This window comes from Barbatula barbatula, assembly GCF_947034865.1.
Source record: "Barbatula barbatula genome assembly, chromosome: 25".
Lineage (NCBI taxonomy): Eukaryota > Metazoa > Chordata > Actinopteri > Cypriniformes > Nemacheilidae > Barbatula > Barbatula barbatula.
In genome coordinates this window covers 6,126,080-6,245,200 of record NC_136788.1, presented here as the reverse complement: position 1 = coordinate 6,245,200, position 119,121 = coordinate 6,126,080, and the positions used below count along the sequence as shown (strand labels likewise).

The following is a 119,121-nucleotide window of genomic DNA, read 5'->3' as shown; positions in this document are numbered from 1 at the left end:
ATGTAATGTCAAAACATTTCCAAACTGCTTTTCACCCCATTACCACAGTTTTGCTCTGATGCTTTGAAGAAATCATGACTGTGAGTTTGCTTCCTCATGTGCGTCTCGTTGTATGTTTGTGCCCGCGAGGCAGGTTTGGCCTCTGCTCTTGCTCTGTGCCGCCTCAGATGGGTGATTCATACTGGTTCCTCTCTGGTAACAGGAGGGACATCCAGCTCTTTATTACCCTCATCCGTCACCATCAGTTCATCAATCCGAAAACCGTGGGCTCTGTCCACTGGCTGTTCCTCCCACGTCCCTTGTTGCCTCTTTCTGCGATGAATGGGAAATTTACGGTATCTCGGATGCGCACAAACATGGAGGCAGAAGTCTGTCAGCCTCCAGACAATGTCAGCAATAAGGTCCCACAAGATTTGAATGCCTTTTTCTCGCTCTTGCTTTGTTTTCATATCAGGTTAGTTCATTTCAGATTCAGATCAATTTTAGATATTAGTTTAAGTAAATGTTAAAACTCTTATAATTTACTCACCCTCGTGCCTTCCTGATATATATGCCTTTTTGCAGTCATGTTATCCTCTTGGTTGATTCTCGTAATGGTGAAAATACAAACAGCAGATGGGTAGTTGACAAATATACTGTACATGTGTTCTATGCTGTGACATAGCAAACATTAAGAAAACAACCCGTTTATAATGTATTATTTAACTTGATTAATATTTATAATATTAAATAGCATATTTATCTTAATTGTTAACTTTTTTTCATAATTCTAGCCATCACACCACTGGACACATTTACGATTTTGTCAATTACCCACATACATTCATCATTAATCCAGATGACTCCCGTGGCTCTTTGGAGGACAGACGATACATTTGTAGAAGATTAATATTTTGAGCTTGATAGAGAAATTCATACTTGGAAACACTTTGATAACTTTGAATCTCCTTGGTTCTTGCATGTCTTGTGACATGTTGTCATAGTTCATCCAAAAATTAAAATTCTATCTTCATTTGATGAACTAACCCTTTAACATTTGTATAAGCTGCTCCCTTCATATCGCAAAATCAGTGCTACATCCTGTTGCTTTTAGAATCTCAAATTTATAGTCATTATGTAGTGCTTAACAATATCTTAAATTTAAGATTTATTCTGAAGAATAAATGAGGTGTGCACCATAGTCACTTTGCCAGATTACTGAATAGGATAATGGAGTGGATAATTGGTACATATGGCTCTGGTCCCTTGTTTAATGCAGGTTCAGGGGATTTTTCCACCCGTTTAATCATCCACCTGAGATCGGAGGTATCATCCGTGCGTGCATCAGTTTTTTCCCAAATCTAATACTCAGTATGAATAATTGTAAAAGTGGTACTTGCTTGGTAGATTAATTATATTATTTCTGAAATCCTTAAAAACTAATCACCTCCTGTTTTGAAGCCTCAATCTCCCTTTGGGCCTCAATAGCATAAGCTTCTAAAACCACACAGGAATGCCTGTCAGTGTTTGTGTAATATCAATGTCTGCTTTAAAATTTGAGATATAGTTTCATCTAGCAGTTTCTGAAACCACTGATGCAACTAATTATGCATTTGGTAAGACACGAGCTAATAAGATGAATCAGGTGCAGTCACTGAGATAAATACCTGAAGGACACCAAATCCTTGAGGATAAATTAGTTCTTTACAAACATTTCCATCATCTTGTGACATTCTCGTGACCTGAGCTTGTGACGGTGACTGGAATAACAATGCAAATATTGTTTTTATAAAATCTGTCCTGTGTTCGAAAACAAGATTATCCTGCATATTGTTCTGGCAGCGTATTAAGGTCATATTTAAAAAATGTGTTGGGGTACAGGTATATGTGCATCATTATAAATTGCAGATCCATTATGTTTTGCAATGCAAACTTTCTTCTCAGGGCAGGATATGGTAATGAATTCCCACTATGGTTTTAGACTCAAGAGTAAGTGTTATTATATAAACATTCATCTTAATGTGTGAGTTTTGGATAGCACTGCTGAGTAATGGAGAAATCACAGAATATTGTCATCTGCAGTGTTGCCCGATGTTAGAAAACAAGTCTGAGCATTGAGTCAACACATTTGACACATGCAAAACCAGATAAACCAAGCACATTGCAAACAATGAAATAATCATTAAATAGCTTAAAATCAAGAAAGTAATATATAAGCAAAGTTTCAAAACTTTTCTTATTTGTTGTCTGTTAAATAACAGTCTACTCTGAAGATCACCTATTTATTCCTATGGCTCATTAATCCCAACTGATTAACTTGAGTGAACACCAATTAAAGAGGCAATATAAGGATATAAAACATGCAACCTAACATTTTAATCAACAGCTCCTTCATTTGCAATTCATAAGCTTGTGTAAATGGATAGTTCTCACTTTTTCTCGCCACTAATGGTTCGTGAGGGCATCGATCTATGGAGACCACAGTGTAGCAGTGCAGTAGACTGAATGTATAAATTAGGAGCTGCATCATGTTTACTCAACTGAAAGGCCAGTGGGGGCAGAGCCAGTGTGTATCCGCCAGAATCCTCTCATGGGGAAAGATGATACTTTCAATGCGAGTGACAGCCAGTGCAGGGTGAATTTGTCGATGCTGGTGGATACCTTAGCGACAATGCAGACTGCATACACGCATGTATAGATTATTGCTCAACAGTGTCTAAAGCCGGGTTCAGATTGTACGGATTTGGGCTGCCCCAGATGAAAGATGAAAACCGTGGCGATTTCTGTTATCGTGGCTCCTAAACGCTGGTCCAACGTCGTACAGTGGAAAGACCGAAATACGGACGTTGTCAGGGAGTCTGCGATCAATTTCTGGCAGTGTCAGAAATGTAGCTTGATCGTACGACCTGCATCTACTGAGTAGACAATAAAAATGCAACATGAAATGCCGTATTGATCATGGCAATAAAAGTTAAACGCCATGGAGGTGAATAACAATGATAATATTGAAAAGTATGATTCATGTTGCTGTGTTTGTTTACAATTTGCTCCACCATTATTTACCTATATTAAGCTTACTTTACGCTAGTCAAATTCTTTCAAATTTTCTGGTATAATTTTTATTGAATAAACAAATTTAAGAGGTTCTTCCAGAGCAACCCAGAAATATTTTTTGAATAGTCACATGTCTAACAGGTCTCAAGACCGAAAGCTGTGAGCAGCGTGCAGCAGCAGAAGTTTAACCTGAGGAAATAACTTTAGATTTCTTGGCTATAAAATACCGGTCTAAATTTGATATGGCTGACAATTTATCGTGCATTCCTACTTTAAACTATAAATCTGGTATGGTTTGAAAGGAAATGAGGGGATGTTCTCAACCGTCATTTTTTAAGATATTCCAGAAATTGCAGTCTTTGTTCACGTCAGGGCTGGCTCATGATGGTTGTCAAACTTGATTAGTGAGGTTTTCCCTTCAGGAGTTCAAGAATCATAATCTTTTTCCCTAATTTTGTTATCACTTACAGTATTTTTTGTATTTGAAAGAAAAGTTACATATTTATTTTTTGCTGAATGACATTTGGCTTTTTTAATAGTAACCCAGAAAATCCTATAAAATGGCTTGTTGATTGGGTATTATATAAAAATTTTAGTTTCATTTATATTTACCCTGTGCACAGTTCTTAAGTTTTTAGCTAGCACAGTAAAATAGCGAAGAGTAAGAGATTTGTGTTTTTTAGGTTGACATTAGGGTGGGGCGATACAATGATAATCAGTTGAATTGCGATAACATCTGTCGCAATATCGATGTGTAGTATAATTTATCATAATAGAGTTCTGTAGTAAAGTATTAGAAATTATGGTTGCAGTCATTTCTCCGCTCATTGGATGACCATACTGTATGTCCACAATAGCATGCTTTTATGAACTGTACTGTTTTCTCCAGGCTTCAATTCTTGTTTCTACAATCTTTTTAGTTGGTAGCATTATAAATGTATATACCGTGGTAAAAATCGTAATCGATATTTTGGCCAGCTCTAGTTGGCAAAGTAGTTCAGCCTTTAAAAATGTGTTGTGAGACTCCTGTGTTCTGTATATTCCATTGCAATTTGTCTAACTATTTTTCAATGTACACATCTGTAAATGCCTCTTAAGAAACCCATTGGGTCAGATGAACCTAAATCTAGTCTGATTTTAGAGTCGACTATGCACATCTAGTTTTTAGCCTTCAGTAATCGCAGCAAACAACTGCAGATGCAAGCAATTGTATGCAATGAAATCAAATTTTCAATGCAAAATATGGTAAGATTTTATTTAGCTTAAAAACGTACTACAAGTGTAAGAGTACCCGGCTTTTGTGTGTTCATACCCATGTACATAAACGCAGTCTCTTCCCTTATTCAAGTCATGTCACAGGCTAGACACTCCATTGTCAGACGATGCTTTCATCTATTGGCTTCAAATATGGCTGTCATCCAGTCCAATTATACACAGAGAAATGGGTACTGTTACACCTAAAGCATTGATTGAAGACAAAATAGAAAATGGAAGAAAAGGAATGCCGACTTTGATTCAAGGACACACACAGCTAAAGAAATCTGTGAAAGTCCTTGTAATTTGTTTTGAGGTTTAGGGCATTCACACAGTGTCTTTAATTTAGATGGTAGTTGATATAATGATCAACTGAAGGACATCATTACAGCGCATATCATTTACAGAACAAAAACTTTACGATACAACACAGGCACTACTGTAAACGACGGGCAACATGCACTTATGCAACTCTTATGAAAGGTTCGTAAAACCATAATTTTAAAGCAAGTGCCTTTAGAATTGACTTTCCATTTCTAGCAAAGGCCTTTTTTGCTGCAGATAGTTGTTTAATGAAGTCTTATAATTATTATATTTTATTGTGTTTTTGTGTATTGTTTGTATTGTATAGTTAAAATGGCAATTTAAATTTCTAATAGCAAAGCTTTTTAACCTAAGCGATTTGTTTACAAATGAACCAAAAGCTGTTCTTTACAATTCTTGACTCTTAGAGAGATGTTTTGTTATACACGTTTTAGAACATTTAATTGGTCTCCGTTTGCAGATCAATATTTGGCAGCGTATACGTTTCTGAAATTAGTTGGCAGCATGCAACATATTCTATGCCGTATATCTTAAGATGTAGCTAGTATTTTATTCTTACCACGGCATTAAGAAAAGGAGACCCGTATATTTAACGATGCACTAAAGATGCGGTTACAGATCATCTCATGATACCACCTGATGCGCTGTGCTCATCACTTTTGGCCATTTATAATCATCACAGAAATGCCACTCGCTGGATTTAACGTGTAATGGGCATGAAGCAAACCCATTTGACTTGATTTACTGCCGTGACATGAATGAACAGATGTATTCATAAGTCTCCAGCGAAAAAGCCCTAGCTTTTTGCCTACGCTGATACCCATCTTATGATACATATCTCTGGTTTTGTCAGAACTCTTTGTTGGTGTTGATGTGGGCGAGTGCTTCCATCTATCACTAGTCTGAATAGCAGACATTTTGGGGTTTATAATAGGGGTTATAGTCTCCACTGATATTTTAGATCTCTGAGATCTGTTTTGGTGTTAGACCCATTGTTAGATCATGGTCGATATTTTGAATTTTCTAATTATCGGCATTGGCCAATATTCTTTTGGGCCCTAGATAGCGTGCTAGCATTTTGTCCTCAGAAAAGGCCACTTGGATGAAAAGCCAGCATTTGACATGTAGTAAAATGACCACTGAAGAATGGGCAATGTGAGGATGAAATACAATTATTTTATAGAAAAGTCTGTTTTAATACTAAGGTCAATGCTGATAACTAGCCATGTAAGAGAGGTTATGGATTGAACAGACCGGAACACTCACAATAGGAGAAACAAAGAAACCGGGACTAAAACACGCAATTATTTGATGAAATTAAAAGCAGTTCAGTGTTTCCCCTACCATTACCTTAGGGGGGCACCCCGCCCCTCCAATGGCACTTCCCGCCTCCCTTGAAGGTCAAGTTCATTAAAATTTGTATCTACCGTCATAACACAAGAGAATTTATTTAAGGTTTCCTTTCCTACTTAACATGTTCTCGTATTAAACCAACTAAATAGCATTATGTTATTTATCTTATTGACATGGTGGCATGTCATTTCTACGTTGTCGCTCCTTTACAATTCTCCTCTGCTCTCTGTATTGAGTTCCGACCCGTCTATACACACACACACACACACACACACACACACAGACAGGTGCGGGCACATACACAGGTAAGCACACATTAAATTACATTACATTATAAGACATAATGAACCATTAAAAAAATCTGACTATTTCTGTGGTTTAAATTGAGCAGCGCGTCTACATAACTGAGATGGACACATCACACGCACTCATGGACATTTGTGTTGATAATGTTTCCGCTATATCTTCGAATATCTTTATTTAGCGCCAACGCGATCCGTGAGCGCTGCTTCTCCCGCCAAAGACACATCGCATATAAATATCTGCAGATACCAAGAGCAGGTAAATAAATGGACACTTTTTCTGTAACGCTTAAGTAAACGAAAATGCAGCAGCAAGTATTTTTAGCTGTCAGTCAGTTTACTGTTTGCTTTATACTGTAGGTTTGTGACAGAATATAAACCATAACGTCTTGTATCTACATATAGCATTCATAATATTAATAGCATGAATAATCAGCATGTTAAGAGCATGTTTTCATGTTTTAATTGGAAAGAATATTTAGAATCAGTTATTATGGAAAGGCTGTTAGTAACTTTGTAAGAACTCTTGCTCATGGTATATTCATTTCAGTTGTTATATTTTGTTGTCAGTTTTTAAATATTATTAAAATAGACCACTAAAACTTTGTTCAGCACCTACAACACATCTTCTCAGTTACCGGACCTTCTAATTTTCATATAGACTGTGGCTATCATAATATAAAGTAAATGGCCTGATAAAACATTCGATTGATTGATTTAACATTATTTAATTTAAAAAGTATTGTCCGTACCTCCCCCGCAAAACATAAAGAGACCCCCTCCCCCAAAGCCGTAAACCTAGGGGAAACACTGCAGTACAGTACAAGATTGACATTGCTCTTTAAAGTTTTACGAAGTGTTGACGATGTGTTAAGTTTGTATGAAACACATCTGCTAAGAATGTTAAAAGAAATACATTTACGCAACATAAGATGTAGAAAGTAGGTAGGTAACTCTATTATGGTATGGTTCAACAAAAACAACTTACTTGAGATGAGTCTAATATGAAAATGCTAGCAAACATCCACTGTTCGGTATTCCATTTGTTTCAGCAATTTGCATTCACTTTTTCTATTCTTCGTCAGTCTTTAAAAAGAACTCTCTCCGATTTCATGCTAAATCTGATTGAACAATCAATTGCACAACAACTTTTTCCCATTTTAAATAGAGTACAGATAAATGTAAACATAGTCTTTCTGCCACTCAGTGGGCGTGACTAACTTGACTTAACGTGACAACGCATGCATACCCTCTATGCACAATAAACTAGCCTCTTTTCTGCCAATTCGACACAATGCTTTATAAATACCGGTATTGCCATTTGCCAAAAAGTGTCTTGATTGATGGCCAGTGCAATGCTGTTTGTATGGCTTGAAGTGTTCGCGTGTATAACAGTGTCTGCTAAGCAACTGAATGTAAAGGGAAAGCATTATTTAGTTTATTAGTGATGGCGATTGACAATTGAGTTGCTGGTATTGGAGATGAATGGGAATGCTAATGTTTCGCTTTCTATAGGTATTGTAGATTAATTAATGACACTTGGCCATTCTGATTTTACTTGAATCAGCTTTTAGCCACACCCCTTGTTCGATTAACAGCAATTTTTTTATGCCCTAAATTTGCCAACAGTCATGTGGCTGTCACATTTTCAGTTTTGGACATTTTATGTAAAACCTTCATTAAATAATTTATCATGTGATACACATGCGATAGAAAAACCTGTATCAGTGCAAATGTTTTAGCGCAATCTAATTATACTTTAAGATGGAAAATTTTAACTGCCAACAAAAGAGTTTTTGTGAATTCATGTCATATAACTATAATTATCGTAACTCTGTAAATGGTTTCATTTCAATTAGATTTCAGATGAGCCAGATTGCCGGGAACATGAGCCCAGGTTTTTTTTTACGTTGCTAGTTGTAGCATTCCCCTTTGAGGCAGATTGCGCTCAAATCTTTACTACACGTGACATTAATAATTTATTAAACTTAACCCCGGGCTTCACACTTTTTTTCCCGTCTGATCTTTTTGTACGAAAAATGTAGGCGCTCATCATTAGACCTGCTTGTTTGTCTTGAGGTGATGGAATACTTCCATCTACCACCCACAGGTATGGATAGCAGCAACCTGGGTGGGTTATAGGCATTGCAGTTTTATCTGTGAGAGGAAGTTGAATCTCTGTACAGTAGCGGATGCCCTCTGTATTATGCAGCATCAAAGCACCCCGGATACTCTTCATGATCTCATTTAAATTGATTGCTGGATGGAGTGAAAAGAAAAGTGTGTATTTAAGTATGGCTTTTATCACTAAGACAGTAATTATTCAGATTTTACAGAGTGATTTAATTAAACCCCAAGATGGGAAATAGTAGTAGCAGCCTGTTAATGAACAGCGTTTAATTGTACACACGGTAATTAACACCAGCAAGCGGGGCTGCTCCTCGCTACCAAATCCGTCTATCCACGGCAACGCGGGCACGAACAGTGCACATGCTTATACAAAGGAAGAAAAGTGTCACTATGGAAACAAGAGAATGAATTCTAAATGCAAGTCTCCTGAGAAACTGGAGATAAAAAAAACAGGCCGAGCTTAGTTGTGTCTTCCACACTGGCATTGTAATTTGCAATGTCGTCTCCATTTCTGGCTTTGTCTGTGACATAAACAACTGGATACAACACACCTAACAGACTTTCATCTTTTTCCATACTTAATGTCTGCGGAAACACTAAGCATGTGTATTTATACCCAAATTCATGTGTACGCAGCGGCGCCTCTACAGTACGTACGCAGGTAGCCGTGACAATGTATACGCGGCTCTCGACGCAGCCCACATTACAGCACTATAGCAAAGGCAATCTATTTTAATAACAGCTGCCACAGTCTTACCTTACAATGATAAATGAAAATCTAAATGACTTGGGACAGGAAAATTCCAGCGGGAGGGAGAGGTGATAGAGATATGCGCGCGTGTGTGTTTGCGCATTCGCACATGTGGCACCCTTCGCGAGGGTCTCCCATCACAGAATTCATTCACCAATCTTTAATAACCTCGTCCAGAAGCGTGGACCGCACACCCTCCCTAGTGCATATAACCTGCTCACACGTTGGGCTCGCAAACCTGTGGCTGCAGGGAACAAGCTAATGCTACTCGATCCTGCAGGACGCAGCATATTAGGAGACTTTGAATATAAAACAGGTTGCGACACAAACGACCGCAGCAGGTGAATTGGCTGCTTATTTTCTGTAACCAATCTATCTCTTTTACAACGGAACCGCTTTGTGATGACACAAGTGGGGGTTGGGGCAATGGAGAGATGCACAGAGAGGGAGAGGGAGGGAAAGAGAGGGAGAGAGAGAGAGAGAGTATGGGAGGGGTAAACCTGCTCTCCTGTACGGATGATGTCAGTTTCTGCAGCTGAGCCCCAACCGGTACCTCACTGAGCCAAAGACTTAGCAACTCATTCCCCCGTCTCAGATGGAGAGAGAGAAAGAGAGGGAGAGAGGATGAAAGACAGAGAAAAGACACAGTGGAAGGAGAGCAAGACAGGTGATGGTGTTGGATGGCACAGGTGTGTATCGATGGTACCTTTTTACTTCTCTGCGAGTTCGTTTTGTGTCGGTGTCTAAACTGAATTTGTAATTTTGTGTTATCTGTTGTGAATCCTTTTTAAGCGGGAACAAATTTTTATAATATACTAGAACGTTGATCTATTAATGATATGCTAATTTCACAGATAATGCATCAGCGTTCACAAATGTTGCTAAAAATACTTTCTACATGTTATTTGTTTAAGCATGTCGTCTTGTTGAGTATTTGTGTATGTCTGATACTCCCGCGACTTAAGTCATTTGATTTTAGAAAGTGGTTGGCTTTTTTGTCTTAGAAAGAGAATTGATGAAACAAAAGGCCTTTCCTGTGAGTTCAAAGTCTTTCTTCAGGAATGTCTGGGAATGTATTATAGAATTCAGTCCATCCATCTAACTTGAGATGTATTTCCTCAAGCAACAAGTCGTCAAATTTAGAAAAGATTTAATGCAAAGTCTAAAGTTCAGTCAGTGACTAGCCTTGGCATGCTAACAGGTACCCCTGGGTTTCACCATTAGAGCACAATGTTTAAAGTATGCAGTTTTTTAGCATGTAGGACTATTTGCTACAGAAGCAAAGCAATACTGTTTGCAGTGCTGATAAGATAGAAATGCTGCAGATTTGTATATGTTTATTCTAAAATCAGACTTATCTACTTCTTATATATCAAGTGCAGTGCAAATATTTGGTATAATTAAAATCAATCAAAATGAAGTCATATTTATCAAAATATTTATTACATTTTATATTTTTTTGATAAAATATTTGTTAGAAATGGTATTTATTGATAAAACAGGTGGATACTTTCTTTAGTTTTGGACACTAACATGGCAAATTTGCTATTATTAGTTCATCAATAGCTGTTTATTGACCAGTTTTCTTAATAGATGTAATTAAACGTACGTTTGTCTTAAGTAGCGTGACGTCTGCTCTTAATCACATCGCATGTCTGAGTGAGTCACAAGCAGCACTGGGACTCGCCATCAAATATGACAGCACCCGGCCCGTGTCATTTTTGAGACGCTTGACAGTCGGATTCCCTGACATTTTCACTTGTCTATCTATCAGCTGGCTCATCAGTTGCACACACACACACAGATTCATTGCAAGTGCAAACTACTCTACAGCTATTCACACTGGGAGAAAAATGCCTTAGGGGTATGACAGTTAAGGAGAGGATGTACCGCTGGTGAAATATGAATGGTTGCACTGTTCCGGGCCATGTCTATTAAGAATTAATGAAGTATTACACATTACCTCTGGGAAGAAAATATGCTGCACTGCTAACAAGCCCAAAACGTCTGAAGGTCCTAAACGGCCATTTCACCAATTCTGAATAAATCTTATGCAGTTAAAACTCACAACCCTTTCATATCAAGTTTTTAATTGTTCCCCAAATCATAGAGAACCTGAGCCGATATATTGTTTTTTACAATAGGTACTTAGCATTTCCCTTCAAGACAAATTCGTATCCAGTTCTTTATGACACGCCACATTAATAGTTAATTGACTTTACCCCCAGGCTTTAGTCTTGTTTTCAACTGAACTTTTGCAGGAACAATTTGAGAGCTCATCAACTCGTATCTTGACCTATCTAAATGCAGAACCGGTGCTAGATGATGGTGCCGTGGGGGGCAGCTCATTACGCCGTTGATACTCCGTGTCTGCGTTGTAATCACCTCAATCTTAGAGGTCAGGTGCCCTGACATCCACCTGGTTTATTTTGGGGGGCATTTTAAAATCTACCTAGAACATTCAACGGCGACCCCGAGCGGCATCTCTGCCACTACATGGCTTCTTCAGTAGCGTGTTTTGAGATGAATGACAAGCACTCAAGATCTCTTGCTCTTTCTAGAAGATCAAGGGCTGCTTTGGATTGCAGTGAGAGCTGACAGCAGGTGGCATCTAATGCAAACTGCGAGACTACTTGAGATCTCAAAAGAACAGTGTTGTTGTTTAGAAGTTTCAAAGCCCTGTGATGCCTACACAGCCTCTCAAAGCTTTAAGCGAGGAATGGTTGTGGGACCCTCACTTGTGTTTAAAGAGTTTTCCTCCTAATGCTGGCAGCGACTGTCAAATTTGCAAAGGAAAGATATCTTATGGGTAGGGCTGTGGAGCATGAGTAGACCAAATTTAATGAAGCCTGTATACAAAATGCATAGGGTCAAAGTATTCTTAATGCATTGAATAATCCCTCATAACACATTTATTGTAAACTATTGTATTTGTTAATAATACCTACCCATTGGTCGGCTTGATTGTTATTATTTTAATTATAATGTTAATTATATTTTATTATAAAAAGGTATTCTGTATACTATATAAATATGAATAGGTGAGTATAACAATTTTGTATTCAGTATAAAATGGGGGAAGATAAGTACATACCATAGCATGAAGAGAATTATTAGACAATATAAATTGAAAATTAATAGTTGTGTTAATGTCTAATGCAAATTTGCTGTTCTCAAATGTGTTCGGGTAAAATTGGGTAAAATATGTATTCATCTAGCTTGATTTTACCATTCTTGTGCATTTCTTATGGAATAAATAATAGTTGTATAATTTGATTTATATCGGCTATAAGCCACCTTCATTTGTTGGTTACTAAAACTTGTCATTTATTCTCTCTTGTGTCTTTTAAAACCAGTAAAGGACATCTGTGTAACGCAAAAGAAGATATTTTGAGTGATGTGTCTCGCTGGTTTTGTCTATACAGTGGAAGTCAATGTTGGTGAATGTTTTGTATGGTTACCAGCATTTTTCAAAACATACAACAAATGTGACCAGTAATTGCGGATGTCGTGGATAAATTGATAAAAAGTAATTTATAAATACAAATCAATTATGCAAAGGGAAAATGCTTCAAATGCTCGACTAGGGCTGATTTTTGAATTTCATAATCCGTTAGATGCATTTAATAATTCTATCCATTGATTCCTTGAAAAACAAAGCATGGTCTCCTGTTGGTTTGCATCCTTCATTTGAGACATTACTTGGTGGCATTTCCTGTTATTTTAGCACTGGGAGATGTTTTTTTCAGCTCATCTTTACTGGTTACTCTCATAAATAGATGGCATTCTGGTACTTTCCCCCAATTGAATCATAAATTAATAGCAAAATGACATTTCTCTATTAAATATTGTGTTGTGGTACAGGGAGCCGACAGCTCTCCCTGATCCAAATAGAGTCACATTTATCACTTTCTCTCCCCTGCCGTCTCTCTCCATCTCTCCCCTGCCGTCTCCTTCCATCTCTGACATCGGGGCAATGTGATGGAATGCCCAGTAATTTTCCATCAGTGACAAAAGCTGTGAGTGGCACTACGCTGCTGAATGGGGGATGCTGGGATTGAAAGGTGAGATTGGAGATGGCCTCTGTTCCCTTTAGACTTCATGTCATTACCGCTGACCATTCGCCCATTTCTATCTGGCCCTGATCTCCAGCCCTCCGTGAGTGGCAGTATGGCGAAACTGATGCTATTTTCAGGGCCAGCCGCAGTGATAATGTCACTCCACTTCAAACAGCAAAGCTGTCCTGTCTCGCAGGAGGTTTCGCTCGCAGATGAAATGATCAGAACAGCCGAGACAAGAAGCCGTGCAATTATTGCTTTGCACCAACAAACGACGTTGAGAGAAAATGCAATAAAGATTTCTTTTTCTCGAGTGATTGACAGTCCATAATGCAAATCAGCCACCCTGACCATTTGTGAAGCTTTTTTGCATTCAATTCATTCATTAGCATTCGGTTATTGTAGTTTAATGAGCACCTTGCATTGTGGTAAAATTAGCTCTGAATTATTCAACTAATCACTGTTTGCATAATTTAATTAGCATTTAATCACAAGATTCACGGCATATTTGGTTAAAACCAAAAGTTTAATCAGTGGCAATTACAAGATTTGTGCCTACAGAAGCCTTTCTGTGTATTGCGTAGTGACATTTGTATTGATTAATAAACGCATTAGACCTCACAGAAATGCATCTGTCTTGGAAATACCTTGCTCTCTATGTCTACTGTGACATTCATTATGAAACCACTGAGATCAACATATTAAAATTTCACAACGTAATATCTTTCTTTCTGTCTGCCAAAGCTTCACGGGTGAAGTTATAAGTCCTTTACCTCCCTCTGTCTTTCTTCTTCCAGGTACCGTCAACGTACGATGAAGTCAGGGATTTCAGCTTCCCATGAGAGCTGTTGTGTCTTATGGCTTTTTATTCCTATGTGAATGTGAAAAAGGCTCATGTAGGGATACAAGCCACTAAACACACAGTTAAAATATCAGCCTGACATGAACACTTTAGGGTAAAAGGTTGACCTCTTCCCAATGAAATCCACTAACTCATTTTTCCACTGAGCAAATCGGCAATTCAAATAGAAACTTCCTTTCTTTTTGTAATGCATAAACAAAAAGCCAAGTTTTGGATTATTGTTGTGTCATTGAGGGTTTACACTTTAAAAACATGTCAAGTTATATACGACAAAAGGGATTGCTAGATCATAGTTGGAGGTAAATAATTAAAATTCAATTTCTGTAGCCTAAAACTTGACTTATCCACGTTTTTCAATGGTTTAAATGATTGAATAGTGAAACCACAAAATCTGAGATTGATTATATAGAACTATTTGAGATTCCTGTTGTAACTATTTCATTACTGTGTGTTTTCAGAACTTTGCCACTGCATATACTTCTTTATTTTCCATTATTATTTCACAACTGTCCTATTCCTGATCAAAGTTGTAAATTTTTTACCTCTGAAAAAAGAAGATTCCTGGTTGTCAACCTCTGATACAGCTGTGATCTTTTCCTCTTCACTGTGATGTTAGCTTAGTGATCATTAAACATGAATTCAAAGGATATGGTGCAGTATTTGAGTGATTAAAACATCAAAGCTGTCTCCTCAATTTCCTTATTCTTGAAATTATGATTCTGCACATACTGTACAACCCATTTCGCAAAAGCACCCCTGAATAAATAATGTTGTAGGATTTATTCTAAGCAATTATGTACATGTTGCATGCCAGACTAGTCAATATAAGACGGATTCCAAAATAATTCAAAGAAGCATGGGTGAATGCAAAGAAGTTTAATAACAAAGTTTATATGATGCACTTTGTGATCCTCTCAGGAGCTTTAAGTAGGCTCTGCATTTCCCTTTCTTTTCTCTTCATCTTTTGCACATTATTAAAATAGAACTTTGACATTACGCATTGCACTGGAAACAATCTACCTACAATATTATACAATATACGATACATATAAACAAAGCACCTTTTTGTTCTTGTAAATAGGAATAATTAAAGAACAGGGGGACATGATCATGTGTAGGATTTGTGAAAACATCAGTGCATGGTAAAAAATTCCTAAGGGTTTCATGCGCAATAATTGTCCTTGATAGCACCTGAGTTCATATTACATATGAAATCTAACTTAAATGCAGTTTTTGAAAGAAACAGCTATTCCTCTGCCCTCCTCTGCAAAGCTCAAATTAGGACACAAATGAACCATTTCGTTTGATCTTTCTATACACAGTAATGTTTTTGTCCTTTTCTCCAAAACTGCTGAGTACCAGCATTGATTTGATTAATAATTGCTACACGTTCCCTTCAGTTATAAGACAATTGTGTTCACATTACAAAAATAATAAAATAATATAGCACCAATTAGTGTTGATACAAAAGCTAATACTAAGGAGTGTATCTGCAATACAGTAAAGTAAAAGATTATAAAAGAGTAATTCTCTGAAGCATATAAAATAGGCACATTGACATCAGGATGTCCTTTGGTCCTGTTGCTAGGAAAACATCTAAGAACATGTAATGTAGAAGAGTCATGCATTATTTGAAAAACAAAATATTCTCAGTTCATTTTCAAGTAAACTTTTTTCCAAACATTTTTTGCTGATATGAAATAGTCTCTTAGAGATAATGCTTAACTATAAAAACTATACTTATTTGTAACCAACAAATTAATCTTATGTTCATAAATTTTGTTGCTGGTCTTCACATATACGTAAATACACATGTACAAGAGGAATGCAATAAAGTGACTAAACAGAGTTAAATTATTTCACAGAGGAGGGCCATACAATCCTAGTCTCATGAATAAACTGCCATAATCACACACCTAGTGGATCACTTAATAATCTCCTCATTAATTGCACCCATTTAAACCTTAATTGATGGATTCAGAAGTTTCCTTTCTTAAAGGAATTTTAAAGCTAGTTAGTCTTTGGCCAAACAGCTGACTGAGGAGGTTGTTTTGTGACTCTGCAGTACGATATGACTGAGTCTCTATGGATCTGACCCCTGGTTTGGGCCGTGATTTATTTGCTGAATTGTTTAGGGTGGACATCCTTGAAGAAGAAGAATGAATGGGTTTTCCAGGAACACTCTTTTTCCCTTTGTAATCCCCATTGAAGTGACGTACAATGTCCACCTTTTTAGGCGAAAAGCTATCTACAGAACTTTTCTTTAATTGAAGACCAAGATTGGAAGACCCTATCTTGTTTTTGGTGACTATCTTATTACTGACTGTGTCGTCCTTAACCGAGGTAAGCACTGGATAGTCATTGTGAAGATCTGATTTTCTTTGTCCATCAATATTTTCACACCTGTTGGGTCTGAACTTCTTTTTGACCCTCGGGTCAATGCCAAGATTTTCTCTAGCTGTTGGGGACGGTATTCTATGAGAACTGTGAGGCGTCTTTAATTCTTTCCTTTTCTTCTGTTTGGTGTCCTTGTCTTCAGCTGTAGTTGAGCTGTGACCAATGTTGGTGTGACGTGAGTGACTGAGTGCAACATCAGTGCTATTGATGCACCTTGGATTGTTTTCAAAACTTTGTTTCAGGTGGTCCTCAGACCTGACTGCAGTTATGTGCTTAACCGAACCAGAAGTTGTCTTTTCATTGTAAGGTGTTGTGTGAGCATCCTGCTTATTCTCATTTCTTTTGATAGAGAATGACTCTTTGATTGTTTGATCCTGATTCAATTGGTTAGTCTCGCTTGAAAACAGACGACTTACAGATGAGAGGTCAAAGCCATTGCAAGAAGAGAGTCCTTGTATGTCTTGATTTGGAAAGATATTCAGTTGACTGCAGACTGGTATAGTGCATAGACTTGGATCCTGCATTTCTGTTTGTTCAGATGCATTTTCAAGGATTGCTGATGAGTGTTTCTCCACATTTTCCACATTTTCCTTGTGTTTGATATTGCTCTCAGTTATGTGCTTTTCTGAAACTAACAATGTAGTTGGAATTGCACAACAGTCATCTTCTATTTTAACATCACAAATCTCTGTCAGAGCTTCTTTATCAATTGTAATGACCTTACTAGTCTCACTTGCTTGAGACTGTGAGCAGTTATTGTCCTCCTCTTTTACCTCTGTTGTGGAAAGAGTCTGTTCAGTAGAATCTTTTTGCACCATGCACTGTGTAATGTTCCTAGCAACGTCAAGGAAGTCCTCAGCCAAATCTTCAATTTTCACACTGGTATTTGCGTCTGTAGAATGCTCATCAAAACTACTCTGTGCAGTGTCATCTATGTTTAACACTGATTTTATACCTTGCATGCTCTCGTTTGAATTGAGTGATGGTGGGTCATCAACGGCATTGTCTGAATCGATTTCAGTTGCCTTCATCTTCTTTCTTTGCGGCATGTCAGATTTATCATCTCTTGAACTAAAAGGCTTACGAGGTCTTACAACCCCTCTGAACTTGAAGATCTTGTTCCCTTCAGCAAGGTGTTTCTCCATGTGGCGATCAAACTGCTCCTTTTTTGAAAAAGTATAGTTGCAGGTACTGCATATAAAGGACTTCTTGATTACATGCATGACATCAGCGCAAAGTTCACAAGTATAGAGAGTAGTGTGCTTTGAGTCTGGCTCATCTGCATCCTCATGCTCATTTTTCAGGTGATCTTTAAGTTCCTTTGCTTCTTGGTATGATACTGGACATTTGTGACATAGGAAAATCTTTTGCAAGCTGTGAACAACCAGATGGCGCTGAAGCTTAAAAGGCTTTGGAAACTGCTTGCCACAGTGGTGGCAGTCCCTTGAAGGGTCTTTGCAATTAGGATGCACCTCAGCATTTTTTGAAGAAGTTTCTGCTTTAGGGAAAACCTCAAGCATTGTCAGTGCGCAGTGTTTACCTCCTCCGATATTCGTTTTATTCTTCAGAGCTGTGGAATCAAACTCTTCGGAAATGTTTGTTCCATGGCTATTACCATCTAAGGAAGACATTCTCTCCACTTTAGATTGTTTAACATGGTCTGCTTTTGTAGGTCTGCTGGGTCTATGTTGCATTATTGATGATATAAAATTCTTTACTGCATTTTCCTGCATGAAACACCCAGGCATGTCCAAGAGGGAACTCTGTGACTGGCCTCTTCGTGCGAATTGTGTGGCATGCTCACGCAGGTGTTCATTGTACATCCAGACATCTGAGATTTCTTTCAAGCACATGCCACAAGTCCAAACACCTGCTTTGTTCTTGGCGTGTTTCTCCCTGAGATGATCCCGAAGCTGTTCACGGGAGCTAAATTTGCGCTGGACACACATATAGCAAGTTGGGGGAGGTGATGGATTGTGAGAGAGCTTATGGAAATCAAGTTCGCCTAAAGTGAGAAACCATGTAAAACACACTTTGCATTTATACTGCTTATCCTTGGGTTTCAGTCCAGGTTCAATACGTTTCCTACACTTTCGCTCAATAGGGTTTTTGTCAGGTCTTACAGGGTCTATAAATTCAATGCTTGCAATGGGCTCAACTAATGGCATATCCCTACCAGGCTCAAAAAAGGGTACAGGAAGCTTTATGGTAGCAATGTTTGGGATCTCGATGCTTGGGGAGTTACAGTCATTTTCTTGGACACAGACCAGTTGGTAAGGGGAAACTGTGCTAGAAACCTCTGTTTTACAATCTTGCTGCGAAACTGATGACACTGTGTTTTCTTTGTCTGTATCTTGAAATTCATCCTGAGGCACCATAGGTTGTATAATTGTGCCCTCAGTCTCACAAAGGAATTCTCTTATGTGAGTTTTTGCATTTTCCTCATAACCAGTCTGATGATCCATTCGGTCATCTTTTGAGGGACATGCGCTCTCTTTAAAACTCTGAACTGAGCTTTTGTGACACATCTCAAGCATGTTAGCATCATCAACTGATATGGTTTCATATTCACAGTGGTCATTTGTATCATTAGTAAACATCTTTTTCTCTTTAGACTCCTCACATTTATCCATAAACACATTAGTGGGAGGATGGTCTAAAACTAAACAGGATAGTTGTTTTTGCTTTTTGTTGCTTTTACCATAGACTCTTGCACATCTCTTCCTTTTCCTGTCATCATTTCTTGGGAATAATTGAGAAAAAGTGCTTTCATCATCATAGAAATTGTTAAGATCAGGTTCTAGTCCTGCAGTACCAATAAGCGTGTGGCTGTCTTTGGGAGAACAGGTGTTTTCACACTTGATATCAATGGAAGAATCATCAGGTGGATAATGAACAGCTTCTGTGTGAACATATGTAGGATTAACATTGCAGTTTGTTGTCTCATCATCATCATCATCATGTACGACTCCTTTCGTAGATTTGTCCTGTTGCTCTTTGGTGCTGACAGTTTCCATGTCTTTCTGTTTTTCGCACACTTTGACTTCCTGATAGCTCTGGCTGCTATTTCTTTCCTGCTTTTCAAGTAGTCTAGGACAATTTTGTTGCACCGGAGAAGGGAAATGTGGAGAGATAGCCTGCAATATATCTGTTTTAAGTATATTAAGTATTTCATCTGAAATAGAATCTTGCTTTACCATTTTTGGAGCAAACAGTTCTTTGCTTTTGTCCATATTTTTAGTCCTTGCTGTTTTATTATTGTTTGCTTTTGCATTTACAACTGTGGTCTGATTCAGATCATACTTTACTGGGGTGTTTGACATGCCTGCATCACCAGTTCCTTCAAACATCAAAGGTGGCTGTACTTGTCCAACTGAAACTGCATCCATTTTTGGATTAAGAAAAGCAGACGGATCCATAACATCCATGCTCTCTTTTAGAGCTCTTTCCATTGGTTGTGAGGCATGATAAATGGGCATGAAAACTTGACTGCTTATATTTAGATTTTCAGCAGTTGAAACCCCTTCTGTTTTTACCACATGCTTCATGGCTTTGTGTCTTTTAAGTCCAGGTAGAGTGCGAAAGAACATTGTACATATTTCACACTGAAATTTCCCTTGAACTGCATTATGTGTGCTACCCTTTTTAGGTGAGGTTTTTGTCTCACTTTGCTTTAAAGACTGGTGGACAGATGGGCATGTAAGATCAATGGATATTGGTGTTATTTCCTTATCCAGCACAGTGGATCTTAACAATACATCATGCTCCGTGGGGATGATCTGATTTTCCAGCTCCTCAGAATCACTTTTCTTCAGAAGACTCCGGTGCATATTCATGAAATCATCTGTTTCAAGTGGAATATGACAACCATTTATCTCATTTTGGTTAAGTTCTGTGAACTGTACAGAGTCAACTGGACTGAATTCTTCAACAAAGCTACTGTGGGAAGTTGGAATACTTGAATATTTGACATTATGACTCATATTGTCATTAATAGACATATCAGGTATGTCAAGACTAGCCAAGTGGTCCTGAATAGTTGGCTCATTTTCACTTGGATTATGAGGTGGGCTGGATGTCAATGTTTTTTCAAGGGTGAGAGCACAGGCATTGAGAATGAAATTGTCTGTGGGGCGTGATTTGATATCATACTGGTCATCATCTTTGTTTAAACATTTAGAGGTAAAGTTGTAGTCATTGAAACAGGTTTCACTGTAATTTAGAGGGCTTAATTTCAAATCATACAGTGTACTCTTTTCTTGAGAGCCATCAAATTCCTCAGAATGCTCAGGAGTCTCACTTGAAGGCTGTTCCGAGATGCAGTCCTCTGCCAACAGTTTTCTTGGGCTAGACATTTTCCTTTCTGAGATTTCTACCAAATCCAGAAGGGGAATAAATGAATTATCGAACCCTGTTGCTGGTGAATCAAATGTATCTACTGATGTCCCAGTATTTATGTCTTCTGAACTTTTTTCTTCTAGTGCTGGTCTGTTTTCTCTTTGTGCAGGGGTAACTGTGCTAACATCATTCAAACCACCTGGAAGTATACTGTTATCTCTTAGCTCAGAAGGACTTTGGACCAAGTTGCTGGAAAACTGAGGGGACTGAGTCATAGTTGGAGGAATCTTTTGTTGATTATCTTCACATTCTGATTGAACAGGAAACAATGAGATATCAGCCGTTGCTTCTTGCACACTGCCTTTACAGTTATGGTTATTTTGAACCTCAGAATGCTCTTTCAGAGAAGGGACCTGTTGTGAATTCATTTCAGAAATTCCACTGTGTTGTGAATATGTTGACAACTGGTTTTCACTACAAGGAGACTTGATACTTGAAAGAGGTACCCGGTTGCCCATTTCAGAGGGGTTGTCTGTTGCTCCCTCTGTTATGTCAGATGTGTGTTCATTCCCTTCAGAAATAGGTTCTGGTGCAATATTTGATTCCTTAGCGTCATATTTGTGTCCTTCTACACCTGTGACGTTTTCCTCTTTTGATATGGCTTTGTATGTTGAAAATGTAGCGGTTTTGTTGAGCACTAGTCTGTGGGTAAAATTCATGGAGTCTTCTACATCAAAAATTTTCTCACTCAAAACTCTTTCAGTCTGGCCAACTAAAGAGTCACAATTATTATGTTCATAGATGGAGACTTCAGAGTCAATTTCGTTTGATGAGCCCTTAAAGCATTTATTTTGAAGACTCTCGAAGGAGCCCTCAACAAGCTGTTGTTCATTAACAACTAATTCTTCATTATGAAGAGTGACATTACTATCATCAAGGCTCCCTTGTGTTACATTGTCTGATTTTGTTCCAGCAGTGTCAATGGTTGTTAACTCATCTATTTGACCTGAAAATATGTTTGTGTCCACTGAGAGCTCTGTAACTTCTGGTTTTGAACTTGTAGATTCCATTTTTTCTGACTCATCAGTGCATTCTGAGTGTCCACTGTTTTGTTTCTCGTGTTCCTTAAGAACCCTGAACTCTTGATTAGGTGATAAATGAGGTGACGTAAACCCTGAGGACAAGGAATCTGAGATCACTTCCAGGCTCTTCATTAGATTTTCTGTGTAAATTTTTTGTTCAAGCATCTCCTCTGACTTGTTGGTTGAAAGGTCCAAGAACATATTCTTTTCATTTTTGTCCTCTAGAGGCAGAGATGGACAATTTTCTGTTTTTGAATCACTGAGCCGTGTACTGTGCTTCAAATCCAAATCATCATGATCTGAACCAATTGGTATGTTGATGGCAGAGGCATGCGTTGGAGTATGAAGGCCTTGCTGTACACAAATTATGCCAAACTGCAGGGGGCTGGTCCAAGGTAAATCTGGATCTGAGAACAGTGCAGAATGTGATTCTACAGGTGGGTCATTTGGTAATTTATCTGAGGGACAATTCATCTCCAAACTGCGGTCCTCATCTTCACTTTCAGGGTCAAGTCTAAGTGGAGAGAATTTGCTCATTGTTAGCTGTTTAGGTGGCTCACCGTCTATTGGTGGAGGACTGCTCAGCTTGGCTGTTTGGAGCTGACTCTCAAGCTCTGTAACAATCCTTTTTATTTCCAGATCATCAACTGACACACTGCTGTTGAGATTTTGATTGTAGTCCATTAATTTATCTGGCAAAGAAAAGGGTACATGATTAAAGTTGGTCTTATTCTCATTCGAGTCGGAGTCATCTTTGTACTGAGATATCTCATCTGGTAGCACAGGAGTAACATCAACCATCAGATTCCAATCCCTTTGCTCCAAGAATGGTGAGAATGAGGATTCAAACAGTTCCTTCTTATCTGCTGTGGTTTCCGAAGGGCTAAAGCTCTCTTTGGCAAGCTGAATATCTGGATAAAGATTGTTCTCAAAACTTCCCACGGAAAGATCACCAAACATTGATGTTGTGTCAAAAGAAAGTGGTGACTTTATAAGACTCTGATCATGATCTGAAGGATAAGGCATTAGACATGGCCCATCTTTCTGTGGCGTAACATCATGGATTTTTGAAGGTGATAAACAGACCATGTCCATGGGGGAACTGCAAACAGGGGAGGGTTCAGAAAATTGATGAGTTGAGCTTCTCTTGGCTTCTTCACTGGATGGATTGGCATCGCTACTTTTCTCCAAAATTGTTCCTGAGGATTCAGAACAGTTTGTTCTCTTTTCGAGGGCTTTTCCCTTTGATGAAACATCTTTTTTTAATTTAAAAACATGGTTGGATTCTCTGTTGTTGGTTGGTTCTGTTGTATAATCTTTTTTGAAAGGCTCTTCTGTGGTGGAAAGAATTCCCTCAAATCCATAGTGGTCCTCTTTTTCCTCTATTTCCACTCGAGTTGTTTTGAATCTTGCAAGGCTGACAGTGCTTTTGGTCATTGTACGTTCAGATGCAGTCTCTTCAGTCTTGCAGATAATGCTTGAACATTTTGAAGTAGTGAAACTGTCCTTGTGTTCAGTGAGTAATATTTTATCAGTGCTGTACCTTTTTGTATTTTTGGTGAAGGTCAAAGCCAGTGACGTACTAGACTCTTTCCTTATCCTTGGAGGAGAATCCTCATGCCCATTCTGCTGAAGTGATTCCTGATCTTTTCTGTGTATTTCCATTCTTTTCTCAGAGTCTGAATCTGTATGATCAATACTCTTGGGGCTACTCATGCTGTCGCTACAGATACTTATAGATGTGCTGAGTTCACTGCTCGTGGAAGACCTACTGCTTCGTCTTCGCAATCTCTGGTGACCAGGGCTTTCTTGCATTAATGAAGGAGAGGTGTCTAAAGCTTTTTTAGCTTCAAAGCACTCATTTTTGTTTTGTTTCCATGAACTTTCCCGGCTCTTGTCGGCACGAATCCTACCCTTGCACTCTTTAGTGTATGTGTACTTGCAGCGAATGCTCTGACTTAGACGTCCCTGACTGGCTATCTTCACAGGCTCACAGTCCTCATCTGAGTCTGAAACGTAGTCATACTCCCGGAAAGTGGGTGTCTGTACTGCAGGAGTCACTCTCTCCATCACAAGTGAGAATTGCATGTTTTTAGTGCCTTTTACATGGAGTTTGTGCAACTTGTTCTTTTGTTGAACAATTTTGTGAATGAGCTCTTTGCTCCAGCTTCCACCACCACTTCTTTTCCTTTTTCCCTCGGTTGCTATTGGTTTGTGAGTGGTGGAACTTTTGGTGACAGAGGTCGATCTGGGACATGTTGTTTTAACTAATGATGTGCTGTTTTGCAAGCTGTTAAGCCCACATCTTGCAGAAAACTTGCTTGATAAAAGGAACTTAGAACCATAGTCATTTTCCTGTTCTTTTTTCTCTGACTTTGTTTCCCACAGTTTGATGGATTCTTGTGACTCGCACTCTTTTGGAGAGGTTTCTTTATTTTGCACAGATTCATTTTGGTGTTTGTTTGTTTGTTTGTTGTCAGAGCTTAGGCTCTCTAAGTCTGAATTGAATGGATATTTGTCATGTACTTTGGTTGTTAATTCATTGTTAGTTCTCCCGTCAAACACTGTGGAGTCTTTGGTTGTCAGACCTTGTCTTGTTGATGTGCATTTGGTAGTGGTAAGGTCATCATCAACAAATGCATCAATAAAGCTGCTGTCAATCTCTGCATTGTCAGACTGATAACCTAGTCCATTTAAAGCCTCTGTGATAAGGCTATCCAGTTTAGGGTCTTCCATCTCTAAATCAGGCAGGGGTGCAGACGGCAACATCAGTTTCATTGGGTCATCTTTTATATCTCCTTTTGTTTCATTATCTGGCACTATCTCCCCATTTTTGTTCAGTCCAAGCAGAGACAGATGCAAATCTGAAGAACTGCGTAAAATTGCATAACTGGATCCAGATGACACAGCTTTTGTGTGGTCTGTCTGAAATTTCCTTATGTCCTCCACTTTTGGCAAATCTTTTAAGTCATTTTGTGCAAATGTATGCTGTCCACAGTATTGCTTATGGTCAAGAAAAGAAGCAAGATTGTTAAAATTCTGATCACATTGCTTACATGTCAAAAGCACATCCAGTTGGTCAAGGTTTGCTGTGGCTAATGATAGTTGGTGTGCAGAGTATGGAGGTGGGGGACGGTGTTCTGTTCTGTAGGTCTCTAAACAGCTCTTTGCATTGTCCATGTTGGCCTTTGAGTGTCTGTTATTTGGTATGAAACCTAAAATGTTCTCTTTGGTTCTTTCTTGTTTATAGTGCAAGCCTCTGGAAGCTTCTGAATGGTAGTGATGCTGGCTAGTGTTCAGGGTATTGGATGATATCAATGATTTATCCTGTTGAAAAAACTGAGGTGATAGAACTTTGGAAATCTGGCTGTCATCAGAGTTACTGTTGATAGAGTTTGTGGATGCTGGAGAGAGTGAAGAGCATGTACTGCTAGGTGTTGGATTTTGAGTAGGTGAATGTGTAGGAGAGTCATATGGAGACACCATCCTCAGCCCTACTGGTGCTACATGTAAAGGAGGGTAGCTACAGTTTCTTGATGATGTCACAGGCCCTGAGTGGTTAATACCAAAGTATAATGACTTGTTCTTGGCATCACCCACCTGGTTTTGATTTGTATCCACCTTGTTTGTAAAATGACTTTGTGGAATTGTGTTGCACCCTTGTTTGACATTTTCTTGCCTTTGGTGTGAGAAGCCCTCATTTGTCGTCTTGTTAATAATGTTGTTAGAACTTTTCTGGTTGCTATTTTTGTTTGGCTTACTGTCGTCTTGCCAGTCTGATGGGCCTATCAAAAAGGTGAGCTGCTGATTGCCTAATTGCCTGGTAAGATCAATCCTGTTCTGGTTTGGCATGGCAGTTGTATAGCATATTTGCTGCCATGGCATACGACCATTAATGCCAGTGTTTTGTTTTTGTTCTGGAGAAGGCTGGTACTGAAAAGGGTAAGGTGTTGGGGTGTGATCTATAAGTGGTGGTTGAAAAGATTTGTTTGGTCCCTCCCATGGGTGTGAAACCCTGCTGTGGTGTTTACTGACACTTTTGTCGAGAGCCATTGAGGCAATTTGAATACCATGATGTGGAGGGCTAATTACATGTGTCTGGGAACTAGGACCTTGTGCAATATTTCTGATATGCTGTAGAGCTTGAACAGGAACTCTCTGGCTTGTGGAGCCATTTTTATGATGGCAGCCTGCCTTGTCCCCTACTGCGAGGCCTGTGTCTCGGCTGTCTGTCGGATTAAAAGAATCCGATTTATCTTGAATACTCTTACTCAGCTCTGACTGGTGAATACTTGATACCGAGCTTTCATCATTGGTGGGGACAGAAGGTGCAACCCCATGTGTTGTCTGCATGTACTGGGGTTGTTTAGGATGTAATGTATATGACTGTTTGTCCTCTGGCTGATCATTACCAAACTGCGTGCTAGTTTGCATGACCTCATGACTCTCTGCAGCGGACTGAAAGGTAAAAGAATTATGGGAAACCTGGTTAGGGGAAAGAGAAATATCAATGTAGTCATGTGACTGGGTATTCTGATTGCAGGTAAAAGAATCTGAGGCTGACTCCTCTAACAGTGGGTACCCATACTGAAATGGTGAAGGCATAAAACTATTGACCTTGTTTAAGTCCACAAGGTTGTTTGGCTTTTGTGAAGTAACTCCAAAATTAGAGTTTCTAAAAGTCCTATCGGAAGACTGCCATGTGTCTGTTTCACTTAGGTGAAAGTCAGGAAATACATTTTCATTGCCAGGTGTGGTGGTGGTCTCGATTGAGCTGGGTTTCTGTTGTTGTGGGGTTGATGGTGGAGTCTGTTGAGCAGGTCCTACAGAGGTGGAGCCAATTGCCTGTGAGGTAAAGCTTTGCGAAGTAATGTTGGAGGAGCCCTCCTGGAAACATCTGAACTGTAGCTCCTCTAGCTGCAGTTCTGCCTCTCGCTCTGGAATACTTGGCACATGGAACCTGTAGCTGCCTGAGACAGGGCCCCTGCTGGACTCGATCTTCTTTGGAGGTGAGACCTTCTGCTGAGGATAGGCTATCCCGATTGTGGGATTTGAGCGTGGATTAGTAATACTCAGTCTGTACAGCTGCTGTGGGTTTCCACGCTCTCCTTTCCCCGACCTTCTAGTCTTATCTCTATTTCGACTTTTGCCACTTGGAGACTGAGGGCTGTCCTTGCCGCTAGGCCATGTCCTGTTACTGTTGAATGAATGATTCTGTAGTGACTTAAAATCGATCTTTCCAGCCTGCTGTGGCCGAATAACAGCCTCGCGTTGCTGTGTATTGTCCCTCTCTTTTTCTGCAAACTTAGCAAGATTGTTCACTGCCTGTGGCTCCAGACTCACATTTTGAAAGGGCTCAGGGGACTTTTTTAAGCTTTTGTGCTCCACAGCAGTCTTATCTTTCTGTTTAGACTCATTATCCAGCTCTTTGGCAGCATAGGACTGTTTGGTCTCTTCGGTCATGATGCCGGTGTGGCTAGTTCAGCATGTCGGTCCTTATCTGCACAGTCTGTGACATGGACACATGATGTTTCAGTCAGAATCAATGAGCCTCTGGTAACAGAATCTTGAAGCATAGGATTATCCCTCTCTTTCTTATCTCTTCATTTGTCCGACGACTGAGTGCTCATCCGTCATCTTGGAGTTCTAGAAATGGAAGAGAAAGGATAATAAATATCGGTTTATGTGTATATCAGCATGACATGCAAATATGCTGTAAAGAATGCTGTTATCCACAAAAGTCACAAAGTTTAAATATATGAAATGACACACATCAAAGCAAAAGTTTTCAAATGCATATTTACTGTATTATGTATTATATATGTTGTATTGGGGAGTAATTGAAAGACACAGAGCAATTCCTTTTGTAACCTTAAGAGGGCAGAATTGTATTTTGCATCAGCCACTTACAATTAGCATCTACCATTGAGATCAATCATTTTATATCAAGAGACTACAAAGTGTACTACACAGTTCTTAACCCCAGTTGAGAGATAGATCAAATATTTTGGCATTAGAGTTTTTTTCCACTTACAAAATCTATGTTATGTATTAACGCTGTAAGTATTAGATGCCCAAGGAGACTGTAATTAATTAATTTTAATTTTTTTATTTATTTAACCCATTTAAACCAAATTGAGTGATGGATGATCACAGGTCAATACTAAATGCTGTGTACAACTCAGTTGTTTGTAATGTAATATTCGAAGAGTTCACAAATCATGATTTTTATTGTTATCATGTTTTTATTGTGTTAGTTAGCTGTATTTCTGGAGTTATTATGGCTTAAATCAAAACAAACAAACTGCAGTTTGATATTAATTTGACTGCACAATAAAAAACATGATTTAAAAAAAACATTTTTGAACCAAACTCATTTGTAGTTTGCAATGTTATCCAATTTGCAACTGGCTTAAAACAAAAAAAACCATATTTTAATAAATGCCAACACATTACCGTTGGCCTCCCATAGATTTTTTTCAACAATCATTACATTTTCTTTCATATTCTCACAGTCAATGCTGTTTTACCTTGACATGGCCACTGGGTGAAGTTCTGGCCTCATCTTTAAGTAAGGTGCCCAGGTATGAGAGCTGTGCTGAGACGCATATAAATTATGCATTCAAACTTTTTGGGAGCAAATTAGGCATTTTTAGAGACCGGTAATTCATAACTTTAAAATATGTGAATATATTTAGCTGGGAAAGTATGATAGTTTGACTGTTACAGGTGTGGCACAACATACCTGGACCAAGTACAGATCCCTGAGGCTCTCTGTAAAAGCATATGTACAGACTCTAGCCACTCTAGCCAAAACAGTACTGGAATTGACAGACCATGTAAATCAATCTCTCTATACTGTTTTACTCATAAGAAAGCATTTGTTTACAGTTGGCTTCTCCTGCCCAAGCATAATATTATTTGCCATTGGACAAATAGCAATCATTTGAACACAGAATAGTAAAGACAGTAAAAAATGGAATCTTTCCAACTGCGAGCAAACTTAAAATTACTGGAATTAAACAACTGGAACTGTATTCTGCAATTTTGGCCGCATCAGGACCATCCTTAGACTACATCAAAATTAAGATACATTCTTTTTTTTCTGAAGAATTGATCTTGATATTTCAACTAGGGAAATAGTTGAACCCAGGGTTGCTGAGGGGAAAGAATGCACTAAACCAAATTCTGTGTTTAAGTCTTATCTGATCATATTTAAACTCTGAAACTGATCAAATTAGTTCGAAACCCGCTTCTCAGATTCTTTTGACTGTGTCAAAATAAACCGAAGCCCCCACCCCTTGCAAGCAAGGTATTCAATTGTTCTAAAACCAAAATGTCATAATAGTCGTAGCTACCAATAAGAGTATAGCACTCAGTTCTGTTCAATGCATTTCACTATGGTACAATCCAGTCCAGAATTACATCAGTGCAGAAAAAACATCTGCTTTCATCTAGGTCTAGAAATAGAAAATGAAATGTACAGTTCTGAAATAACACTCAAAACTGATCTATTATCCCATTTCATATAAAAGCAAAGTAAGACTTCAGCCATGTAATGACTTAATTGAGATGAAAAGTGGAACCACTAAAGGGGTCTTTAAACACGCAAATTGGATTGCAGTCAACATACTCCAAAGAGATCACTAAAGAAAATGTTTACACAGAAACTACTTTTGTCTTCTACTTATATTGTTGTTGACCCAAACCCATCAACTTGCTTTCTTTAAGGGAAAAGAAAAATCTTTTGAAAAATTTCCCAACTGCTCTTCAAAATTGTATAAGTGAAGGGGTTCGGAGCAATTAAATTACAAAATGATTATAAAAGTGTTTATATGAGAAGTGCACTATAATATCTAATATATCAGCTAATCAGGTGTCCGTTTTGACATCTATAATTGTTTGGTCACAAGACACAGAACTTCGAGGATCTTTCCCATAATTCTGACATTAGAAGCACTGTTAAACTCAACAGCGACATTTTCTACAAGTCTGTGTGCAGATGCACACTTCTCAAAGGCTTTATCTCTTCAATCCTGTCCTCCACCTGGGTCTGGTATTTAGCAGGTTGGTCTGGAGCCGAGTGCTGCCTGGGTTTGGATCTGACTGTGAAAAGTCACATCCCCCCTTCAGCTCCCGTCACAGTCAATGCTGGAGTGTCTGCCTTTTCTCTTGCGGCCTGGAAGAAGACTCGACTCCGCTGCTGGGAGCACCCTGCAGATCTGGCCTGGAGCCATACATCACGTCCCCCACTGTGTTTGCCCAGGCTGGCCAACCCCCCTGAAATGGCCACAGAGCTGCCTCTGACCACAAAGGCAACATTTCCAGGGATCACAAGGGCCTACTAGAAGTATCACCAAAGCCAGAGCTGTCACATACAAAGAACGCTGGGTCATTTATATCCTCACAACTGTCAGTTTGACTTCCCCACCCTATTTCCACTCTTCCTGTAGCTAACCTGCGCCACACGCAGACACTAAATGAATGCCTTTATAAGGGCTCCATACACTACATAAAGGAATGTCCAGAAAAGAAATTATCAGATCATATCATTCCAAACCTTTATTGTTTTCTTTTATCTGTGGAAGACAAGTTTGTTGCACCCTAAAAGGAACAGTTAGCCCAAAAATATGAATTCCGTTATTATTTACTCACCCTCACGTTGTTCCAAATTTGTATGAAATTTCTTTGTATTGATAAATGCAGAGAAAGATATTTGATAGAATGCTTGTAACCAAACAGGTATTGGCCACCATTGCCTACCATAGTTGGGAAAATTACAATGACAGTCAAAAGTGCCCTAGAGCTGTTTGCTTCATTTTGAAGAATGTAGTATCTTATTTTGTGTTCAACAGAACAAATAAATGTATAAAGCAATATTTCCTACTGAACAATGAGAGATTGGATGGAGTGGAAGTTTTTCAAAAATGGGTCTGTTAAACACACAAACCCTATTTGACCTCAAACGCCTTGGTATGAACTATAGCTGTTTTACACTAACAATTTTTATGATACGTTTATATAGCTTTTTCAGGAATTTTTGGTACTTTGCCTTCTCTGGTCACCATTCAAATTGTTTATTAAAAGTGTGATGATCCTTTCAAACGTCTAATTTTGTGTTCCATGAAAGAAGCAAGATCATATGGGTTTGGAACAACATCTGAACAATGATGGAATTTTGGGTACACATTTTGTGAAACTCTGGCTATTTAGTAAGCAGGCTTTTTTGTAAACACATGAAAAATTAAAGTTTATGAGAACTTGGCCTATAAATAAAGTATGGTTGTCACGAATTTCATTGCGTACTATGACTTGATATCAAATCCCGTGAGAGTTGTCCGAAAACGGCTCCATAAAACAGCATTTTAGGCAGTTTTATAAGTCAATTAAGGCAAGTCTGTGTGTTCCACAGCCCGGGTGTCAAATCAGCTTGCCCACACAAACTACCAAAAGCTCCATATAGCCGTACCACACGCACCCACACGAAGTTCGGGCCGAGGGAGGGATGGGGTTTATGTTTATGAGTGTGCATCGAATCATAAATATAAACGTCTCAGCACGTAAGCGCTATCTAAAATGTTAATGATGCTGTGTTTTTCCGACATATATCCTACTTGTTTTTCTACTTGAGGAAAGGTAAAACTGGTTAAATATCTTGATGTAAACCTTAATTTCCTGAGATATCTTTTCCTTTTTATCCCCTGTGTGGTCTACACTAGAGCAAAAATGCCATTTATACCTCAGAGAAATATCCTGTTAGAAATCATCTTTAATTAAACTTTTATTAGTCTCTAATTTTTCCCTTGGGGCTCCTTCTATTTAATTCAACATATGGCACCCAAGCATTAACCTGTCCATTACTCTGGTGTAAATGAATTATAAATTGTCTTTATGACCTTGAGGTGTGGGACCTGGAATGATTTGTATGTTACTAATGGTATTGATTCTACTACTGTATCTGTAAAAAAACAAATTCAGATTTTCATGTACAAATGCAATGCCTCTTTCTCATTGTAATTTTTATAATCTTATTTTAGAACCAAACTTCTGTGTGGGGTATGCCTGTGATGCCGTTAAATGCTGTTTACGTAGGCAGCTCACTAGGATTTGGAATAGAGCCAGACACTATTATGGGCATTTATTTGCCATCTACAGGATGCTCTACAGGGGTTCAACTGGCATTTGTAGAAATAGTACGCAGTCTTCCAGAGCAGGCTCTGAAAACAAAGAAGGGTACATCTGGGACAGCACTGCTCAAAACAGCACATCCTTTAGATCCCTGCACCTTTACACACAAAGGCTCCTTGTATCTCTCTGTAAGCCAATAAGAAGTGTTGGGTGGCCTCCCTGACACTGTCAGCTTTTTCCAGATGCTCACTGTGACAAAATATCTTCTTATAGTAGCCTGCCAGACAGGAGAATAAGACAGACAAGAGCAAGATTATAGACAAAGGTTTAGAAGGCAAAACTCTCTTGGTATGATGCGACTGCCTCTAATTTGCAAGTAGCAGCTAAATCACTTGGTCCACACTGATTATGCCAAATACAAATCAACTTGTGCCAATTTTTACGCCCACGTTCTCTGCTTTTTAACAGACAAGACTATTGGGCATACTGACCTTCAAAGGGAGACTACTATGCTTGTGTATTTATAAAAACAACTACTTACATAAAAATCTAGATGTCAATTATTGAAGCAATTAACTAGAGTCAAATGTCAACAGTGGTCGGGTGGCACTTTTCAGTATGCTGCATTTCAATGCAAGTAATGAGGAATACATTTTCATGACACTTAAAAATAGTTGTCATTTGGTTAAACTGATGTGTTTGATATGCAGATATTAAATAACTTTAATAGTTAACTTGGAAAGTAAACACAGCTGCAGTAGCTCGCAAACCCGCTTATTTTAAGCATTGGCTATGCACGCTAGCAAACCGGTACCAGAAGGAAGTGCATGAGGTTTTGTCTCTCTCAGTCAGAGAGTTTCTTTTTATCAAAGAATATATTTCAGGATAGTACAAGCACACCATCAGTAGAAGCTTGCCTCAAAGTTTCTTTTCATAAATGTGTTGAGTAATATGAAAAGATAATTTAGAGAAAGGTATGCGGTTGCATGCGTGCGTTTGTATATGTCATAGGGGTGAACCAAAGTGTTATTTCAGAAGCTTTCCTTGTACCCCTTTCCAAACTTTCCTTTTCCACCCCACGTTCGACCAGACAATTTTTACTACTATGTAATTTTTGCCTTAGTCTGTTTCCATATGCTAACCACAGCATTCCATAAACATGATGGAATCTTTGTTTCAAGCCATTTAAAAGGAGATTTCTCCCCATTTTTTGACACAGTTTCCCAGAAGGCCTGTAAGAATACAGAACAATACTAATGAGTCGTGCATAAGCAAGGGGGAAATGTCTTGGTTTAACAATAGATGGATAAACTAACGAGACATTAAGTTGAGAAGGTCAGTCTTTAAGTTGTCTTGTGAACCCCTTGACCTTAAACATTCTCAGCGCGCTAATAAAGGCCTTTATAATATTAACCGCCATTGCTCTTACCATATGCAAGGGGTTCAAGATCACCACTAATGACCAGAACATCCCCAAATGCTCTGAACTGTATACATACAATAACTTCAGTCACTTACTGTAGCAAAATAACTCCATCTGCGCTCTGCATGGGATGATATTTATTCATTAACATATTACAGCTGTTTCATTCATGTAATATGTACATTCTCCACCTCTTTAACTCTATATCATAAAAGACCTCTGTTTTCAGAGGAAATTCTCTTAATAGTTGGTAATTTATTATACCAAAAGCCTTTTCAAACAAAGCTAAGACTTATCCATTATGATGATTGGCTTGTAGCCTAAGATTTAGCTTTCTCTGCTTAAGAGAGCGAAAGACGGAGGTAAAATGTTTGCCAGTGGACATGAGTCTAGAAGCTTGGCTCATGCCAAAAATAAGTATGTTGTAGAAGTTTGGCAACAACTTGAGTTTACTTCCGCTTTTCTTGCATATCCTCTCAGCAGCTCTCAAAGACAGAGGACAGGCCCGCACCACATGAGCTAAACTCCCTTATTCTTCGGCTCAATGCCTGTATCAACCGAAAGGCTGTATGTTCAACTGACGTTGAAGTTCAGTTAGGGCCAAACGGAGGGAGACTGGCAGGGCAGATCTCTCAAAAACTTGAAGGGGACTTCATCACTACAAAAAGTATTTAAGAACAAAAGGTGTAATATATTTATAGTGTTTGACCCATTTAGAATGGTATTGATTGGAAATAGAGGGGGAGAAACGTAACTCAAACCTGCGTTAGACACACATATGCTCCAAAAGTTAACATGTTTGGACATGAACAACCACTGGACAGTAGTTTAAATAAAAGTAAGTGGTTGACCAGGAATGCACAGGCTCTGGCCATACAACTAGGATAGTAAAGTAAATGACAAAATTATGAGTGGTGCTTGCCATGCAATATAGTGTGCTGAGTTGTTTGAGTGGTTCTGGCATTTTGCTATGTTGCAAGTGTGATGTTCGGGTGGTTTCTAGTGGCAAGTGATTGTTTACTGCCCCTTGTCAATTGCTTCCACCCATAAGCCTCTATTGTGTCATTAATTGTTTAGATCCCTCGAGTTTGTTTTATTGTCTGATGGTGTAAATATGTTTGATCAAAAAGTAAAGAACTCCTTAATAAAACACATTTTGAGATATTCATGTATGTGAGGACAATAAACAAACTGCAGTCATAGCTATTTGTGTTCTCGGGTGTTGAACATGGTGGAGATATATAATGGACTCCAGTAAAGAATGCAATAATTTGTCTCCCTGCCCACAGGGTAATGATCTCTGACCCCCAGAACTTGGAATAAAAAGACAGGACTGACATTAATAGTATGCAAAGTTACATTGTTTCAATGCATGTGACTACAGTATGAATGACTCTGAAGTATAGATGGTTTCATCCATGTAGGTAAATTCAAAATTAAACACAGTTCAATATAACAACACTACACACATATATGTGCAAACAAGCACTTCAGTAAGATCATATGCCTTTTCTGTGGTACCTGAAAGGATTGATGAACAGGAAGTTAGACATTTCCTATAAAGTCGGCATCATCAACTCTGATTAATGACGTGGGATTAGGAACAGGTAGAGAAAAATAAATCAACACCCACTGTACATTTCTCAATTTGATTATTTCTCCTTTGGCACAGTCTTCCTCAATCATCCTATAGTTAATATTTCCATATTATGCATTCTGCTGAGAGCCACAATCTGTAATTTCAGCTGTTTCACAGCTAATCTTATCTCTGTATTTTGATCAGAGTACTATAGAGCATTATTTATAATTCCATGAACAAATTGTTTAAAATTGTAAAATTTTTTCCTATAGAAAGGAAAGTAACATGTCAGTTATGTTTGGATTGGCTACTGTTTTGTTTGTTTTTAGATTAAGAATTGACCCAAATTTCCCAGACTTTTAACATGTTACAAAAGAGATTTTTTACTCTAAGAGATGTGTTCAGTGCATCTCAGTGCAGTGATCTTATGCTGTGGCCTCAAGTGGATCATGGTCATTCTTCCCCACAGGAAAAGTAAAGTAGAAAATAAGGGTCAAAACAATATTTATTTCACATGCTGTTGAAGTTTAGACAGCATGGGAAGGTAGTGAAGAGTAGGGTGAGGCCCGGAAAATTGGACATTTTAAGGAGAGAGATTTAGAAAAAAGAAAAGGACAAATGAGAATACCGGAATAAGGATAAAAAAGACAGATGGAGGTCCACATATGGCTGTTGTATAAAATTGCTGGCCGGCCATTAAACAGTCTCTGACTCCCTAAAATAAAAGATGGGCGTCAGTGTGACGAGCGCTTCATTCAGCCACTTGTCATTATTCCATTTATTTGTCACATACTATTTAAACGTTCCCTGCAGGCCAGAAAACAGTAGTTGGCCAGCCAACAGTAGAAGGGAATTCCAGGCAATGAACGGGTGAGTCAGTTTGTACCCGCATTTTCCTAAAGCATGCCTCCTTTAAATAGTCCAAGCAAATGTCCAAATGACCTAATTACTACTAAGCCTTTTTTAAGTATACCAGTCGATGTGTGATGCTTTATTCAAAGGAGACGAAGAAAAAAAAAACAAAGACTGCCCTGCAGCCACCTAATACAATTTATTCCAGTTAATTTTGGAACGGCAGATCACTGGAAGAGTTTATGAGTGCTTTTCTGTCTGAGGAGTGTCCTGGACTGGGCGAAAGCTTATTTTTTTTTTTTTTTCACAGACTGTCTTTGAACTTTGAAGGCTTCTGAATAGTAAATATTCTGTGGGTGCATGCAAGTGTGTGTGTATATATGTGCATACAAACTTGCATGCTCGCAGGCAAAAGGAGATGTAACCACAAGATACGTTAGACCTTTAGCCACTGCAGGAAACAATTCAGCTCTACAAGACTCAGTCATATCACACCTAAGATCAGTTGCTTTATTTCTTTATTTTGAACCCCATTATTTATAGTATTCTTTAAATTAAAACGTTTATGCTTTGGTAGACAAAATAGAATAGAAGTTAAACAAGCATTTTTAAAGATGCTATATAAATACAAACAGGAAATGGATAAGATCACAGATAAGACCCTTTCAAATGTGAGTGAAAGACATTTAATTTGTGGCTAAATATATAGTTTCTCCCAAAAGATTGTAGTGAAGCTGTATATTTTGGTGAGTTTACCAGCTCTACCACTGAATGTCTATCTCACATGTCAAGTCTTTGAGGCTAGCGGTGGGGTGCTGGTGCATGCTGGGATTTCCCTGGTGTGAGCTGCTGTTTATGTGGACCAAGGACTGCCTGATGTGTCACTGCGATGGAGTGAGAGAACGCAGTTGAAAAGAGGCTCTGTGCAGTGCTGCGAGATCACCTTACACAGCCACTTCCTGCTTCCACCCCGTTTCCTCACAAGCAGCCTAGTGTACCCACTTGGCGAGTGAGGAAAAAATCAAAACATAGGGCTTCAGTACGCATGGCCGTGCAGCACAGGACCCCATTCATCTTCTCTGCTGCTTAGGATGACTTTATTTTTTAAATTTACAAATATTTCCCTGTGAAAGCCCTGGAGATCCAGGAAAGAACCCATGCTTAACTTTCCTCTGTGCCTCAAATCTTGAGCTGCTTGGCTCCTCAGTGTGGGAGTTATAAAAATCCTGTCATGTTGGTAATGTGCAGTGTCGGTCACCGTACCGACACTGGGGCTTGAAGGTGCTGGAGAGGTTACACCTTTATCAACAATGAAGAGGACTTTTTAATAAAGTTATACTAGTCCTGATCGTCTTTTGAGGTAAGTGGGTGGTCACCAGGAAGGAAGTTGGGTCTGAAGGACAGGTATGAGAGTTGAGTCTCTTGGAAGTGGTATTAAGGTGCTATTCTTGGAATTATAGACCACCATCTGGGTCCCACCCACCCCAGCTTGAGACAACTGTGATAGCCGGGCACCTTTCGGAGGCGTATTTGTGCAGAGGCCCTTTTCTCTGTGCAACTCCTAGCCAGGGGTGTTTAAGATTCCTGGGGAAATGGCAAAGTGGGCACATAACTGGGAACACAAACAAACCCCGGGGCATTAATGACGAGGCCATGGATGTTTTTCCTTCTCTACTTTGCTCATCTAATGGGAGTAAGGGGGAATGGGGAGGGGTTGAAAAACAGAGTCGTTTTTTTCACCTGTTTTTACTACTGTCCCTTTGCCAAGCTCCCTGTCAATGGACACAGCTTGGATTTCTTTAAGCTTAAGACACATTTACACAAAACAGCACCCGATACGGTTCCTCCTGACAGGGGGATAGGAAAATGTTCACCCGGCACTGCTGGCTTCCTCCCTGGGCAACCCATTGGATGTCAGCCCCCCATCACACAGAGAAGAATGACGCTCTGTACAGTGGCTGCATGAGGCTATTCATAGCCAGAAACCTGGACAGCTCAAACGACCAACTCCGATCTTCTGGAACAGAACTAGTACTGATCCACTCTCAGTAGCACAGAACTGTTATTGATGGTCCTTTCAACACAGACAGACCACGTAGTCAGTTAACAGGCTGGTTTAAGTTCAGAAATGTTTGAGACTGCTGGCAGAGACCTTATTCAGACAGACTGTCCTGGGTTCAGTCATAAGTGGGCCTGTTTATTGACAGTGTGACAGGATTGATCAAGTCTATAAAAAACATCTCACTTTTAGTTCCTAATTTGTCGTAAGCAAATATTTGTCCCCATTATGCTAATATTACACGCTAAAAAAGTACAGGATGGTAACGAACTGGGACAAACTCAGAGCTAGTCAATAGAAGGTTGCGTGAAAAGCTAACATCTTTAAAGGGATACAAAAAGGAAAGTTACATCATCATTTACTCACATTCAAGTTGTTCATCAGAACAAAGACCCGTATACTCGAAGGTGAGTAAATTATGACGGAATTTAAATTTTTGGGTGAAGTACCCATTTAACTCGTCCCTTTTACTATTTTACTTCAAGTTGCATAAAACCATTTGTCAAATGCATAAATGTAATGTTCAATGAAAATCATGCAGCATTGTAGGTCCGTATGTTGGTGCCCATGGGTGTGGGCAGCTCTGGCACTGTTTGAGTACAGTGAGTATGAACCTGGTACCCGACTGCAACAAGTTTCCTCTGTTTGTTGTACTTCTGTAGCCTGCATGTGGCTCAAGAAAAGCAGCCAAACCAAAGCAGGACCTGGAACTTGACGCAACTGTAGATGGAGCGTGACTGGCTAATTCATACTTTTCATATTACACATGCCACAAATAGTACATAATCCTGTGCATCACTCAGCTCTTTCATTCTGTGGTGTGGACTAGTGGTTAAAAGTGAGTTGGTATCCGAAAGGTTGTGTTCAATCTAGTGTCTTGCGATATTCTCTTCTATCGCCAGGCTGTGGATCGCCGATACACAATAGTATAGAGTATCGCCAGGCTGTGGATTGCCGATACACGATATTATCGAGTGGTGGGGCAATTTACACATTTATCTATGACAAGCTGGATTTGTGGTAAAACAGAAGCTTACGTGGCTAGAAAATGCTCATGTGTGCCTGCAATTAGCATTCTATCAGAGTGTAAGTTCAGTGCAGTTGGCCACATTGTTACTTCCTAACGCAACTTTTCAAAAGAGAGAAAGTAATATATTACTGTAAATCAATATTGTTAATCCAAATGCGTCATTGATGCTTGCATGCGCTGTCATTGCTTGATTGGCAAACGGGAACAACTGGTGCGCTGGTTTTAAACCCACACGCACATTGCAATTCCTGCATGCAAGGAAAAGCCAGAGCCATGCGCATCACAAGCTCTTGTGCGTGTAAAACTCAAAGTCTGCACATTATAAACTCTCACTGGCGTGAGGAAAAGCCTAAGCCGCATGCATGGCAAGCTCTCTTTCATGAAGAAATGCGCATTTCACGTTTGTAATATTAATTTGCAACATATATCGGCAAAAAGCCAACTATCGTCTAAGGAATCACCTATTGCTCTATTTCTGAGTATCGTCAATCGGAACAACCCTAGTTCAAAGCCCACAAGGAGCCATTGAAGAAACGTCACAACTGTTCTGCCAAAGAACTGAAAATTAAGTAAACTGCAAATTGTTTTGGATAAATATAACCTGCTAAAGGTCTACATGTACCATACCAGTTTAATTTGGGTTCCTTTGTAAATGTCCATACATTAACTTAGCCCTTACAAGACATTATTTATGAAAATTCAAGAAAACAATGAACAAAGTTTAATCAAAATAAACCCTGTGACCAATTGATTATTACAGCCACCATGATAAAACCTAGGTTTTGGAAGTAACATTCTGTTTCCATGAGGGAGCGAGAGATAGTCCAGTCTGTGGTTTACTGATAAGGACTCTGGGGCCTCAGGTGGGAGTCATCAGACCGCTTCTACCTCAAAGAGATCTGTGTAGCAGGCTGTAATCCAGTTCCACTGCACATTTTTCATACTTTCCTCTGTTTCAATGCAAGTTTATTGCTGAACAATACGCCATCTGCTCGAGTACTTGAATTATCTAGTGGAACTTCAGAAGTACTGCCTAGGATGACACAATCTGGGCCATTCCTACCTGCAGCTGGTTAAGTGCTTCCATATATGGCAGCACAAAATAAACAGTGGATGTTAGAAAAACAAAAAGAGTTCGCCAGAACTTAAAATACAACAAATACAACTAATTGAGATATTTTCAGGCATGGCTGAAACACTCATGGTCAGTTGGCCCATGTATTTAACAAGCTGTCAAGTCAGTAACCCAAACACTAACCATTTAGGCTAGTCAGCCTGACAGCCAATTTATGGGACACCTTTCTTCTATGTTTTTCAGTAGTTACAGATTTAGTAAAGGAGATAAGAACATGCAAGAGTTCAGTCCTGTTTCAAGTTAAGAGCTCTGTCCCAAAAATGGTCCCGATGACTTGACCATAGTCATTTTTATTCCTATTATGGAAAGTCAATGGGGATACTTTTTTGGTCCTTTAATCTATATTGAAGAGGCATACGTGGGCACAAGACACTGTGTCGCACTTTGCCGAGTTTACACTCCCTAAATATAACATGCTAATTTATTTAAAGACATTAGCATACCATTAGTCACATACCTATTAAAACTATTTTATCTAGACTGTAAACTGTTGATAATTAATCCATACTCAAGTTTAAGGATATGCATTATGGTATATACTGAGAACTAAACTATGTTTATTATTGGGCAAATATAGCTAAACATTCCTTCCTAAACTTTCCATCTAAAGCAAGGAATAAAATAAATATATGAAGAGAGCAAAAACAAGATTTGAAGATGTTTTCCAACAGGATGGGAGGTTAGGGTGTGGTCAAAGGTTAAAGGTCCACCTTAAACAATATAAACATACTATTCAGCAAAAACATTGAAACATCACAGAGATATATGGATCTCAGCAGGTTGGTTAACATTCTATATTATTGTATGTATTGCAATCAATCAGGGCAGTTTCTGCAGTCATTGTTGCTCAAATTCAAAGTCATTTGCGCAGTTTTCTTACAACGTAAACCCTGCGAAAATAAACAGATTGGACTGTCCATCCAAACAAAAAGGAGAAGTATGGAATTGTAGTATGAGCACCCTGGTGCTCTGCTAATGAATAAACCATTTGCTTTAGGGGGCCGGTGAGGAAAATATGTCACAGGCCATTACAAACCTCGGCACCAGGGAAATACTATGGTCTACGATTCCACTGCTCTCAAACTCTTTTGCTTCATCATATGGACCCTTACCTATCCATCCCAATCAGGAAACCATTCCTGTCCCTATAAGCATCTGATTATGCGACTTTGTTTCCTTTTCTCTATTCTCTAGGCTACTGTCTGTCCATTGGCAGCATTGGAATCCCACGGCAATAAAGTAGAATATCATCTAGAGTTAATAGGAGGAGGTTGGGGCCAGTGCAGTGCCAGCTAAGGGCCAACACAGTCAGGCCCACATCCAGAATAGATCCTTTCAAGTGTCTGCCCTTAAAATTTTTCTACATTTTCCTTGCCTCAGTTGGACAAATAGCTTTAAATTTCACACGCAAGTTTAGTTGCTGCAGTATGGGTACAGTGAAAGTACACTACTAATTGTAACCTCTGGTTTAGAGCAAATTTGACTTATGTATTTTTGGTTGTGAGAAATGAAAAACTGTTTGTTGTTCCTTTTGTACTTAAAAAAAGCAGTGATGTAAAAAAGACTTTCAAGAATCCCATTTCTAAGGGAGTCTCCTAACTGAAGTCTCAGTTCTTTATCAGGCACTCCGACTCCAAATGGGAAGGGGATTAAAATGATATATAAGCTCGTAAAAGTTCTTTGAAAGGTTTCTGAAATCTTAAAAGTGTCCAGCCACCCTGGAGAAATAAAGAATCCTCCCAAAGGCCCCTAGCAGGGAGAGAATAACAGCTTCACAAGACTAAAGGTTTGTTTTCTCACTTGGGTTTCATAAATGTTACTAAAGATCATCAATGGAAAGCTGGGCCTGGATCTGTTTTGTTTGTCTTTGTCAAAAAACTCATGAAACACGTCTAAGCGAGTCGTTCACTGCCAGTCAGGGTTCCGTAATTCCTGCCCATCTGTGATGCAGTTGCTCCGTTCATCTGGTATTCCGTTCTAAAAAAAAAGATTCTGCACAGAGTGGGAAGAATTACACTGCGCCGTTATGAAACTGGCATGTCTGACCTGAGTGTCTGGAAGACAAGGAATGTAAGCATAGTGCACGTACTTTGTGCTAATTCCATTAAACACATTTATCAGCTAAGCTATGCAATGTTAGACTGAGCTACGCTATGCACTGTAATTGCATCCTCTGTAATCGAGTCCTTGGCAGGCGATGCGCTGCTCTTTAAGTCTAAGCAGACGTCTGAGGCCAATGTAATTGCTGGCAATTGCAACACCACACAGAGGACGGTGAGGAGGGGTGGAAGAGAGAGAGAGTGAGTGAGGAAATGAGGAGTCCTCACCTCAGCAGCTCCTGTTGAGGCTGGAATGTTAGGCTTGGTGTGAGAGGGGCTGCCAGCATTGCTATGCAGGTCAGCGGGGAGAAGAGGGAGGGTAAGAATCCAGTGATCCTTCTCTCAAAGTTTCTTTCCACCAACTCCCTCGTTTTCTTTGAGTCTCTCTTAAAATCAGTGGTACAGTCAATAACGTTTTACTGGTATGCCTATTATAGGTATACCCTGTTAAAGTACTAAACTGGGTATAAAAATGAAACGCAGCATTTGAATTTAGTGCCTAGCTACTATCGAACATTTTCTCTCATTATTCTTTGTTGAGTTACATTTCTTAGGAGGAAAGAGTATCTCAGCTCTGTTTGGTGCTTCGTCACATGACCACAAATCCTTTTTTCCTTTGGTTTGCATGACTTTCTGTGTCCTAAACCGTGATCGCTCAGTCTTGGTCACGATTTGCCTTTGCCTGCTATTTTGGTAATGAGATACTTTGCCAATTCATCTTCTCATTTCAGGGTCTGGCAGGAATTTAAATGGCTTTGGTTTCACTTTTCCAGTGTTCCATGTGCTTTTGGTTATTTGAATAATCTGGTTGATATTTATGGGTGATTCATTGTTAGTTTTAATAGGAGACTGGTGTGCATACAGGGGTAGAGTGTTGGTAACTGAAGGAGCTTTAATTCATTTTATGGAACTTTTTGTTAACCCTTTTAAACTGGACATGTCATCGCAGACACATTCTACCAAGCACTATTCATTTTACCATAACAGCAACCATTTGTGCTATCAAAAAAAATCGAATTACTCCGAAAAGTAATCAAAAAATGTGAACATTTACGGTATATTTCAGTAATTTCTCGTGTTCTGTTAGCCAATCGCTGCTGTTTTCGTGGAGAGTGGCAGGGGCGAATATGAACATGTTGTTATGCAGCGCTCTAATAAAATTAGCGAATAAAACATGGTAAAGATGAAATACACAACAGAAGAGGTGGTTGGGATAATTTTTGACGATGAAATGGGCCTGTGCTTGCAATTAGACAGGAACTGCTTCAGTTTTAGTTTTTTTAAGATTTTTAAGATCACCAACTAATGCCTGCTGGTTTTAAACACATGATGTTGTGGGGGTCTTTGGTCTTGATGGCACTTCTTCATGAGTAATGAAAAAAATCGACTTTGTTCTGGTTGCTCCTAACAGCTTGTTCTGAACAGCTGTAGTTTTTGTTTGATGTGGCCATGGTTAGAACTATGGTTCGTCATGGGAATCTCTTTAAAATGCCTTTTTTTAGAAAACTTCATTTTAAACTGAAAAGTCTTGTGGTGGGCCCATTGGTTAGTGTAGGCTGTTGTTTGACCAGATGTGCTACATCTGCACATAACTTTCTGGCCAGGTAAGAGCACGAATATTTGATCAGCAATAATTATTCGAAAATTAAAAATGCTGTTTGAAAATTCCTATTTTTCATGAGAACAAACTGCGTCACCACAAGTTACCGCTACAGAAGACCTATTAGAGTTGTATCGTCTTATTTAACGCTTCATCTGTAATGATTTCATAATATATAGAAAGTATAAAAAACTAATTGTGTGTTCCTAAATCTTTGTTCACTCAGATCGCAAGCCAGTTTAAATATTTTAAGTTTACACACCGGTGTCCTGCCCGGATGCTCTGTTCACATCACTTACAAGTCGTTTTTTTTTTTACAGTGGCACATTACCGCAGAGCAATCAGGGGTAAGGTGTCTTGCTCAAGGGCACTTCAGTCATGACCTGCTGACACTGAGATTCGAACCGGCAACCTTCTGATCACAAGACCAGCGCTCTAACCACTAGGCCACAGTTTTATTTGTCAGCAGTACTACTGGCCTGCGAGAGCAGTAAATGTCCCATTCGGACAGCGTGCAAATATCACATTTGTGGAGAATATCGATACGGCATCGTATCGTGATGAACTGTCCCAATTTACACCCCTACTGCTGACAGAGTCGTTCTCACTCAACACAGTGGCTAAACGTCAGCTTTGAGCCCCTGGATAGAAGTGTAGGGGCAGTAAATTCATGGTTGGTAGGGAAGATTATATTACTTTTTATACTTTTACCATTTGTTTGTGTATAGTCTGAAAACTGAACATCTGGATATATCATTCATTTTTGGCCTGCTTGTTTCCGAACTTTACAGGAAACATTTCCTGGTCTTTGCTCAGACTCTGGTTTCAAAGGCAAGTCTTTGAGCCATGAAAGGTTTGTTGTTCTGTGAATCATGTACATTGGTACATTATCTGGCCTAATTTAGACCATTTACTGAGTGATGTTGTAGACGATGCTGTCATTGTTTATAACTTTTTATCTCTTGCTGGTTGCTGTTCAAAAAAATTTGACTTCAAGATAATCTGTTAGCTAATATTAATTTCTTATAAAAATCAGCCAGCGTGTTTTTAATGTTCTGCCATCAACAATGAGTTTTTTTTAAAGTCAAGAGTTGTGCTTTAACAAGCAATAATTCAAGTTAAAACTATGGTGTAGATTTTGTACACACTTTGTTATGACCTTAAAATGCTCTTGCTCACTCTCTGGCTATCCATCTTTTCTGTCTCTCTGTGTTTTTATCTCTCTCCAGAGACCAGCCCTGCGGGGGCAGGCCATGTTTATGTCTGTACAGGGGTACTGAGCTTTGGGATCTGTTACCTCAGATTGTGAGTTTTCCAAGTCCATTCAACTCTGAAAATGCTCTGCTGGGAGGCAGAGACAATGCGTCAAAAATACCGAAGGTGTTCAGTATCTAAACAGCTTAAGGGTGTGCAAATTGTTGGTGGGGGTGACAGAAAGAGGGAAAAGAGACATATGACATGTAGTAAATAAAGCAGACAGAGGAAATCAAGCAGACCAAGATTCATAGCTACTTAGGGAGGTAAGATTGGGAGGTCGAGGGAGATAAAGAGAAAAACGGCTATGCCATTGGGTCTAATAAAACAGTTTGTTATTGCACGTTTCTAAGCAATGGAGGCTTTAACTAGTTTTGAAAGAAATTGTGAGTGGTGCCTGATATTGCTCATCATTTTGCTCATCATTTTGCTCTTCATTTCCCAACATGTATTTAAGTGACAAAGTTGGCAAACTATGGTTAAATATAGGTTAAAATATTAATCATTCCCAAATGATTTAACTTACTCTAACATGGCAAATACAGTAATTCAATATTATTCGTTTTCATCTCATTTCTACTTGACTAAAGGACAACATCAATAAAAAGTGGTACCGCTCACCCCACTCTCCCTTCTCTGAGATTTTCCTCTCTGTACTCTGTATTTCTGACTGGCACACACACACTACGCACACTCACAGAAGCCAGACTTTAATAGGCATGCCCAGTGGGCAGCTGGCACAGACACAGAGTGCTATTTTTAGGCCTAAATGCAGATTAAAAGTGGAATTTACTTTTTCATTCTTGTAAATAAAAAGCCTTTCTCTTTCTTTCAGCTCATTCACAGAACCTGTGTCTGCCATTGCGATCAGGGCCTCTGAGGTGGTTCTCACGTTTCCCTCTTTCTCAGTCTCTGTCTCTGATCCGCTCGCTTTTTCCATATTTTCCATACATTCCTGTTTTCCTCCCGCTCTCCTTACTCAGCCTCTTTAAATCTGATGTAATGCTTTACCCCCAGCTACCCTCAAACTTTGCAAGGAGTGAGCCGGCTGCCAAGACCCCTACACGAGCCTGCGACTGTGCCGGATCCATTCTTGTCACTCAATTCAAGTGCAAAGTGTCAGAATAAAAGGTGGTTGTTTCTTTTAAACTAGTTTGTGCTTGTCTGTGAAAAAGGCCTAGGTCTAGAAATATACCCCTAACCTATATGGCTTATTCCAAGATATGTCTCAGATCCCTGTTTTTAATATACATGTATGAGCAATAGTGATGTTTGGATTAACAAATGCAATCGGCAGTAAAACTTTAGTATAAATGGATATAGTCAGTGTGAGCTGGAATTGTGATTAGACCCGCTCACATTAGCATACACCACACGAAAAACAGAAAGTTATATAGCTGACTTTACTTTTAGCACTTTGGCCCACACACACATCATCCTGTCCCAGGTGCTGCAATGGAGGAGACACGCTTCTTTGGCTTTTACAGAGCCTCTCGCCTTGACCCGTACCACTTTATAGGGACACAAACTCCAGCTACTGTAGGGCTGCAGGCCCAAGCGAGCCGCCCTGTGATTCACAACCGCAGATGATAACCTGCCAATCACAATCAACTTCAGCAGGAAAAGTAAAGGTTTACTCAATGTAAATAATTGAGAACACATGTTGTCATTTTTTTACCACTGCAATTATTTGGGAATGAGCCGCAATATTTTGTTGAGCGCAAAACGCAGAGCTCGCCGGGAGAGAGTGGAAAACTCAGCCTCAGCAGTACTGGTATACATCTCTTATAATGACAGGGATAAAATAGAGGACCGTAAGCATGTTATTCAATGAACAGAGGGAGGACAGAGTCTTAGGATCTGTCTTTGGTCCTAGCAAGCTGCACTGCAGAAGCCTACGGTAATCAAGCCATTTTCCTTTAAATCTAATGCAAATTAACCTGATTAGTCTTTTACAGACTGAGACGTAATTCTGGGGATCTACGGTGATGGAGAGAGATGACAAGATCTCTTTGCCCAAGATCAAACACACCCAACGAGTCTCTTGGTAAGGGTGTATGTGAGGCCCCACTCATGGTGCATCATATGAGCTGTCACAACACTAAACCCTGTGAGCATGCTTAAGCATTCCTATTATTGGTGCACGTTTAAGAGTGTGAACTTAACACTTCTAGCTGTTTCATACCAGCTATGCCGATCGCATACCTGGAGCTCATAAAGTATTCTCAATGGCATTTAACTATTTCATAAAGAGCAAAAACAATATAAAAGGGAATGTATGCACATTAACAGCTCATTATAGCAATATTATGGTGATGAGGTATATACAGATGGTTTGGATGCTGGTTTGAGGAATAAATGATAGATATCTGGCAATAGCCGGAACGATTCATGATGATATTTTAATAACTACTAGTTCAATACAAGAGTCTAGGGCAAAATATTAAATGCCTACGCTTATAGATACATAAATATGGCAATGCAAAAATATATAATAATTCTGTTTAAATTCAACTCTGTAATTTTAATGGATGAAAAAATTCAGGGAGGCACAAGCATACCATAAATGGTCATCTTACTGGCTGTCTTTGGACTAATCTTAATGCATTAGAAACGGCTGCAGGCATGCGCACTCAACATTCACACACATTGACACCCACTTATACAAGACATGTGGGACAACCTCAGTCTTATGTACCAACACCTTGGAATGTCATAAGCGCAAAGCATACATGACATCTAATATAAGGTTGGCGGTTCACAAATGAAAGTGTTGATACCGTGGCAGGGTCTCGTGACAGCCATTAAGTTTTCTCTCATACCAACATCACGTGATTGGGAAGTTTTAATGCCCATGTGTGTCTTATCTTGAGCCATCTGCGCTGAGGACTCACAGATGGTTTAAATAACAAAGGCTTTTCCACTCATATCCTTGGCTATTCAGAGCCACACATTAGAAGGGAAATAAGACTTATAGGGATTCTTTAGAGATTGAATATTAAAAGGTCCCGCATCGATGGAGCTTAGCAAAGGGGTGAACTGGGGTCAGTCAGAGTATTTTGCTAGTAATGATAAAACTATATGTTAGACATTTTGATAATAGATCAAGTCTTTGTATGGCGTACAATGAAGACTTTGAAGTAGTATTTTATGAACTTAAAAACTAGAGCTTGGCCAATGAATTGCAAGTGTGGCGTTCTGTTGTGCATACTTAACAGATGTTCCTGCATTACTACGGAGGTAATAAACCTTCACGATAACTTAAAAATTAGTTCCTGTATAGTCAAGCTTGTGTAGCAAGAAGCATCTCTCCTCACTGAAGATGTGGACCGAGATATGAATGGTTGTAGGTTCCAATCACAAAAGATATAGTTTGTCGTTGAGTAGCAGTAAAATGTTTCACTTGGTCACTTGAATAAAACGCTTTCAACACAAATTACTGTAAATCAAAAGTTCAAAGTTCTTAATAATAATCATAATAGGAAGAAAAGGAAAGTAAGGAATCAAGGACTCAACCTTTCATGACCTTGCTAACCCACCTCAGGGCACTGCACACATATGAGTCTTTAAAAAGGGCTTTTCCAAGGAAAAACCTGTTAGTACCTGTCATAAAAGCACCTACTTGGTCGCCGAATGCTTGCTTGCCTTCTACAGCGGTGGGCGGAAAGAGAAGGGGGATAACACGAGCCTGAGGTAAGAGTGAAAGTGAGGGGGGTGAAAAGCTTTAAGAAAGTGACCTGTGTAGCCGCCACTCCCTTCATCTGTTATTAACCCTCCATTTTTACAATTTCACCCTTCCCTCTGTTGGTATGCCACCCCTGTAAACTGTTTGTCCCTCTCCTTTTTTATTCCATCTCTCCTACCACCTGTTCCTTCTATTCTCCACCTGTGATGCTATAAAAACAGCTATGCAACTTTTTCCATCCCGGCTTTCAGCTGGCACACAGCTGGGGCATCTCAAGTCACATCTTCATGTCCTTAACGTCTGTACATTCCAGAGCTTGTTCCAACCTTTGAGTGACCAATGTTGTCAAGCAATTTACAATTGGTTGCAGTTTCTGTGGCATCTCTTAGACATATATTTAATGCTTTGTACAACAAGCGATCTATTGTTTAAACCCTACTTAGCTGAGCAATCAGAAACAATCCTTTTCATTTCCTATTGGAACACCTATTTCTGCTAATTGCCATTTTATCAACCTATTTCTATATGTGCAGCGACAGAAAATGATGTGACAGGTTGACATAGAAAGGGAGTGATAGACAGATGAGAAGACTTTGAGAGGGACGTGCAGAAGCTTAAAGTTTTGAGGATTTGGAAGTTAAGGTTTGAATCTTTCCCGCAAAATCACTAGCGCTGGTGTATGAAGCATGCTGCACTAACACTCCAAATATATCACCTAAGTCATAGACAGATGAATCATTTGGGCCAAGAACCTGCCTTTTGAATGAGTGAATTGTGTGCGCTGAGGGAATGTGTACCTGATAAAGACTTCTGATCTTTACAAGTGTCTGATCTCCATGTGGGTTAGTCTCACGTAGCCAGACTTTTTGCTGGTTTGCCAACTGGTTGCTTAAGCACCACTACTGCTAGGGATGCTAGTGTTAGGGATTTGAGAATGCACCTAACCTCAGACATTTATACTCCTGCATTGTTTGTTTCACAGATATGAACTGTACAACAAGTTGTTCAACTTTCAAAAGTGATTGGGTTTAATTTGAAACCAACTGGAAAAACCTAGCAAAAGCACGACACTGCCAGCCACCCGGAAGAGTTTGGCACTGCCAAGAACCACTCTTCTAAAACTAGCTTACATAGTACACGTCAGATAAATTAACCATGTTTACCTACATTTGACACACTCCATTTGCTGCTGACAAACGATATAAACAAATGGATCATTCTCAAGTACACTGAAAGAATATGAAAAGCTTCTCCGTGGCCTTCTGGTTACCTTCATGTACTCGGATACAATCTGGCTCATGTCATTTCCAGATTTCCCCTGTGTGATCTACATATTTACTGTCCTCAAGTATAAACTAAAAGTGTACAACATTTATGGAGAATTACCTTATGGCAAATGCTTTGTTTGCTTTTTCTGTTTTGCCTTTATACCAGCTGTATGGTCTCTAGAGACCCAGAAAGGAAACAGACCAGATATCACATTTTAGATGCTCCGAGGACACTCTCCTTTAAACGATTAGCTAACCAACAATTTTAATGGTTTAAAGTGACCGACATAAATGTGGTACATCAAGGTTATGCTCGGAAACATTTCCCACGGATTACACCTGAAGCAGCCGTTTGACCGTTCATGCTTCCTCTAACCCTGCAAACATGCGTGTTTGAGGTACAAACACTGCAGTGTCTGGGCACACCCATGGGGAATGTGACATCATGGCCAGATAATAGCAACTGGGTTCCAAGCAGCATTGACAGGTTAAAACAGTGCCACAGTAGTTTCCCCAGACATAGAAGAGTTGCCCTGGTGGCAAAGACAAGGGCAGATGCGGATCAGTTTCCAAAAATGAAACAGAAATCAAACTGTGGATGGCAGCAAGAGACATGAGGTCTGTTTCGAACCCTAATGAAGACATCTGCCATCTAAGGCATCAAATTTGTAATCATAAGTGACTTCGCAAACTCATCGATAGCCTAATCCATAAACAACATATGTGATGCTGCCTTAGCCAACATGAGGGATCTTATAAGACTGCATACTTTTTGTCTAAAATTTTGACATTTGGTTGGAAAAAGAGTACTACACAGTAGGTTCAAGTTAGGAAAGTCTGAGAAAGATTGTGTTAGACTAAATACAAATATACATTAATGCTGTCTGATAAACAAGTGTTCTCGTAGACATCTGAAGGAATGTGCAAACAAATCATTGAATACTAAATTAAGCGTTGGCGTAGTCTGTACAAACACACGCACATCCACACAAACTACTTCACATTCCTCTTCAGTGTGAGGTGTTAGGTTCATTGCACGAGTTTAAAATAGTATCTCTCATAGTATGAGCCAGGCCATATCCTTTGTAGATCTGCTCATTAACCATTTCCACAGGCTTTGGAGAACGAAAAACCTTAAGTTTTTTCCCCATTAGAGGACTCCCAGTTGACCAGAACGTATGGTGGCTTTCTTCCTTAAATAAAGCATGACATCAGCTTTGGGCAGGTCAGCTGTCTGCCTGAGGAAAACAAATGTCTCTAAACAATGCCACATTTGGAGAGGGGTGATTGAGAGAGCAAAAAGGAGAGAGAGCGTGCAGAAAGGGAAAGTCAAAAAAAGTGTGCAGAAACAGTACGGTAAAGGAAAACAAGGGTAGGGAGATAGAGTAGAGAAGGAATGTGGCGGAAGAAAGTGGAAATGAAAAAAGTGGAAGCAGCCAGCTGTTTTGGGCAAGTGCCAAAGTGTCTGGCGATGTGCACGCTCTAATTTACGGGAGATTCCCTCAAATGGGCCTTTCTGAACACTTAAATCCCCGCCATCTGCCTGAGAGTGAGAGAAATAGTTCTCTGCTCAACCTTAATTTCTTAGTCGCACTTAAATTCAAGTAAATTCTATAAAAAGCCCAACAGTAAATTGTGTTGTGCCACTGCCCCTGTCCCTGTACAAAGCGGACAAAACTACAACCGGTCTCTCACACTTCATGATTCCGACCTACAAGCCACTATAATCTACTGGTGTAGTCTGAAAGCTAGAAAACATGATTTGCAAATTTTTAGACTGCTTGTCTACGCAAAACTCACTGTTGCTATGCCAGGCTGTTTTGAGGGGTTGCCAGGGCATTGCTAGGGAGTTTTCAGTGGTTGCTTACTGGCCAAAAACATGGGCCTGATATGGGCCTGATATCCTCATCCCTACATATGGCTTGATCCTTCCTTCAATGTAAATATTTTTTTTTGTGGGATTCAACGTTTTGGTTACCAGCCCAGATCTTTAAACATTACACAACATATCAACATCACACACCATATCAACCACTTCTGCGGTATTCAAAGAATAACCAAATACTCTTTAGCCACTAGACGACACTACTCTCTCATCATGGTCTACGTAGTGTGTTACAGTCTGTTAAGTCCCAGAGACTGCCATCAGAATGGATGATAAATGTAGCATTTTAATCAGCAGGGCTTTTGATTCACAGTTGACTCGGCAAAAGCCAGAAATAGGATGAGCACCTCCACTATACTCTTGATATCAGTTTGGCACTGTACTGTTTTGTCTAAGATCATAAATGCAGACCCCAAGAGCGTCTGGGATGATGGTACCTGTCTCACTGAAGGCACAAAAGGAAGCCGGATGAAAAGAGACAAACAGACCGAGTCAGTGAGTAAAATAAATAACAGAGTACTAAAATTGAGGGATTCCCCTGATTGTATGTGATGCTTTTTACATTACAGTTGTAATTGCAAGTAGGAAGTGTGTGGGTGCATTCAAGTCTGAATTTATGTCTGGATAAGTGGAGAGTGTTCATACACAGTTAACTAAAATCTGTAAAAAACTAATAAAGGTGCATTACAAAGGGACCGGAGCCATACCTACAGACTAGAATATCATACACACATTAGGGTGGGCTATTTTGAATTTGGGGCAGTTATGAACTACCTAGCAACCAGCCAGATCACTTCTGTGTGCACACTAAAGATATCTTTGTGCATTTATGTGTGCTTTACTTTATGCTGGTGTGTATAATTGCTAGTGTTGTACTAAATGATCTGCAGAAACCTTTACCAGGTGTAATTGGGTGAAACTAAGCAGTGCCTCAGTTTTTCTCACTTTCACACAAAAATACAGACTCAGCAAGAGGTCAAGCCCCTAAACTGTCATTTCACTATGAATACACTTCCCTAAAAATACTTCTTATTCTAATGCCCTATTAACTTTTTTAAAGCAGGTTTCCCAGATTGCTTCAATTTCCCACAAGTGAAATTACAAAATAATACTACTTCCTGTATGACCCTTGACGACGCCACTGTATGTTTGTATATTTGTTTTTATTTGCTAATGTTTTTTCAATTCAGAAGAACTGGTGACAAATTTTCAGTGTTTTGTTTTAGTGTATTGCTGGATGGTTGCTAGGGTGCTAATAAGTAAGCATCCACCCCACTATTGTAGTGTCTAGCCCATTTTATCTACTGTGGTAGTGATGCTTGCCACAAAACAATTCCACTACAATTTAGTTTGAAGGTTTGCTAAACACCCTAAATCAAAACCCGGTTTAAAAAGCCTTGTCAACTTATAGAGGATAAAATACAATAAGAGTCTAATGTAAGAGTCTAATAGGGAGCCTGCTATTTGTTTTTCTTTTAAAAGGAATGATGCATTGGTAACTGCTGATCTACTGAGCAGTTAAGAGCTTTGCTGCTGATTCCATTACTGCCTCGACTTTGTATGTGTGTCAGTGCGTTTGTATGTGTTTGCACGTGTGCACATGTGATGGCTTTAGGAATCCCCACTGGACCGGTTAAAGTTAAACACCATCAGGTAGTGGTCAAGGGGTCAGTCTGGATTGTTATGTACCCCCTGCCAACTGCAGGTCCCTGGTAACAGTGTTTACAAGGAACGTGTGAAACAAACAATGGTATGCATAAGAAATAAAGAGGGAAAGCTGTCAAATGTACTAGGGCTGTGCAAAAATATCGATATCATAGTGATAACTCTACTATCGATAAATTTTTTTAAATCATGTCATATACACATGGTCAAAGGTAAGAGCATGGCGAAAAGAACGCTTCTAGCTCTCAGAGCTGATGTGTGGGTGTGTGCTTGTATAAAAAATTAGTAATGGAGTAAAGAGTTATATAGTTAAATGATGTTTGCAAGCTTCGCAAGTCATGATCCACTAAGTCACTTTGCTAGCACAGTGTATTTATTGTGCTTTCACGGATGTGACACCAGTGCATTTACAGCATGGATGAACAATTGTTTTAACTGTAATGCACCACAACAACCAAGTCACTTGCGTGACCCACCTTATTCCCCTGTGCTACCCACTTGAGGGGCGCAATTCACAGCTTGGGAACCCAAACCTCTAAAGGTCCATGCATCGCACATCATGGCCACTCTGCAGAGGTAAGGGATGTTTTTCCACTTATCCTTACAGAATACCCCAGTTGGTGCACAGCATGTTGTATTTCTAGATCTACTTTTTACTTTTACTTTTTAAAGTATTGCAATATATCGCAAATATGTATCGTATCGAAACACATAGCAATATATTGTATCTTGACCAATCTATCGTGATATATATTGTTATGGGAGGCACTTGCCAATACACAGCCCTACAATGTACTGTATATATACATTATATAGATTTCCACAAAATGGGCTGGGGTGGTAAAACTGAATGTCAAACAAAGAACCTCTGTTGGATGTAGCCCAAGAGGCTGCTTGGCATTTTGCAGTTAAGTTACCACAAATCCTATATAAGCCCGTGGAAGACGTTGGCCCGTGTCAGGACAGGCCATATTTGACTCTGGGATATTTCACATTGCAATGGCCTGGCCTTTGGGGTCATTCGGAAGTCGGAAGAGATGTGGATGTGTGGACGGGTGGAGTGATTCCAGAAAGATCTTACAAAGGTTTTTACTGGTATCTGGTGTGGCTTAGTAACAAAATACCACAGTAGGTCCGTCTCCTTCGCTCTGCACGTGTTTTTTCAATTAGCCAAGGCTCCTGTACACTATTCAGGAGAAACCATAATTCTCATGGCCCTGCGCAAAACTAATGGAAACTCACTTAAGATTTTTCCGGGGGAGGTTTCAGAAAGAGCCATTACCCCAAGAGGGGAACGAGGGGTTTGTATTCATCCTGCAGCTGAAGGGATGATTCGCGGAGATGGTTGGATGAAGGAACGGATGGATTGATTGATGAACACTGGCATGACGGGAATAGCAGTTCCGAAGCAAAAGAAAGCAGACAGAGGTAGTAAGATACTCAGGATGGAGGTGAGTGGGGGGGGTGGAACGGGTCCACGGATGGAGAGATTTCCTTCAGAATGCGGATGAAAGCTGGCCGGTCCGGATCCGGAGCGGGCCGCAGGGAGAAGGGACGCGTTCAGAGGACTAGAGATCAAAGGAGTAGGGTGGCTCAGAGACATATGACGGACTGCCCCCCCCATCTCGGAGTCTCTATTTACACAGATGAGTTTGAAAAGCCAAGCCTTCGTCTATAAGCACAGCAAATTAACACACACACACACACACTAATGCACAACCTCACATAAACACGAAAATGGTAAATAATTTACACACATACACACACCCAACAGTAAACCAACACTAACAAATGTTTACTTGTGCACATGCAGGCAGAAAGTGACAGTAATATAAACTCCACATTTTGACTCATACGCATCCTATATATATATATCCTATACATATATACGTATAAAGTAACCACAGTTATATGCATACAAAGTACAACGCTTATATATTTATATAAATATAATAAAAGTTAGCTGACATCTTCCATAGTCCCTATTGCATATGCTTTCTATTCCAACCCATACAAAATTAATATACATAAATACTTTTCTAATTCTACCTGTCACAATAATTTACAATCATAAATAAAGTCAAAGTCTCCCATCTGTTTCTATTTCAAAGACGTTGGCATAAAACAGACAAACTGATAACCTTCAAGAAAAAGTGTTTAAAAAGCTGTCTAAGTGTGTATATTTCGAGTAAATGTGTGTATTAATATGTGTGTTAAGTGTCAGCAAGTCAGTGAGCGAGGACACAGACCCCCCACGCTGGCAGACAGACAGCCAGACAAATGCCTACTTTTCAAGAACAGGATAACATTGGCATTACAATGACAGCAGTGGTTCTTACCTACACGCTTGTGAAGTCTGGACAACTGAGAGGTTCATATCTGCCGCTGCAGTTCCTGTGTTGCACGTTTAGACCAAGCACTCATGCGAGGAGAGAGAGAGAGAGAGAGAGAGACAGAGGCAGAGAGAGAGAGAAAGAAAGAGAGGGAGAGAGAGCAATGGAGCAGTGCAGCCCCCAATCTCGGCACTCCAATTCTACGTTCTGAGGATGAAAAGAGAAGTCTTCATTACCATCTGGAGACCACGCCTCCACCTCAACCCTCCCCTCCCACCTTGCTTGTCTCTCTCTCTCTCTCTCTCTCTCTCTCTCTCTCTCCCTCAGCCAGTAGCCCGACTCAAAAGTTTGTCCCAGCCAAGAGGAGGCCAGAGATCTGCCAAAGCAAACCTTCAACCACAACCGGCTGCCAATACAGTGAAAAGGAAAGAAGGCTGTGACAGATCTAGTGGAAGCGAGCAAAATAAAGGAGGCAGACGCACTTTTGATCAGTGTTGTTGAACTCATTTTAATTAAGGCTTGCTGTAGGAAACGACACATCAAACAGTCTGTTGGTTTATGGGAAGGCTCAGAGCGTATGCGCGTGAGCTTGCGTGCCAACTTTTCTGTGCAGTCGTCTTAACGACTCAAAAATGAGGATATTTTGCGTTACTTGTGCGTCGACTTTGTTTCTCTGCTCTCCTGTCATGTACATCCTGCTTTCTGTCATTGCCAAAGCGAATGTTATCCGTGGCAGTTGAGAAAATCACTCTTTTTAGGAGAGCTGCACGCTGTCTGTAATTATAACTGGGGTTGGGCATGAAGTCTGCCTACAGTCCCGATGCCACAACACAGATACACACATGCGCGTTCTAATGGGAACTCAAGCCAAACCGAGGCAGCGTGCTCCTGCACTCCAATGCACAGCGTGACGGTTGAGCGTATATAATTGAACATATTCAAAACCTTTTTATTCACATGAAAGTGTTGTGGGAGAAATAATGCTTGCTTTGAATAGATCAATCAATGACAGCATTCATGGCCCCAAAAAACGACTCTTTTTCTATGTGCATGCATCACAGGGCTATTTTAAGGGTGATTTTAAAACGTCTTGGATTATCCTAATTAGGTTTCTGGTATGTAAATGTAGTCTGGTTTGAAATGAAAGCAAGTGTTTCTCCCTACCCAACAATGTGCCAGTGCTGCGGCTATGCCTGCAAAACGCTCTTTTCATCATAAATGCACGCAACTGTTTGTTTGCGATACTGCCATGGAAATACAAATGAAATAAAATCATATAACTTTTCAGAATGGAAGTGAGAAGCCCATAAGGAAGAAGAGATATAATTATGTTGTGTTTTATTTTCTGAAAGATTTAGCAGTGTTGGGTTTATGGTTGTGGCAGTGAATGATGGTATGACATTCAATTGAAAATAATGACAATGTGAAACATCCAGAAGGCGGTACAGAAATACTGCATAAAAAGTCAATTAATTGAATTAAAAAAAAGAAAATGAAAAGAAAAGAATGAACGTGTGTTTAACAAGGTGCAGAAACAGAGATAAACCGTTGTATAGTTTAAAGGGAAGTAACTGAATGACCCGGTTATACATAGTGTAATTCCTCTCCTCACCACGAGAGGACCGCTTGAGCAGTTTGTGGATTTAAAACCTCTCTGAAAAACCTTCTGCAGCAAAAGATAACACTAAACAAAGTAACAAAAAGAGCAGATGGCCATATTAAACTGTCCCAACCTCTTGGGAAAATGACTGAATTGTATGTGTGAAGGGATAGTAGACTTGTAATAAATAAAAAACATCCTATTGATGTTTATATTAAGCTATACGGCAGTGTAACAATGACCATTGGGATGATGCTATACCAAGGTGACGCATGGATAGTTTCTCTTTAATGAAAATGACGGTAATGATGGAAAGAAGTGAATTTTGGAATCCACATCAAATAGCAAAGCACCATAAAATAGTCATAGTAACAAAATTCTTTCAAACTTGAAGGATCATATTAAAGGGCATCACACAGAGTTCTCATAAAGGTTACATTTTTTCTAAATGTTTTCTATATTTTTATTTAAAATAAGAATAGAATTAAATAAAAAAACTGTGATTTCATATCATAATTGATGTACTTGCTTGAAAATCCTATTGTGACAACTTACCCCACGTAACGTATTGGGTACCAACATGCATCACTTTTGCAAATGGTCAACATTCCTACAATTGTTTTTTCCGTGGCAATAACAATGGTATTGTTTAAAAGCTCTTTCAGGACACAGTGTAAAGTATAATTCTATACAGAAAATGAACCCTGAGAAACATCTACCAAAGTAAAGTTTGACAGCTAGCCCTGGTCTACTCTTACAATGGCTGGGTCAGGGGGATCCGTGATTTACCATGAGCATAATCATTTTAGTACAATCAAAATGATTTGAAAGCTAGAATCAGTGTATTTCACTGAAGCAGAAGGATGCAGATAGTAAAGAAGGTTGATTTATGCAGTTATTAACTGTGATTGAAGGCAATTGTGACATTTTCCCTCTTAAGCCATTGACTTTTCCGTGAATGATGGTTTGACCATGTGTTCTGCGTTGAGGTCACGCAAGGCTATGTTGATGCTAGCAGCGTGCATGTGTGCATAGAAAGAAATCCAGATCTAAAATGATCTAGCAAGGTTCACACATGATGAAAATTCAGACCATCAATAAAATGGGAGAGCTACAAAACACAAACATCCATTGACTTTTATCAGCATCTGGTTGAACTCTTCAAAGGAGGGTTTGTGTAATGCGGCTGATTTCATGTGTGTCATTTGGGAAGGTGTGTCTGTTATGGAGTGGATATAAACAGATGACAGTCAGTAAAAGATGGAGTGCCGGAGGTATTAAGAGGTTAGGATGTGTTAGGATAGACTGTTTGGATTAGGGCTGTGCAAATGTGCTCATTTTCAGCATTGACTAGTTGAGTCTTAAAGGAGCCTTGAACAATGAGGGCACTTCTGGTTTTGACCCTGATCAGAACTCAGACGTTTTTGTTGCAAATGAGCAGAGAGAAACAGGCATGATATTTTTCACATTAACTTGATTTTCGGATTACTATTGCTGGTTGCAATTGCTGCAAACCTATAAAGTAACAACATCACGTGCATACGAATAGTTCAATATTTTGTGAAAATTTGGTTTTCAAACATACGCTGTAATACAATATTATGATGATATCCATCTGTCCATATAATAATTCTCAGACCTACAACATCGCAGACAATTGCAATATGTCAAGCACACATTTTTTGAGGCAGGAGGAGAGAGAATTGTTTACATCCCTTAAAACAAACAAACAGAAATCAAAATACACTTCACTCGATTTCTTAGAAGATTGCCAGCCGCACATTATGAACATTCATTATGGACGAGTAACTTGCCCATATTTACGTTCATTCTGATTCATTGTTTTTCAGGACATTTTTATGATTAAATACTGTGTGGTCAAGGTTGACTTTTTAATCATTTTTATTGGTTAGATATTTTCAAACATGAAGGGTGACTAAAATCCGGGAAAATAATGATTTATGACAAACACTTTAATCACAAAATAGCAGCAGTCATAAACTTCTACTGTTTAAGTCCAAGCTAAAAGCTTTCCTTGTAGCCCCGCTGTGTAGTGAAGACACCTCATACACAACCATAATTACACCCAAATGCAAACCAAGGACATGCAGACCCAGACTTTATTGAACTGAGGTAAGTACAAGCAGACCCTCACTCAAGTTTGTTAACAGTGTTATGGTGGGTTGCCATGGTCTCGGTCGGCTCTCATGCCTGAGTTGCCCCCTGCCTCACATACGTATATTGCTAGGCTGACATTATTAGGTCTGCTGTAGTTGTCCTACCACACTGCTGTAGACCCAAACTAATGAATTGTCTTGTAGTCTAATGACCAAAGCATTGCACCACATCTCCTCCCTTCCCTTTGGGGAAGTTGTCCTTGAGGTCCGGCCAACCTCGCGCAGCTGGCCGAGCCAGTACCATCAAGCACGCTCGAGTTGTCTTCTTGATGCCAGCACCCCACACATTGACTTGCTTGCTCGGTGAAAGCTAGCACTATCTCCAGCCACCAAAACACACAGAAATAGACTAAATAGCAAATGGCCCAATAGCACCGTCCACAAAATGACCTCTTCTGAAATGTCTAAACATCAAGTGCGCTCATTTCATTGCCAATGACTGGACACGTTAAATCAACTGCTCAACACATTGCGACCAAATGTCTCAAGAATGTATTTTTTAAATGTTAAAACCCTAGTTGAACACACAACATAGAACATTGTGAACATGGCACATCTGTGTTGCCATCTCTCACAAGACAAATAAGCACACGCAGCTTCAAAACAAACAGTAATATTAAATTATTATCTTCAATATTGAATATAAATATAATATTTATTCAGTAAATGAGCCTGGAGCATGTTAAACTTATACAAAGTTTGAAAAGCAAGAACAGAAACAAAGCATCAGCAAAACACTTTTCGTTTATTTTAATCACGACGGTCATAATAGTTTTGCAGGCAGGGTAAAAGTAGGCAGGACATTTGAGGATGACGCTGCAGCACTACTATTGCATGGATTGGCTTATTTTTCTAAATAAGCACCAAACCCACAACCAAAAAATAAGAGAAGTCGTATATTTTAAACAGATTTGGGCTCTATTCCTTGACTACACCAACTAGCCCGCCATAGCAGCAATAGCTTAACCAATAAGGTGAGTTCAGGACGGGAGTATTTCTTTGTTTCACCAACAGAAGACAAGGTGTGTGTCTGAAAAAATGTGCAATTGTGATTTGTCATGCTAAGGCTAATAAGTCTGTGTGTCTGAAAAAATGTGCAATTGTGATTTGTCATGCTAGTGGTGCTACTGCATTCTAAGGGCCCGTGCACCTATGGGGGCCCACCGCCTGGATGGCGATCGCGAACTGATGAAGAGGGATCCCAGAAAGGCGATCGCGAACCGTCTTATGGGGCAATTGCGAAGAGACCATGGCGGACCAACCTACAATTTAGTCAAGAACAGTGTTCACACATTACTTAAAGTAGTATTTTTAGACTATGCAATACTTTATGAATTTCATTTGTTTAGAAAAGAAAGCAAGTAAATAAAGAAAATGTACTAAGTGTGGTCCATTCACAGTGTGCGTGTCCACATGAACAACTGTTGTTAAAAATGTATTACATTTTTAGTTTGCTAGCTTAGGCGTGATACAGCACTCAAATAAAAACATACAAATGCAATACTTTTCTATTAGGTTGTGGGAAGCAATATTTCTTTTGAGTCTAAGATATCACGATTATATTGTATTAATTGTCCCCAGCCCAAATTCTACCCCGCTATTGTTTTAATAGCTTTCTACTGACCTTTCAAAGCAAACAGCCTGTTAACAAATCACAGAATTACAGTAATAATTGCTTGCCCTGACCACTACTATAAAACACAGCGCCATGCACTCACTCATAAGGCATTTAAGAAACATTTTCAAGATAAAATAAACATAAATCCAATAATACATTCCAGTGCTGATTGAAAACAAGATTTATTGATTATTCTTAGCTGTTGAACTGCAGGTGACAAGTGTATTGCTGAATGATTTAAAGAAGGCGCTTGACTCCATTTCACCTTCTCACTTTAACTGCAGCCTGACACTTCAGTTAAACGTCAAATTCGCTCAAAGGTAACACGGCAAAGTGGAAAACCAGGATCTCTAATACATAGTAATGATTTGGTTTGGACAGTCACAAATATGCCTAGCTTGTTTTGGCATGTGTTGTTACAAACCAAATGCTATTTAAACCTATCGGTGCGATCCAAGTCAAATCGTTATTCAAGTTAATAAGCCCTTTTAAAATGTATTTTTAAAGACATCACTTTGTATTTGCATTTATTAGAGGATTAAATGCACTAAACTTTTTTACAATCACTAAAACTTTACCTTGGCCTTTTACATACCCAGCAGTAGTGTTTTGTGTGGCATTTGCATGTGTGCAATGCATCTTGCACAGATTTGTTCAGATTGAGAGAGAGCAAGAGATGGGTGTTGAGTAAACACTGTCCCCCGTAAAAGAGCCTATTCATGACAGGCCGTCTTGCATTCTGCTGCTATTTACAACAGTGCCGAGTTTCTCTAAACGCCCGTCCACCCTGCAGTTTTCACAGTAACCTCATCCCACAGTAAACTCGCTCTGGAGCACTTTGCACACACATGCTGCACTATTTCCATACTGGATCAGTTTAGTCTCAGTCTTAACCTAACCATAATGTCAATACTGCCTAGAGGACGCAGACCTGCTCCCTCCACTACACATAATTCCAACATTATTGGAAAATTTTCACTCAAGCGTGACTCAAATAACAGCCGTTCCCGGATCACATTTTTCAGAAACACTTAATAAGTCTGTGTACACAGTATCATGCTTTGTATGATCGCTTTTATATTAGGTTATTATATCATTATAAATAATTATGATAGCATTGAAATGCATATTATATTATACTAAATAACATGAAAAATATCTATTTTATTTAATTTATAATGTGGTGTTGAGTAAGTTTTTAATGCATTCCACTCTGTGAAGGTATAATCATGTTATGGTTGTTGTGATTGTAATTGCTATGAAAATAAAAAATAGTTTTTCGATGTCATTATAATGCATTATTTACAGTAAACAGACCACAGAGTAAGAAAAAACCCCAAATAGGATTGTAAAGAAACCGAGCTAATGCATTATAAACAATGCAAAGGCCCTTTTGCATGACTTGTGAGAATATTCTCCAGTGGACTGAGCTTCAGCAATACCACAGTTGCTACATTATAATGTCTTAAACTTTAAAAACATCTTAAAAAGAAAGTTCAACACAATGTGATGGAGACAATTAAGTGTCTGTAAGCATTGAAAATATCTGCTTTTCATGATTTTCTTAAAAGCACAAATAACTGAGAATAATAAACTAATCAAATTAAACCTTGATTTCATTTCTCCTTTAAGAAGTAAGAGCTGACTATTTTCATATACAGTACATGTCTGCTATTCTGACTGTATTGGTACCTGTTCGGGCGTGCACAAGTACATCCAAACATTTTTCCCCTCACTAAAAATCCATGACAATCAAACTCAACAGCAAATTCTTAAGTCTCCTTAAGTCTTGTTTGTTGGAGTGTAATCTGAATCAGCAAAGTTAAACTATTACAACTTGAGATTTCAGAGGACAAACAATCTTATTTTTGGCTGGGAACAGCTGCTAATCTTAGCTCTGTAAACTGCAGATTTGTGTGTGGCCTAAACAAGCCAGGAGCGGGTTAACTGTTGGATCCGTTTCAAGAGTTTTTTGGATTTATTAGAGCCCACGGAAATAATAGACACACAGTAGGTCTTTGAATTCCGCCACACCCAAGCGCAGTCGAATCTAGACTGTGCCTTCGTGAAAGAACTATGGTCTTTGACAGACAAGTACATATACACACCCGAATAAATATATGCTTTCAAAATTTATCGAGGAAAAAGGCATGTGCTGTACTCTGAAGTTTATTGTGCTTGTCGGTGGGTGAAAAGAAATTCTGTTTTTGCGACTGACCTTACGGACAAGACAACAGATACATTAAGCCGTTAAACAGCTTGCGGGAGAAATGCAAAGTATGTTTACTTAGAGTGTCTGTGTATGCATGAGAAGGTGAAAAGTAGAGTCCAAATAAGAAAATTGTATCCTCCCTCAAACTCTGAATACATTTGAAATAGAAATAAGATTTTGAAGATTTACAGTTCATTTTCCTTGGATACTTGAAAGCTGGCACTTCACACCCGAATCAGAGACAGATCTTTGTAGGAATAAGTAGCTTTGTCTCATCATATCTGCTATAGTGTGTACTTCACTACTTATGCCTGTCACATATGAGAACAAACACTTGTTGCTAGAAAGATTCATGATCAAACAGGCATCATTTATACAGAAAAACAACACAACCCATATTTATGTGAACTCACACAATCTGTGTATCTCAGAGAATGGACAGGATGTGTGTGAACTCACACACCCCGCCTCCAGAAGGTCTGTGTGGGTATGCGGTAACAATGGTCTGTGGATTTCTGCCGGCAGCTCTACCTCGTCATCCACATAAACCTTTAATATAAGACTGTTAAGCTGCAATCCTCCATCTCAAGTCCCGGCACCCTGTAATTGACCTTAAAAATACTTTCTGAAGAGGTCGGAGGCGATGTCATTGGCCGAAGTCCCACTCGGCGGCCGCCCTGCCAAAGCCCGGATGAGCCTGGGAAGGCATGGGAGTGTATATTTAGTGCCCTGTCCTTTGAATGAGAACAAGAGTTGTACAAATAATGCCCCTTTGAGCTTATGTCCACCCCAATTTGTCCCCTGTGAAGATACACTTGTGTTCGTCCCAGGGGACACCGCATCTATTCTCGAAGCCTGTCATTAGAGTTCAGTTCATCAAGAAAGTAGCCTTGATGTATCATAAGTCAATTAGATGTTTCATCATTTGTAGATGTTTCACCTATTGTACTATTGCTCTTGTATGACATATCGCTTACTGCTCCCTGAATTCTTTGTAAGTCGCTTTGGATAAAAGCGTCTGCTAAATGACTAAATGTAAATTCAAATAGAGCATTGTTAGCTTTTTCAAGGCACGGGGGGGCAAAGTGCAGGTCAGCAGAAGCCTCGTATCTCATCGACGGCATGTGCTAACGGGACACCTGATATTTGCCAAAAACAAAAGGTCTTTAAATTTCCACCAAGAAGGAAAGACAAACCACACCTTAAATTCCATAACTTCTCTGTCAGTCTACTTTATTACTCTTCGCTGTATATGTCATGGAACAACTTATAAACAAAGACAGTATCACATCACTGTGTTGAATTGGGCTGTGGTTAATAACTGTGGGGTCAGCTGTGGTCTAATGGTTATAGAGTTGGGCTTGTGATCAGAAGGTTGCTGGTTCTAATCTCAGTGCCAGCAGGTCATGACTGAAGGGCCCTTGAGCAAGGCACCTTACCCCTGATTGCTCTGCAGTAATGTGCCACTGTATAAAAAAAACTACTTGTAAGTCGCTTTGGATAAAAGCGTCTGCCAAATGAATAAATGTAAATGTAAATGTAAATAACTGGGTATAATCTCATGAAACCTGTAAACGAAACAAGGGTTGTATTTCACCCCAAAACCAAGTGCAGTTATCCATTTTTAGGCCACTGAAGTCTGCATTAATCTGATTAAAAACAATTCTTGATTGATATTGGAATGGCTGTACTTCCCTGATGAATTCATTAGGCAGAAATTGTCAGTTGCATTTCTAGTTAAAATGCCTTATTTTCAAAATCCAATCAATTCATAGTGTAAAACACCCTCTGTTCTGTTTCACTCCGAAATATGTAACGCCCATCTTGACTTCCGAATCACCAAGACTTCAAAACTTAAGTGCATTACGGTAATCCCAAAGGTCCTAAACAGGCTTCATGCAATCTATTATTTAATATTTTAGTTTGATTTAATGGTGATGTGACTTGCACCATGTTTTTGTGAAATTCACCCAAGCACATTTAACAGTGTCATAACAAATCACGTACATCATATGTAATTGCTTAGCTTGCTCATGACAACAATGCCCTCATTTGATTGGGTTATAATTTCACCCCAAGCAAGACAATAGGAAGAGTGATAGCAGATATGATTTATTAGCGAGGAATTTTCCAAAATCTGGAATGCCCAAGTCTTGAGGCCATGTGAAATGACAGCTACAAAACCTTCTACTTTACTCTTTGGTCCTTTCTCAAAGACTTCAATAACTTCCCAAAGCTTTCCACGCTCTACATTGACAGTTTTAGTGGACCGGCACATCCTTGCCCATATGGGCCAAGCAGGGCTGTCTGCCCGCTCTCCAAGGACTCAAAGTTGAACTGCGTAATTTGGTTCAGATGAGGTAAAGCAATATTTCTAGATTAATACAAGCCATATTCCAATAGAAACCTTTCCCCCTTCTTTTCTCCCTTTTTTACGCTATTCCCCTTCATCAGATGTCCAAAGACTTTCTTTGGCTTGAGATGAAAGGAAGGACAAAGACAGAGGAATAAAAGGAGAGGGAGCGGAAGACGAACGCTGGGCTTTTTGAAGGTTACACAACACATCCTGTTCACCAGCATTACGTTTTTCTTCAAAACATTCTCAGCACAATCATGCTAATAGCTTTGTTGACAGCTAAGAAATGGGATCATGGATCAACACTGAGACGCTTCAACGCAATGTTTGACACTTTATCGCTTTGCACTGCATCCTTTTGAGATCTTCATTTAAGGTCTCCATTATCTGCACTTTTTAATCTAATAGCTAGCACAACAGTATTTATTAATGTCTGTTTATATTACGTATCATTAACAGCTTTTATGGAACCAGCTTGTGTTGGAAAGAATTACTTTCAGTTGGCTGAACAAAATACGTAATGGAATCCACTGAATAAATAATCTCTGTTCCGCTTCCTTGTTTTCTGGAACCGATGTGGCCCTTCTTATTAGTTGTTTATGGGTGGGTCGCCGCTACCCAAGGCGATATCATTGAGGGCCTAAATGATCCCTTCTCATTAAAGAGCCTGAAACAGCATTCTTGGTTTTCGCCTGCAGGTACGGGGACCTTTCCTGACCTTTGGTAAAACTACTGCCAGTTTACCGGCTTTATTAATCCTTGAAAATGCATTTACCCTTGAGTATCTGGTGCAAACTGGGGAATGTGTTTACTACACAGTCAGCACAGTCTCAGGCCAGACCTGTACATCCATCTGCCTGTGTCAAACGAAAACATGAATTTTCCGATTGCTTTTTATATTTTGATTGGTCCTCCGTCAGTTCTAAATTGTAGCAAATTTTGTTCTGGATCCATTCTCTGCTCATGGACCCCATAGATGGACTGTGAAACCAGGCCCTCTTGTTGGACTAAAGCTTTAACCTGCAGCAGTGATGCTTCAAAAAACATTACTTTATCCTTAAAATGGGAACATACAATTAGAGGTAAATCAGCACTGCCAACTGTGTTATTATATACTTTCTCCCCTTTTTATACCAGAGAGATTTGAATTGATCTACATTTCCATGAAATCAATCCGAGGTCTACATGGCTCCACATCTTAAAGGCGGGATATCTAACTTACCATCTAACACAATTTGAGACCTCATGTTTTTTTCCTCTCTGTCTCTCTCTGGTGACAACGCTGTAATTTATTACATGCACATCCCACAAAATTGCAGAGAGATGTTCCCATTCTTTGGTTCGTTGAAGAGACATATAAAAAATTAGTGTTCGGAAAACATCTTAAACGTCCTTGAAAAGACGTCTTAAATTGTGATGTTCTCTTTCATGTAATGTACTAGGAGTACATTTCAACTGTTCCAAAGTCTAGAAACAAAAAATTGCAGGAGAGATTACTTTTGCTGCTAGCATGTTGCTAAGCTAACTGTGTTATAGTGATGAAATAAAAAAATGTATACACAAAATATTTCACGCTTTTCGTGACACATTATGTTTCTCAGTTGTCAGTTATTAAATGAATTGCCTTTAACTATTTCAACTATATCTTTGTTTTTCACTGAGCTCATACCAGTACCTTCTGGGTTTACCTTTTTCAAAATTACATGCATAGAAATTGCTGCCTTAGAATTCAGCGAGGTCTTCTAAATGGCAGAGCAGTTAAATGCGTGAAGTGCTTTAACGTTTCCATGATGCCTCAAAATGCAGTCTCCATGGGCTGCTAACTAGGTTTTGGACCAGAGCCTAGGTGTTGACCTAGAAGATGTAACATTTGTCCACTTAGTCTTACATCAACCGAGGTATGAAAACAATCAAGCTTTCGTTCAAGCTGAATTTGCAGACCCCTGTCATAGTGTAGATAATACTTTACAGACGACTCACAGAGCAGTTCAACTGTCTATCTGTACCTCATTCTGAGCCAAAGCAACACAGCTTTCCCACTTAAATATCCACAAGTGATGAAAACCATTTGAAAATATAGAGCTGGAGAAGGTAATTTGTTATGTCAATGACTATTCCTTTAGGTCTGTTATTGCAGGAATAAAATGTATCGTTCATTTCAGTTGGAACCTCAAATGCTTGACTGTAATCCTGGCAGCAAAATGATGAATCCAGGCTATCTAACAAGCAAAAAATAGAATCTGTCACTTATACTTGCTAAATAGTAGGAAATGCAATGTACATTAATCTAAATGAGCAAGAGGACAACCAACAGTTTACGACTGGTGTCCTAGCATCACTATACCCTTGTGCACAAAGTGTGGTCCATAAAACCCAATGATTTATTGAGGAAGAACATGACTGGCCTCCTCAAAGCCCTCAAGACCTTTTGAATGCATCTACTCATCTATTGCACTGTAATTTCAATAACTGCATTAACTAATCTACTGCTCTAATCTTCTAACTGTATATCCTGCACTTCTGGTTAGACCTAAACTACATTTCGTTACACTGTACTTGTATATGTGTAATGACAATAAAGTTGAATCTAATCTAATCTAATCTGAATGGATTGGGACACCAACTGTGTACCAGACCCTGTCATCCAACATCAAGGCCTGACCTCACCGAAGCTCTCGTGTCTAAATCCCTGCAGCCATGTTCCAACATTTAATGGAGGTGTGATATTTGGGTATCCACTGTACTTTGTATTATAAACACAGAGAGCGCAAAACCATTTCAGAATCTCTTCAAAAGACACAACAAAATCCTGGAAAGAAACCAATCTGTCAGGAGATGTCAAGGCAACAGCATTGGCAGGAATTGAAAGGCTCATTTTTGAGGCCATTTGTGCCGTCGACTCACTAGAGCTAGTGTGCTAAGATAATGCTCGCTTGAGTAGTATAATCGTTCCTAAATCTCCTGCATTTAAACTCACCTGGAATCAAACCCAAATGCTTTAAGATCTCCGATCACGTAAGCGGAGCTCAAACTCATGTGCCAGGTATTCTATCTGTACTTTCAAACCAACACTGTGGTTTGGTCCTATCTCTTCACAAATTTCTACAATGAATCTAGTAATCTTTTTATTTTTCAAATTATACACCTACACTGGGTCCTAATCAGATGCAATAGGATGTTTTCCGAAGATGAATTTCAGATTTATGCACTTGAGAAGCAAAATACTTTTTGGTGTAAATCACTTAACAGAAGAAATACAATCTTACCTCAAGATATATTCTATATATTATAATCTTAAATAGTAATTTTTTTATTTGAAGGATGTGTAGATTACAAGGAAAACGCTTGTTTTACACTCTATTGTTACCTTTGAAAGAGGATAATTTTCTTAACTGAAATGGAAGTCAGCCAGTGTATCTGCTTCTATAAACTGATAATCATCACCAACACAGATCGGTCTGAAGATACTGATAACAGTTAACAATATTCGTTTTATTTTCAAGATACAGATCTACATTATAAAAAGTAATTGAAAACCACTAAGGAACAAAGGAAAGCCATGATTTGTGGCCCGCACATCAGGAGACGGGAGATGTGCGGCCGCATATGTGCGCACATGCTCGGAGGAATCTGCTGGCACGCTGTCATTATGGCTGGATATGTGTGTAGACATGTGGCAGCAGGGAGAGTGTCGGCAACGCCACGAACATCTGAGCTGTCAACAGAGGCTTCCAATCATCGAGAGTGAGATAGAGAAATGAAACAGCTGGCATTATTACGGCATTGTCAAAACACAAGTGTACGCGGGAGGATCTCCAGCAGCCGTCAACGCACTACAGGAAAACCCAAATCATCTTCATGCCCCAGGAGGGAAAGGTGTTGACCTCTTTGACCCCTGGCAGCGGGCGGGGGGAGAGGTGACTGATTGGTTGGCTGCTTCAACTGTGTACAGTGTGTGTACAAAGCAGCAGGGGACTTGTGGGATACACAAGGTGGGCCGTTTTCATGGACTCCAACAAATAAAGAGAAAGAAATGTTGATTCTGATGTCATAGGAGAGCCTCATTAAATTCCTTGATAAGGTTGTATTTGTTAACATTAGTAAATACAGTATATTAACTAATAATGAGCAGCATTTATGAATCTTTGTTAATGTTAGGTGATGCCAATACAGTCATTCATGTTAGTTGATTGTGCATTAACCAATGTTAACAGATGCCACTTTTGCATTAGTAAATGCTGAAATTAACATGAATGAGGATTAATAAATGCTGTAAATATATTGTATAACTATAAATATATAGCTGACAAATACAACCTTATTGTAAAGTGTAACCGTTCCTCAGAAAACCGAGTATTTATTGGTGCTTCATAGGGGATAAGTTCACGGGACACGTTCTATTGAAATTCTATGAAATGCCAAATTAAATTATGCCAAAGTTTAAGAGCCAGACAGTTTTGATAAAGCCAAAAACAGTAACCTTGTGTTGCTTGGACTTTGAAGAGCTCCCTAAGTTTCAGCATCAGTCTAGTCATGGTTCTTATTTCTGGAGAAAAGCATATGGAAACGAAAAAAGTACACAAAGTGAATTTAATTTCTAACTTGTACTTGGCAATTAAGTATAGGTAGATTATTGATCATTCTAAGGAAATAAAATGGAATTGAGTTTCTGAAGAAATCAAATTTATTTAAAATATGGTATTTGGGGAGACTTTGGTATCTCTGCAAATCTGAACACAATGAGACTATTTAAGACTCCTCTTGAAGCGAAGAGAAAATGCAAATAAACTCTCCCTTTAATCTCCCTTATATCTAAAATAAAAAAAATTGATTTCATTAGTGATTTTATTTCTTACGGTTTTCAAAATTGTAAAGGACAACTTGTGTGCTCTATCCTCTGCACATTTAGACCGGCGGAATGTGACCTTGCATTGTTGAGTGCATCTGAGATTTATGGAGCTTCTACAGGGGTTTGCATGTGGCAAACAGATGAGGGCATTGTGATCTTCTTCTCATTCTCTCTATCTCACACAGTCTCTCCCGGCAATCCTGATTCTGGGCGACCGCTCTTAACCTTCCCCAACAAAAACATGTCACTCAACTACAGTATTAACACACACAGAGACGCTTGATCCAGCAAACTCGTCACTCAGCTTTCCTTTTTGTCTATTAAACATCGCCTTCCATCGCTGTTACCCTCGGTGAACCTTTTAAACAATCCCTGTCACCTCTGGCTCTCTCGTGGCACATCCAGCCACGCCACACACCGTGTAACCTTTCTGTCAACCTCTCAGCACCTCCCAGAAGTGAAGATTTCACACTGATCCTGTGTCAGTTTCCTCTGGCTGCAACTAAGATCGCAGATCTTTCAAACAAATGTCAGAGCTGATCTCAGATCGGCCAAACGTTGGGAAATTTGATAGTCTGCGTCTGAAAAAGCTTCCTTCCTGCCCATCGCCTGTGTGATTGGCCTTAACTGCGTTTGACAGCTGTTTAACGGCACAAAGTGAGACGAGCCATTTGCGGTTGTGCAGATTGGGCTGTGCAGGCTTCAGTGCTTTTCAGTTTCATATCTGTTATCATTTTAGTGCATCTAAGTGCTGTAGACGGACATACCCACCCGAACGCATCCAAAGCGCCTTCTGATTTCAATTTAGTGCAGTTCTTTTACCATTAGATGCGGTGATCTGCAGGCTGAGACGTGCGGACTCAGGCATGTATGTGTGCACACACACATACATAAGCGGAGACACATTATGAGGATAACGTTTGGCAGTCTTTGCGCAGTAGTAGATTTGTGCATATTTTGGAATGATTTTTCAATATTTTTGGAAGTGGGGCTTACTTGTGAAATAACCAAGTTCAACTGAGTTTATATAGAAGATTTTTTTATTGGGTCATGAAAAAAGACATTTCTGAAAAAAAATCTAAAGTATAGGGATAGTTCACTCAAAAACAAAGAGTCTGTCATCAAGTATTCACTCTCACATGGTTCAATCTATGACTCTATTTCTATGACTCTTTTTTTTCTGTGGAACACAAAAGGAGATATTTTGAGAAATGTCTCTGTGGTTTTCTGTCTATACAATGGAAATCGACGTGGGCCAATGTTTCTTCAAAAAGTCATACAGGTATGCAATGACATTAGGGTGAAATGTCAATTAATTAAAAATAAATTCTCTCATCATTTACTAACCTTCGAGTTTTCATTTTTGGGTGAACTAAAACAAGACAAAAACTCTGCCTATGAGCTGACAATTTTTTAAATTAAGAATCACCCAGTATACAGCAGCACCCTAGAAACCCTTCTCACTAGAAATCATTCAAAACACATAAGCAATGCCCCTACAACCAATCGCAGCCATAAGCATCATTGTGGCTCAATGCCAAAGTTTATGAGGGCAAGAACCATGTTCTTGCGAAAAGATAAAAATCTCCTTTCGTTCTTACTTAAAAAGTAAATACCTAGACACGTTCACATATAAACTCGACACGTGTACACATTATACTAAAGAACATTCTTATAAAATACTAAGGATGAACACAGACACAACAGAAAATGATCTTTGTGGGGTTGTTTTATTTCAAGTTGTCAGTCACCATTACAGGATTACAGGAGGTCATTCAGGCCAGACCAAAATGGAAACAAGACATTACATTACCCATTCTCCATGGCCATTGCGATCAGCCGGGAACAACTGTTAATCAAAGTACAGTGAAGTACAAATACCAAATGGAAAATGTTGTACAAATCAACCTGTCAGCGCTTTTGTCAAATTTAGATGCTTACAAATTCAATGTGCGCAGAGCTCAGACAAACACAAACATTCTCTCTCATGTGCACGGTTTCACATAAAGCACATTTCATTTTCCACCCCATAATTCCACAGTTCAAAGCTCGCTCGTGAGGTATTTTATTCTATATGGTTGCACTGGACTGATATTGAATCACTGTTCTTCGTAGGGCAAACACACCTCCTTTCTATGCTAACGGTGCCTACCATGCTGTTTGCCTTGAGTAATTATCCTTGAGCTAATACCACCAGCTTAGAGCATCTAGGAGAAATGTTTGTTTACATTTTCAATGGATCGTGGCGTCAGATGATGGAAAAGAGCATTATAAGTGGGCATACATCCTAACACACGGTGCAGTCGAGTGCACTTGCGGCATTTTAAGCAGCCTAGACTTTCTGAATTCTACAGTTAGTGTCTGATGTCTATGGTTCCGTGTGTGGATAAGAGAGAGTGGGATATACTGGGCGTGCTGCCACCGGGAGTCACCAAGGGGTGATATAGGGGAGATCTCTGGATATACCACAGAAGCAAAGACGACGTTAACGGTCGCTGCAGTGGAGCAAGCTCAGGACCAACACGTGCCAAAGCATGACATCTCATTTTCCATCCTCTAACGTGTGCATTTGACAGACCTGCAATCTGTTTTGCATTTTCTGTTTGAATCGTTGAGGGTAAGAATTCTGAAAACGGGACCTTGATCATTGCGAAAGGCTAAAAGTGCACTTGTTAAGCCTGATAGTTTGAGCATGTGATCCGACTTGCACCTGTTTGGACGATCGTCTCAATGTTATGGAAGAAACCAAGTTTAAATGTTCAGATTAAAGTTCATGGAAGTTAGTCATTCATCATTCTGGCTTCAAAATGAAATAACAATTACAACTGCACATTCTTGGCTTTAAGGGTCTTGGAAAACTCCCAGACTTGATGTTCCTCCGCTTAGAAAAGTAGTCCCAGTCTAAAAGGACATTTCTGACATCTTTACATCACCAAATCATTTTACTTAAGAATCACGTTAGCGCTTAACAGTTCTTGCCTCATGTTTCTGTTTCAGAAACCGCCTTTCCCCTAAGCTTCCATTATAACTGTATTTATTGTAAACACGTTTCCAGATCATTTATACACACCGAGGGACATATCAAAATTATGGTCTGTGGTAATCAACAACATGCCAACGATACGCTACATAAACATCGGCTTGACGAAACTCCATATTATTGCATCAATTTAAGGATTTTGGACCATATAAAAGTTTGACACAAAGAAAGTTGCATCAGACCTTCGTTGTTTCTTTGAGAAGCCTGCGATTTCTCAATCTAATCTCCCAAATACACAAACGAATGCTTGCACACAGCTGTGTTTAGGCCAAGCGAGTGTACGCTTATGTTAACCGCGGCCAGTCTGTCTTGTGATCTCGGCTGGGGGGCGTTAATTTGGGTGAGGATGCCGTCTGGAGGCAATCTACCAGAACTTCTCCGCTTCCACCTTTCTCTCTCCTCTCGTTCCCCTTTGGAACAGGGCGGGGCTCATATACTTTTATTGCTATCATAATAAACATACAATTGATACAGGAGGTGGGCTGGATGGTGCTTGATGCTGGAACATAATAGTTGTAAAGTCGAGCGCCTGCGGCAGACAACAACCATAGCAATCACATGGCCCCCCCACATCCTCTTCTCTGGTGCCGTCTGTATGTGTAGATGAACCAGACATGATCTTTATGTTTATCACGGAAACTGGAGCGGAAACTTCCGAAATCATTCAGGCGTGGCTAAACAGATCTTCACGCAAACATTCACACATGTCTGTAAATGGATACCTCCGGGGCAAACATACACATGATAACAGCATTAGGTTAAAACTCAGTGGAATGAACCTGGATGAACAGGAATGGAGCTGAAACATGAAAAAAGCTGATTTATGTGAAGATTGTTTGCAAATTCTTGATTTAATTGAATGGGAATAGTTTCAGAAACGATTGACAAAAATTTGTTCTGCACCACAAAATGGTAATAGATTTACCAAGATAGATGACTTCGTTCACAAAACACAGCAACTTACAAAAGCTCGGACACAGACATCTAGGGCAAATGCAACATGAGCTTTTAGGCCTGCAGCCTTCCCTAACTCGTGCCATAAAGCCCACAAGACCGTAGGGTGTCCCATTTGACATTTTGGGTTTCAGAAGTGTGCTTGCATGCACCTCCTTTGTTGCTTCTATCCCAAACCTGATGTGGACTTTAAAGTGGACTACTGCTCAAGAGTGCATGCAGCAAAGTGTACATTACAAACAGTCATGGAGATGACGATGCTGACAAAACTGATGACCATCATTAAAAAACTCTATATTTTAATCCTGTCTAGCAGACAGTTTAAAAACTGGCAGTATTTTTTATTAACGTAGAGTAGCAGTATATGTATTTTGTATCCAAGGTGTTGAATTCCTTCTGAGGACATAGGTATGTATATTATATTGCATTTCTGTCCAAAGAACCCCCCCAGAAATTACACACTGGACGGTTAAAAAGCCTACAAGCTTTGCTAATACACTATAATACCAGCGTATATTAAAAGCAGAGCTTAGTTTCCCTTAAAGGCTTTGGACAGACTAAAGGCTGAGGTCATATGCGGGTAATAATTGATTTGAGGTTTTGTGAAATTTGGTTGTTGATGCAGCATGACTGTGATTTTGCGGCCCTGATAACAACTGTTACTCATTTTCGCAAAATTGCTGAATTCAGAGCAATCCATTCCTTTGTATTAGCTGTGCTCGTGACGGAGGAAAAATTAGGAAACAAATAATTGGCAGCTCTGGTATTGAGGTTCATGAGTCTCATATAAGGTCAATATCTTTATCCACAGCACACCAATTTTTGACCAAATCCATCCAGCTAACATTTATCTACAAAAAAGTTTTTTTTTGTGTGTTTTTGTTTCAGAGCACCCAAGAATCCTATCCTGAGGGCTGACTTAAAGTTTATAGGGCAATGCTAACTTATGATTACGTATTGTCCTGATTCTCCATAAATAACACGTGAGAACAGAGTGTTTGGCTTTTCTACAGCAGTAAGAGTAAAGTAGTCTGTTATCCTGCAAAAGGAAAGATTAGATACATCTAAATAGAAAACACAAGGCAGGCCAAATGAGGTGGTAGCTGGATGAGTTCACTTTTGGAGGCCAGTCTAGAACTGGAAAACAGTATTAGCATGTCACACAGCTCATTTATTTCACTGGTACCTAACCTTCCAGCGGATTATCTGAGCTTCATGTTCAATAAGTGTCTCCGCAAGCTTATTTGAATCAGTCATTTATTTGACATGAAAATGTACCTGTAGGCTTTGAGTCCTTTTTTGTCCTTTTGCAGTTCCACAGTTTGAAACCCCCTATTTGATTTAATGCAAAAGATCAGCTCGAACATTTTGTAAAAACATTTTGTTTTTAAAGTTGATCATTTCCCGTGGACTTTAAAAGAGTGCTTGACACTGATAGAATTATGTCATCGTAATATTTGCATTTACTGAATTGGGTCTTTTCCTCCATACATCTATGCAAAGTTTAGTATTGACGCTTTACCTTTTAAATAACTAATAAAGCGAGAGAGAGAGAGAGAGATTTTGAATGGGACAGAGACAAGCTAAGGGCAGGTCACGTGCTGAGATGAGTTCAGTCCAGAGGTGTTAATATAAGAATGACGCAGTGAAATTATTGGCACGGGCCTGGACAGCTGACAGAGCGAGAGGTTGTGGTGAGAGGGTTCAGATGTTACGTAAGAAAACAGGACTGTTTGGACACAAGCTTGACTCCATATGTTATATTTAAAGGCCATCTGGTGGCCACAGTGTCAAGCGCGACTCTCTGTTCTTCATTCTGAATCTGTTTTCCCTCCCTTATGCACTTTCCTAAAATCTCACCTCTAAAGCATCTTGTCATGTTCTGTCGTAGCGATCCGATCAGCACTCAAACCACCTCGACCCCACCCTGTGTGGCACCACTACAAACAGTTTTCTCCTCGACCTTCCCTTGATCCGTTATAAACGTCTGCGTCTCATCAGACACACATTTTTCCTTTTATATACGGCTGTAGGAAATAAGACACTTCTCCATATGGATCTCTTTTGTAATGTCTATTGTTGGCCATTTCTGGTCACTTAACATGGCTTAGAGAATCTGTTAATATAAATGTTTACATATGATCAACACCAGGACGGACTTTTGGTTTACAGGATGTATGCATGTTCCAAATACATTATATGGCAGTGCGATTGTTCCTTTGTGACTACAACAGCTTAAAAGCTTGAAATATCTTCTTTTGTGTTCTGCGAAAGAAAGTCATAGAGCTTTGAAATGACAAGAGGGTGAGTGAATGATGACAGAATTTCTATCACTTCACAACCACATATGATAAATATATGATTAAACAAACAAACAATCATCATCCAGATATGTTATTCGCCCAAATGTTGATGTTTTCTCATAAACTTGTTTGTGGTTTGTGTAAATCAACCTCAGAACTACATCTAAAGAATAGATGTGCTCAAAACAGTCAACATATCAGGGTGACTAAGTTTCAACAGACGCGTGTGCTGTTTTAGATTTGAGAATGAGTGATCCTGCTGTTGGAAATGTATTACTCATATTCAATTTCAAAATTAACTACTTCTGTTCATGCAATTATGATGTGTAATTACACACTACTGTATTGCTCCTACAGCCACAAAACAAATGCATGACATCCAGGAACCAACAACCAACAAACAAGAAAGAAACTAATCCACGTTAATATATTTCAATAACGGTAACTATGATAAATAGAGGCGAAATGTTCCAACAGACTGCGTGTCACATGCAGGAAGTTATAAAACTTCCCATATTAAATCATGAATATTCCAATAACTCCACGCAGAGCATGAATTAACACAGACGCCTGGAAATAAACCCAAAAGACCTCCTGCGTGAAACACGGCCGGTAGCCAGTAAACAGTAGCCTTCCCAAAACTTTCCTGCCATCTGCGGGTAAAATAACACAACAGCGCGTCTATTAAATCCGCCACTGCCAGCCGTTTACTTTCCACGTGCGAACGCGCACACCAGACACCTCAGTGAACCTTCAGTGACAGGACCGAGCACGCATCCCTGGAAAATGCCGAGGGGAGAGCAGGGGGGGAGGTTGGGTGGCACGCAGCTTGATGAATATCTGAGATTCCAGTACATGGCCTGACCCCTGCCATTGACCTCCCAGCATGTCTTACCTGGGAGGCTTTCTTTATGAGCAGCCGAGGGACGATAAATCTACGAAAAAAAGGTTGGCTCAGAGTCATGCACAGGGATACTGGAACCCGGGTGGTTTACGGCCGCAGCGCTGAGGTGCGCGTACTGTAACGAGTTGTGGAAGTTATGATCATGATATAGATGCTGAATATATGAAGTCTTAAACAGCCATGTATCATTTTGCCTTTATACATTAATTCTGAATGTACTGCACGTTAGAGCTGTGCAAAAAAATAACAACCCTGCGACCTCAGCCACCTGCTTCTATGCTGTAAATAATCAAAAGCAAGTGTGGGTGTTGTACATAAAAGCGAAATGAATAAGTTAGTGGTTGTTTTTATGTCATGCATAACGCTCAACACAAGTGATTTTGTCACTTGCCATGTCTGTATTACAAATAAGATAAATATATTGAAATACAACGATTACAATTCTTAATTCCACACATTTCTATCAAAACAAAGTTTTTTCTTATATTATCAGTAAGTCATATATCAATCTGCATGCTAACTCAACTTATGAGCTTGAATTTCCAATTGACAGGTCAAAACACTTGTTGTTTGTGGTACTCTCTAACATTGACCCTTCTCAAAACCACGTGGAAAACATTGTTACAAAGTTTAACCAAGTGTCAGCTGTGTATGTGTCCTGATAAAGCAGAAAAGCACATATGCTCAGAAGCATCAAGTGGATAGATCGGACCCTCACCTTGCGTGCAGAGCTGAAACTCCCAGCAGTTCAGTGTGTGAGCGAGTCCCTCACGCGCTCCTCGAACTCTTACTAACTCACGGCTCTCATCCACAAGTCACAGCATGGCTCTTATTACACTCGAATGCAAGGAGAGGGCGAGAGAGAGGAGGACAACTAGTGAAAGAGAGAACTTAGCCCAACCCAGAAAGATAAGTGAAGCTGGCAAAACTCTCCCAAGCTTGACAAAACTGGAGCGTTTCAACTTTTTTGTTTACTTTCCATCCTCTCCTGAAACTTCTATTAAAGGGAAAGTTCACCCAGAATTATAAATCTGTCAAACTCACTGTTCATGTTGTACCAAACCTGCAATTTACAATGAGAGTAAATGGTGACAATTGGATAGAAAGCTTTAAAAATATCACTTAGATTTCATTACAAGTTAACAGAAGTCAAACAATATGGTGAAAGTACATTTGAAGTATTTTAATTCACAGATAACCTTTGTTGCCTACTCAATGGCTTCAGAATACTTCTAAATATACCCCAGATATTTTTTGTTGCTTTTTGGATCTGGAGACAGACCCAGTCCCCATTCACTTTCAATATTTAGACAAGAGTAGCATCAACATTCTGCATCACCTTTTGCATTCGACAGAAGAAAAGTCAGTCATACAGGTTTCAAACGACATGAGGGTGAGTAAATGATGACAGAAGTTTCATTTTGAGTGAACTGTCCCTGTAATGATTTTTTCCATTCTAAATCCTAAAGGAATCTGGTTCTTACACTACCTATCAGATCTCTGAAACAGCTTTTTCCCTCTAAGATCATCTAGCATCAAGTCTTCACTCTCCACTCCCGTCCTTCCCATTTCTCTCTCTCTGCAGCTGTAAAAGGGAAACACACCTGCATAGCTCTTATTAAAGCAGGTGATGACTTTCCGTGACGAGAATTTGCTGAAACCTTCTTCCCTTTTTTCCTGTTCTTTTCACGAAAACTGATGACAGCACCTCATTATCACGTCACAGAACAAAATCATTCTCTCTGTAGCTCTGCTGTTCATCTTATCTTTCGAGGGTTTCATCAGCATCACATCATCTTTATTAAGACTGAGTTAGATAGAAACTTTACTGTAAGTCAAGAGGGTGAATAGTGGGCCTCTGGGATGATTCTCTATTACAGTATACCAATTGAGAACAAGCCTGGTGAGTTTTGGAAAGACCTTAGCCAAGTTTAAAATTGGTCGAGACAACTTTGGATGTCAGCAAGAAGGACCGTTATCTGATAATGTCACCTAAAGGTAAGCATAATAGGAATGAAAATGTCAAGATCCTGTCGTTCTTGTAAGAAGTTTTCTAGTTCTGTGGACAGGGTTGTGACAGTATCATGTCTGCTGTGCTTATTGTGTTCTGTGTGGAAACACTTTGTTGTAACTTTGCACCACGTGTTCTCCTGTCGGGTGCCTTGGCCCTGCCACCTTGTTTCCCGTAATCTCGCCCTTAGTGTTTCATTCCCCTCACCTGCCCAGTGTCGTTTTTTTCCCCACTTAAGGCCCTCTTGTTTTCTGTCCCGTGCCGGTTCATCATAGTTCATATGGAGTTATTCCCCAGTCTTGAGTTTTCCTGTTCCTGTCTTGTCTTGGCATGAATTGGACTTTTTATTCTTGCTGTATTGCTTTTTGTTTTTGCCCCCTCATGGGAAGTTTTTGTTTAATGTTTGTAATTTTTTTACGTTGCCTTGTTTATCCCCATCGTGGGTGTTGTTATAATTAAATTTTGAGTTTTTGTTGCTTTCTGCTGTCTGCGACAGTACCTAAAACCGAACCCTGGGGGACAACCTTAGGGCGTTTTGTGTGGATTTCTTTTTAATTCTGCTGAGAGATGTTCCAGTGAAGCCAAGAGCAGAAACTAACACAAATACAATTTTCTTTCCCTAAGGGGTTTCTTGCAGCCGGCTGCTGAACTTTCTTAGAGAACAATGTCACTGACATCTTTTAGAGGATTTAGTGGAAGTTTAGTGGATTGGAAAGACTCATAGTGTCAAACGAACTATAAGGTTGAACTGTGGAAATGTGGCATCAACTTTCTCCAGAGAGTTCGACCAGGTGTGCGAGATTAGATATCGATCTGTAATAACTGACATTTAATAGGTCTGAACCAGGTTTCTTGAGAACTCTTGCAGCTTCGATTTCTACTGGAAACATAGCAGGTGAATTTAATTTATAACCAAAGCATATTCGGGAAGGGCCTGACTGTGAGGGTCTCTAAAAATAGTAGTGGAGAAAAGGTCAATGGACTAAATGAAATATTATTTACAATCTATATTGTAAAAAGCTCTGGAGGGTACAACATTAAAGAGTTCTCCTCTCTAAATAATCTCCTCTTGTGATTTAGGAATGACATCATTTTAGCTGGAGAGGATCAGGAGATGGAGATGGACAGTAGGATTCAATGGAATCCAGGAGATGTTGCAATGGGATTAGAGAGAGGAGACTCAACTGTGCCAGAAAACGACAGACAAGCAGGGTCCAGAAATCTTTGGCAGCGTGTAAAATCAGAGTCTGCTTAATAATTAGTTCCAGAGAGTGCACCTAATCCAACAAACCCAACCTCAGGCACCAATACAATGATGTACCCGCATGAACAGCAATGGTCAAACTGACTGACCCTTCCTGGCAATCTTGTACCGGACATACTGTTCAGATAAGAAGCACTCGCTCATATGATTTTATGGAATACAGACCAACATTTTTAGCAAAGTTACTGTGCTTTTAGGCATAAAATAAAAAAAACATATAAGGACTGTCATCCACCATAATTCTGCATAATATCTCCCTTTGCATTCCACAGAAGAAAGTAATTTGGGGTTGGAAAATGGGGATGGGTGTGTAAATAATGACCTGTTGCATAAAGCACAAGCAGGCCTGATGTTGCATTACAAAAGTAATACTGAAATCTAAACGGCTTGAAAAACCTCTCATATGGTTGGTTATTTACACGGAAGAAGGCGTATTTCATTCCTGTTGCCATTTGAGGCACATTTTGGACAAAAAGATTTTATCATAATTTGAACATCCATTCTCATTGTTGAGTTTAATAATGAGAGTATTCGTTATGTTGTGATTTGAACCCCTTTAGTTGTTGAAAATGTCTTTGGACAAAAGCACCTGCTATCCTATAAAAACGTGGCATTAAGCCATGGGCAGCTGATCCAGAGAAGCCTGGCTATCATGCACAGGTGGTTTGTCTACGCAGCACTCACGTGTTGTCCAGGTTAAGCAAGGCAGAGATGCAATGGTGGGCTTATGGCAGCAGTAACTGGTGTACAATAAGCTCCATATGTGCCCTAACACTGACTTCCAGCAAAGTTCTGTTTTCTTTTGGACATGTGCTGACGTCGGGAATCTGACCCTGGGGTTGGCGATCAGAAAGAAGGAACTGGAGAAATTGGGTAAGCAGTTTCTCCAAAAAATCATTCTTGATCATTGTGAACTTTTGTTTTGAAAGGTACAAAGCTGTTGCATAAGTGTTCATGGTCACTTTAATGAGTGATGGGAGGCTCTTGTTCATTGAAAAAAGTATTTTTGCCACAAAGGTTAATATGCCATTCTTCATATGAAATGCTTATAAGGGTAAAACAGTTCTTCCGTAAAACAGTTCTTGTTTTGTGAGCTAGAATTTGTTTAATTTTTAAAGCAAAAACAATTTGCGATTCATTTTTTCGCTTTAATTCTTTCAAATATTTATTGAACTTTCTGGAGTGCTAAAACAGATGAGATACCATCAGCAAATTAGATTATTTTTGCTGGAATTAAAGTAGCAGTGATTCACGTGTGTTCAAGCCAGTCGCAAAACCATAAATTTGAACGTAACCTGGCTGTGAGATTGTGTTTGCGATTACACGGGAAAAGACCCTAAAAACACGTGTCCGGGACAAAGATGGATATAAAAAGATTCTGGATATGATAGCACATTAACTCCTGGTGTGACCCTAGTGTGGTTTCTCTTGGATTGACATCTATTCAGCTTGCAAGGGCCATGTTTACTAAAACAGGCCAAGGATGTCAAAAGCAGGTCCTGCGTTCATGAAAAGCAATCATGGACAGAATGTGCGCTTCCTTACTGCTAATCTGAGGCGCTGATGAATTACTTTTACTTTTGAGGACACTTGTTGTTTACTTGTCAATTTGTTATAGTGCAATTTATTCTTAAACAGGTGGATGTGTAGATGAAACTGCTGTAAACTTAAGAGGTATCAATGTTGTTGATTCCGTTGCTTGTTTCGGTAGCGATGTCTTTAGTAACCAAATCATGATGAGATTGCTGGGGTTGGTAATCAAAACCGAGATGCTTTTTTTGTTTAAAACCTTTGACTTTGGAAGTGTGGATTCGTACTTTGGGTTCAGCACAGTTCTGCTCTCATATTAGTATTGTAAGCTGCTGCTCGACGTCGCCACAGATTCTAATTAAAAGCAGAGAGAGGCCCGTATTGTTTGCTATTGAAAACAGTGAGTCTAGCGCAAGACCGAAGAGCGTGGTGGGACCTTTATATTCCGTTCACCACCCTATCTGCAAACTATCTGGACTATCTCTCTATCTTTCCCAAACAAACATGTGCCGTCCATGTGCACACACAGTGTATAGTCTGCTGTGCATTAAATGGCAGATGGGAGGGTTTATTCAGCCAGGTGGTAAAGTCAGAGCGCATCAAAGCATTGCGCATTCCATCAGTGCACATTAAACATACAGGGCATTTATCTTGACTTACTGTAGACTGGAATACATTTGGAGACAAAGAACCCATAGGCATGAAGCATATTTTGATGCAAACATTTGGCCGTAGAGTTCTGGCCATGCTCAAACCGCACAGACTAGATTTGAATGTTTAGAAATTTAGTTCAATCTTTAATAATTTACATTTGTACTGCATGCACAATGTGCAATAACGTACAAACATTTACTCATCAACGCTCATCTTCGTGTTTAGTAAATGTTGTAAAACTGTCAAAATTGTCAAAAACATGATATGTGAGCCCTTGGGGAAAATGACATGTCAAAAGAATGCAAAATATGACGCCTTATAAAGGCGCTGTATCAATAAGATACAGGACAATAACCCCAGGTGAAAGCGTGAGCTATACATCAACCGGGCATATAAAAACAACCAATCTGACATATTGTCATAGCGCTATGTTGAATATTCTACTTGAGTCCTGCATATTCTGCTGAGAACGGCCCATACTGTAAGCTTGATTGACAGGTGGAAGATTAGATCAGTGATTGGTTGAAAAGAGCTCCAAAGAGGGTTCTCCCAAGGGTCAGATTTTCAAATCACACCTGCTCCCCTTAATATCGTAGCCCTCGGCAGAAGCAAGCCAGTCAAGACAAGCAGTAAATGTAATTCATGGTCCTGCTTTCATAGCACATAGTTTTTACTGTACACTTCTGTAGATTTTGTGGGCATGTGGTATACTTAACTATTCCTTTAAGTATACTTGTTTTCTGATAAAACAAGGATAGAGATCAAATAAGACAATAGCCATAGAGAAGTTAACTATCATTTTTAAAATAACTAAGGAAACGATGAAGAAATGCAGCATGTGTTTGAAACATACTGTATGCTGGTGTTTTTCGAATACAAAGAGAGGAGATGTGTGTAACAAGTTGACTAATAGATCTGTCCTTGATGCATATCGTGCTCTGAACTTTCATTGAAAGTGTCTACAAGCCTGGTGGGGTTAAGGGCGGAATGCCAAACATGAATCCTCGTTCAAATGACATTCGTAGCGTGCATCACTTAAGGCAGGTGGCGTTTTTCAGTGAGGTTATGTAAGGCCAAACAACATGCCTTCAAAGTTATTTTCAAGCACAATAAATATTTCCTTCCTGTTTAAACCAGTTTTTGATGTGGCTTGACCTTCACCACTCATATTGAAAGTGATTTAAGCAAAGGGGTCAAAAAACAATTCGAAAAATCACAGTTTTTTGCAGCTGTGAGGATTGAATTTCAGGCAATTTATGGATATCATCTGTCTTGACCTTCTGGCAACAGCAGAAAGGAAGTAGGCTGTCATCAGCTACATTGGTTTGTTTGCTGTATGAAACAAAAATTAACAATAGGCTAATGAAGTGCAGGAGCTGTTGGAAATCTAGGTGCGCTGGCACTGCCGTGCTGCTGAGGTGGCATTTTAGGCACGAGCGATTCATAACCACTTACTGAATCATACTTCTCTCAGCCTTGTTTGGGAAACAGGACCATCATCTGGACCTCAGCGTGTCTCGGCATCAGACGTGAACGAGAACAATGGAACGAAGACATGTGACCAATCTGCTTCCATTTAGGACCAAGAGAACATTTGGCTTGGAGATAAAGCAGTCCCATATGACTTCTCTGCTGCCCTTAAGTTATTAATTGGATCCAAGTCAACTGGTCGTCATGTTCTAAATGGTCATGGATCATTGTGTGCTGTGTTAAGACCCATTCACACCTAATTTACAAATTTTCTGTACGAAAACCGGGCACGAATGGTTTTAAAGCAAATTTCTATGAACTCTTTCACACGAAAACGATGCTGGAATCGGTTGTGGCTTTTTGACGATGTTTTTTATTTGTTTCATTTGAGTATCCGTACGATCATTTTTTCATTGGCCTCACCGGAAACTTGGCCTAAAATGTTGTGCAACTTATACATATGTATGTATATCATGTATATGATATGGTTGATAAAAAAAATATGGAAAGTATATGCAAGATTATTTTAAAATTTGTTTAATTGAAAATGTAAGGCATATGCCCAAGGCAACCTATAACTTCTGAATGAATGATTCAATAATTTATTGCAATGGATTAACTATTTTCTGTGTCAATTTGGGGCCTGAAATCTGTAATTCTATAATTTATCGTAAAAAAGGGATATAGCGTGTATTAAAAAAAAAATTCAGTTAGTTATTACTAAGTTATTATTTAATAATAATTATAATAGAAATAGTTTTTTGTAAGTACAAAAGACATATTATATATATTATTGCTTGATATACAAATGTAATGTGGCCCAAACTTGACTCCGCTGCAAAGTGTCAAAAAGTTAAGCATTTTAATTCTATTTAATACAAAACATGAATATGAATATAAATTAAATATTAAATGAATAGTTATATTATAAGTCACAGCCACGAGCCAGACCAAGTTAACTTTGGGCCAGGCGTGTGCATCCGATGAAATCATCTTTAGTCTATGATCCCAGATTAAGGGTTTTGGCCAAAACGTCTCGGCACAATAAATAATGATATTTACTGTAACAAATAATATTAGTTCATTACAATTCCTCACAAATGCTCCCACGGCGCCTTGAAATGATGAGGAAAAGCCTTTTCCTGTTCTCCAGCATGAATCACTTGACCTGGTCTCCTCTATCAAATTATCTCTATTTACCTCATATGCTAAATTCTGCAGTGGAGACTTTATTACCATTCATGCCTCCTATAATAAACCAGAAAATTCAGAATAAATCAGCTCTTTTCATATTGTTTCATAGATGCAACTAAGAGATATTTAAGACCATGTGACCCTCAAGGTCTTTTGCCTTGTCTTTTATCATTCTTTACTTTTCAACTTTGAGGAAACACAGAGCTGTTCTTTTTTTACACAGCCATCCAATCACAGGGGAAAAGAGGCAGGGAAACACTACATTGACCAAACATCAATGGAGAAGTAAATATGAATGGTTACTGCATTTTCATATTTAGTATTAATCTTCAAAATAAGATACTAACAAGGAGGCTAACTGTTGCAGATATTCTAAATCACAGCAACCAACGCATCTCCAGAATAACGCGAATGCCCCCAAAGCGTTCTCTGGTCATTTTCAGAAGAATACCACGTTTTATTATTTTAGCTGGTTTAAACACTTTGGTGACACAGTTTAATTGATTAATTTATTAAGCAAATAGCCTATTAGTATCTTAAGCATTTATGCAATAAATGCAGCCAAATCAGAGAATGAAGTCCAGATTATTCCAACATTCCTAGATACGTAATTTGTGTAGCTGTAATTCATAGGCGGGGATTATGCTAACAAAACACATTGAAAATCTGATGTTTACTAAGTATTTATGAATCCGGAGGAAAGTTTTCGGGAAGGTCGGTTTTATGTGCAAATTACTCTGAATGTTTCATGAATGAGGCCCATTGAGTATATACACTAACTCTGAACACCAGTTTCTGAATGGAATAGAGAAAATGTAAGAATGACATTAGCTGACTAGCGTCTCCAGTGGCGTAAAGAGTAAAGCAAATTTCTTCAAATATTATTGTGGTGAGGAAGGCGGGACGAGAGCCGTGACGTGGGGCCGGTGGCGTGAGTGATCAGCGCAAGCAGCTGTGCGCGCACCGGTCCCGCATCTTATCACGGAGGAGATTGGGAGCTTAAAAGGACGATCGGCAGGACTGTTGACGAGAGAGGACCGGGCCCGGATATGTGTATGTTTTATGGCCGGCAGTCGACCGTGAGGTGGCTGCCGGTCGGTTACTTCCGTGTTTATTGTTTATTTAATTAAAGTTTTATTGTTTGAATGTTCGCCGGTTCCCGCCTCCTTCCTTCCCTTATAACGAACATTACAATTATATTACTTTATTGATCTGTTATCAAGATTTAGCTTGTGAGTTTGTGGTTGGCTGCCCAGTCAAACTTTTGCAGTACTTTAGTGTAAGAAAATGTGACTTGGAAGATGAGCTGTCCATCTTACCTGCAGAGAGCAGGTAAAGTGGATTGTTAAGCCCTTGGAGCACAGGTGCTATTCGAGTTAACATCATAGTTACAGAATTGTAAAACTACAACAAATTATATATAGTTCGGGCCTATTGTGAATATATTCAATGTTTTGATTAATCTGCACTTTATGGGGACACGTCATGGTCTTTGCTGAAATAAGCGCGTTTTACTGTGAATTCTATTTCAAGACAAATAAGGAATAATAAGGCTAAGCGAAGGACCATTAGTGAAAAGACTTGAACCTTGTGATTGTGGATATCCTTTTTTTTTAACAGAAACTTGTGAAGTAATAACAAAACCATAGGCCGACTGTACAGTAAGTACTGTATGTTCGTTACTGTATTCTGCTTCATTTGCCTTTTCTGTTATTATTTTAATAAACAAGTTTTTTTACGTAGGCTACTTTACACATTGCATTATGTTTTCAACAAAAAAGCACATGATAGGTTTGTTCCAAAATGGTCATAAAATCTTAATTAACTATAACTACATTAAGTGCACCCATGGGAGAAATGTAGGCTAATGCGCTAAAATGATATTTTTAAGGAGCTATTCTGTATTTAAATGGCAAATTGCATGTTGTCTAGCTAAGGCATTTAATAATTTAGTACTCTTATTAGCCCACCCTCTAAACTGTTAAACCCCCTGGCACCCGGAAGTAAAAAGACTTGGACACCCCTGATAACAGAAGATCAATGTGGGTTTAGTACTTTAGTCCATACAGTGGACATTGGTAAAGAGTGAGTGTTTCTATAGTCTATATGAATAGAAAGATCAGAAAAGATTTGGACAGTGGAGACGGTGCTCCTAAATGTGGATTCCGCCACATAGATACCCTCGGCCACATAGAGACAGAGAAGAGACCTCAAACCACAGAAACATACAATTATCCCAAACAAGAAGGACCGGCCAAGCCCTTCCCACTGCAGTGGACAACAACAGTACATATATACCAGCATTATGTGCAAACGTGTATACACGCAAAGAACACGGGTAGCCACTTGTTTTGAGCTTTAAATCATCACCTCTTTAAATGGCTTTTAGAATGATACACAAATAAGCAAAACAGTTCTTTGGTACACAGATTTGACAGAAATCTGCGTATGGTTCGGTCCGGTACATGCAGTATAGGTACCGGTGACAGCTTTCGGTACTCAACCTTACCCATGTGACATTTATAGCCTGTATGACTTTCTTCTGCAGAACACAACATACATTTTTATGAATGTTGGTAACCAAACAATATTAGCCCCCATTGACTTCCATTGTATGAACCACTTAGACATTTCTCAAAATATTCTGTTGTGTTTCGCAGATGAAATAGTCGTTCAGATTTTAAAGGGGGCATACAACGGTGTTTCATGCATTCTGACTTCTTTGCACTGTTAAACGTGCTGGCTTCTCATCCTTAACATGGTCCACTTGTCAATAAACGAGTTGGACTTAGTATTTCTGTGCTCGTTCATATTGGTTTTCAGGATTCTGAACGTTTTGTCAAACATGAAAATCTGTTTCGTAACAGTTCGACAATTCTCACAGAAAAGCATGCGGCACGCCCACACGCCAAATAAGGAGGGTTGTGACTAGAAGGGATACAGCTACTGCCGAAGTAATGCAATAAATTGCAATTACAATAAATTGCATTAGCTAAAGCGGGAGAAGGAGCATGTGCACACATCACTTTCACTTGTGTGCAGGAGAGAGAGAGAGAGAGAGAGAGAGAGAGCACTATGTTCGGGAAGTTCAGCTGTGTTGATTGTTCGCTTCATTTGGGTGATGAATGTTATATAAACGGTGGATATAACGCTGGATTTGGAGATCGTTTGAAACTGATCGATGGAACGGCGGTCCCAGCGCTAAAAGATGCCGGACATGAACCGCACGCGGTAAGTGAAACTGAGTCATACTGTATGTCTGTGTATTGTTGGCAATGGGTGCGCACGTGCTTTAGTTCCACCCCCAACATTTTTTGGAAATAATCGTACAGCTGTATCTGTCATTTATAAATGTGATCAAACTAAAGACTCTACGGATTTTGACGTGAGATGCAGAAAAAGTTACGGCACTTTAGAAAACTTTAGGGTGAAATATTATAATACCCATATTTAAGAAAGTCTCAAATTCTATGCGCACATTCAAAATATGGAAAATGTTTTCTCCATCCTTTATTAAATTACCAATATATTTGGTTCCAGTGAACTGTATTTTTTGTTTGCATTAATCTTTTTTTTTCTCTGCTGTGCAAAGCCCTATCAGAAAACACGGTCCAGTAAGCATCAAACTTCAGCCACACCTCCGGCACCAGAAATCTAATCGCCAGCCTGCGAGCATATGTGATTCCTGACATTCCAGCAGTGATGCGAGTGCCTCTTACCTTTGAGGTGCGCATTTGCAATTCTGTAAGACATACTGTGCTCCTAGACGCTGTAGATTACCGTGATATGTTTCATCATCCCTGGACTATGTCCAATATTATCTGCGCCAGCTGCTCTCAAAAGGGCTCGCCCAAAGAGAGGGAGTTTAGTGATCAAAGCGAGGAGAAGAGAGGGAGGTTTTGGGTTTCTTTCATCGAGGGTATTTGCAAGCTCACATGTTTCAAATGGAACCGCGGCTGCCTGCAAGCTGGACACTAGCAAGCTTTCAGAACAGGATGAATAAAATCCATCACGTTCTCATACATCATATTTTCTGTATATAATACATGGGATATGGCATCCTGGTGGAGGATGATTTTGGACCAGTGAGATTTCAATGTGGGTGGAGACACCCGGCGCTCATAAATAAAAGTCTATCAACAGATAATTGTTAGTTTGGGGTTTGTTTCTATATTTCATCATATTTAACACATAGTTTCAGCATTTTATTACAATAAATAAAAGGCATTACATTGTTTTGATTGATATGCATCTTTTAAAAAAACGCTTCTTTCATTCAAGATGGATTTATTGAATTTTTCCCATCTACTCTAGTGCACTACAACATACTGGAGGTGTTGTTCGGCTGTTTTACTATCTAAGCACGTCTTTTCTTGCATGGACATTGCGTTCTGCGCTATGGAGTACAGCCAGTTCTGTGGAGACTAACAGTTGTTCCACATTCCGTCACCTTTTTAATGATAGAGAAATAAAATGCTATCGCACTCCTCCGACAATTTAATCTGCATTCAGCGACTTGGAAAGTGTCTTATGGTTTTGCCGTTACTGGCATGTTTGAGGTACATAGTGTCAGAGCTCCTTGCGCTGATGAGTGGCAGAAATTTCCCGTTTAAGACGACATAGTTCCATGCTGTAACGCAATAAAACGTGAAACAATCCACATGGACTGAATGCATTTTATTGGCATTGTAGTAACGGGTTATATAAAGTGTGATCTCAGAGCTGAGTCTGAGCCATCGTTTATCTTAAGTCTGTTCAAATGAAGATCTTAAGACCCTCAAATGAAATGAAAGGCTGTGATGTTTATTTTGAAAGGGTAGACAAGGTTGCGCTAAAAATAACCTAAAACCCCACTTGAATGAGGCATCTAGTTGTTTATATCTATGATGATGTACTGTAGGGTACAAAATGTAGAGTTCCGGTCCTAAATCCTGATTGGTCAATTGAGCTTTTCACGCTTTATTCAACAATAGTAACAAAACAAGCCATCACAAGCCATATGTCACAAGAACCAACAATATCAATGACAAGGTTTCATTATGAAGCTGCTGTGAAATGCAAAGACAACAGTTATTGTCTTGCTGACATCACCCATCAACAATGAAAACTAGACGCTTGACGTCTCTATAGTGACAGACACAATAAGGTCACTGTCAATTATTCCAATCATCTAATATCAGCACATCCTCCTCTGCGTGGATGCCTGCATTAAACTCCATGCGTAAAACCATACAAGTTTTCCTTCTATGTTTCCTGCTGAATGCAGAAAGACAGAGTCACGTTTCAAGCACTTCAATAACCGTGGCAAATGGTTTTGGGGTTTACATTGATCTCCGCCTCTGCAGAGAACTAATGACATTTTCTATCTGTCAGTAGATGCAATAACAGTAGGTTGTCACTCAATACTGTAGTTCTACCCTCCTCATGTCCCTCCGCTGACCCTGGAGCTTTCTAGACCCGTCAATAACCCTTGAAGAGGGGGAGAAGGGGGACTTTAAAAGGTGAAAGACAAATATCTCACCCAGTGTGACAGTGAGTGGTGGGATTTCCCATGTGTACCTCTCCGTCTGAACGTCTACATTAATCCTCAAAACAACATAGCAGTCAAAAGTTGCAAGAGCTTAGAATGAGGGCCTTTGGGTCATCAGAAACACAAGCAACAAGTTTTGTCTGTTTATGAAAGACTGGAACGATGAAGGTTGGTGGAAGGTTGAAGCTGTGTAACTTGAACATGACTGGGTGTTTGTTAACCACTTATAGGCTTATAAAATGAGAATAGAGAAGTGAGGTGAGAATTGGGGAAATTCAAAGTGTGCGGAAAGTTTGACTTTGCAGCAGTTTTCAAGGTGTGATACTTTATTCTGATTTGAAATTTGTTGCTGATATGATCAAATTATTTGTCACCGTTACCGTGCCTGTTACCGTTAAAATTAGTTTAACATAGGATGTGCATCTACATTTATCTAATTGACTGTACCAGACAGGGGCAGAACATTCTGTTTGTCCTACCGACGGAGGACTGTTAGGAGGAAAACAGTCCTCATATTTGCATTTAATTTCGTCATGAAAGCAGCACAAAAAATAAACACAATGGTTCTTCTCCAAGCCTGTGGTGACTCTAAACATATCAAATAACTAGAGAACTCTCACAAGTGTTTATATTTCCCCTTAAGAAACTATAGTCACTCAAAACCTTCTTCTGAAATTCCCAACCAAGCACCTGAAGTTGCAATCATTTAAACTCTAACCCTCATTTTTACAGCACCACATTTCTCATACTGTCAACATGAACGTCCCGGCCTCTTCACACCCAACTCAACAAAGAACAGCGCACATTTTATTTTCTTCCCAAACCACAAGAGTACACCAATGTACCCAGTGGAAAGCCGGTTTTCTTAAGCCTGATGTTGACGTTCTGCTTTGAAGTCTGTTTTCTTACCAAAAGTCAGAGACACCCTAACTAGATGTGACATATTATTGGTGAAATAGGGTCCCCAAAAGGGCACGGCTTATTAATAGACATTTTTCATTGCGCTCGTCTCCACTGCATTCCACAAGCACAAAGACTTACTGTTAAAAGAAGATGGATCGCAGCGGATAACTGGACATATTTGACATGTGGGAGACAGATTGTGTTTCACAGGAGCGTGAATACGCCAATGCATTTATCTGATTCTTTTTCAAGCGAGAACCGCTGAACTGGACAAGATGGAATCAGGCACAATCCACATACAAAGATTCTAAACAATTACACATCCATGTTTGATAAAGTGCTGCGTACATTCAACGGCACAGAAAGGTTACTCTTCAACGTTTATTATATGGTAATAATAGTATAATAATGCTCCTGCCACTGATGTCAGTATCACTCTGTCAGCGGTGGATGTGTTAGTCGTGCATTCCAGCTTAACCTCTGGCCTCACTCTTTGATGATTTCTCTGGGGTGTGTTCTGCAGATCTCTCAACCAGACTTTATTAAGAACTTCGGAACATTGAGTACCCCAAGCCTGTTGAGGTAAAAAGGCTTCCCCTCTTAAAACGTAATCAAACTAAGTCTGAATCTTTGGCATTAAAACGGCAAATGACTACACATAGGCATCAACTGTTCTGCAAATGATCAGTGTTTCTTAGGGATGTGATAATAGTATCAATTTCATGGTATCACACTAGCAGAATTGTCTCAATATTATCGTGGTCACATGACTGTATGAAATGATAGTTCTTCTGGGCCTTTAACATAGATAATGTTAAATAATATAATTGATATGACCTCTGTCAAGGTCCAGGTGCTGCAGTTTTTTTATTTTATGTGAGGTAGTTTTGAGTAATTTCAGTAATTCTGTACCTCATACTTCAAAGCGACAGTTATGATTAGAGGATAAAGAAAAGAGTACAGGGTATGAAATGGTTAATTTGTACACCACTGAAATGTTTAATAATTGTTTATTAAACACTTATGGCACTTTTTTACTTGATTTGTCTTTTAAATACCGCAAAAAATATTGTACCGCGATTTGATACCGTTACATCCCTAGCTTGATTCAACCTTTGCTTGGAAATTGAAGAATTCATTTGGATATTTGAACTTTTTCAAATATGTTTCTGATGTCTTCTGCTGTGTTGCGCCACACTACAACCCATCACGCTCTCTAAGATCTCAAAACGCACGACTTATGATAACACCTAGAATAACTAAATCCACCAAAGGGGGTCGAGCTTTCTCATACGTAGCACCTAAACTCTGGAATAGCCTTCCTGATATTATTCCAGGATCAGACACACTTGCCCAATTTAAATCTAGATTAAAGACTTTACAGCCAAGCATTTACTTAATGCAAAATATGCTAAATAAACCACCAGGAGATGCTGACGTTAGATATTATTTACTAGAATAATTGGATTTATTATATAACACACAATGTAGTGTGTTTTACCCTTTCTTGGGTTTTTCGTTTTTCCCCTGTAAAGCTGCTTTGGAACAATGCAAATTGTGAAAAGTGCTATATAAATAAAATTGAATTGCGCCGGTCGCGTCCGGTGTAGAAACAATGTCAGACATTTTAGTACAATTTACTTAAGGGGTGGGGCTTCAGTATTGCTTTTTTGTAATTGTGTGTTTTGTATGATTCACAAGACACAAATTCGCACAAATTAGCCACGTTGTAAAATAGTTTAAAATTCCCTTTAAAATCAGGTTGGACATTACTGGACTTGACCCAAAAGAGAAAACTGATGCAGTGTACTATTATTATTATTATGACCAAGCCACCATAGTGAAATAGCTAAAGATTTTGGGACCTGTTGTAAACTCTGATTTTACAGGGACTTTCACACAATTAGCATCCTTTGTATTGGCCAAGATCGGAAAACAATATGTAAATAAATGTAAAATGCATAATCTTTATTTATCAGATCCATGGAGAACAGTTGGAGACCCACCTGGGAATTTTGCCGGCTGACCAGATGTCGACGTCTGCAGGCCAGATCCAATTGAAAAGAGGCACTTGGTGTCTCCTAAAACACACAAATTCAGCAATGAATATTTCCCTTATTAACCAGTGGGATATTACTTTTGCACATAACAGTAAATGAAACAGAGATTTCATTTGTTGAGAATTACTAGAATAGGAATTTGATAAAGACAAACTTATGAATATTCAAAGATCTTATAACAGGTCTCAAAACAGCTCAGAATATCATTTACAGTTTTTCTATATTTTTTATTTAATTAGAAACGTTTATCTTTATATCGCTATCACTCACATTCACAATCACCCATTTACCACAAAATCATACCAGATCGCTAATAAAAATCAACATCAAATAAACAGTTGGTATATATTATGAAGCCAATGTTTGTGTATGAAATCCAAATGTTTTGAAACTGTGAAACACAATGTCCCCTGTGGGTCTGTTTTTTAAAGTCCTTCCGTGGCTTCCAAACCCCATCTCTCTGGCCTATACTCACACTCTATTTATGTCAGAAAATGAAGTTGAACACTTGGCCCCTCCTAAATCTGTAAACTACAATTAAGCTAAATTCCAAGTTTATTTCCAAATGCCGTCCTTGTTCCAGACCATGTGAAAGACTAGAGTCTAAAATTATAACACTTTGGTTCAGGCAACCATTGGGTCAGCCAATTCCTCTATCATCTTCTCTTCTGCGCCTGTCTGTGAGTATGAGAAGTGGTTTTTGTAATGCATTTGTACCGTTTGTCACTTGTACACACACATACGCCCAGGAACTTGATTTACAATATGTTTATACAGATGATGTGATTATGGCTGGCAATGATCTTTTTCTATCAGTAGGAACCATTTCTGCATTTGAGTGACAGGCGTATAATTGGAAATCAGTTTCACTATGTCATTTCACACAACGTCGGGCCTCTCAGAGAGGCCAGTATTCAAGAAGGTGAAAACAAGATTTACATTTGACAGGGGAGTAAGGGAGTATGAGATTTTGCCTTCATCGCTGTGGTCAGAATGGACAATTGTGTAAAGACACGATGTCAAAACTGTCAAACTGTCTGGTACAGAACATCACATGGATTTCTTTATATCAATAACTCTGCAACATTTTGTTGATTTTAGGTTTAAATTGTTAACCACCACAGCAAACATAACAATTTAAAACGATTTGAAAAGTATTATTTAAATATATACAAATGGTGCTATATAATACCAAAAGTGGTTACCCTATGATTATGAATCTTTTTAGTGCTATATAGCACCTTGGTGCTTCAGTTGTTCTTCAGAGGTTCTTTGGGGTGACCGAGGTGCTATATAGCACCGTTTCCATTTAAAGAACCTGTTAAGCCCCTGTATGGTTCTTCAATGGTTCTATAGACCCCTTTACGGCAACATCACGCTTAGATCCCGGCATTAGCTGGAGGCAAAACAAAGGGAAAACTGAAGGCGGCCAATACAAACCAGCTCAGATTCGGCTACGTACGGATTTTAAAACATCGTCTGTGTTTAGGGCCAGAAATGACAGTCTCCAATTTGATATTTTGACACATACCTGCTGCCATTGCCAAACAAAAATTAAACACAATAAAATGAGCGGACTGAACAGAAACGATCATTTCAGCGTTTCTCTTCATGACACATGCTATTACATCCCTTGTGCCTTCTTTATACTGTTAAGCGTGCCGGGTGCTCAAGTTTAACATGGTCAACTTGTTACAAAACAAGTTGGATGCATGACGTAGTATTTCTGTGCTCGATAATGTTTCGGAAAGGTTTCTATAAGTCTGGATCCCTGTTTCGAAACAAGGATCCTAAGGTTTTTTGGTCATTCTCCTGGACGAACACGCCCATGAATGAACCCGGGAGCGAGTGGAACAGCAAGCCCGTATACGTGTTTCCTTCCTGGAGAAGCCGTGGTGAGCACCGCGCATATAGTTTATTGTAGTTGTTTTAGCTAAAAGAGCTAATGATGGCACCTAAGAGGTGTGTTTTTGGATGTTAGGGGGAAAAAGCCTTGTTCAGGTTTCCAAACCAGTGGATGCAGTCTGTAATGACAGCAACGTAGTTGCGAAAATGTTTTAGTTTGTGAACGTCATTTTGAAGACGATTGTTTCTCAAACAAGTACCAGTTTTACCCTGGATTTTCAAATCGCTTTCAACTACATGACGGAGCGACGCCAATGATAAAAGTGACCGTTTCGGAGTCTGAACCACCACTGGTAAGTAAAACTTTGTGACGTATTGACAGACTCTGTTGGCATTGTAAGGCACTTGAGGCATTTACACCTTTTAAAAATGGGCAAATACAGAAAACAATAAAAACATTATGAATGTCGATTTATACGATTTAAAAATAGCTGCAAAGCTAACGAGGAAAACCCATGTCTACCAGAGACGTCTGATGCCTAATAGAGACGTCCATCTGTAGTCGTTGCTGCTGTGGTTCTTGTTCTACTACAGACTCGAGGTCCGATTCTGGACCACAAACGTAAGGCTCGATCAAACTGTAAGCCATAGTTAACTTTATGTCAACAAAAAACTTTTTGGTACTGTATTTACTTCCATGCAACAGCTGGCGGACGTTACACAGAGGCTGCGCTATCTCATCTTTAGCTCCGCCCATTGGTACGCCCACAGGAGTTCGGCTTTCTATGGAATTAATCGTACAGCTGTATCTGTCTTCTGTAAATTTGTGAAGAATGCAACACTACTCTACAGGTACTCAAGATTAACATAAAATTGGAAGAGCCAGTTTATTTAATCCCTCCTTTAAGATTAAAAACGACTGTCTTTTGTTTGTGTGGATTATAATTTGGGAATAAAAATATCTCACAAATGCCCAAATGAGTAATTGGAGAACAAGGTTATTTTTCACGTAGCGTTAACTTTTGAACGCATTGGGTACGCTTGCTAACTTGGTTAGTTATACAAATAGCAGTAAACTATCGGCCAGAAACTAAACAAAGAAAACTTTCATCTCTTTTGCTTTAGTTGTCACAAGTGCATTAGTCTAAAGGGAGAAGGAACAGTGAGACGGCTCATGTTATGTGTCAGGTTTGTGTTCAAGTTAATGCGTTTGCTAACGTTTGCCACTGTTAGTACACGCAGGCTTCTATAGATGTATACGCTCTCAGTCTATCTTTACTATACACACTTGGTTTCTCTGTCTGGTAGATATCAGGCCATTTGAACTGGAGCTCACCCTGTCAGTTCGTCTCTGGATCCATTGAGTGAGCTTGTAGAGGCGGCATAGTTCCTTGCATTAAAGTTAACCTTTTCAAAAAGTGGTTCCCACATGATTGTGAGCCAAGGACCACTTTTATTGCTATATAGCAATGTTTGTTTATAGAGTGTATCTGATGTTATTTACAGCTGCAATCCGTATCTTGTCTCTCTTTTGTAAGGTTATTTTAGTTACTAAAAATAAAACTTTAAAATAGTTTCTGTTTAATGAAATGAAATGAAATATTATAAATATATATTACAAATACATTATTTCCAGTATATGCATAATATATTTGTAATATATATTTAGTTATATTCTAAAATTATAATATTACAAATTATTGGAAAAACAAAATAAAAGAAAATTTAAATGTTAATAATGTAATAAAAACAAAAAATAAAATAAAAATAAATAAATCTTATATAGCAAGATGAAAACTAGACAAATAAATAAAGCATAAAACTAAAAATAGCTAAAAATGGTAACCTTAATGAACATAAGTAAAAATAAAAGCTACTTTAAAATATTAATAAAGCTAAAAAGAAAACTCCTCTGCTTTATCCTCATTTCTGTTTAATGCCTAAAACTGCATGCTATTGTACGAACTTAGCTGTATGTGTTTAAATGAAAATATGTAAAAATGTATTTTCCCAAGAAATCCAAGCAAACTGCTTAAATATTTAAAAATATTTAAATTTAGCCAGAGCAGAATTGTTTAAAAGAAAAAGCTGCATCTAAAGACAAACTCAGACATTGTAAACAAACAACTGCGAATAATAAATATGATGAAGAAATTCAGATACGTGGGCTCATGTGTGGCTATCAAAGAACTCAGAATCAGCGCCCTTTGAACAACAAGAAAAGACAATTTTTTCCCACACGTTGTTAAGTTACCACATAACAATTTGAGTTTTCCTTCCAATTGTGTTGTTTTATTGCTTTATTCTATCTTTTACAACGTTAACTGTTTATTCAGCATTCACATTAAAATCTTGAACCTCCCAAAAGCTCTGTTGCGTCCTCTTTAAGGAATTTGTGGGAACGAAGGCTCATATGCACATCCTACAGATGGGAGACTATAGGTCAGCTGTTGCCCTAGTGATTAATTACACCTCGTCCGGCAACCCTAAAAGGGCAAACCTTCATTGTGAGGTCTGTTTTGACTGCGCTGTGATCTAATGAAAATCAAAGCGATCTCAGATAAAAATGAAACGCAATACTTCCGTGCTGTAAAATCCACATAGTACTGCAGTAATCCCAGTCAGATTTAAGACGTGGATCACATGTGGTGCAAACCTGCATGAATTAGATGTAAACTTAGTCCTCCATTTCAAAACTGGACAAATGGAAACCAAGTGGAACAGAAGGACAGAAATAAATCAATTAGTCCAATGTGTATCAATATATTTTCTTTTTGTCCAGACAGACCACGTTAACCCTTGATCTTAAAAAAGAAATGTAAAACATCTTACATAAGCGAGTGTGCAAGGATGCGAATTTGATACCATTTGATGAATGTAAACCACATATTGTACTGCAGGTTAACTTTAGGGTTTTAAGTGAATAAATCAATTTGTTGTTGTTTAATAAAGCAAATCTGAAAACGTTTCAAGGACGTTCGCTTCAGTCTACAGTCTGGGATGTTTGACAGATGGTACTTTTGCAAGAAGTAACTGAAAATAAATGTGGGCACAGGCTTTAGAAACTAATCTGATTCAAATTAGCCTGCAAAGATGACCAGACAATTACGAAGACAAAAATACCCACTTCAAACAAAACAGTGCAAACAGGTTACAGGTTTTCAGACGAGAATGATTTGCGTAATTCATTCAGTATTCTTACGCAAAAAAATGAATACCATCTTTCACCATTTTCCGCAGGCGTTCATGCCACACAGATGTGGTCAGATTAGAAAACATACTGAATTCAATTGGACCTGAAATATAACCTTGCAGTACTCGTGTGACTGGGAACACGTGCGTCATGCTGTCTGGATTCCCCCCCACTGCAGTGAGTCACTTATACGAGTCATACCAAGAGCAATTCCCTCAAATGCAGATCATGCACGTCGCCATACGTGGGAAAACAGAGGATTCCCATAATTGTTTCATCACATTTTCTCTGTATTTGTATTAATGAGACAGTGGAGATGAAACAATGTGAATACATGAACTGGACTTGAACCCACAACATTCCTTTTCTCGTGTGATCAAATACATGATTAACTTTCACTCCTTAACTCCGCAACAAACACTCATTAAACACCCCAACGTCTGTCTTTCCATTCAGACAAATGTTGGTCTGCATCATTGTCATGTATCTGTTTGTGCACACGTGGTGACTTGGCCATTAAACCTCTTTGTCTGTGAGGCAGTAGATGTGTGAAGACAAACAATCCTGCTGCAACAGTTGGGCTTTTGTTCTTCGTTGAAGGCCTAATGGGCCGACCCTAAATCTATCCATAGGTGTTAGTAGTCTAAAGCTCCAGATAGCCATCAATCACAACATGTCAAAGACAGAAGACATTTCACTTCCAGGGGTAAGTCCTCATCTTTATTGTTTACTTCTCTTGTGCTAAAAAAGCTACCGCTGGACTATTTATAATGTTTAACACCATTCTAATATTAAATTGTGTACATTATGCATCACCGAACTATAGAAATGCCTCCATAATAGAATAATGCATTCAAGTTGGGCAAACAAAAAACAATCCAGTGAAAAAATACTGTTAGCATAAACTGAAACTTTCTGATACTGCATTTGTGGCATATCTGATATTGTTTGCAAAGATTTTACATCAACTGTCATGTATCTCTAAACACAAGCAGCCTTACTGCTGATTTAAATCATGTATGTAAGCTAAGCTTAACAGTTCTTTTTTTTGCAGAATTATAATTCATCAGGTTTAAGTGCAGCGGATGGCACGCTGTGCTAAAAAGCGCAAGGAAAACATCAAGCAGATATGATATATGAGGGGTTTTAATATGACCAAATCACAACTTAACGGGGTTGACATTATTTAAATAACAAGTTACTCAACCGTGGGGAATAAATTGAATCATAAACGTCAAATGAAATACAGGAATACTGTGAAACATCCAGTGCCCAATGCAAAGTGTGTGTGTGTGGTCCTGGAAAAATGCAAGGTCATTTTTGTCCTTGTGGGGACATTTCTTTGAGAATAACAGCTTATAAATGAAACTAAATTATGGGTTTGGAGAAGGTTAGTGGAAACAATATATCGTTTTTGTGTGTGTGTATACAGCACACTTCTCTGCAAGAGAGTTGCTGACAGATGCGATGAAGATTCTTCACTGAGGGTCCACCATATTTTAAATGACAAAGGCAGAGAAAGGAAGTGGCATTTATTTGCACAGGCTGTCTGAATTGTTTTCACAGCTGATTCACTAAATGGAATGTGCAAATCATGGTAACTGCTCAACTCTGGCAGGTCGATTTTGAGTGCTACCGTTGAGAAAATATCATACGGCAGTACTTAAAAACGGACATATTTCAATCAGACTGTACAGCATCACACACTGAAAAAGTTGGGGTTCTTTTGACCCAGCATTGGATGGAAAAATGTACAAACCCAACGGTTGGGTTAAATTAACCCAGCAAATGGTTTATACAGTATTTGACCCAACAATGGTTTAAAAGAACCCCAGCAGTTTAGGTTGAAACAACCAAACATAGGTTAATTCATAACCCAACGGTTGGGGGTTTGTCCATTTTTGACCCAGTGCTGGAAAATAACACACCATGTTGTAGAGGGCACCACATGTGTGTTCTGCATAAAAGAATAGGATAACTAATTTATTTTCGCACATCTGGTCAAACCGTAGACGGTCCGTAAATAAGGCACAGGACAGGTTTTTGTGCTGTTATACCGCACCCCCCCTAGAGTGTAACGAAAGAGAAGAGAAATACATAGCTGAGACAAAAAGAAGCAAAAAACAACAGACACAAGTGGAGGTGAGAGAGCTGGGGAACAGATGAATAAAAGACGAGACCATATTTTAATCCACAGACAAAAAATAAACAGCTCTTCCTAAAAAGCCTGTTTATCCTCGGACAGTCCCGACATCCCATGTTTTCATCTTAAGCCTAGTAAAACAAACAATAGCCTACCTAGACGCTCATACTACTGCTTCCTGACCTCAAGCTACCTCATCTGAAGTCTTGAATAGACACACCTTTGACTAAATGGCAAAAGGTCTGAGCAACATTGCTGCTTCTGTTACAGCCCCATTTAAAGTCCCTGTGAACTGGATTTTCTACTTCCATATTTTGACGCATTTCCAAGTGATATGGAATTTCGAATGAGAAAAATAGTGGGCATGGCTTTCAACTTTCTCTGCAAATTGATTGGAAGTATAAAAACATCAGTTGTATTGAAATGGAACTGGCAGCAGACTGGCAGTTGAAGGGGAGGAGTTAACGGATGCCCCGCCAAAGCTGTCTAACATACTTAATTTAAAATGGATAGTCCCTACAGGAGGAAATTGCATTTTCTGATTTTAACTGAAGATTATGAGGGCACATTCATTTTTAAAAGAGAATGACCCACATTGATAAACTATTTACAATAAAAGCTGTAATATTTCCTGAACAAATAGGCATTGTCATTTGACTTTAAATAGGAAGTGAAAGTTTGACTGACACGTAAATCGACCAATCACTTTGATTTATAATGTGTTTAAGGCAGAGCCAAAGACATCGAGACATTTTGCTTTTGGTGTGAAACAGGCATCATACGGTCAACGGGCCTAAGGCTGAACTCACAAATGACACACAGACGTTTTAATTCACACACATTCATAGTTCAGCGGGGAATGAAATGAGGCAATGGCAGATATCTTGACTCATTCCTAGTGTTTACAGATCTGAGTAAGCCTTCTGTCATCTCTGCTGACTCACTGTCTAAGAACATTAAGATATCTGGTGACTCTCAACAGTCGACAGACGACCGACCAACTTTTTCCAAGCCTTCGGTATTTTGTATGTCAGTAGGTCAAGGGCAGTTGAACGAGGGTTGCGAAAGAACAGCAAAACGTCCAGTAAGAGATGATTAGAAGATAAAAAATTGTTGGTCATCTCTCCAGATAGTGATCCATTACAGATCACGTTCATATAAAATAACTCCCCATTGAACGGGTTGGATACGAACTGTAAATTGTTGCTTACAGGAATTCCGCAAACTTGAGTCAAGTGGAGAGGATTTGTACAAATTCAGATAAATGAAATAAAAATCGTATTTGATGTTTCGATTACATAATGTTTCCCAAAGAAAGGGTATCCTGGTTAAAACAGTTGTAAGGTGACATGTGTACAGTATCAGCGCATTCTGGATAAATCTCCTGACAGTCATTTCCAAATCACGGTTAAATTCGATCCATCAGCCCAGCTTAAAGATGTGCCAGTCTCAAAGCATTAAATCTAAAAAATGTCTTGGTTAAAGTGTTTTCACTTATTATTTGATGGACGAAGGATTTTGAAAGCTTCCAGCAGGATCCTAATACTCTCTGAATTGCTCTGACTTTAAACTCTCCTAACTCAATGCAGAGTCAGTTAATGCCATTTTCCAGCCGTGCCTCTTTTGAGACCTACAGTACATTATCTCTTACCTTACTTACTGTCAGTCATTCAAACCCCTTAACTGAAAAAAATTTCTCTGAAGGACATATTGCCAGAACTCAAATGTTTGTACTTACGCTTTTTCATGCTTCAAGGTTTGCTTGGGAATCTAAGATAAGCCAAAGTGATAATCTTGGGTCTGTTTTTGATTCAACACTATAGCTTTTTCTATAGCCAAGTGTACTGCCCAGACAGTATTTTTGAGGCCTCAAAGAGATGTAAAGGCTCCAAGACTATTACTGAAATATAATGCTGATTTATAAGATACCTCACTTGGGCCCAGATCTAAGGCAGCATTGAGAATGTGTTATTCTCAGAGACGATTATCCCAGAATGCACTGCAGCGAGTTCAGTGAGAAAGGTATTCGGTGTGCTTTGTATGAGCAGTAATTGTATATCTGCAGTTAATATAAAATAAATCTCTCATATAAATAAACAATTCAGTAGGAGTTCTGCCTAACAAGGAAGTGCCAGCTCACTAGTGTAACAATACACAAGGTTAAAGGACGATACCAAACGGAGAGCTGAGTTAGACTTGGGTTCATTGCAGGGTTAATCGGTGAACAGAGGACAGGTGTAACAATCCGGGTAACAGGTAACATCCACAGGTGAGTAAACATACGACGGGTAACATACAGAGGTAAGTATAATCCAAACAACAGGTAACAAAGATTGGTCCAACTAGTGCACAGAACATAATACAGTTAGACACGACACCAAACACAATGAAAGACATGGTAAAGTGTTCAGGGGATGACGTTAAGGTGTGAATGCAATCATGGTGATAATCGGGTGCAAGGGATTATAGGACGTGTAGTCTGTGTGTTCAAAAGTCAGGTGAAAGGGAACGTGTGGGTCAGGAGAAGGTGCTCATGCGGGTGGCGTGGAAGACAGCGGTGGAGTTGTTACAACTTTGAGAATAAAGCTCTGAAATGAAGATTATGTCAATCAGAGATGAAGACTGTGTTCATTTTGTCAGCAAATCTTAATTTAGTTTTGGTCTTTCGTCTGAAATGCTATTTTGTTTTAGTCATAACTTAGTCTTCCGCATTGTTTTAGTTTTAGTCTAGCTTTAGTAAACTAAACATTAAAAGATTTTAGTGAACTCAAACTAGCCTGAAACTAAAAACTTACTTAAAGTATGCACTAAAAGTATGTACTGTTTTTGTTATGGAAAAGTATATACATTTTTGTACGAATTCTATTACGAATACTATTTAGGACAGACATAATACAAATTGGGACGCACCGCTCTAGTTTTAGTCTACTAAAATCCTTTGATGTTTAGTTGACTATTACCAGACTAAAAGTCAAACAATCTGCATTGCAATTATTATTTGTCAACGAAGTGCAGAATTTTGGGAACATATTTTGAGCAGGAGGTGCGAGCCGCTTAAGTTTTGTATTAATAAATAACGGAGGCAAAAATTAGTTGCTGCCAAGAATGAAGAATTTGGACTGGCATCCAAAGAAGGATGCCAGTGTGATTATAGGATACATCATAAAAACAAACACATAAACACATGTTATATGTATGCCTCAAGCCAAAGCACAATCTGTTGTACGCAACTAGCTGCGCGGCGACAGCCTAACCACCCAAACATCAACCTTAAACAAACCATGGGCAAACCAGTCACGCAATTAAGTAAAAATGCACGCTGTACGGCGACAGCACTCTAAATAAGGACCTACTCAGATTTGCCGATGGGTAGATGCGCAAAAGACACATAATGTAAAAGTGATGTATACATGGCATGGTTAGAAAACATTCCAGGATTTACTGAAAACTTTCGGGGATTCAGCCCCTTTAGCCTAGCGCCGCCACTGGTGCAATCCAACGCATTTATAAACACAAAAACATACACATGTGTATATATGTATATAAGTCATGAAAATATCTCTCCTATGCTTTAATATCGGTCACACTGACAACTCTGTGACCAAGATTCCCTGTCGTTGTCCAAAAATGTCGGTTTCATGTACTTTCGCAGGACTGTGAGAAAATGTTCTGAAGGGCAGCACGGATCCAGAGAAACTTACAGACTTTGTGCTTTTTTTTTAAAAAAAGAGAAAAAATCTAGACCCACAGAGACAATCTCTCCAAAAATGTGCACAAGGGCAAAATTAAGCCCACTACCAGGAAGGGGTAAGATAAACAACATGTGTTTGTCAATGGAGTAAGTCTACTGGGTGAAGATCTCCCCTGTGAAGACTGACTCATGAATCTGTGTTCATCATTAGACGTGTGAATCAGTGTATGACAATGTACCACATACTGTGGTCTGAGATCACTTTTACTACATTAACATTATGCATTAAGCAGATGGACATGCAAGGTATACTTCTATCAGTTTGAGCTTCAAACATTTTGCCCATGGCCAGAGCAAGGAGGATCTGAAACAAAATTAGGCCAGACAGACACATAGTTTGCATCACACGTCAGACACGAAAGGTCAATGTGCCATCCGAAAATGTGCCGTCTGGTGCCAAAACTACAGGCCTGGTAACCAGAATGCTTCTAGCTAGATTCCCACAAGAAGTAATTCGTGACTCATCACCAATGTGCCCCTAAATGAAGAAAATGTAACCCGGATGGCACCACACGGATCGAGCCTGTAGTTCGCTTAGAAAAACTGTGTGACAGACATGGAATTTTCACATCTCTGAATAATGTCGATAGATAGAGACTTATCTATTTCTATCTGTCAATCTAGTGATTGTCAGTTGCATATCTGCCCGTTGATCTCTCCATCTATCTAGATTCCAAAGAAAAATAATCACATGCGCTCACACAGCTGCATAATGTCGATAGTAGCGAAGTGATAGCCAATTCTGAAGAAAAGTAACATTGGTAACGGATACAAACACCGGCATTAAATATAAGCCCCACAATTTTAAACACATAGTTTGACATAGCTTCTGAGGATTCAACGATGAGCATAAATTGCTTATTTTGACATGAATGAAACTATTTTATGAATGCAGCTGCCTGCCGCCACTGAAAACATCGCTGCATGTGTAGAGAAAAAGTGAAATACAAATCTATAAATGTGAAGAGAAATTGAGTTATTGAATAAACTTATTAACCATTGAAAATATACAGCTTTTATTTTGTATAAAAATAATAATATTAAGATATTTTATATTTAAATAAAGTTGACTATTTTTGGCACCTTTGGTAAATATATCTGTCTTGTCTTTAGATGTTTTATTAATAAAACTATATTCCAACATTTTATTGAAGGAAAACTATTTGAAGTGGGGAAATATAACATGATTTTTTTCTCTTATACACCCTGCTCACAATTATTATGTATATCGTATATTATTATCAAATATATTCCCATTGATTTTTACATTTTCTGTGCACACCAAGATGACATGATGTTGTGCAGTCATGACTTCTTGTTGCACATGAGAATAAATATTAATAACACAAAGCCCTTAATCATTTATCACAATGGATAAAAGCAAATAATATAGTTCTGATGTGCGATATAGTTCTGTTGAGCTACACAAAATACTAAATGGCTTTAAGGAAATAGTTAAAACAATTAGAAATCTAACTTCCAACATCAGAGCAATGATCAAGAAGTTTTAATGGACTTGAGATGTTGAAAATCAGCTTGAAACAGGATGTGTGTCTATATTGTCTCATTGTACAGCGAGGAGAAGAATGAATGTGGCCAAAGACTCTTTAAAGAGCACAGATGGAAAATGTCTTTTGGGGTCAGAAAGAATATAATAATAATAAAGGAAAAATACCACTCCATCACCACAAGTTGTTTGGGACACTGTTCAAGAAACAAATCTAAAGCAAAATAAACCCCACCATATTAATCTGCCATACTGGAACTGTATGTATGTGGGGGGGGGATAACACATTTTTATATAATTTAGATATGTTTGATTTCAATGAAAATGACAATAGGACAGTGTCAATTTTGGAAAGTTTAGGAAAATCACATTAGATCAATATGATTGTTATAATCGTAATAGAGTGACTTTTAACGCACCCAACGAGTATGTTTTTTAGATACAGCTTTATTAATATAATAATATTACATGGAAATTTGCAACATATTCACACTACTTTCAACTGATGAGACATAAACTGAGTGAACTCAAATCATTTTATATTAAAAGGCTGCTGGATATAATAAAGCTCATGACGATCATTAAAGTCATCCAAACAACCTCCAGTGGAGTAATACATGACTTCTGATATGAAACAAAAAGATACGTAAATGTAAACAGATTTTTTCAGTAACTTCTGACTTCATTGGTTCTCACGTGTCTCGAGCTGTCATACGCATGTTCTCGAATCTGCTTATTTACACTGATACATCTGTTAATAAGCTCAAAAGAAAATCACTTCATAAACCATATAAGATAATATTATGGCATTTTAGTATAGAATTATAAAGAGTCTAATACCGAAGAGTCGTATACATCTGGGATGGCCAAAGGGTGAATCAATGATTACAGAATTGTCATGTTTGTGTGAACTATTCCTTTAAACAAGCCTGAAGCTGTCTTTATTCAACCTTAAAAAGTCAGGTTTTGCATAACTGACATGAACTGACTTGCTTTTTGTAAAGACGAATGATTATTTATGATAACATTTATTATAGGGCTTTGGCAGGTAAACTGGAAACAGCTTTGTTTTTACCCTATGGGGCAATGGCTGTGATGTGGGTTTCCTGTCCTCATGATTCAGACTTTCCCCCAGCTTGTCAAATGGGTTAGGGTGTCGCTTGAAAGAATATAAAGCCTGTTTATTTAACATATTTGGTTAATGACATCTTTATACTACGTACGGTGAAAAAAGCCAGCATTACTGGATTTGGATTTATAATTTTTTTATTTTATTTATCTGGGGATAAGAAGTAATTATAGCCAGTCAACATTACTGTCTAAATGAAAATGATTTTAATTATTTATTAGGCCTATAAAGTCATAAGACAACCACATCCAAGGCAGAAAGTGCATCAAAACATTTGCATTAAGACAACAAGTAAAGCTTCACATTAGGTGTCTTCCTATAGAAAACGATAATGCTGTATATAACTCATTAAAAACGTTGTTTTTAAATGACACTTTTTACTTCGAATAGACAGCAATACGGGACAGTATACTACAGACAGATCACATTGGAGTTAGTTGGTGTTTTGATAAGTGTCATTTGTAAAAACACGTCTTCGTGTGATGGGGTCAGAAAGTTCTTAGCAGCACCTGACATGAACGTAATCTTTGACATTGACCATAGATTCCCACCGATTCAAATACATTCCCAGCAACTGCACACCATTCTACATCCCATCCAAACTGTAGGAGGCTTTAACAACTTCACTCTTTGTGGACTGATGAGCGCAGATGTGTGTAGTTTCTTTACAAAGTGACACAACCATCTACTGGCCTTGCATGCATAACACATTTTAGGTGTTTTGCAGATCTGTGTGAACTGGGAACATTTTAACAACGTTGTCATTTGTATACGAAAACCTTTAGAAAACACAAATAAAAACACTTACATTTTTAGAACCATGTAAACAGCCCCCCCCCCTAGACTCAATGATGCAAGGCCATTGAAAACAAATAAATGTAAAATAAAAACACTACGTTATGTATTATTTGTGGCTAGATTTACACATATGCTCATGAAAATGATGGAGATCGATCTCTGTGTCTGAGAGAGAATAAGAGAGCATGGACATTTTAGAGGCGGTTGATAAAGACCAGGGAGAATGCATTAGCAGCCTGCTATGACAGGGATTCATACCACACTTCAATAACTAATTCTTATAGGCCTGCGGTGCTATGCTACAAGCTCCCCAGTACTTAGTTCAGTGACATAAGTGATTAAAAGCCTAAAACATGTCCCGCAATTGCATCCCCCATTGCCGTTGACGATAGCAACATCTTAAAAGAAATCAGGAACGCCATATATCACAACAACACACGCTGGTCCACTCGAGGATGACTGTCAGAGTCACGATTTGCGGCCAAAGAACTGGTTGGTGACGAGCATTCGTCCAAATATCTTTTTCAACCAAGTCAAACAAAGACATTTATAGAGGTTTGAAACAACTACAGTGAGTAATTCATGACAGAATTTTCCCTTTTAGATGAAACTAAACTAAGTCTATATTATCCAATTTAAAACACAACAAAGGCAGGCAGATATGGCTACAGATGCTATTTATTTAAAAAGTGCAATTATTCCAAGCGTTCAGAGGCGAAAGTAATACAGTTCTCCGGCTGCAATAAAACTCTGATCCGAACTGGCTGCGCACAGTGACGGAATAAAAAAATTGCTGCCACGGCGTGAAGAACTACGTCCGTGTCGACAGTGAAATGGCATTGGCTCTCGTGTGTCTTGTGATTAGTTGCGTCATTAAGTTAGCTACGTTATGAAACGCCATTGGTGGGTTTGCCATTAAAACCTACTGTGCTCACACAACAATATCATACGTTTGTGGTAGGTGTTTGCAATAAATACAAGTATCTAACTTCTATTTGCTTGTGTGTTTTATATGTTTGGGAAGCGGGTAGGTTTAGGGTAGGAGTGGGGTTAGGTGCTCTAAAATATCTATCAAAGTACAAATAATACGTACGTATTAGCAAAGTACCGAGTGTGCCATATTCTCGCCTATAAGAGGCAAATCGGGATGCTGGCATCCTCGAGTGAACCGGCGTGTGTACACACTGTGGCGTGATACCATGTCATAAATGAATAATTTTACCCAAATAGATAAAAATGATGATATCACAAACAAACAAACATAAACATAAATAAAGAAGATAGAGGTTACGTTTTTTATGATTTAAATCTCTCACATTATCAGATGTTCATGAATATATGAAATCAGGCAATATTAGGTAAGCCTGCCTTTTTTTCCGCCATGAGTTTTGGTATCTACTTTGTCAAACTACTTAAACTCACAAGCCAAACCGTAACCCCCCCCCCCCCCCCCGGGATTGACCAATGTCTCAAGTATCAGTAAACAGCTCACCACAATATTGCATTTACAGATTAAATTTACTTAGCAGACATCCGACTACAGTCTGGGCATGACAGAAAATAATAGATTATCTGAACCTTGAAAATGTATACTGACGGTATATTTCAATTTGTGGATGCAGTAAATACTGGCAGTGGTTGATACATATAGGGACAGAAAACTACTATTTCAATACAAATTGTCTTTTATAAAGTTTGCATGCTGAAGCAGCAGAAGACTCAGAAGAGAGTGTAGTTTAATTCCACCAAAGTGTCGCCCTAAAATTTACCACAGGTTTGAATCAGCACCTCTTTGACCCAGTCTCAACAAATACTGAAAGCTCTGGACATCACAAAGCTGGAATTTTTGGCAGAGCTGTTTCTTTGGAAAGCATTTATTTCCAAAGACCAACCCACAAAGACCTACTGTATCACCTGGTGCACAAAAAGTGGATCCCTGAGCAATGGAAAAAATAATTTGGTGCCATGATTCATCCTTCTTGCTATTTCCTTTCCTGGACAGGTTTGTGCTTGGTGAATGCCAGAGAATGCCTTCGACCCAAATTATCTTGTGCCAACTGTTGGCAGAATTGAAATATCTACCTTCTTTGACTTTCAAAGAATGAAGATGTTTTTCCTTTAAAGTAAAGGGCAATTTCCACTCGCTTCGAAAACTTGAATGTCACAATTGTGGACAAAGTATTGCAAAGGCAGGCTGAGGCCTACTTCATTATTTACTATTGTGGGGGACGATTAGTAGAACTAGATTTGAACACTTTCTGCAAAAATGCTTGTGCTCTTTCACGCTAAGAGGAAGAGTGTATATTACCTGGTTTGGAGGAAAATTTACAGACATTTTTCTTCTACTTTGGCGCGGGTTTACGCTCAAACTCAAGTTCAAAAGTTCATTACGACTTCTAGTGGGTGAATTTCGACAGTTGAATCTGAATTCCATGTTTAGCGGAAAGGCTGCTTCACTGCCCTAACCCTGACCTCAGAGCCATCTGACACTATCCAGCTCTAAATAAACGTGGCAACCGCCTATTAAAACATTGAAAACAATGACTTCTTCAAGCGGAGATTCATCGTACACCCCAACCTCATACTCCATCAGACACCAGGGCATGTTTTGTGCCAAAGCAACGGTTATAAATGAAGCCAAAGAGATTTTCTCAGTTGTCCGAGAACCTCTTGAGCAATGTCTGGTAGTAGCAGATAGCAACAGGCACAAATGAGAGTTAACAGCCTCACAGTTCGACCAGACTTCCCCGTAGATTCGACCCTCGGGGCTCTAGGGTGTGAATGAATGCGCTCAGCGGGCTTTAAGAAGGTCATGTGCCTTCTGGGGTGAAGGACCTTTGTGAATTGCGAGCTTCCCAGTGGAAGATAAGCGTGTGTGTGCGTGATGGATTGATAAAGCGAGAGAGGGTAGACTGCGGGGTCTACGTTGATTTGTGCATGTTTTCAACGCAATATCTATGAGATGTCACAACAAAAATGATTCAAGGCAATATCAAAGTCAAGTTACAAGATGTTTTTGTACTATACTGCCAGACTTCATTTGTTATGAATATATAAAATGTTGATTATGATATTATGATATGCACTATTACTATGATACCATCAATAATTTGATGATTTAGGAAACCAAATGTGGTCAAACACAACGTTTATTTTTCAAACGAATAAATATAAAAATGAGGAGTTCAGCCCTTGAGGCTAAAGAGCTCCTGCTTTGTGGTCCTGAGCTCTCCAAAGTTGAGTAACCTTGACCTGGAACATTAAATCCTGCTGTTAACAACTTATGCTTTAATAACTTATATAACCAATAAAAAAAGAGGCACATGGGAGACTTCAACATTATCCAAAGTTTGCCATATACCATGACGCAACAGTTATTAAAAATAATTATATGTTCCGAAATGAATCTTTCAGATTGACACGTCAGTGACTTCTGATTGTCCTGGAAAAACTGAATTGACAGGAACGTTCACTCCTCATAAACTAAACAGTGTTTTGCTTCAGCTCCATGTCGTCATATTACCAATCTCACTCCAGAAACACACTTTTGAACTTGAATACTGGATCAACAGAGAGTTTAATTCAGTTATACGCAAGAATGTGAAGCAAGGGCAGACAAGGTGCATGAAAATATCAAGGCAGGTGGGACGGTCCTGACGCCAAAAATATTTTTGTCGTCTATTTTATAATTAAAATTTTAATGAATCAAATTCAAAGAAACTAAAAAAATGAGGATTGGATTTGCAACACACTTATCTCAGCTAAAGGGCCATCTGTTCTGCACAAAACAATACCTGGTGGCTGACAAGTAGAGAAGTCCCACCTACCGGTAAAAACAGCCAATTGATAAAGACTGACAGTTCTCTGGGGCGGGGCTTGTAAGTACAATTTAAGCTTTTGAAACAAATATGATGGTACCATTAATGTCAGGTTTAATTGTTGATTGGAAATATGATATTTAATCGTGATAGGACTGTGGTCTTATGATTGAAAATGCTGAGTGGCGTGGCATGACTTCCATACATTTTACTATAATCACTTTAGATATCATGGGTTCTCAACCATTTTGACTTCCAGGCCCCCCATTGTATTCAACCATATTCAAAGTCTCCCCCTTACAAAACCTCAAAATTCCTATACAATAAAATATTTTATAGCTTCATATTAGCTAGAAAAACTGCCAAATAACCAGAGATATCTTGTTGTTTTAGCTTTTTAATGTTCTTCGATGCTAATTTTGTCTAATTTTAAAATATTGGTCATTTTGAGGCCCCCTTGTAAGTCAGCTGGAGCCCCCTTGTGGGCCCTGGTCCCCGTGTTAAGAACCACTGCTTTAGGAAATATGATTGCTTGTTATAAGTGTATCTCACAGGTGTATGTGGATGCTACTGAATCAAATAAAAAAGATAAAACATTTATTTATAAGCTGTGTGGTCGAATTGTTTGAATGCATAGAGTTCATATTTAAGTACACATCATTGAGGATGTACACAGCTGTACACATCCCCTTCTGAACACATACAGAAACTGTTGCTCTGTGTTTAATACGACCCATTGCTAAAGGCAATGTAATAATTGGGCAGTATGTAACTTTAACAAGGTTAGCAGGCCTTGGTGGGCCATGTCTGATGGAAACGCTTAAATTATGGAATCGAACTGTCTCATTCTGTCAATATTTACTACTGTAACAACATGCTTGAACTCCACGTGGCCTTAAAAAGTTAAATCAGCATCTACATTCAACTCATGAACTATTCCAGGTTGTTTCTTTAGCTAAATTGGTTTATACAATTAGATATAATATTTATAGTTCAGTATGCATTCATAATTGAAGCATATTTGCAGTTAGCAAGTAGTCATGCAGGTTGAGTGCATGTGTGAGAAAAGTATTAATGTAAGTACTGTATATATAAGCGCATGTTGTTTTTTTCTATCCGATGGTGTGCCTTGGCTCTGTGCGCAATATGACTTATCTGGAAAATGAGTATAGACAAGGGGCGACTTGTTATCATTTAAAATATTATCCTTCTACATACCCGGGTGGAACATAAATAAATGGCTTTAAATTAGATTAAATGAGGCCAACGACATCGAGAGCTCACGGACGAGAGATTGCTCCGCCGTGAACAGGGTCAAATATTTTATAATTGCTTTAAATGCAGTGTCCTGGTATCAATAAAAAGCTACTTAGATGCAAGTACGACAGTTGTGTAACTGTGAGCTAGTTTTGATCTCCGATTTAGTTTCTCTTAAAAAAACTAGAAGGAAGCTAAAAAACAATATGTTAATATCGCCTGTAAATACTGTGTGTGTGTGTGTGCAGGTAAACACCAAATACACAACATCAACATTCATGATCCTTCAGAAGTGGCGCAAACAGTATCATGAAAAGGGCATGTTTCTCAAGGAATGATCATTCCTGTCATTACGGTTTCATGGCCATAGTCGGCTCATTGGATGGTCGGCTCTTCTGCATGTTTGTCTACATGACAATATCCTGGAGTTCATTAAATAAAAATGTATATTTCTGTCCATACGTAAACCTTACATTCAGGATAAATGGACACATGTGCCTTTGCCACATTCACATTGTTGTTGTCTTGCGTTAGAAAGGATTCCACCCAAAAGCCCCTGGCCTGGACGACGTCCCCCGCCGTTCGCGCGAGAAACGTCCTGTCCCATTTGCATGTGTTTTTACTGAAATATTCATTTTATTGTCTCAACGGGCTTTTAATCTACACTCATTTTTCTAAAAGTCTTCAAAAATGAACACGATTGAAAACCACCCACTACAACAGACGGCTTTGAGAGTTCAGTTATGGCACATATTAAGTCTACCGTGCAAGATGATAGAGGTTATTGACCATCATGCAACTTTTTGACCACCTAAAGGTAAAGTGCATCATTTTATTTATCTATCAAACATAGGCTATCACTGTTATCCTTCTGAGACCTTGTATCTCCATATTTCGTTGTTTACATTTTTTAGCCATAAATCTTTAGTATTAGTCACGCTTGATGTACGTCGCTGGGTTTTCAACTATCTAACCAATAAAAAGTATAAAAAATGGCTTGTCAACTTTGACAAAACAATGTTTAATCCTTTAAAAAATACCGTGTTTTTTCCATTTTCTGAAAAACAGCACAGTTGGACATTCAAGGTTTCGGAAGGACAGCATTGATATGTAATTGTCATGATTCCGCTATCATGTCATGTTTATTTTTGGTCTTGCAGCGGAGTCATGGCATAGCCTTAGGTTTTGTGTGAGAAAGACATGGCTTTGTTTTGATTCTGACATGCCATGTGCTTTCTCGTGTCTCGTCAGTGTTTCCCGCCCTTTTGTCTCGTTAGCCTTCCCATTAGTGTCTCATTACCTACACCTGCCCCTTGTTCAATTATCCTGTGTTTGTTTCCCTTTAAAGCCTCCTCTTGTCTATTGTCCTGTGCTCGTTCATTGTATTTGGTATCTTGTATATTGTACTTTGTTCCTCTATGCTGTGTCAAGTATCAAGTTCTCGTTCAGTGTATTTTGGTGAGTCAGTTTAGTCTTGTCCTTAGTGTTTATTTTTCTAGTTTAGTTAGTCCATGTCCTGATGTCCTTATTATTTGTCTAGTCTTGGTTTTACTCCATCGTGAGTCTTTGTTTTGTGTTTATTGTGTATTAAAATTTATTGTTATCTCCTTCACCCCCGAGTCTGCCTGCAATTGGGTTCTTCTCTCCACACAGTTCATGACAGAATGAACGAGCCCAAACTGAACCCAGCAGACAGATTGGAGGCAAGGCGAGCGATCCAGGCTCGTCGCCTCCTGGGTTTACGTCAGGGACACTCCGACGTATTGGAGTTTGCGGACCGTTTCTTTGAGGTGGCAGGGGAGATGGTCCACAGTGAGCAGGAACAGATGGTCCTGTTCAATGGCGGCCTCAACCAACCTCTAGCGGGGTGGGAGATGCAAATGCTGAGACCGCTGGGCTTCACCGACCTTATCAGGTATGCCATGAATCGGCCGGAGCCCAGGGTCTCAGTTCAGCCCAGTTTTCCCCCCCGCTGGCCGCCATCCCCGAGGGCCGTACCCTGCGAATCGGGGCTGTGGGCCTCTCCTCGCCCTCTGCACCCTTCGACTCCTCCAGCATGGAGCTAGTCATGCTCCCCACCGCTTCTCCACAACCGGCTACACCCACCGTGAGCCGGTCGAAGAAGAAGCCGAGGAGGGGCGTAATGTCCAAGCCGAAGCTCCAGCCAGAGGAGGAGACCGGGACTCAGCCCAAATATTTTTTGGGGGGGCGCCATACGAGCAGGAGGGCCCGATCGTCCAGCGGGCCTCCTGAGGTCCCGTCAAGTCCGGTGGTCCCAAGTCCGGTGGTCCCAAGTCCGGTGGTCCCAAGTCCGGTGGTCCCAAGTCCGGTGGTCCCAAGTCCGGTGGTCCCAAGTCCGGTGGTCCCAAGTCCGGTGGTCCCAAGTCCGGTGGTCCCAAGTCCGGTGGTCCCGCCTGCGTCCACTCCAGTGCCAAGTCCTGCCCAGGCGTCCACTCCAGTGCCAAGTCCTGCCCAGGCGTCCACTCCAGTGCCAAGTCCTGCCCAGGCGTCCACTCCAGTGCCAAGTCCTGCCCAGGCGTCCACTCCAGTGCCAAGTCCTGCCCAGGCGTCCACTCCAGTGCCAAGTCCTGCCCAGGCGTCCACTCCAGTGCCAAGTCCTGCCCAGGCGTCCACTCCAGTGCCAAGTCCTGCCCTGCCGGCCTTCCAGCCGGCGTCTAGTCCTGCACCAAGTCCTGCCCTGCCGGCCTTCCAGCCGGCGTCTAGTCCTGCACCAAGTCCTGCCCTGCCGGCCTTCCAGCCGGCGTCTAGTCCTGCACCAAGTCCTGCCCTGCCGGCCTTCCAGCCGGCGTCTAGTCCTGCACCAAGTCCTGCCCTGCCGGCCTTCCAGCCGGCGTCTAGTCCTGCACCAAGTCCTGCCCTGCCGGCCTTCCAGCCGGCGTCAAGTCCTGCACCAAGTCCTGCCCTGCCGGCCTTCCAGCCGGCGTCAAGTCCTGCCTTCCAACCGGTGGCTCAGCCGGCCTTCCAGCCGGTGGCTCAGCCGGCCTTTCAGCCGGGAACAAGAACAGTTCCACCCAGGACTGCTCCCATCAAGTCCCCGGGGACTCCACGCTCGCGAGCGCCCCCGGGAACTAAGACTTTCCCACCTTATCCTTACCCTATTGGACTTCCTCCCGTGAACTTTGTTGTTCCCCCACCCCCCCTCCCATGTTTATTATTTTTATTGTCTCACCCCAACCCTGTGATTTTGCATGCTTGTTTGCCCCTGATCTTGTTTTCTTTGTTTTGCCTTGTATTGTCGTGTTCCCAGTCTGTCTTGTCTTGTTAGTCTACCCCTTGATGAACACCTGGAGGTGTTCATTTAAGGGGGGGCTTATGTCATGATTCCGCTATCATGTCATGTTTATTTTTGGTCTTGCAGCGGAGTCATGGCATAGCCTTAGGTTTTGTGTGAGAAAGACATGGCTTTGTTTTGATTCTGACATGCCATGTGCTTTCTCGTGTCTCGTCAGTGTTTCCCGCCCTTTTGTCTCGTTAGCCTTCCCATTAGTGTCTCATTACCTACACCTGCCCCTTGTTCAATTATCCTGTGTTTGTTTCCCTTTAAAGCCTCCTCTTGTCTATTGTCCTGTGCTCGTTCATTGTATTTGGTATCTTGTATATTGTACTTTGTTCCTCTATGCTGTGTCAAGTATCAAGTTCTCGTTCAGTGTATTTTGGTGAGTCAGTTTAGTCTTGTCCTTAGTGTTTATTTTTCTAGTTTAGTTAGTCCATGTCCTGATGTCCTTATTATTTGTCTAGTCTTGGTTTTACTCCATCGTGAGTCTTTGTTTTGTGTTTATTGTGTATTAAAATTTATTGTTATCTCCTTCACCCCCGAGTCTGCCTGCAATTGGGTTCTTCTCTCCACACAGTTCATGACATGTAATGATGAGCTGAGGCAACTACAATGTTACACTGTAGACTCACTTACGAAGATTGACGGTGACGATATCAAAACATTTCTTTTTTGAGAAGTTTCACATCTTTCAAAATAAATAATAATGCCAGTTTTTTAAGATCAACTGAAAGAAATGGCGGGAGAAAATATTATAATTTCAATTAATTTACCTTATGTTTTCAGGACCCATTTTTAAAAATGGCATTGCGGTAATAGTTTGATAAATTGCTTGTAACATTCCTCATTTGCAAGTCATATTTTATAAACTGACTGTATAAAAGCATTTTGGTTGAAAATTTAAAACAGGACAATATGACAATCTATCTTTATGATGAATTAATAAGAGGTAAATCTGAAACACTACATTTATGAGGGCAACTGTCAGACCTTACTAAGACCCATTAACCTTAAATATTTCTTAAAGTTTTTCACAATTTCCAGCCAAATCAGGCCCATTATCAATCCTAACATCATCTATCACGCACAGTAGCACTTCAAGCCAACATTAAACTCTCGCACTAGAAAGGGTTAAACATTCTTTTATTGAATTACTTCAGCAGTCTAATATCCCTGCAGACAGAAAGTGGAACTCAGGAAGTCTACGTTTTGAATTCAGTAATGTGGCCTCCGAGCAAATGCGCTATATAGTTTATAAGTCTTGCTAATAGAACGCCGTCTGGGACTCTGTTTTGTCTTCAAGTCACTATTAGGACTGTCGATCTCTGACCGGTGGAATTCCTCGCTGTGTTTTCTTTACGCAGGTATAATAATGTGGAACGTTCAGTCTGTGGCCCTCAATTTTGTAAGGTTTTCATCACGATAGGAAATACCAGGTGTAAACTCTGACCCTCATCGCCTGAATGGTAAATGCCGGCTACTGTGAGGGATGTGTGATGATGATGAACATAAAGCATAACTTCTCTTTCTGGAATTTACTTAGCATTTGGTTTATTTACCATTAGTGTTATTGGTGCGAATAGGCTTTTATCCATTTCAAAACGTCAATAAAATTCCAGCGCACGATCTGAATGAATGCTCGAAACGGGAAGAAAGAAAAATGAAAGTGTGAAAATATGGCAGGCCACATGAAAAGCAACAGAGAGACGGGGCCTCTTCAAGAAGATTAAAAGGCCTTTTTCCATTCTGCAATGGGGCGCAGGGGATGAAGGACCACAGAGACGATCTCATTACACACTAACACACAGCAGCTGCCCTCCTCTCTCACCATCTCTCGCTTTTCATTTTCCAGACGCTCTCAATGCTTGCTTAAGTGT

At 39.3% G+C, this 119,121-nt stretch overlaps 1 protein-coding gene across 1 annotated transcript; it reads right to left on the bottom strand.

Annotated features, from left to right (window-relative positions):
• Positions 1-15,903: 15,903 nt before the first annotated feature.
• Positions 15,904-78,738, bottom strand: znf469 (zinc finger protein 469). Its single transcript, XM_079450891.1, has 2 exons — positions 78,611-78,738; positions 15,904-27,530 (listed from the first exon to the last, which is right to left on the bottom strand). The coding sequence occupies exon 2, from the start codon at positions 27,345-27,347 to the stop codon at positions 16,032-16,034; it is 11,316 nt and encodes a 3,771-aa protein (XP_079307017.1). The 5' UTR covers positions 27,348-27,530; positions 78,611-78,738; the 3' UTR covers positions 15,904-16,031.
• Between the last annotated feature and the right edge of the window lie 40,383 nt (positions 78,739-119,121).

Excerpts from the sequence above, each read along its gene's own strand:
- znf469 (XM_079450891.1), bottom strand. The coding sequence starts at position 27,347 with ATGACCGAAGAGACCAAACAGTCCTATGCTGCCAAAGAGCTGGATAAT.